Source organism: Carica papaya, chromosome 2, assembly GCF_054855325.1.
Source record: "Carica papaya isolate Zhongbai chromosome 2, ASM5485532v1, whole genome shotgun sequence".
NCBI classification, from domain to species: Eukaryota; Viridiplantae; Streptophyta; class Magnoliopsida; order Brassicales; family Caricaceae; genus Carica; species Carica papaya.
Window position 1 is genome coordinate 16,942,077 of NC_142310.1, and position 128,793 is coordinate 17,070,869.

At 34.3% G+C, this 128,793-nt stretch overlaps 3 protein-coding genes, 2 long non-coding RNA genes and 1 pseudogene across 8 annotated transcripts; 3 read left to right on the forward strand and 3 right to left on the reverse strand.

Annotated features, from left to right (window-relative positions):
- Window positions 1–4,176: 4,176 nt before the first annotated feature.
- On the forward strand, window positions 4,177–5,537 carry LOC148268817 (uncharacterized). The gene is made up of 2 exons (XR_015817051.1): window positions 4,177–4,815; window positions 4,913–5,537. It is a non-coding gene; the product is annotated as an uncharacterized LOC148268817 (long non-coding RNA).
- An 889-nt stretch (window positions 5,538–6,426) lies between these two features.
- On the reverse strand, window positions 6,427–11,280 carry LOC148268818 (uncharacterized). Its single transcript, XR_015817050.1, has 5 exons — window positions 10,498–11,280; window positions 9,080–9,188; window positions 8,234–8,367; window positions 7,215–7,344; window positions 6,427–7,124 (listed from the first exon to the last, which is right to left on the reverse strand). It is a non-coding gene; the product is annotated as an uncharacterized LOC148268818 (long non-coding RNA).
- Window positions 11,281–18,314: 7,034 nt separating this feature from the next.
- On the reverse strand, window positions 18,315–48,066 carry SDRB (short-chain dehydrogenase-reductase B). Of its 2 annotated transcripts, none has more exons than XM_022045747.2 (5): window positions 47,785–48,066; window positions 41,559–41,718; window positions 21,007–21,173; window positions 20,706–20,928; window positions 18,315–18,711 (listed from the first exon to the last, which is right to left on the reverse strand). In XM_022045747.2, the coding sequence occupies exons 1-5, from the start codon at window positions 47,968–47,970 to the stop codon at window positions 18,557–18,559; spliced, it is 891 nt and encodes a 296-aa protein (XP_021901439.1). In that variant the 5' UTR covers window positions 47,971–48,066; the 3' UTR covers window positions 18,315–18,556. The 2 variants fall into 2 exon arrangements, with proteins under 2 accessions (XP_021901439.1, XP_088069560.1); XM_088213434.1 differs by lacking the exon at window positions 47,785–48,066 and adding an exon at window positions 21,658–21,857 and having other exon boundaries at window positions 41,559–41,698.
- Window positions 48,067–67,167: 19,101 nt separating this feature from the next.
- LOC110817258 (putative linoleate 9S-lipoxygenase 5) lies at window positions 67,168–76,879 on the forward strand (annotated as a pseudogene). Its single transcript, XR_015817052.1, has 10 exons — window positions 67,168–67,452; window positions 67,712–68,034; window positions 68,189–68,470; window positions 68,806–69,037; window positions 69,170–69,511; window positions 69,624–69,709; window positions 69,796–69,903; window positions 69,993–70,297; window positions 70,377–70,640; window positions 73,433–76,879. The product of XR_015817052.1 is annotated as a putative linoleate 9S-lipoxygenase 5 (transcript).
- Window positions 76,880–83,335: 6,456 nt separating this feature from the next.
- On the forward strand, window positions 83,336–87,953 carry LOC110817254 (putative linoleate 9S-lipoxygenase 5). Of its 2 annotated transcripts, none has more exons than XM_088213435.1 (10): window positions 83,336–83,567; window positions 83,827–84,150; window positions 84,296–84,585; window positions 84,920–85,151; window positions 85,284–85,625; window positions 85,738–85,823; window positions 85,908–86,015; window positions 86,105–86,409; window positions 86,489–86,752; window positions 87,067–87,953. In XM_088213435.1, the coding sequence occupies exons 2-10, from the start codon at window positions 83,967–83,969 to the stop codon at window positions 87,818–87,820; spliced, it is 2,565 nt and encodes an 854-aa protein (XP_088069561.1). In that variant the 5' UTR covers window positions 83,336–83,567; window positions 83,827–83,966; the 3' UTR covers window positions 87,821–87,953. The 2 variants fall into 2 exon arrangements, with proteins under 2 accessions (XP_088069561.1, XP_088069562.1); XM_088213436.1 differs by having other exon boundaries at window positions 83,899–84,150.
- A 1,549-nt stretch (window positions 87,954–89,502) lies between these two features.
- On the reverse strand, window positions 89,503–105,258 carry LOC110817275 (copper ion binding protein). The gene is made up of 4 exons (XM_022045734.2): window positions 105,094–105,258; window positions 104,015–104,134; window positions 103,168–103,206; window positions 89,503–89,946 (listed from the first exon to the last, which is right to left on the reverse strand). The coding sequence occupies exons 2-4, from the start codon at window positions 104,114–104,116 to the stop codon at window positions 89,737–89,739; spliced, it is 351 nt and encodes a 116-aa protein (XP_021901426.1). The 5' UTR covers window positions 104,117–104,134; window positions 105,094–105,258; the 3' UTR covers window positions 89,503–89,736.
- Between the last annotated feature and the right edge of the window lie 23,535 nt (window positions 105,259–128,793).

Sequence of the window (128,793 nt, forward strand, 5' to 3'; positions counted from 1 at the left end):
ATCTTAGAAATCAGATGATGATGGGGAGAAAATGCATAGAAAAACTATTGGAACTGTCAGACAGTGGATCGACATTAATGTCTACTACCACAAAAGTAAAGAAGTTAATACGCATGACTTGTGGAATAAATTGAAGAATGTGTTTGAGAGAAAAAAATGCTCAAAATAAAGCTTTTGTTATAAAAAGGACTGGTGAACTTAAAGCTGCGAGATAGATAGTTCATAGGAAATACTTGAGTGAGTTTTAAAATCTGCTAAATTAATTGAATATTATGAAAATAACCCTAGATAATGAAATGCATATATTTTTGCCATTGAGTTTGTTGATAGACAATTAGGAGACCTTAGTTGTATCTCTTAATAACTATATTCCAAATGATGTTTTGTTTTTATCGTTGATAAAGGATAGTCTCTATAATAAGGAGACTCGAAGGAAGGATATGAACATTGATATCTCACAGGCCCTTGTTAGATAAAATAGGGGTAAAAGTAAAAACAAATATCTTATAGGATATAACAAGGAAAAATTCAATTATCATCATTATGGTAAGAAAACGCATATGAAATGAAACTGCAGAGCCTGAGAAAAGGAACAAAACAATGAAAAAAAAGTTAGAGAAATGAAGATGGTCAGAATACCACAATAGTTATAGTCGGTAATAAAAAACTGATTGTACTTTTGTTTTTGTTGAGGATCACGAACATATCATTAATCTTGATATTAAGTTAATTTTTGATTCAGTAGCATTCTATTATGCTACACCCAGGAAAGATGTTTTTACTGTCTACAAAGTAGGATATTTTGATAGAGTGAAGATGGATAACACCAATTATGCAGATATACTGGGCATTTGCAATGTCTGTGTACAGAAAAATGTTAGTTACACGTTGACTTTGAAAAATATGTGATATATAACCGATTTATACTTGAATATGATTTCTACTAATGCTCTGTATCTAAATAATTATTATAACTCTTTTTGTGGTTAAAAATGGGAACTCACCAAAAGTTCAATTGTGGTTGCTAAGGGTAGATTGTGTCACACACTCTACAAAACTCTGAGGACAATTAAAAGTGATCTAAATATAATGAAAAATGATATTTTGCCAGACTTGTGGCATAAGAAGCTGGCTCATATGAGTAAGAAAGGGTTACAGATTCTGACAAATAAGTCTTTCATTTTCTTTACCAAGGTACAAGTTTAAACCCTTATGATGATTGTTTATATGGTAAATAACACATAACTTCTTTTATTAATTCTTTTGAAAGAAAACAAAATGTACTTAAATTAGTATATTTTGATGTATCTGACCCATTAATATGGAATTATTAGGTGATAATAGATATTTTGTTACATTTATTGATGCTTCATGAAAGGTTTAGGTGTTTATTTTGAAAACAAAAGATCAAGTTCTATATTTCAAGCAGTCCTATGCTACGATAGAAAGAGAAAGAGTAACATCCTTAAAGTGTCTTCACAATAAAAATGGTAGCAATTATACTTCAAAAGAATTTGAGAATTATTACTTACAATATAAAATTAGACATGAGAAGACTTTGATGTACACAAGACCTTGTTGGACTATGAGACATAAGAGAATATTACAAAAAGTGAAGACATTCCTCTTCCTAGACTAATTTTTTCTTCAATCAGAAATGTCATTAATGTAGGAGATGGAAGTGACAATGTGTCAACACCAGTGGATGTAAGTGATGACATTGAGTAAGGTGAGCCGCCCCCTCTACCTTGTAGAAGAACTTAAGGTTAAAAGGTTAACTAGAACACATCATTCATCAATCAAATATCTTAGCTTTGAGTATGTCACGATTATTGAAGAGGGTGAGCCAGAGAGCTTCCAAGAATTGCATAATCACAAATAAAAAGTTCAATGGATGAACGAAATGCTGGAGGAGATGAGTTTTTTTGAAGAAGATTCACATAGATCCAATTGACTTGTTGACTGAGTTAGTGACTAATGACAAACATCAGTCCTGAACCAAGATGGTGAGATTGAGTGACAATTGAAAAATAAATGTGTGGATATCTTCCCATAGGCTGGAAATGGAGATTGTTAATTTTAGCCCATAAATCACAGGATCTTAGCACGATGATGAACATGAGATTGCATGATGGAGGATTTCTCGAGCGAGGATGATTTTCAGCAGGATGAAGATTAGATTGCAAGATTTTAGTGAGGAAGATCAACCACAAATTTCTGAATCTTTGACAACATTGATAAAATAAATTTTTTGAGTGAAAAATACAGATCATAACAGCTTCCTCGCCTATAAAAGGAGGAGCTTGGAACAGGGAAAAGACAAGTTGAGAGGAGAAGAAACAAGAAAAAAGGGAGAGATGTTGTGCATATGTGAAAGAAAAGAGAAGAAGAAAGATAAGAGAGAGGTTGAAGATATATATATACATATATATATATATACATACATGTATGAAAATATATATATATATATATATATATATAAAGCTTATGATCGTCTCCTAGAAAGAAAAAAACATAGGGCCATTTACTTTTATTTTATTATTTTTTCTCTCTCATCATCATCACCATAAGGTCTTTTATTTTGTCATTTTCTCATAAAAATAAAAATTAATCTTTTGCTTTTTATTACCTCTTTGCCCACCCACTGAATAAGAAAATATACAATTTTCTCCTTGTACTAGATTTAATTTTTAGTAGATTATCTTGCACTAATTTTCGTTAATAGATGGTTTTATCGAAGTTTGTCCCGTAATTTTTTCTTCTATATTAGAGGGTTTTCCACGTAAAATTATGTGTCTACTTTTTTGTAATTATTTTTTGTTTATTTTTATTATTATTTTGCTTGATAATTATTTTAATTTACACAATTAATTATATTTCCTAATTGGAGCCCACCACCTGAAACATATCAAGAAACATGTAAAAGTTATTAATGGATTGAAGTAATAAATAAAGAAATTAAAGCACATGAACAAAATGGAACTTGGACCTTTACATAATTACCACATAGAAAGAATGTAATAGGTATATAAGGTAAAATTCAAAGTTGATGAAAGTATTAAGAGGTACAAGGCAAGGTTAGTGACTAAAGGATATACTCAAAGAGGGGGATTGGATTACCATGACCAAGATCACATTTGTCAGGTTGCTCTTGTCATTAGCAACTATAAAAGGGTGTCATCTTCTTTAGCTAGATGTTAATAATGACTTCTTACACTGAGATTTAGAAGAAATTTATATAAAGTTGCATCTTGGATTTCCGCACACAAATTAGAAGATGTGTAAATTATTGAAAAACTTGTACGGACTCAAACAAGCTTTTAGATAGTGAGTGGTATGCCAATCTTTCTAATTTATTATTTCAACATGATTTCTGTCAATCAAAGGCAGAATATAGCACGTTCATGTGAGAAAATGGAGAATAATTCATAATGACGCTTGTATGATCATGTTATTATTATGGGAAATAATATTGAGTAGATCAATAAACTGAAGTCAGAGATCAATAAACTGAAGTCAGAGATGGACAAGAAAATTAGAATTAAAAATCTCATAAACCTAAAGTATTTCATAGGTATTGAAATTGCACGCTCCAAAAGAGGAATTCACATATCTTAGCGCAAGTATGCATTAAACTTGTCTACAAACACTAGTGTCTTTGGTCCCAAAGCATTAGTGATTTCGTTTGATCAAAATCTCAAATTCTCAGTGGTGAAGTAAAACCATATCCAACACTTTACAGGAGATTAATTAGGAAAGCAATCACTGAACCCGATATATCATGCTTAGAGCAATTCATAAGCATTAATATATGAAGCATCTGACATATCAACACTTGAAAACAGTACATAAAGTCCTAATGTACATTAAAATTGCGCCTAGACAGGGACTATTTTACTCTTCTATATCTAAATTATAATTTACTGTGTATTTGTGAGAGTGATTGAGAAACCTGTAAAGATACTCAAAGATTTATAACTAAATATTTTGTATTTATCGGAATATCGTTAATCAATTGGATGTAAAAAAAGTAGCATTAAATATCTCAGTCTTCAGCATAGGCAGAATATAGATCCATGAATAACACTTGTTATGAATTGACGTGGATAAGCTACCTCTTGAACTACTTAAAGATTAATAAGGAGGAATCAATAGTGATATTTTATGAGAAAAGAGTAATAACTTATGTAATAAAAAATCTAGTGTTTTATGAGATAACAAGGCAAATAGAGATGGATTTTCAATCAATATATGGGAAGATACAAGATAGAAGTATAATTATAAAGCATGTGTGAAAATATCCCAAAGTTGAGAATATTTTTACCATCGTTGGCATACCGATTCCTACTCCCACATATTGTCCATATGGGAGTAGAAAATATCTATTCTCCATCTTGCAGAGAGGTGTTGAAATATCCAAGCCTGAGTCCAAAGAGGAAGAGACCATGTCAGAAGAAATAGACAACCCACAGAGGAAAGGCCCACGTGTGGATCAACCCCGAAAAATGTGTATGTATATATATGTATAGGTTAATTAGGAGATGTTTGCATGTGCATTTGGCATATGTGCACGATAATCTTTATATTTGCCTCATACATAAATACTCCTCTTATGGTATTGAAAAACATTGAGAAACAAAAATAAAGAAAAGAAGAGGAAACACTAGCGGGTCTCCTCCCTCGTCGACCTCTTCTTTGTTGCCTTTTTCCTACTTGTTTCCTACTTCGTCTTTGTGTTTGTCTTGCGAGTACATGGAAGAACTCATTCTATAGCATCTCAAGTACAAGTTCTTACAGACAGGAGAGAGATGCGAAGTAAGATCAGTTTTGTCTTTTTCAAGCATTTGTAACGTTTTTTAATGCATATCTGGCTTTAAATTTTTCCATGTGTTAATATAACTTTGTTCATCAGCTGGAGAGAGTAAATAAGCCCACAAAAGCAATATTTGCAGCCCACCTACCCAAGCCCAGGAGAAGTTAAAACCTGGGGTTCCTTTCCTACTTTTACCAACGCATCGGTACAGCATTCGGATGTTCTGCTGTCTGTCAGAGAAGCAATGCCGAGTTGGGAGTCGCTGCAGATGCAAGGTTTGAAAAATCCTTTTTCTGCCGTAGATTTGGTTGCAAGGAGAGCTTCAGCTTAAGCTATTAGAAGATTAGTGTATCCATGCCTTGTAAGCGGAGCCATTTATACCGGATAAAGCTGCGATAATAGAGGATCCATGATCACGAACAGTAGCATCATATGTAATTTAGAACTTTGATTGCTGGCTTGGAGAAGTTTTCCTTGACGAAGAATCCTTGCATGCAATAGTTTTACGTACTTGCTTATAACTGGTTTGAACAGACGAGATGCAAATAAAGGGCTGGTTTGGTACTTTACATGTATGCATTTGTTTCTCCAAAATTAGAGCATAGCTACTATCATAGAAGCAAATAGGTGAATTTGTTTCTAGGTCTGATTCAAGACAGCTCATTGTTTTTGTTCTGTAGGAGATAGCTTAACCACTCTTCAATAGAATTTCAGTGATTTTACATATAGGATCCTTACAATATAGCATGCTAAGAACAGGTGACTGCAGGTGTTCTCTTTAGTTCCATATAGGTAGCAGTTTGATGTATTCTGTGAGAAGAAATTGACATACCTGGTAAACTCTTCTGAATTATTCTCTATCACATAAGTTTGTGTCTCTTTAAAATTTTTTTGGTTCCATATATATCTCCAAATTAAAAGTAGGCATTATTTAGACAGGGCTGGTTCGTTGTAGTGATTTTTTGTAAAAGCAGCGTGGTAGGAAAATTTGGTTTCATATACATTCTTAGGGTTAAGTGTCCATCCCCATTTATACTTGTTAGGTAAAGCTGGTGAGAGTTTGATTTGGTGATATTTTTTTGGAAATTTGATTTGAGAACATTCTCTGTAGCGGGCTAGTGTTCTACTGATTACCACTCTCTTCAATAAGTTGGTTCGCATGTACAAGACAAGGGCAATAGAGCAAGGCTTGAACCCTTTAATGGAAAGGATCCACGGGTCACACCATGTACTTGTTCCCTTGCCATTACCAATTAGCTTGCAGGATCCCAATTTCTGAATATCCCTGGGTTTTAGGATTCTTTTCCAGAAAAAGAAATCTTGCTTTTCTGGAAAGAGCCAATATAAAGAGACACCCTTAGTGTATTTGGCTTTAATTAAATTGATCCAGGGTTTTGAGAGGTCTTCCTGAATTTTCTAGCTTAGTTTAGTGAACAAGGGAAGATTAAATGATGCAGAACTCAGAAAATCAATAATGTGATAAAAAACTCAGACAATTCTCATAAAACATCAAAGACTTAAATACTAAATAAATTATCTTTACTTAACTCACAATTAACCTGTGATTGAAACTAAAATAATAGGTGTTAAAGAATTGTCATGTGACAAAGAATATTAAGAGGAATATTAAAGTTGTCAGCAATAATATCAGCAAGAAAAAAATAGATTTGTAGCAAGGACAATTTTGCAATATTACCAGCCATATTACTAGCTCACTTTGCAATTTGTTACAACAATTTTTTTATTTTTCAGTACTATTATTATCTATAAATATTTACTATACACTTGTAAGATCAAGATTTATTCATTACTTTTATAAATAAAATCCTCTTAGCTCAGCATAGTTAAGCTGAGAAATCTTCAAAATACAAAGCAGATTTTTAACTTGGTATCAGAGCCAACAATGGCTGGTGATGGTGAAAGCTCGACAGTCTCAGTAAATCAAAACAATGGAGGAAATATCACAATAATGAAGACACTTAACATGACAGGAAACCCAATGAGATCATATAGTATGGTTAAGTTGAACCATAACAATTTCCTACTTTGGAAAAACATGGTGCTACCACTTATTCGAGGAAATAAACTGGAAGGATACCTCATTGGAGCAAAGATAACACCACGAGAGTTCACAAAAGTTGTTGTTCAAGGAACATATGAAGTTCAGGTCACAACAAACCCAAAATACAAGGAATGGTATGTCCAAGATCAAATGCTTCCTGAATGGATCTACAACACCATTGAACCAACGGTTGCTTCTGAACTAATGGGGCATGATACATCTCGAAAGTTGTGGAATGCCATCAATGACCTGTTTGGAATCAAAACAAGGTCAAACATAGTATTTTACAAGAGAGAGTTTGCAAAGACGTAGAAGGGAAACTTGAAGATGGAAGATTACCTCAAAGCCATGAAAAGTTTGACAGATAATCTAGCTCTTGCTGGTCATCCCGTATCAGTTGACGATTTAGTCACTCAAATATTTGTTGGACTTGATTCTCAAGATTGCAACCCTCTAGTGTGTCAAATCACTGAAAAGGAAACGACTAGCTGGATAAAATTTCAGTCGAAATTATTGAGCTATGAAAGAAGATTAGAGTAGCTAAACACTGGCATGACTACCCTGAATCTTGGACAACCTGCTGCAAATTATGTCAGGAATACAAACTTCAACAGCAAAAACAACAATCAGTATTTTCCACGAGGAAGAACAACAAACAATAGCAACAGAGATAGAGGATCTAGAGGAAGAGGAAGCCGATTTAGAGGAGGCAACAAACCTATGTGCCAGGTGTGCAGAAAGATAGGTCACACTACTATTGTGTGCTACTATTGATTTGGCAAAAGTTATGTGGGTGCTCTATCTGATTCAAGCCACATAAATCAAAACTCAGCATTCCTAGCAACAACAGAAAACATAGGAGACACAGCTTGGTATTTTGACAGTGGAGCTAGCAGCCATGTTACAATTGATGTTGGAAACATGCAACAAAAATACGAATACACTGGTAAAGAATGTTTGACAGTGGAAAATGGTGAGAAGTTAAATATTTATCATACTGGTTTAGTTACATTGTCTGCTAGAAATGGAAAGTTTTTGTTATTGAATGATACCTTGCATGTGCCTGATATTGAAAAGAACTTGGTAAGCATATCAAAACTGATAACTCCAAATAATGTTGATGTTGTTTTTTATTCTTTTGGTTGTGTTGTGAAAGACAAAGTTTCGGGCAAAACTTTGCTACGGGGGAAGCATCAACAAGGCTTGTACCAGATTGAGACAAGTCACCAATCCCAAATATATCCCAAATCAGAAAACTATCAAGATTTTCTTTCCAAGAGCAAAAATGAGCCTAAAAAATTTAGGAGTATAGAAACTTGGCACAGGAGATTAGGTCATCTAGCTATCAAAACACTTACAAAAATTATTGAGTCCTGTAATGATTTCTTCTGTGATGCTTGTCAACTTGGAAAGTCTCATTCTCTTCCCTTTACTATATCATCTTCACATGCATCACAACCCCTGGAGATAATCCTCATTGACATATGAGGACCTGCACCCATCACTTGCATGTTAGGATATAAATATTCTGTACTGTTTTTGAATGATCATAACAGATTCACATGGCTATACCTTATGAAACACAAATATGAAACCATTAAGATCTTCATATAGTTCAAAACCATGATCGAAAATAAACTTGATAAAAGGATCAAGAGTGTGCAATCAAACATGGGTCGAGAATATAGAAGTCTTGCAAATTACTTGCAACAACATGGAATTAGGTCTTAATATGTCTGTCCCTATACTTCTACTCAAAATGGAAGAGCAGAGAGAAAACATCGGCATGTTGTAGAGACAGGATTAACCCTATTAGCCCAATCAAATGCCCCTCTAAAATACTGATTCGAAGCTTTTCAGACTTCAGTTCACCTAATAAACATGTTACCTACACCTGTGATTGATAACAAATGCCCTATTGAAAAGTTGTTTCACAAGAAACCAAATTACAAGGCCTTAAAAGTTTTTGGATGTGCTTGTTACCCTTATTTAAGACCTTACCAAAACCAAAAGTTTTAATTCCATTAAGTGAAATGTGTATTCTTGGGGTATAGTCATACGCATAAAGGTTTCAAGTGTCTTAGCTCCACAGGAATGATATACATATCAAGAAATGTAGTGTTCAACGAACAAGAATTTTCGTTCAAAAATGACTTTCTAAACACCAAAACATCAGAAACACAAATGTTGATCACTATACCCACCTGGTTCACCAAATCTCAAACAAAAAATATAGTCTCGTTTGATGCAGGTCAGCAAGGTACTTTAATTCCAGTAGAACAAGCTCGCAATACTGAGTCTGGAACTCCACTTCTGGAATATCAAACAAGGAGATTGTCATTTAAAGGGGGATTTGACTCTCCCTACAACTCAGAATTTAGAGAAGCTCCTGGTTCTAACATTGGAGTTACAGAACACTATAATAAACAAGAGTATAATGTTAGACTTCAATCAATTGAAGAACAACAAAATGAATATGAAGAAAATGAAGCTAACTCAAATAAACAACAAGTAGAAAAAGGACACAGAATGATAACAAGATCCAAAGCTAGAATTTTCAAGCCAAAACAACACCCAACAGATTTTCAGCTATATGTTGCAGAAAACTCAATGCCAATTGAACCAATTTTAGTTGATGAAGTTTTGAGATCAAAACATTTGAGACTCGTAATGGAAGAAGAATTGAATGCATTGAAGAAAAATAATACCGGTCATTGGTACCTTTCACATCCTCTATGAATGTTGTAGGCAGTAAATGAGTGTTTAAGGTTAAGAAAAATATTGATGGGAGTTTTCAGAGATGCAGAGCGAGGCTAGTGGAAAAAGGGTTTTATCAAAATGCAGGGATTGATTATGGTGAAACCTTTAGTCTAGTAGTAAAGGTTTCAACCATTCGAATAATTTTGACTATAGCAATAACAGAAAATCGGGATATCAGGCAACTGGACATCAACGATGCTTTTCTGAATGGTGATTTGCAAGAATCAGTTTATGTGCGGCAGCCCGAAGGGTATGAAGACAAGAGCATGTCCAAGTATATCTGTAAATTGAAGAAAACCTTATATGCTTTAAAACAGGCTCTAAGGGCCTGGTTTGAGAAATTGAAAATTATATTATTGAAATGGGGCTTTAAGGGGTCAAAGTGTGACTCATCACTATTCATCATGAAAGTAAATGACAAAATCATGTTTGTGTTGATTTATGTTCATGACATGATTGTGACTAAAATCAATTCAGCTTCACTAAAGCATTTTGTGCAAGAACTTGACAAGCTGTTTACTTTGAAAGACTTGAGATCTTTGCATATATTCCTTGGCATTGAAGTTATGAGAGATGACACAAGGATTTTCTTAACACAAACAAGGCATATTGAGGAATTATTGAAGAAAACGGGTATGGAAAACTCAAAGGAATTCTTTACACCTGCCATATTAAATGTTGCTCTAACAAAAGATGATAGGGAACAACTAAAGAATCTTACACTCTATAGAAGAATCGTTGGATCCCTACAGTATGTGACACATACCAAACCTGATCTTGCATACATAATCAATAAATTAAATCAGTTTCTTCAAAATCCAACAGAAAACACATGCAAGCAGTGAAGAGGGTATTAAGGTACCTGAAGGGAACCAAAATTTTCGGCCTTCACATTCAACTCTGTAGCAAATATACCATCACAGGGTTCTTCGATGCTGACTGGGCGTGCAATAAGGATGATAGAAGATCTACAGCAGGGTATTGTGTCTATTTGGGTCCAATTCTGGTTTCTTAGAACTCTAAAAGGCAATAAGTGATTGCAAGATCAAGAACAGAATCCGAATACAGGGCCTTGTCTCTAATATCTTGTGAAATTGTGTGGATGGAATCATTGCTCAAGGAACTGCCATTTCCAATTGAAAAAGTACTTGTAACCTAATGTGATAATTTAAGTGCAAAAAAACTTGTTAGCAATCCAGTATTCCATGCTAAAACAAAACACATAAAAGTTGATATTTACTTCATTATAGATAAGGTGTTTGAGAAAAATCTTGAAGTTACATACATACCTTCTCAAAACCAAGTAGCAGACGGCTTAACTAAAGTTACAACTGACTCTCAATTCTACAATCTAAGAAACAAACTTGGAGTGTTCAAAAACTCTCTCCCATGTTTGAAGGGGGATGTTAAAGAATTGTCATGTGACAAGGAATATTTAGAGGAATATTGAAGCTATCAGCAATAATATCAGTAAGGATAAAACAGATTTGCAGTAAGGGCAATTATGCAATATTACCAACCATATTACCATCTCACTCTGCAATCTCTTACAATAATTTTCTTATTTTTTAGTACTATTCTTATCTGTAAATATTTATTGTACACTTGTAAGGTCAAGATTTATTTATCACTTTTATAAATAAAATCTTCCTAACTCAATAATAGTTAAGCTGAGAAATATTCAAAATACAAAAGTAGATTTTTAACTATAAGAATAAATGAATTGATTAAAATGCCATAAGACAAACTTTGATAAGTTAAAATCAATTCAAAAAAAGAGATTGATGAAAACACCACAAGTTACCTTAATAAGTAGACACTAATTTCACAAGAAAGTTGAAGAAAATCTCACTAGTTGAAAATGTATAAAGCTTCGCATTTTGTTAATTCCAAACTTGAATTATTGAATACAATTCTTAAAGTCAATTTATAGTTGAAGGCCAAGAGAAATATTAGGAAAAAAAATCTCCTAATTAATAATTAATTTTTTAGGAATAAATTACATAATTAAGAAAGTAATACTAATTAATGGAGATATAGTTGCATATCTTGAATTAAAGAAGGTTTTTTTGCCAATTTTGTTGAGATTTGGCCATCCATGTAAAGATCTCTTATTTTTAAGAAGATATTTTTAGAATTTCTTATTTTGAAGAAGATTTCTTGCAGATCTTTTAATTTAAAGAAAATATCTTAATTTCTTAGGAAAATGAATCCGTCCATGATCTCGTGAGTTAAATGTTTTTGATTTAATATACCTTTTCGGAAAGAAGTATCCCCCATGATCTAAAGAATCTACCCATGTTCTTCCTCATTCCGTCCATGAGTTGCCCTTTAAATATACTTGATTTAATTTTCCCTTTCGAACAGATATAATCGGTTCCTTGCATTAATTCTTTGATTTTGTTTCCTCTTTGTGCTATTTGAAAAAGATATGTAGAGGGAAAAATCTCTCTTGTATAGAAAAAGAATCCCTCACGGGTGGCAAAGGAGTATTCATCCATTTCGCCAAATGGACTTGGTTCTCCTCCTTAATGGGCTTTCACCTTTGGCCCAAGCCTCTCTTCTCCATGAATCCATCATTTAACATAGGCTTGAAAGTTGTCCTTGAATTTATTAGCCAGTGTTTGGTCCATCTAACATCAAGATACTCCTTTCATGTGACGTAAGTTCACCATGTGATGTATCCAAGCATTCCATGCTCACATTATCTCCTCATTTGAAAATGATTTGTCCTCGAATCGAGATCTTCTTATGTACGGATGCTTCTAGCTTTGCTTTGTTCAAAAAGATATCTTGCAAAATAATACCACTAGACAAAGATAGATTAAAGTTAAATAAACAATTCCTTTTTTTTTCTCCCATAAAAGGGTCATCATCAACTTGTTTATCTCCTACAACATCAATTTTCCTTTTTTCTATGACATCAATTTTCTTCTCTCCTGCAACATTTTTCTCCTTCCCTCTCATGGAATTAGTCTCCTCTTCTTCTGCGGCATTTTGCTCTTGGGTGAAACTAAGTGGAGGTCCAAACCAACTGATGTTGAAAAATCAGCAAATGAGTTATGGTTAGAGGTGAAATGCTATTCGAACCCAGAGCTAGTTGGTTCTCCCCGAAATGTGTTGAGGCTCAGCAGTTGATTGGACATTTAGGGGTAAAGCACTATTTTGATGTGCGTTGCGAGAGTGGTATCAAATCGAGGCAAACTTTAAATACTAAATATGATCTCAAAAGAATAGGGGGTCAAGGTCGGTCATTAAGACAATAGAGGGATAATGAAAAAAGTGTATGCTTTTGACTATTCAAGCTAAAAGAATAGTGGCTCCTCATGCCATCATGAATTGCACGCCTTTTTTTTTTTGCCATGGTCACGCAAGTAATAAATGATTAGCATGCATGGGGTATAATATCACAGAATTTCGTCAGTGTATCACTAATTGTAAAAGAAACCCATACTTGCTTGGATATGTCCATCTCCTCACATTCTTGCGGTAATTGTAACTTGTAGGGATGAGGATGTGCTGTGCATATCAAGCTCAACTTGTCAACCACTATAGAACTAACAGTGTTGGTATAGCTACCTTTATCAATCTGTATGTTACACATTTTTTTGCTCACAGAACGACGAGTATGGAAGCTATCTTGATTATCTTCCTTTAGATCGGATCGTCTTTTCTCCACTTCATCACATGAATTGGCCTCCTCATCCTGGATTCGGCTTTTGACTCTTGATGAAGTAGAAGACCTTTGACTTATTTTTGCCCAATTAAGCTCTCTAAGCCTTCTTTGGAACTTTTCCATATAGAGTTTTATATTGGTTAGTTTACTAGGCAAAGACATTGTTAGAAACTTGCAAGAAATGTTAGAAAATAGCATCCCCTCACTTTTTTCACTATTGTGTTGCACTTACTCTCTCAATATTCTCTCTCAAGTTGAATACCGGAATTGAATTCTCTTGAATCAAAGTAATCAAATTTTATTCTAGGATACTTCAAAAAATACTGGGGAAAGAAAATTGTAGACAAACAATTCTAGAAGTACTGGAATTTAAACGTACGGATGAAGATAGTGTGTGGTTTATGTATGATGCTAAATAGCATGCAGTTAGTGACTGATAGATATAATGGAACAAAAGCACAGTGAAAGAAAGAAACTTAGAGTACAAGAAATATAATATAGATATGATATTTTTGTCTTTTTTTTAAAAAACCAAGCTGTCTCATAGCCTTAGGCACAAAGATCTTCTGCCAATGGATTAGTACAAAGCCATGGATCTTGTTCTTCAAATCAGCCCACCAGATTTTTCTAGTTATTTTGGCGAACTGTCCAATGATGTTCTGTGCCAGTATATATGTTGACATATAATGTATGGGAATGGCATTGAGGACATATCTTACCATAGTAGATCTGTCGGTATATGAGACTGGGTGACTTTTCTGGCTAGTTGGTTTTTTATCATTCTTTACAAAAGGTTTTGAAAAGTCTTTGAGCTAGTTTTTTTTTTAAGAGTCTTAATCCTAAATAATTTACTGCTTCCATGTGAGGCTTTAAGATTAGAGATGGTCATCATGCTCCTGCGACTTTCAGGCTTGGCTTTTCTGCACTTACGCTTATTTAGTGATTGACCTGACTAGACATAGTATATTTTAGTGTGAGACATAACTGCAAAAAATATTTTGCTCATTTGCTTGATGGTAAATTAACAAGTCGTTCACATGCAATAAATGAGTAAAAGAGGATGCACTAAGTTACGTTATTGTTGGATCTAGCTTTAAGTAAAATTTTATGTAAGTTTTGTGCGAAGGAGAAATGGATATGGAGATAATGGATCCCTCTATCTAAAGCATCATTGTGGCTGAACTCCTAACATCAGAAGGCCATTGATGATGATTTGATAAGACATTGGAATGAAGCATTATGAGATCAACTGGATTTTCTTATTATAAAATTCCAGCTTTTCTAAAATGCATTGTATGAGTCTCCAGTCTACTCTGTCGAATGCCTTTTTCATATCACATTTAAGTATTGCCAGCTTCGTACTCATCTTTTACCTTCATGGAGTGCATTATTCATAAGAAATTATAATATTTTTTGAATTATTTGACCTTTAGTAAAGGTTAATTAACAAAGGAAAATAATTTTATCCATAATTCATCTTAGTTTTGTCGTTAAGATTTTAGAGATAATATCGTAATTTACAATGCATAATAACATAAGAAGGAACTTATTCATTGTGTCGCTGCCTTTTACTATGGAATTAAAGCAACGTTAGTCTGGTTAACCTCCTCTAACATGAAACCTAAACTGAAGAAAGCTTGTACAAAGGACACCGCATCTTTTTTTATTAGGTGTTAGAAGTGGTGATAGAAAATTCGATCATACTGTCGAGACTGATGCTTCATGAGCACCTATGCATTTGACCACTCGGTAGATTTTCTATCTCCAGGAATATGTAATAGAGTTTCATTTTTCTCATTAGTTATTACATGAGGAAATAAACCCTCTAGATCTTTTGAAAAGTAGGCATTGCTGGTAATTGATAGAGTTTGGAAGTGCTCCAGAAAATGAGTGGCAATCTTATGTTGGTCATATATCCAATCACCTTGGAAGGATTTAATATCTTCAATGGAATTTCTCTTCTTTCTGATAGTGGCTGAAATATGGAAATATTTGGTCTTTAGATTTCTTCTTTTTGTTGCTCAATCAATTTATCCATGAGTAGATTTCTTCTTGTAGAAGAAGCCCTTGAAACTCAATTTGGATGGCTACTTCAGTATTCATATTTTCAGGGCTAGGCTCCTTTTGTTATAATTGTTCTATTTGATTTTAATTCCTTGTGGTGTTTGTGCTAAGATTGCTAAAGTAGGATTCCGTCATTTTAGAAGTGCCAAGTGGGTTTTCTGAGTCTTTTGGTAGTATCAGTGGACTGCTGACCCAATTAGCTGATCCCATGCATTTTCTACTACTGTATTGCTTGTATAGTCCTTTACCCATATCCCTTTTTAATTTAGAAAGCTTCTTAAATCCACTATGATGCTTTAGTATAGAAATGAGTAAAGGATTATGGCTAAAAAAGGTTGTTGGCAATGAAAAATGCTTGCCTGAAGAAATAGTAAGCGCCATTGGCAGTTGGCCAGATCAAGTCTTGCTTTTAAATTGACTGCCCCACTCCTTTTATTAGACAAGGTATATGGATTACCTGCAAAACTTGTTACTCCATAATTGTGGGATCTGCTTCTGTCCAATTCTTTTATAATGCTGTTGAAATTCCCTGCAGGAAGTCAAGGAAGATTGTGATTGCTTCCAATTTTATAAGAGTTTCCCATAATTGATTTTTAGTTGCTGAGTAAGGGAGACTGTTGACGCTAGTAAATAGCCATGTCTGACTAGGAATTATGCCTTATATCAGAATGTTGATAAAATTTTCACCAGTATTGGTTACCTTAATCTTGATACTCGCTTTCTAAGCAAGGTATAAGCCTCTTTTTATGCTATTGGAAGGCCCAAGTTAACAGTGGTTATAACTTAGTTTTCAACCTTCTATTTGCAGTCTAGATTTATCTAACTTAGTTTTAGATAAGAAAAACATTTCTAGAGTTGTGTTTTTCGGAATAAACCTTAAGTTCCTAACTGAAAAGGTATGGCCTAACCATCTGTAGTCAACTGCTAAGATCTTCATGAGTCCTTTGGAGATATTAGACTTGTCTCCAAGACTTTTGAATTAGTAGGAGTTATGATTTTCTCTTGTGACTGCATAGAGGGTGCTGAAGGAGGATTATAGCTTTGCGATTTATGCTGATCTATCTTCTTTCTCCGGAACCTGTGAAAGAAGAATGTAGCATACCTTCTGCATTCATTCCAGAAAAGAGAAGAAAGGAGAGTGTATCTTGTGTCTTACCCAATTAGGCCTATCTTAGAAGAGCTTTATAGAGCAATACTTTTTAAATGAAGAGTCCAAATTATCTTCAGTAGCTTCTCTTTATGGGCATGTAGAATGGGCTAGGCTTGGGCTAAGTTAACTTCAATAGAGATTTGGATAGATTCTAGGCCTGTTTCTCCTTCAACAAACCTGTTTATTAGGGGTGGATGTGGTCCAGCATTTAATGTTATAAGACAACAATTGTTGCTTAAACTGGATGTTTGCTGGCATTAAATGCTACTATCAGTCTTCAAAAAGAGGGCTTAAGATAATCAGATTTGTATGGTGTACATTTGGGTTCTCATACTATTTGTCATGTGTTTGTGAAGTGGTGCTCTGGATGCTTCTGAGTGCAAGTACCATTTTATGTCTTCTTTAACTTAAGAACCAGCTTCTAGGGGTATCTATTTGTCTAGAACCAAACTTGATCGTTTCGAGAATTGATTGTCGGGGTCTGAATTAAAGATTGTATCGAAATGGACTGAAATTTTTGTTTTAATTCTATAACTAAAAATTTAATAAAACAAAACTAAAATTAAAAGTCATTTATGTTTTTTGTATTTCGGTTCAAATTGGTATATTTTGATTATGACTAGGAAGAGATTGAAATAAATCAATTTTTTTTGTTACTTGGTGATTTGACCGAAAATCGAACCGGACAATGTTTAATTAGCCATTCTTTTAAGTTGAGAATTAACTTTTAGGTATATTCATATGGAACTGGAAAATGTCAAATTGAGAACCTATTAAGGGTAGGGGTCCAATGATTTATTTTGACTTTATAAGATTGATTTTAATAAAATAAGCTAAGTGGAACCGGACCGAGATGCGACCTTTTCGGGTACTTGGTGTGTAGACTGAGAACTGTATGAAATGATATTTTGTTCGGTTTTCTTCATACCAAAGTTCAAATACTCCTACCAGCTTTGAGTGCAATTTTGTTGAGAGGCATGTAAATTGTCAATCAAGTTAGAGGAATTTATCCTAATGAAAGACTGTGATGGAAGGTTTGCTTAAAGGGAAAAGTTTCTGACTGCGATTAGTAAGACTACAATTAGTGTAAAGATCCCCATGTTCATTTTTATTAGCTTTGGCCCACTTACAATGATTGCTTTACCTATTTTACTGACCAATTGTGTGCCATTTCTTCTTTGATCATACCAGGAGATAAGCCTTCGATTCTAATGCAAAAATTACCTGTGGGAAAAGTCTAGCTCTTCAATTATATCATCCAATAGCGAAGTTTTTGAGGATAAGTGGAGCTCCTCTTGATAGGACAGTTTCCTTTGGACACAGGTTGATTAAAGAGAGATATAAAGAATGAGGGCAAGTCAAATCGTAAAGTTTTTTATGTTAATTTTGAAGTTAATACTCAATGAATAATATATTTTAAAGAAAAGTAATGTAAATTTGCAATGTTTTATTAAAATAAAATAAAACAAGTTTTGTCTTATAATTTTAAAAAAGTAATGTTGTTAGATATTAAAATACAAGTATGTCATGTTTAGTAGTTTTAACCATTTTGTTAACATGTAAAATTGGAGTACTTTAAATTCTTACACCCTTTGTTTACTATTTATGAAATCTTTTTACTAGTTTTGCTAGGTTTTATGTGCAGCTGTAGCGGTGACCAAAAATAAAAACTTATTTTCCCACTAGGTTTTCTTGTCTGGTTAGGATGGAGAATTTAGAAAATGATAGATGGGATATTCCCATTCGGTTGCAATCCGGTAAAAACAAAAACTTATAACAAGATGAGAAAGGCAGAAATCCCAAATTATTGTCCTCATAAATTTATAAAGCCAGAGTACCATAATATGGAACTTGATGCAACTTGTAAGATGAGCAAATTAAAGTATCACTGGAATTACGTTTCTATGTGCCTGTCTCCCATTTGATAGAAATTCAAGCTTAGCTTACCGATAATAGGTGCTTTTATGTTCTACTCAGCATATACTTTGTGAGTTGGAGAACAAGGCTAATATCTTCATGGTGATAGACTATCTATAACTTGCTGGTTGGAACTCCTACCGGTGTATCTCTGGACCTCCTTTCTACTACTCGTGAAAGTTGCTTCACTGCTTCTTTTGGCAGATGACGAGGCCGGCTCAACCAAAGTCCTCCATCAACTACGATGATGGTCCCATTAATGTACTTACCTTCAAGATTCAAATTTCAAAAATTAAATAAGAACAGAAAAAAGTTTATATAATTAATAGAATACGAACAACTATTTTGCTGACTGCCTAAATAGAACAGTTCAATTGTCACCTAAGCGCCTTGGAGAATGTCATACTTCCCAACATAATTCTTGACAATGTTGCCATTTCTTTCAAGGCATAATCACCTCAATACAACCATGGGGAACATGGCCTTTGTTGGGCAAGCAAGTATGAACAGTATCAGAAATCAAAGAAGTGACAGCATAACAATGTCATTGACAATTATGATTAGACGACCAATTCCAGTTCCAGAACTTTGGCTTGGGGAAAGGCCGAGCCCCCTCGGCTTGGTGCATACAAGAGAAATTTCGAAGAGAATTAACCCTCTCCGTCTATAAATGAGGCCTAGACGCATGAAACTTCAGAGTGAAGTCAACTAAAGAAGGCATGTCGATCTCTTCTGTCTACAACATCTAGACACAAAGCCTTCAGTGAAGTAGGCTTCAGAAAAGCAAAGCCCTAAGGAAAATCAGTTGCAGTTGAGCCCTAGGGAGGAAGTAGATACGTGTGAAGCTCTAAGGACAATTGGCTTCAGATAGCGTGAAACCCTAGGCTACCTACTCAGTTGTAGTCAAGCTTAGAGAGAAATCAGATTCGACAGTTAGCTGCAATCATGGCAGCAGCTCTAGTACAATGTTATTAACAAGAGAACTGAACAAGAAGAAGGAAAGATGTTCTCTTAATAAATGGTGATGTACACTCTCAGTACAAATACTCGATTAGTTAAAATGAAACAATCTATACAAGGATACAAAATAATTTCAGAGCAATAACTTAGGGACCTACTCTGAGATACACTTAAATAAGAATATATATAGAATAGTAATGATAATAACTAGTAGAAGTTCAGCAGTCAATACAAAGTTTGAGCCGTTAAATTTTCTAAATTTGATTAAATGGATTCATAAGGGTAAGGATTAAAGAACAGAGGCATTAGCTGCACACTTCACCTAATACACTATAACGGACAACTAATCCACTAATCCTTTTCTTTATATACCATGCGCCTCCTATTCAGTGTCATGAAATTCAAACACAGTACCATGAAATATTTCATGTTTTAGCGGGTCCAACGCTATAAAGCTGTTGTTAAGTCAATCAGCCCCAGGAACAATACTTCCGAGGCAGTTTGCACTTTATCATCGAGCTGTAAGTCATTCACCCTATCAATTAACATAAAGCCAACATAGTTTCTTAGTGTGTACTTCTTAACAAGAAGGGTCCATGTTTTGATTCCAAATTTTCCGATGAGACAGATATGGAAAGCAAGAGTACCTCCAAGAGTAGCGTTTTTTGTTTGGGAAGCCTGCAGAGAATGCATATCGACTATAGACAAACTAAAATCAAGTGGGTTGATCATCCCCAACCGGTGCTATATATGTATGAAGAATGAAGAATCTTGTAATCATTTATTACTGTGGTGTCCTGTAGCTTTTGGTTTTTAGAGTTTAATTTACAGCCTAATTGGTATAAGTTGGGTGATGTCAGGGTCTATAAGGGAGGATTGTGGGCTTGGGAAGGTGTGCATTTAGATAGTAGATTGATTAAACTTATTCCATTGACCATTTTTTGAGTTTTTTGGGAAGAGATAAATTCTAAAACTCTTGAGGGAAGAGAGACAGGTATGTATAGATTGAAATATAGATTGATGCATTATTTCGAGTTTATTTTGTTAAAACATGACATTATTAGTGACGTGTATTTTGGGAATGTTATTGATTCTCTAACTACATTGTAAATATTTTGTAAATGAGTGGTACCTCTGGTTTCTTTGTTTATTCACACTTTTTATTTCAGAAAAAAAAAAGAAAACTAGAGGAAGGACTGGAACATATAAAGAAAGGGTTTGACATTTCTATTATCCTCTATTCAGTTTTCACAAAAATTGAGACTTTATTCTTGTGACAAAAGAAGGAAAATGAGTTACTGACCAGCATCTGACACCAGGTATAGTGCGGACATAGCAATATCCCATTTCTCCCCAAGGTTATACAAAGGCATGGACTCTCTCGCTTTGCCATCAATCTCTTTAGGTGCTAATTTGCTCATTCCAGGAGTGTCACCAATAGGGCCTGGGGCAATCCCATTGACTCGGATATCATAGTCACTTCCCCACTCCAATGCCAAGCTTCTAGTAATGCTATCAACAGCTGCCTGTTGACAAATGAGATCTTAAAACTTTAAAGTTAATTTAAAAGTAGAACTTCACTCAAAAAAACCTCTCGTGCAAACCTTGGCAGCAGATACATGTACTTGATACCACGAAGCTGTATAATGTAAAGTTGCACTTATGTTCAAAATTGTTCCACCACATGTGCCCCTCCCAGGTCCTCCTTTTTTAAGATACTTAAGTGCTTCATGGCACATTGTAAAGGTTCCAACTGAATCAATATCCATAACTGCAGGGGATCATGGAAGAATTTTATTCAGGTAAAACACTAGCAGGTCCTACAAATAGATAAAATTTATGAGTTAACCATCATAAAAGATGTACAAATATCAATTTTTGCAAAAGGTAAAACATCAACTTGGTCTTGGGGCAAGTCATCCTCCTTGAGTTGACAAGAACAATTACTCGGCAATAGAATGAATTCATTTCCTTTATTTAAAAAAAAAAAAAAGAATGAATTCATTTCCTTGTCTTCTGATAAGGGAAATTGGTTGATTCAAATGGCACCAATATTCTCCCCCCCTCCTCCCCCCTCCCCCCTCCCTCTCCCTCCTTTCGAGGAAAAAGAAACAAAGTAAAAACATCTGAACTGCCTTCTCAATAACTGGACCTTTTCTTTCAACAGAAAATAAGTTTTTCTAAAGAAGAATAAGGAATCCTCCAGTGGCAACCAAAAAAGAATAAAAGATCAGAACAAATAGAAAAGCATGTACCACCAGATAGATGCCCAATCTCCGCAGAAAATCGCTAAAGATGCCTTATCCCAAAGGAGCATCGGAATTAGCAATCTGTCCCAACAGAACAAAGTAAACTAGAAAGAGTCTTCGAAAACTCTAGCATTCCCCCTTTTAACCATAAGATCCACAACCCAACAAAACTTTTCCCTCCCCATAACATTTTCAGCTCCTTGTTCCTGAAAAGCAATGTAGGGAGGAGGAAACAAAGTCTTTTCAGTATCAAAGAGCCTAGCTCGAAGTCCAAAAACCACATTACAACAAAGAAGAGGAAGGATAATGGAACTTGAACATATTATAACACATAACACGTACATCTGAAGATAATGATCATGGATCTGCGAGCCTGAAGCAGATTCTTAATATTTTTTATATAGAAAGGAAGTATTACTATAAGAGAGAGGGAAAAAAGAATTACAACCACAGGGGATAAGATATTTTTTTTAATACAGTCATTAAAGGAGGAAAACAATTGATGCAACATGTATTAGTGTTAGATTTTCTAAATAGTTTAGAAATTATAACTTATCAAATCTAAAACTACTAGACTATTTAGGAGTTTATATTATTAAGAATTACTATTATAGTTTTAGTAATTTAAGATTTTTATTTTTATTAGTATTTTTTTATTTGTATTAGGATTAATGTTCCTAATTCTAATAATCTACTATTTCTTAATTTAATTCTATTTAGGAAAATTTATTTAGAAATTATTATAAATAGTTTTGTAATTTTACTAATAGAGCTTCAATTATTCATAATTTTTTAAGAGTTTTTTATTTTTCTAATTGTGTGATACAAATCCAGGTGGCACAACTTACAACCAGGACACAATTTAAGCTCACATGAGAGATCACATGAGTTTGAAAGCTCATAGCCACAAATGGAATCATGACTACATAAGCTTAAGACCTCACTGCCACAAAGGAAATTATGGTTACATGAGTTTAAAAGGTTTGACCACATTAAAGGAGAGCAAGACATAACCCAAGAGGGAGTTCACGGCGTCATGAGCTTAAGAGGCCACGGTTTTGGCCTCATGAAGGATGAATGTCATGGCATGGACCATTCAAGTTTAGAAGGTCATGACTTGGGCTGTCCAAAGGGAAATCAAGGAGGCATGGGCTGTCCAAAAGGAGATCAAGGTGGCATGGACAGCCCAAGTGGAGACCAAGGTGTTTTGGGCCATGAACAACACCCACATGGAGACAAACAAGGCTTGGACGCAACACATGAGGGATTTGGGCAACATGGAAGGAGATCTTAATGACACATGGACCAAGCACAAGATCATGGCTCCATAAACTTTAAGAAAGACTTTCACCTTTGTGTTAAGAGATGGATCCATGAGGAAGTCAGTCTTGGACTGAACTTGGAAGCCCAAAAAGGAGGAAATCCAAGCCCATTCGACCAAAGGGAGAATCGGCCATGCAATGTCCTACAATTTGGGGACACATGGCTAACTTCTTTCATGGGAGATTTTCTCTCACCCGAGAGACATTTTCTCCTGCACATGGAATATTTCTCCTTCATATAATCACAATCTGCAGCAAAAAGAGTCCATAAAATCATGGACTCTTGGGAATCAAGCATAGGAAGGCCGATCACATCTCTTCAAGCCTTCCTAACCGAGCTCTTCTCATCCAAAGACATTAAACACGTGTTACAACATATTTAACATGTGGAGAATCAAAGGAATTTATCCCAACCTCTTGCTCAATTCTCCCCTTAAAATTTCTTAAGAAAGAAGAGTTTTCTCCTTCAACAACTTGGCTGAACTTTATGTTATCTTTAAGGCCGATATTCTCCTCAAAATAGATGTCATTGACAAGTACTCAACTTCAAAGATAAAGGTCAAAGCATGGACGGCAAGTTGAAGAAAGAAGAGTCCTTTAATGTATTTTAATCATGTGTAAATTATGAGTTTATCAACTAGGAGTAGCTATCTAAGATCCTACTTTAGAGTAGTACTATTCTATTTTGAACTCTTCTTAATTTTGCCTATGAATATGCTTTATTGTGAGTGTAATTCAATTCAAAATTCAGAAATTAAAAAAACTTTTCTGCTTGTGAGGTGTCTTCAACCTTCTTGTTGCATATAAAATTGATATCTACTAATCAAAGTAACTTGTGATATTTTTATCAATTTCTTTTCTTGAGTTAATTTCAACTATCAAGATATTTCTTATAACATTTTAATCAATTCATTTTTCTTATTATTTTAATTCCAATCACATATTTATTGTGGGTTAAATAGGGAGAGTTTGTTTAGAGATTAAATTTTTATGCCAATTGTGTATATATACGTTCAGATTACATTTTTTATCCTGGATTTTGCGTTATCATGTGATGCAATCAAATCTTTAAGTGTGATTTTTAAGACTTATTAAATGTAATGTTTAACCTAAATGTGATGTTCAGGTTTTTTATTCCTAAATCCTTAATTGGACAAATAAATCTTATTCGAGCATTTTGGTAAGTCAACAAACTCTTGTTTTTGTTTGTCATGATACTTATAGTAAAAATCTTACGCAATGCAGTCCCTATAATATTTACGCATATTCTTATAGGTCAACCTTGACTTTATGATCGAAAAGCTCAACATGTTGAGATTCTAACACTTATCATTTTATGCATGATATAAGAGATAGTTTTAAAGTCTCTAACTATGGAAGAAATGAATAAATATAAATGTAGAATGTATATATTGAAGAAAATAAAGAAAGAAAGTTTGTGAGAAGAGGAGAATTCCTATGATTTTTCCTTGTTATTACATTGGCACAAATGTAATATTATATAGGTCATCGGCCAAGACAAAAACCATTAAAAAACTGCTAACAAAATAGCTAAAAATGATGGAGAGAAATACTCAGCTGTCCTAACAATATCAGTTGTCCTAATAACGTGAGAAAAGATTAAGTTGCCCCTAGTATAAGTATGCATGTATATATACACATTTCCTAAATATGTACATTATACACTCCCCCTCAATCCAGGTTACATAAATGTTAAGTAACTCTAGATTGGATACAAGATTATTAAACTCCCTTTTTGGTAGTACTTTAGTGAGTGTGTCTGCTGTTTGTTGATTTGTCGGAATGTATAGGAGTGACACATCCTGACCTTCAATTTTCTCTGTGATGAAGTGACGATCAATCTCAACGTGTTTAGTTCTGTCATAGTGCACAGGATTCTTGGCCATACTAATACTTGATTGATTGTCACACCAAATCCTCATTGCAGTGGGAGCAGAAAATCTTAGTTCAACTAAAATCTTTTTAAGCCATACTCCTTCACATATTCCATGTGCAAGTGATTGTAATTTAGCTTCAGCGCTGCTTTTTGATACAATAAATTATTTCTTGCTACGCCAAGTGACTAAATTACCCCAAATATATGAGCAATAACCAGATGTGGATCTCCTATCTATCACAGATCCAGCCCAATCGGTATCAGTATAGATTTCAATATCTTTGACCATAGTCTTTTGAAAGAATAATCCCTGTCCAAGTGTCATCTTTACGTATCTCAGAATACGATAGACAACACTCATGTGTTCATCAATGGGTTGACACATGAACTGACTCACAGTACTAACAGCAAAACAGATGTCAGGTCTTGTGTAAGCCAAGTAGATAAGTTTGCTTACAAGCCTTTAATACCTCTCTTTATCAACAGGTTTACTGTCACTTTTGAAACCAAGTTTAGCATTTATTTCCATAGGAGTCTCTGCAGGTTTACAACCAAGCATACCTGTCTCATTTAGGAGATCGAAGATGTACTTATGCTGAGATATAGAAATTCCTTTTTTGGATCTGGCAAATTCCATTTCAAGGAAATATTTGAGTATTCTAAGGTCTTTGATTTTAAATTCTCGACCTAAAAAGTCTTTCAATTTCTGAATCTCTTTACTATGATCACTTATTAGGATAATATCATCCACATAAACAATTAGTATAGCTCTCTTTCCTGTGATACAATGCTTGACAAACAGAGTGTAATCGGATTGACACTATTCATATTCCATATGTTTCAATGCCCTGATGAATCTTTCAAACCACGCTCTTGGAGACTGTTTGAGACCATACAGTGCCTTTTTTAGTTTGCATACCTTTTGAGGATTCATCTTGAGTCAAGTGGGACTTCCATATACACTTCTTCCTCTAGATCACCATTAAAGAAAACATTTTTCACATCAAGTTGGAAGAGAGGCCAATCAAGATTATATACTAAAGAGAATAATACCCGAATTGTGTTGTGCTTAGCTATAGGAGCAAATGTCTTTTGATAGTCGATTCCATAAGATTGAGTAAACTCTTTAGCGACAAGTCGAGTTTTGTAGCGGCTTACACTACCATCAGGATTGTACTTAATGGTGAAAATCCACTTGCATCCTACAAGAGTCTTCCCTGAAGGTAAATCAGATAACTCCCATGTCTCATTTTTCTCAAGTGCTATAATTCCTTCTTGGATAGCAGCATTCCATTCAGGGATCTTGAGAGCTTTATGAACTGTTCTTGGTTCAGGAGGGATATTGTCAAACTTACTCACAAGTGCGTGATACTTTGAAAACAGCTTGCCATAAGAGACATAATTTTGTATGGGATGCATTGTACAAGAACGAACACCATTTCGTAAAGCGATAGGTAAACTAATATCAACAGTTGAGTCAGAGATCTCATTACCTGTGTTATTCTGGGTGTTTGGTCCAAGAGTTAAGTCATGAAAGTGTATAGTTGGCTCCAGTATTTTATCTTTACCTTGATTTTTGTTCCTCCTAGTATAAACACGTAACTTACTAACTGCAAGTAATGTGCCATTAGTTTCTATGGTGGGTTCAAATTCTTTGGTAGTTTCAGGGACATGTTCTTTTTCTGAAGTTGTCAATGGAATCTGTAGTGGAGGTATGTTCACATCCCACAATTGATATTCCTAAGTTCTAAATGTCTCCCCCTTAATATCAAGAGCGGGATAAAAGTTTTGGTTTTCAAAGAAAATGACATCCATAGTGTTATAGAACCGGGGGGTTACTGGATAAAAACATTTGTAACCTTTTTGAGAAGCGGAATACCCAATCAAAACACATTTGAGGGCTCTACGATTTAGTTTCTGTCTGAGGTGACTGTGAATGTGAACATAGGCAGAGCAGCCAAAGACTCTAAAAGAAATTGTGTGAAGAATGTGTGATATTGGGAATGCTTGAACAAGAGAATCATAAGGTGTTTTGAACTTAAAGATACGGAAGGGCATCCTGTTGATTAGATATGTAGTAGTGAGAATAGCCTCTTCCCAAAAGAATTTATGAACATTTGTGGTAAACATAAGTGAGCGAGATACTTCAAGGATGAGTCTATTTTTACTTTCGGCTACACCATTCTGTTGAGGGGTGTAAGGACAAGAGCTTTGATGGACAATGCCTTGGTCAGTAAGGAATTTTCTCAAGTTGGATGCAAAATACTCACATGCATTGTCAGTTTTCAACACTTGTATTTTTGTTTGAAATTGAGTTTGAATCATAGTTGAATTTATGAAAAATTGGACCAATCTTAGATTTTTCTTTCATCAGATAGACCCAGATTATTTGTGTAATCATCAATGAATGAGACAAACCATTTTGTGCCAGTAACATTTGTTACCCGTGTTGTCCCCAAACATTACTATGAATCAATGCAAAAGATTTTGATTGTGTGTAAGTAATACTGGGATATAAATTGCGGGTATGTTTAGAAAATTGGCATATTTCATATTGAAATGAACTCAGATTTTTATTTCTGAATAAAGCAGGAAATAGTTGTTTTAAGTACATAAAGTTTTGATGTCCTAATCTATAATGCCATAATATAATAGATTGGTCAATATTAGAACATCCTACAGATACTGAGTTAGCACATTCTGCAGTTGAAGTTTGTCCATTTTGAAGAGAGTTGGTAACTGGTAGAAATAAAGTCCTAATTCCTTCTTAGCACTGCCAATCATCGTCCTCGTGGCCAAGTCCTGAAAAACACATAAATCACTGTCAAATTTAACAACACAGTTTAATTCTTTACATAATTTGCTTACAGATAGCAGATTGCAGTCGAGATTTGGCACATAAAGAACAAACTACAATATCATATTTGATGATATAATGGTTGAGCTAACCCTTGCTACTTTAGAACTGGTTCCATCAACAATCTTGATAAAAGAAATCTCCTTACATTCACTATACCAATAAAGGAGTGTAATATTTCCGATCATATGATCAGATGCCTCTGAATCAATAATCCACATTTGCCTTTTCATATAGTAAATAAATAAACTGAGTAAACAATTACCTCTATAAGCAACGGAAGCATTACCGAGAATACCCTTCTGAGAAAACATTTGCAGGAAAGCCTCCATCTGAGCTGGACTGAAAGGAGAACTCTCTGTAGGTGTGGATGCAGGGGATGATTCCTTTGAAATGACCATATTGCCCTGAGTGTCATTTCTGGAATTCTTTTTATCTGTTGGTTTACCATGTAATTTCCAACACTTAGTTTTAATGTGACCCAATTTTTTGCAAAAGTCACACCAGAGTCTTCCTTTCCTTCCTCCTATTTCTGAAGCATAGCCGACGAGAGCAGAGGCATGCTCGGGAGCTAGGGCACTAAGCTGGGATTCACCCAGCAGTAACTTCCTCTTAGCAGCAAGAGCAGAATTCATCTCTGTTGAGTTTGGGCCAGAGTAAAGATCCCCCATCATGATTCTTCTCCAGCTCTCTTCTCGACGAATCTCAGAGAAGACTTCTCTAAGACTTGGCAGCAGTTTGGCACCCAGAACGCAACCTCAAACTTCATCTAGATTCTTATTGAGACCCATCAAAAATTTGAAGACTTGTTTGCGTTCGGTGAGAGTTTTGAAGAGTTTCGAGTGAGTGCGTTGTAATATTGGGTCATGGTGAGTTCTCCCTGTCGCAGGTTGTACAGATGTGTTTCAATCTCAAAGATAGCTGAGGTATTGTCTCGGCTGGAGTAGAGGTCGCGCGCGGCCACCCAGATGTCGTGCGTAGTTTCATACAACAAAAAATTCTCTCCAATCTCTGTTGTTATTGAGTTGACCAACCAAGACATTACAAGGTTGTTTTCGGCCTTCCATGAACAAGCTCCTGGATCATCCACTTGTGGTTGAATGGCTTCTCCCGTAAGGTATTTATCTCTACTCTTTCCTCAGATGAACATGAGTACATATGATGACTATTGGAGATAATTGCTCTCATTTAGTCTGTGTCAATGACAAATGAAGGTGTTTGATCAACATGAGAATGATGAGAATGGTTGATAGGCATTGGATTATAGGAACCTAAAATAACTTCAGGAGGAGAGGAGTTTTGCTCATCCATATGGCCATTTTGGCTTGAGTTGGATGATGAATGATTGTGGATTAGAGTTGTTGCTCTGATACCATGAAGAAAATAAAAAAAGAAGGTTTGTGAAAATAGGAGAATTCCTTTGATTTTCCATTGTTATTACATGGGCACAAATGTGCCATTATATAGGCCATCGGACAGGATAAAAACCATTAAAAAGATGTTAACAAAATAGCTAAAAATGGTGAAGAGAAATACCCAGCTGTCCTAACAATATCAACTGTCTTAACAACCTGAGAAAAGACTAAGTTGCCCCAGTGTAAGTATACATGTATATATATACATTTCCTACATATGTATATTCTATATATATATTTACATATATAGATATATAAGGGGTAACTTAATCTTTTCCAGTTTTTTGTTGTTATGACAGCTAGGTATGCCCTTCACCTTAACAACTAATTTTTCTCCTCTTGCACTGACTTGTTAGAATTTTTTTGTAACCTTTTTTGTCTGGGTTGGTGCCTATATAATAGCACTCTTGTGCCCGTGAAAATTAAGAGAAACAGTGAAAGGAATTCTCCTCTTCATTTTGTTCAAATTCTTCTTCCTTCATTTCTTCATGGTATCAGAGCAACCCTGATCCAAAATCATCATCCAAATCACGCCAAATGGCCACGAATGAGCAGACCGCTTCCCCACCCGAAGTCCCTTCGGGTTCCTACCTTCCCATATCGGTCAACTACTCACTCGTTGATCAAACACCCTTATTCGTCACTGGACACAGGCTGAATGGAAGCAACTATCTCCAATGGTCATCATTGGTCTTGATGTTCATCCGAGGAAAGGGCAGAGAAGAATACCTCACTGGAGAACTCGTTTCACCTTCAGCCAATAACCCAGGAGCTCGTGCGTGGAAAGACGAAAATAATCTCGTTATGTCATGACTGATAAATTCCATGACAAATGAGATTGGAGAAAATTTTTTACTGTATGAAACCGCGTATGACATTTGGGTTGCCACGCGCGAATTCTACTCCAGCAGTGATAACACATAAGCAATCTTCGAAATAGAGACTCATCTTCACGACCTGCAACAAGGGCAGTTTTCCGTAACTCAGTACTACAACGCCCTCACCCGCAACTGGCAATAGCTATCGGTCTTTGAAGAATTCCAGTGGAGTTGCCGCGATGACGCAAAAATATTCAAATCCATCACCGAACGCAAGCGAATCTTCAAATTCTTAATGGGTCTCAATAAGAATTTGGATGAAGTCCGTAGACGCATTCTGGGCACCAAACCACTGCCAAGCCTCACATAAACGTTTTCAGAAATTCGTCATGAAGAGAGCAGGAAGAAAATCATGATGGGTGAATCTCTCTTTGGCTTAAACTCAGCAGAGACTGGTTCGGCTCTTACTGCCCAGAAGAAAGCCCTACTGGGCAAATCCCAATTTGGTGCTCACACTTCCGAGACTGCCTTTGCCCTCATCAATTGTGCTTATGAAGCTCAAGGAAGAAAGGGTAGATCGTGGTATGAATTTTGTAAAAATCTTGGTCATATCCGTAATAAATGCTGGAAGCTGCATGGTAAGCCTGGTGATAAGAAAAACCTGAGAACAGAGACGCATCATGGAAATTTGGTGATTAATGAAGAATCATCCTCTGCTCCTATACCCACCGAAAATGCTCCCTTCAATCCAGCTTAGATGGATATTCTCTTGCATATGTTTTCACAAAAAGGTCTTCTTGGTAATGTTTCCGTTGCTTAGAGAGGTAATTGCTTACTTCGTTTATATGCCTATTCCACAAAAAGACAAGTGTGGATTGTTAATTCAGGAGCATCCGATCATATAACTAGAAATATTTCATTCCTTCATCAATACAGTGAATGTAAGGAAGTATCCGCCATTAAGATTGTTGATGGAATGAGTTCTAGGGTGGCAAGAGTTAGTTCAACCTATATATCACCGTGCTTGATACTACATTCCGTCCTCTATGCGCCAAATTTGGATTGCAATCTGTTATCTGTAAGCAAATTGTGTAAAGACTTGAATTGTGTAATTAAATTTGACAATAATTTCTGTGTTTTTCAGGATTTGACGTCGAGGAAGATGATTGGCAGTGCTAGGAAGGACTCAGGACTATACCTTCTACCTGTCACAACTTCTATTTCAAATGGACAAACTTCGAGTGCAGTATGTGCTAATTCAGTTTCTGTAGGATGTTCTAATATTGACCACTCTACTATGTTATGGTATTATAGATTAGACACCTAAACTTTATGTATTTGAAACAACTATTTCCACATTTGTTCAGAAATATAAATCCGAGTTCATTTTAGTGTGAAGTATGTCAGTTTTCTAAACATACTCGCAATTCATATCCCATTGTTACATATAAACCTTCAAAATTTTTTGCATTAATTCATAGTAATGTATGAGTAAAAAATATTACTTCTACAAAATGGTTTGTCTCCTTCATTGATGATCATACTAGAATAACCTGTATCTACCTTATGAAAGAAAAATCTGAGGTTAGCCAAATCTTTCAAAAATTCAACACTATTATTCAAACCCAATTTTAGACAACAATTCAAGTGTTGAAAACTGACAATGCATGTGAATACTTTTGAACCCAACCTAAGAAAATACTTCACTGATCAAGGCATTGTCCATCAAAGTTCTTGTGTGTACACCTCACAACAAAATCGTGTAACAGAAAGAAAAAATAAACATATCATTGAAGTGTCTTGATCACTTATGTTTACCACAAATGTTCCCAAATTCCTTTGGGGAGAGGCTATTCTCACTGCTACTTACCTTATCAATAGGATGCCCTCCCGTATTCTTAAATTCAGAACACCCTATGATTCCCTTATTCAAGCCTTCCCAAACTCTCACATCTTACACACAATCCCATTTAAAGTTTTTAGCTGCTTTACTTATGTACACATTCATACTCATCTCAGGGGAAAACTAGACCCAAAGGCCCTTAAATGTGTTTTTGTTGGTTATTCCTCTAATCAGAAAGGTTACAAATGCTTTTGTCTAGCTACTCGTCGGTTCCATAATACTATGGATGTCACACTCTTTGAAAACCAACCATTTTATCCCACTCTTGATATTCAGTGAGAGAATTTTACTCAAAAATATCAATTGTGAGATGTGAACATCCCTCCACTACATACTCTATTGACTACATCAGAAAAAGAACTCATCCCTGAAACTACCAAAAAGTCTGAACTTGTCACAGAAACTGATAGCACATTACCTGCAGTGAATAAGTTGTGTGTCTATAACAAGAGGAACAAGACTCAAGGTGGTGGTAAAGTATCTGAACCAACTATGCACTGTCATGAATCAACTCCCGAACCAAGCACCCAGAATACCACAGGTAATGAAATCTCTTACTCGACTACTGATATTGAATTGCCTATTGCTTTACGAAAAGGTGTTCGTCCTTCCACAATGCATCCCACACAGGATTATGTCTCATATGCCTAAAGTATCATGCTCTTATGAGTAAGTTTGACAATACTCCCTCAGAATCAAGAACGATTCATAAAGCTCTCAAAATTCTTGAGTGGAATGCTGCTATCTAAGAAAGAATTACAGCACTTGAAAAGAATGGGATATGGGAGTTGATCTGTCCTCAGGAAAAATTCCAGTAGGATGTAAGTGAATTTTTACTACTAAATACAATTCTGATGGTAGTGTGAATCGATACAAAGCACGACTTGTTGCTAAAGGTTTCACTCAATTATATGGAATTGATTATGAAGAGACATTTGCTCCAGTTGTAAGCATAATACTATCCGAGTACTATTTTCATTAGCCTCTAATCTTGATTGGTATCTTTATCAACTAAATGTGAAGAATGTTTTTCTCAATGATAATCTAGAAGAAGAGGAGTATATAGAAATCCCACCTGGACTTGAAATGAATCCACAAAAGGTATATAAACTAAAGAAGGCACTTTATGGACTCAAACAGTCACCGAATGCATGATTTGACAGATTCACTAAGGTAGTGAAACATATGGGATATGAACAGTGTCAGTCCAATCACACATTATTTGTCAAGCACTGTATCACAGGAAAAAGAGCTGTACTGATTATATATGTTGATGATATTACCTTGACAGGTAATCATAATGAAGAGATCCAAAAACTAAAAGACTTCCTAGAAAAATAGTTTGAAATCAAAGATCTTGGGATACTCAAGTATTTTCTTGGAATGGAAATAGCTTGGTCCAAAAAAGGAATTTCTATATCTCAATGGAAATATATCTTAAATCTTCTGAACGAAACGGGCATGCTTGATTGTAAACCTGCAGAAACTCCTATACAATCAAATGCTAAACTTAGTCTCAGAAATTATAGTAAATTTGTTGATAAAGAAATGTATCAGAGATTTGTAAGCAAGCTCATCTACTTGGCTCACACAAGACCTGACATCTGCTTTGCAGTAAGCACTGTGAGTCAGTTTATGTCTCAACCTATTGAGGAGCATATGAGCACTATCTATTGAATTTTGAGATACCTAAAGATGACACCTGGATAGGGATTATTTTTTCAAAAGACTATGCCCAGATAAATTGAGATCTTTACTGATGCAGATTGGGCAGAATTTGTAACTAATAGGAGATCCACATCCGGTTATTGCTCATATGTATGGGGTAATTTAGTCACTTAGTGTAGCAAGAAACAATCTGTTGTATCAAGAAGCAGTGCTGAAGCTGAGTTACGCTCACTTGCTCATAGAATATGTGAAGGAGTGTGACTGAAAAAGATATTCCTATAATTAAGATTTTCTGCTCCTACTGCTATGAGAATTTGGTGTGACAATCAATCGATTATTAGTATGGCTAAGAATCATGTGCACCATGACATAACTAAATATGTCGAGATCGACCGACATTTCATCAAAGAGAAAACTGAAAGTCAGGATGTGTCACTACTATATATCCCAACCAATCAACAAACAGCAGACATACTCACGAAAGCACTACCAAAAGGAGATTTCTAAGATTACTCAACATTTATGTAACCTAAATTGAGGGGGAGTGTAAAATGTATTTATATTTACATATATACATATATATAAGGAGTAACTTAGTCTTTTCCAATTTTTGATTCTTATGACAGCTAGGTATGTCCTCCACCTTAACAACCAATTTTTCTCCTCTTCTACTTGTTAGAATTTTTTTATAACCTCTTTTGTTTGGACTGGTGCCTATATAATAGCACTCTTGTACCCGTGAAAATTAAGGAAAATAGTGAAAAGAATTCTCCTCTTCACTTTGTTCAAATTCTTCTTCCTTCATTTCTTCACTAAACATCCAAAAGCACTTGTAATCATTGAAAAGATAAAGAGAAGGAGCACGTCGAACTTGAGAAACGAAAAAGCTGTTATGCCTTCCTAAGAGTAAAGTTATTGAGATTATTCAAGATCCTTCACTACTTAAGGAGAGTTCTATAGAAGTTTAATACAAGGAGGAACCTAAACCAATAACTAGGACCAATGATGTTCAACTCAAGGATGAAGTTGAAGTGCAAATTGGTCAATATATTGGTTTCATCCTATCATCAAGATTCCACACTCATAAATTATTATGTGTTCCCATTATGTTTGCTGCTAAATAGAATGACCAAGCAAAAAGGTTGTTACATTTTCATGGAAAAGCTTGAGTCTCAAGATTTTAAATTATTCACCACTTCAAAACTCGTGGACGAGTTTTCTCCAAAAAGAGAAGAACGATGCAGAATGAACTAGCGTTAAATTTCCTAAATAGTTTATAAATTATAATTATATTAAACGTAAAACTATTATATTATTTAGAATTCTATATTATTGACGAGTATTAACATATTTTTAGTACCTTAGTGTTTTTATTCTTATTATTATTTTTCTATTTGTATTAAGATTAGTATTGCTAATTCTACTAGTTTACTATTTCTTAGTTTAATTCTATTTAGGAAAAGCTTCATAGAAATTATTATACATACTTTTATAATTTCACTTATGGAGCATTCAACTATTCAATAATATTTTGAGAGTTTCTCAATTATCCGATTGTGTAATGCAATCAAACTCTTAAGTATGATGTTTAAAATTTTTGATTACGTAATGCAATCAAACTCTTAAGTATAATGCTTAAAACTTTTAATTATGTAATACAATCAAACTCTTAAGTATAATGCTTAAAACGTCTTAAATGTAATGTTTAAGAAATCCTAATTGTGATGTTTAGATTTTTTATCCCCGAAACTTTAATTAGACAAGTTAACCTTTTTTGTCCTACATCAACAATACCAATAAGAAAACAAAAATTAGTGCAGAATACGATCTCAATTCTTTTGCAACAAGGACAAAGGGATTTTAAAGCGTCAATGTTCCTTAACCCGTACGAGAAAGCCAATTTATCCTAAAGAAATTAAGGAGCAAAGTAGCAAGCAATAAAGATTTTATGATTATGCTCGCTCTAACCATAAAACCCATAACCAAGCAAAAAGGGTGCCCCTCCAAAGGATCCTCACTTCCTTTTCCACCCCATCCCCTTTTATAGAGGAATTTGTTAAGGTCATTACTAATGGATCGAGTTATTGGTCAATGGAAACGAAAATCAATAGGTAATTATAGATATGCTTGTATCTTTCTCCCCTTACCCATTTTGATCTTTAATTTATAGGATCCTTAGGAGAGAGCACAACAATCTCCTGAATAAGAGAAATACTCAAAGCTTTTTGTAAATTTTCTCTCTCTAAACTCTCTCAAAATACTCGGCCTGTAACAGCTATTTCTGGTTGATTTCGGCCGGACAGGCGGGCCTATTCTTATGAGCTCGCTTGGGAGACGGTATCTCTACATTGAGAATAAACCATTCGACTTGATCCGTGAAGGAAGGAACGCGGAATGTGTCCAAGTTTGCGAAAATGGGAGAGGTTTCAGATCGGTATTCCTTGAACGAGACGAGTTTAGAGGTTTCCTGAAAGGGCTCAACGAGTTTTCGTGGAGCAGAAAGCCAGGAACTTGGGCGAAACACCTGGTGAAGAACAACTATGAGCTGTGGCTTGTGCATGGCAGGAACAGAAGAGGTGAGTTTCTTGCATTGATGATCTAGGGCGGTCAGAACACGAAGCGGATTCTCTTTCTGGCCGGCGTCCAATGGAAAGGATGGTGGAAGCTAATGGTAGTTGCGAATTAACTCGCAAATAAACCGATCAAGCCACCGAAAAGTGAACCTCGAAACACAAAATCAGACTTCTCAGATCCTGTACCAAACGCAAAACACTCGGATTCCTCTTGGAACGTCACTATTAACTATCCTCATTGTGCTACCCCGATCACGTTCAACGTTGGATTGGGGAACTTTCAATCCTATGCAGCTGCTCTATGATCTGCGGAGGAAGGAGTTTTCGGGTAGGGCAGGTGATTTCGAACATAAAAACGAGCGACTTTGTCCTGGCTATTCACACTTGTAGAAAGGAGGGGCAAAAAAGGAATTTCAGACATAATATCAGGGGCAGTAATGATGGGTCGGTTGGAAAAGATAACCCAGCGTTACTGGGCCAAGAGAAAACAGAGAAATTCAACAGAAATGGGCCATTAAAGAAGAGAAAGTTCACCTGGAAGGCAAAGGAGAAATGGTCTACTGATCCGTTTAAGAATGAGGAAGATGCTTTAGGGTCGGGTCCTTCTGATGGTGTGAAGCGAAGCATTTTCAACCCGACCCAAGGAGAACTCTCAGGTGCGAAATCATGTCTCGACGCGTCTGTTCGCCCCGAACGGAGTGATGGTGACTTGTGTCTGAGCGACCGGACGAAGAAGGCGGAAAATGTAGGTGATTTGGACAACGAAATTGATAATGGGAGACTTGAGGAACGCCAAGATGATGACTTTCAGTCGTTGCATCATCTAAAGAAGAGGTCATTGTTGATGATTTTTTTGTTTCTGACTCCCATGGTGACAATTTTCTGGATCCTTAAATATATGCAGATGGTGTTGGTTGAAGAGGAAGGTTAGGCTTTAGCTACTTTCCCCTAATCCAGAAATTGAAGAGATTCTCAAGTTTAGTCTAGAAAGGGTTAATGTGGTGGATGGAGTTGAAGAGGGCTTCTCTGCTTGGGTATTGCAAAATATTCAGAAATTTGGAAAAACAATGGGAATTTCTCTTGAAGGTATGAACCTGTTTCTTCGCTATTTTTCTCTGAAGTGGAAGAAAAGAAAATGCTAGCAAGAAAAAAGTGCGAATCCAATGGTAAAGAGAAGAAAAAACAAGGTGGGTATATCTCGAGAGAGCTAAAAAGATTGGAATCATCTACCAACTATGATCGTAAAAGGAAGGAGGATAGCATGGGTGAGGAATTAGAGTTGTTACATCAATGATTGGAAATATTGTCTCTTGAAATGTTAGGGGCATAAACAACCAATGTAAAAGGTTTGTCCTTAGAGGTTGTTTTCGAAAATGGAATCCTTTGGTCCTTTGTTTACAAGAAATCAAAATTGATAACTACATCGAGAAAGTGATCAAGGGGCTTTAGGGCACCAAAAATTTGGGATGACATGGCATTCCTACAAAGGGTTCGGCAAGTGGCATTGTCATCCTGTGGAATGAAGATTTCGTGAAATGCAAGAATGTTATAAAAGGGAAATCCTGTGACAGCAACAAGGCTCCCTGTTCTGATGACTTTAATATGAAATTCCTTCAAACATTTTAATACTTACTAAAAGATGATGTAATGGGTGTTTTCAAGGACTTCTATAGAACTGGAAAATTTGTTAGATCTCTAACCTCCACATTCATTGCACTCATCCTAAAGAAAAAGAATCTTAAAGAGTTCAAAGATTTCAGACCTATAAGTTTAGTGAAATGTATTTATAAGTTAATTGCTAAAGTGTTGGCCATGAGACCATCTAGGATGCTTGGCGAGGTGATTGGGGAATGTCAGCACGCGTTCGGGGAAGGCAGACAAATTCTGGATGTTGTAATGGCTGCTAATGAATTCATGGATGACCTTATGGTTAGGGGGAAAGATGGCCTATTGTGTAAATTGGATATGGAGAAAGCATATGACCATGTCAATTAGAACTTTATGGGTTACATGCTTAATAAGTTAGGGTTCAGGCAAAGATGGCTAGGCTGGATGAAGCATTGCATATCCACCTCTTCGTTTGCGGTGCTCATTAATGGTGGTCCATCCAAATTCTTTGGTGCATCCAAAGGTTTAAAACAAGGTGATCCCCTTTCACCATTATTGTTTATTATTGTCATGAAAGCTCTAAATGGCCTTTTAACCAGGGCTGTTGATCTTCAATTAGTGAGGGAGATCGTGGTAAGTAAAAAGAATCACGAGGTTCGGGTGTCTCACCTATTTTTCGCGAACGATATGCTCATATTTTGCCAACCAGATGTGAGGTACTTGCTGAATTTGAGATGTGTTCTCCTTTATTTTCAGACTGTACCCGTTTAAAAAATTAATCTCGATAAGTTTGAGTTGGCCAGGATTGACGGGAATGGGGAGGCTAATTTGTTTGCAAAGGTGTTTGAGTGTAAAGCGATTAGGTTCCCCATGAAGTACTTAGGTGTACCTATGGGGGCCAAATATAAAGACACTACCTCTTGGGAGCCAATTGTGGAATTATTTGAGAGGAAACTTGTAGGGTGGAAGCGTAACTTCCTTTCAAATGATGGTAGATATACCTTAATCAAAAGCACTTTGGCCAACCTTTCTATCTATTATCTTTCTATCCTTTCGATACCAGCAAAGGTGGCCAAGAGACTAGAATCAATTCAATGTCGTTTCCTTTTGGGGGATGTTGATGGGAAACACAAGTACCATTTGGTAAAGTGGGAGGATATTAAAAGACCCAATTGTTTGGGTGGACCTAGCATCAAGTCTATGGTGAAAATGAATGATGGTCTCCTTGGCAAAATGGTTGTGGAAGTACATGATTGAGAATCAAAGGTTGTGGAGGAGGATTGTGGAGGCTCGTTGGGGTGACCCTAATACGATTTCGAGAAGTAAACTCTCTACTCCGCATGGCAGGGGTTTATGGCAGAAGATCTTATCTCATTAACCCCAATTCAGCCTATTCTTATAATGGAAGCTAAGGAAAGATAATAAAATCAAATTTTACATTGACGAGTGGCTGGAGAGGGGTAGTCTCAAAAATTATTTTCCGATGATTTTTTCTATTGCCCAATCGAAGAACATGCTCATTGAAAATGCGTATCAACAATCCAATGGTAATGTAAATTGGGACATAAAGGTTGTAAAAAACTTAAATGATTGGAAAATTAATGATTATGTGGAGATTCTTAAGGTGTTATCTTCACAACAAATCTCTTCATCTCCTGACAAATTTGTTTGGAATTTAGAGAAGTCTGAAAGATTCTCGATTAGTTCCTACTACAACTTCTTAATGAAAGATACTGCGGTGGTTCACTGGAACTTCCCTTACAAACAAATTTGGAAAACGCATATCCCTCCGAGAATCGCTTTCTTTGCGTGGGAAGCCTGTTGTAAGAAGATTCTCACATCAGAACTAGAGGACAAATTCTTGTGAACGAGTGTTATATGTGTTTGATGGTTGAGGAATCCTATAATCATTTGCTGCTTTGGTGCCACATGGCTTGGGACCTTTGGTGTGTGATCTATGGGTTGTTAGGGATTCAAAGGTGATAGCGGGTTCGGTCTATGAGAAAATTTGGGTTGGGATGGGTATATATAAAAAGAAACATTGTAAACATTATTCCATTAACTGTTTTATGGGTTATCTAGAAAGAACGGACTTGAGAGCTTTTGGGGGCAGAGTTAGCAGCCCATATAGCATTAGAGATAAATGATTGCATTCTTTTGGGACCATATTGTGAGGTCATGACATTATTAGGGATGTATATTTTAGGAATGTCATTGAGACCTTAACTCTTTTGTAAATCTTTTGTACATGGGTGGTAATCTCGTTTTGGTACTCTGTTAATACAATACTTTACACTTTTTATTTTAAAAAAAAAATTATTATCTTATCTAATCCCCTTATTTCTTAACTACTAACTACTCATACTTAACACATAACACTACATAATATTCCTACAAAATAAAGTACTTTTAACACATACTTAGTTACTAATTATTTAGTTCAAAGTTCTTCTTCCTTCTCTGATACACCTTGGCAAAAAGTGTTATTTTTCCACTAAAAGAACTCAAGAAACACTATAGAAGGGAGGGGGATACCATTAAAAATATCTAAATGCATACTCTAAAGCTTCTAAGCCATGTAGTAATAGAGGAAAAGGTGGCCATGGGATTCATCTCTAAATCCTACAACCAGAGTAAAACTTATCAAGCTGCCTTTGATGTAAAAGAATATTTAAAATATCCAATTTTAAAGAACATTAAGTGGCGGTTACCAAATCTATTCCTAAGAATACCTTAGAATCAAAAGGTGGGTTGAAGAATGAACTAACATAGATTTCCAAGACTACATTCAAAGGTAAGGTAATTGCTTACTTAAGATGTGGATAGAGTGGACAGACGGGTTACCAAGTCCCAACAAGAAAAACTTACACGCTGAAAGTTCATATCCGAACAGATTATGGTTATGTATCCCATGAAGATGATGATTTAGCTCCAAGTGAACAAGCAAATGCCTCTTTCTTTTCTGTAGTAAGGTTCATATCCGAAAACCCTAAAATACAGTAAGAAAAACTACCATGTCTTCACGTTGCTCAAGATCTTCCCTGAAAGACCTACCAAAGTTCCATGCAAGGAGAATTTGGAACACTAATTGATTGATATATTGATTTCATCTTCCTGCTAGGATCTTCTACTCATAAACAATTGTATATTTCCATTATCTTTACTATTTAACAGAATAACTAAGTACACAGTTTACCAAATCTTCATAGGGAAGCTAAAAGATTAAGGTTTACTTTGTTTGTCACTTCAAAACTCGATGAATTTTATCCAATCAAGGGAGAATAATGCAAAATGGGACAAATTTTATCCAAACAAGGGAGAATGATGCAAAATGGGTTGGCTATAGATTATCTAAGTAGGTTACAAATTATAACTAAGTATAAAATTATGGTGTTACTAGCTTTGGAATTTTATTATGTTAATATTTAGTTTACTTATTTGTATGGGTATTATTATTTTCTAACTTATTCATATTACTATTTCTGAATCAGATTCTATTTAGAAAATATTACTTAAGAAACACAGCAAATATACATAATTTTACTTTTCAAGACAAACTTGAATTATCCAATAAAATATTTGAGGATTTCTCAATTCTATGATTGTATGATGCAATCAAATTCTCCAGTATGACGTTTTAAGATTTTAGATGTGATATATAACGTTCAGTCATTTATTCCTAAATTCCTACATCATTCTTATTTCTTTTTTTTTTTTTGAAATAAACATCATTCTCATTTCTATTCCATAAAGTTGAAATTTGAAGAAAACTCAACGAAAAGCCTAATGAATAAAAAATATTTAAATGACTGTTTGACACAAGAAAGCGTAAATGTAACAAACAACCTGTCCGAAACCCATTAGGAGACAAATCCTCGGCTGATACAAGAAAATTTCCAGCTGCAGCATTCACAAGAATGTCAAGCCAGCCAAAATGTTTAAAAGTTGATTCAACAACTCTTTTTGCATCTTCTTGTTTGCGAACATCTCCCTCAAAGCCAACAGCCTTCATAAATGCAGATAGCAAATACAACTATGAGTTGATATTATTAACTGAACAACAAGAGTTAATACTATTAACTGAAAAAAAAAATGAAACAAAACAAAAACCTTCTTGGAAAATATACATATATAGGTCAAGAATAACGAAATAGATCAAAAGTCTAGTTGATCTTATAAAGGCATCTCTTAAAAAGAGATAATATAGTGAAATTCAAAGTTACTGCATTTACAATTCGAATAATTTATATATAATTTAACAAACTGCTCTTCCTCAAATGTTTCTTTGCATTCATACAAACAATCTCATTGCTAACTTCTAATCTATTTCTGAACAGTTGCACCCTTGCGACCCAAATGCTGTGCATGGTAATAACTATTAAAACTAAACCACAATCACAATCAATATCCCCCATAGCAACTAGATATAGAACAACTGAAATAAAACTTACTCAGAATTATAGTACTATTCTGGACTTTGAACAGCGCTTGCAAATGATTATCACGAACATTACTATAACCTAGCTACCACATCTACCATTGTCTTAGATTTCATAATTACAAAGATATTATTACTTTACACAATTGCAAGAGGATAAGTTTTTGAACAAGAAAATTCAAATAATATTTTCTTGATTATGATGCCGCTAAGAAACGTTTGAATCGTAATGGAACCCTAGTCCAATTACGGCAGGCAATCTAAAAGGAAAACTAAAAAGCTTAAACCATAAAAACTCCAGAAAGAAAATATTGTCCTAATTCTACTTAAAAATATAATAAAGTGAACCAAGACTACTGCCAGCATCTTATAGTAACAAAACTAGAGTAGTATGACAATAACCCAGGACCACTATAAATTGAACAAAAGAAACACAGCACGTTAAAACTAGAAAAATGATTTATAATTCCAAAGTCAAATAGAAAGTCTAGGTCCAAACTCATCTCATTCTATTGCACTGGAAAAAATCTTGTCCTTGAGGCTTTTTCTTTCCTTGGAGAGAAGAAGGAAGGAATAAATATATATTAACAAGGCACCTTAAGGATGCCACTGACCTACAAAAACTTTAAAATTCATTCAAAATATCTATTAGGTCACCCAAGTTCTCATCAAAAGAAAGAGCATAGAAAGAAGATCTAGAACCATAGAGGCCTAACTCTACTAAAGCAAAAAACCAAACCCTTGAAAGCCCTTTTTCTTTCCTTCCAAATGACTTGTATGGTAGTTAGGGAAATAATGAGATTTTTTTAGCGATTAACACCATGGATACGTTGCCATGCTCTGATCTCTTTTCTTATGGAACTTGCTATCACCTATCTCAAACTAATGAACTCAATGGCAATACACCAAAGGTGGAGGGAGAAGGGATGCCATGAAATAGATGATCAAGAGTTTTTGTCGCCCTCTTGCACAAGAAGCACCCACTAGTTAGAATCTTCTCCTTTTGAAAATTGTTAATAGTGACTAGCCACCTCCCAAGCAAAAAACACAATTCTAGAAGACAAATCTAGATTCCAAATGTCCTTGTAAGCAAAAAAAAAAAGAGAAAGAAATTGTCCCAACTGGATTAATTTTCTTCAGACACGAAGCATGCAAAACTCTAGACTACCTACATATCTAGCCCCTTTTGTCAATCCAAAACTAGGTTATAATTACCTTCCACCAAACACTACCCTCAGCATTTATGTCGCTAAAGCAACTCTCCAAGCAAAGTTTTTGTTAAAGTAAGCGAGACTTCTAAAATGTCAAGGCCTTCCATTGAACAAGGAGGTTTATTGTATCACACAGCACCAAATATAATCTCTTTTAAGCCTCAAAATCAACCCACAAGAAACAACATTTGATTGATTCCAGCCCCTTTGCCACTAATTATGATTACGAATAAAGACAAAACAAATGAGCAAGTTTGACATTGTGCATTTGATAAGACTGAGTCTACACCTTTCAGACAAGGTTCTGCATTTCCATCCAACCAACCTTTCCTCGAACCTGTTTCTATGGAGGGTTTTCAGGCGATTTTCATGGCAATTCTATCTTTCTTAGGGTTTAAATACTCCGTATTTCATGATCGTTGTATGGTAAGTTTTGAATGCTCAGCGTATCTTTCCGATTCCAAGTCTTTTCAGTCTTCTTCCTCCCTTAACTCCTTTCTTTTCTCTTCTCTTCGATCTAATGATCTTTTCTTTTCATTCCCACACTCAATGTCACCGGATACATGTCAAAAGTACCAGGCATATTGCCAAAAGAAAATATTCTTTCTTCATCACCTTATTCTTTTGTAGACAAGACATGGAAGAAACATCCACACCAAGACCTTATCCCCATTTCAGCTCATGACAGCTTGAATAATCTTAGATCTCTCATGCAAATCCCTCTCCACTAATCCAAAAATTTAAGTCCACGCCATCAAGATTCAGCCATCGGTTAAAAACCCCCTCAAATTCTCAAAGTATCATCAACTTGCGTCCTCAAAACCGAATGATCCTCGACAACTTGATCGTCCAACTCCATCTTCTCAACATAGATAAAATGCTATGGGGAGTGTTCCTATCACCTTCCTCAGTCCAAGTCGCTAACTTTGCTGCCACAAAGTTTCTTCCATGAATAGAAGATTTGCGAGATCCATCTTGACATTATACATCCTGACTCTCCTTCTCATTATAAAGCAAGCCTCTCTACTCCTCTATGCTACCATGCATTGGACGTTCCCTTCTTGCTTCAGAATCCCCAAACTCTTCCTTGCTCACTGCTTAACTTTAAAGCTAAGTTATGTAACTTTGAATCTGGTTTATGTGCAATGTTGCAAAGATCAATGGTTAATTGGGATCGGTTTTGGTAGATCTAAGGATCAAGCAATTCATTTATTTCAAGCAATTGAACATAACATGAGGGAGGAGGGAGGAAAAACCCTAAATCCTGACAAAGGAAAAGGTTATGGCGGACAAGACAAGGGAGCTACCACCCGAATTCTCTACTCCTCTATTGTTACTACATTCACACAACATGTTTCTTCCCCTCACATCAATATCCCACCCAAGACGTTGAAGATTCTCATGGTAGACCACAGCCAAAGGCAAAAGAAAATCTCCTTCATCAACAATCTCATTAGGGCCTACCAAGAGAAGTGGCCCATAGCCAGAAGTCTTGGGAAAAATTGGCTCTAACTCAAAAAAAAAAAAAAAAAACAGAAGAAGACTGGCTGTTATATCTTTTAGTTTAAAGAAGAAGAATATAACAAAGCAAAGCAACCTACACCAATACCTTCAACTAGGTCCTTGATAACCAAGCCACCAACAAGCCTAACCAAAAGGACTATCGCTTTCTTCTTCTTTCTTCCACTTCTCATCAGGCCTCTTTACTTCAACAACTTACCCTTCTCAGCAGTTGAGGCCTTTGGTGCTTTTGAGCTTAACCATAATAAGTTTTATCGACAATTCCTTACAGATAGGGGATTTCTTAAAATTCAAACTCATGCAGACCTGAGATAGACAATGCTTCCCTGCCCTCTATTGCCAACATCACGAACAGAAAATCAAGCAAAAAAAGACGATTTGCAAGCTAGGCAAGAGAACCACACACCACTAAGAGCTTGACCCAGCATATGGCACACAAGAGGAATCACGATTAGACTGAAGAATAGTTAGACCAAAAAACAAAAAGAAAAGCCAAGGCACGAGGCATATATGGGTGGTTTGATTCACCCTTTGCCAACATCACTTCTAAAGCTTTCTCAAATCTCAACCAAGTTTCTACCGTTAATGTTTTCTGAAAGAAGATTCTCTTGCACGACTCCCCAACTCGCTTTATGAGAATCGAAAATGTGCTCCTCATTGGCACCACCCTAATCCAAAATTTGTGTCTTGGTAACTTCATACTTCTTACCTAGGAACTCTCAGCTTTCTCCTAGTGAAAATCACCAAAAGCATTAAGCCACCCGCCTCATGTCCCTAAAAGAGTATAGAAGGTGCCTCTAACATTCTTGGACACTCTCACAAGATCAACTATTCCACCTCAAAAGCAATGTTGAAACATTTGCGCTCAGTTACCATAAATCTTTGGGAAAGACAACGACAAGAGGAGAGGAAAAGAAACATAAGAGAAAAGCCTGGTTAGGATAAAATAAACCTACTCTGAAGGAGAGAGATGAAATTGAAGCTTTCCTTGTTCTTGAGTTTTAAAGTATCAAAGAACCAAAGTCATGATCTTTGAACAACCCAAAAAGATTTATAAATTTCCTGAGACAAAGACAAAAGTGATTGACAAACAGAGAGAACTATGAAAGACAGTAGATATTATGAAATCAACCTGACACATAAGGCATATATTGTATAACTGTTCCATTCCTCTATGTAAATTACCTAATATTAGTTCACAGTCAATAACATCTTAACCATCTAGAGTAATGATTAGATGAAGAACAAGATGCATTAATGGGTGGTGAGGTCCCATATTGACTATTATGTATTTTCCCTTTACTAGTATATTCATAAGTTTTTCCTCAGATTCATTCTTGCATGAATTATATTGCTGACAATGAAAGAAAGGTCTGTAAAATACAAGATCTAATAAGTTAACTAATACAATAATTAAATTTTTTTATTCCCGAATATCAAACTGATCAATTAATTCTTTGTAATGTGTTCTATTTTTCTTTGACAAATAAGAAAGTAGTTGCTGACATTTTCCCAAAATTTTTCTTACTCCTGAGTTTCATTCCCACCATCGGACATTGGCAAATTCATCATTGAGTGAATGAGTCTAAAGCAATTGCAAACTCTTTATTGTCATGATCTTCTTCTACTGTACTCCTTGGTGCTTTCTGCTTGTTCTCCAAAATCTGAAGTCACCACCCTCGCTTGGCCTAATTTCCCCCATTACCACAATATAAATGCAGCATGACAGTGCTGTACATCCTTATAAGCTTGCCTTGCAAGTTAGAAGCATTCTTGAACTCTTGCATTAGACCTTTAGAAACATTCCAGAATTTCTCCCTTAATCCATTAATTTAGTTTTCAGATAGCCTCCATTTTAATAGTCAAAGACTTCTTTGTTTCTTCATAATTTCAAGGAGAAACATCAAGTCTTCCCTTAAACTTAGCATTAATTCTCGTGCTCATAAGATTCACCATGCTCATACTCCACTTGAGGTACAAAATGTTGGGAGGAGACTTGCCTGCCTACTTTGGAGTTATTGAACTATTTTGGTTATGAACAATACTGTAATAGTAGTCGTCAATAATAATCCATGGACAGTATTGACATCATCCATTAACAATGCCTGCTAACACTTCTGAATTTCATATTAACACATGAAATGTAGCGTAAAGAACACTTCAACAGGGTGTCTGATGTAGTCAATTTTTCGTTAACAGGAGCTTATACACTTTCTAACTGGGTTGTGGGTTCTTTTGACATGTTTGGTAAACAATCAAAAACTTGTAAGTTTAACAGCTTATAAACTCTTACAATAGCATTTTTAGAAAGTTATAGGCCCCTAAATTTTATTTTAGACAGTTTAAAAGTTCGCCAAAAAATGATGTTATTGATAAAAAACAAGAGACCTTATTACCTTATAACAGTTCTGAAAATTTTAATATCAATCCTTAATTAAACACGTTGTTTCAGAGTATAAAATACACATTTAACAAATTCATAACAGTGATATTACATCTGAACATTTTGCAACTGAGCACATTAAACAACTACCTTTTTTTTATAATTTTATCTTTTCAATAATATATCTTTCTCAATTATTTATAACGTAAATTGAATATTACCAATAATTACATGAAGTCAATAATCATAAATTAACATGAAATAAAAATTTAAATTGACTTCAAATTTTAGTAATTAATTCCTACTTTATATTAATTTATCTATAAAATATAGATAACTAAATTATCTACGGATTATCTACAACTTATCTTTTCTTATCATTTTATCATATCCAACAACTTATAAATTATATCTTTTAACAAATACATAAATAACTAATACTATATACAAGCTCCTGTTCTCATGATTCAAAAGCTTATTTTTAGGGGGAAACAACAGTTGTAAAGTAGAAATTTCTACCGGAATTCCAAGAGATTGAAGAGCAGAGACAGCAGCTTCAAGAACTTGCTTGCGTCGACCCATGATCGCAACAGAGGCACCATGTTTACCAAACTGAGCTGATATCTCAAATCCAATCCCTGAACCACCTCCTGTTACCAGCGCGACCTTCCCTCTTAATATGTCCGCTTTGAATGGCGACTCCATGGCTTTCAATCTCGTAAACTCTGTAACTTCCCTGGCTTTTTGCTAGCCGCTGAAAAGCGAAATGCCCTGAAAAACCCAACAAGCGCATTTAAAGAGAAATCGATTCCCTTCATAATCCTAATTATTTATTTAATCTGCATTAAATTTGGAGTATTTATTGTTTGCTATTTCAATTAAAACATTAATTTTTTTAATTTTTTAAGTTAAATTATTTTTTATGTTAATATTTTTTGTTGACTCACCATCACGAACAAATTTTAAGAGATTTATTTAAATTGACTAATTAAGTTTTATTTTTTAAAAAGATAGTTGAGTTCTGGTTGTTATTATATCATTGTGTTCTCAAAATATTCATTATACTATTGTAAGTGATAGATTTTTCAACATATTAAATTCTAAATAATCACGATTTTATTAAATTCAAGCCTTTAAAACTTAAGATATAAGACAATTTCATTAACTATCTTAAAGAATTAGAAAGAAAGTTACAACCTGATGTACCAGGCACAAAATTATAGATCATTTATTAGATTTCTAAATTCATATCATGATAAATATTTAAGAAACTCAATATGATAGAAAAAATATACATTAGACACTCTGGCATATATAGTTAAAAGATCGTTCTTGTACTCATTGTTCTTAAAATAAATATTTTAATTATGTGAGTTCAATACATGCTTTTTATATCATCTTTTTTATCCATCATTTGTGTTAAAACAAAATACAATATAGGTAGGAGGTTCGACTAATTCAAAATCTTTAAATAATTGTAACAAAAGGCAGAACTTTGCTCGCGACCAAAAATCTTGAAATAAGTAGATAATTGATGACAATCTCAACATAAAATCTTTCGATTACTCACTCTCATTAGATGCTAAAGAGACCATATTAGGGTTATAAAAGATTAGGAAGACAAATTGTTTTCGAATCAAGAAGACATTACAAATGCCTTCTGCCAATCCTTTGAAGTAGACTATAGCTCCTCATCCTCGACCTTCCATCAAATCTAGACAATCACTTTAATTGTACCGACTCATATAGATAAGGAGTGTTGTGCCCTCCATGATAATGGTGGAAATGGGTTATTGTACGATGTTGTAAAGTGATGATTTTGGAAATGTGCAAGTGTTTATGTTTGAGATTATATATGCCTATGTGTTTTGTTAAATGCATATACTATGATATAAATACACTACATACTAATTGTTGCTATAATTATACTTTCACTACTTACTAAGATTATGTTTCATAAAGTTATAACCATTTTCATATACCATGACTGAATAGGCTTAAAACCATGAGGAAGTTTTTAAGGCTATAATAACTCAAGAGCCAAGATCTCTAAGATTATTATGAATCTTGGAGTAACTTAATTATTCAAAATTACAGTCTCGTATTTTGTATAGTATCGTAAATATAAATGGATATATAAATGTTACTACTATTAATTTCAGCAATTAAGTAGATAACTCACTAACCTAATGTTTTATTTTCTCATTTACTTTTAACAGATGAAGCTAACTTCATACAGTGGGTAACCTTAAAATAAATTATAGAATTATTGTATGTTATGGGTATTAAACTATAATAATAGAAGCAGTTATCAACACATTAAATTACCTTAAATGTGTTTTGGTCTCTCATCTCATCTGTAAAAGGAGCACAAATTCTCTTTTCAAGTTGTCTTTCATCAACTAAAGTTATAAAGTTTTGTGCATAATAGTTAGATAGAGAAAAGAAGTGAGTCAGAGAATTAAGAATTTTTTTCAATTGGTCTCTCAATCACGTTATGACTGCATCATCTCAAAATGGTATGTAACTCTAATTTTCTACTGTCTTTCTTTTCTTAAGATATGTTGAATTTAATAAACAAATGACTTTGGCATAATAGTTTCTTACATTTGATATTAGAGCGAGATTGAATTCATACATCTTAGAATTCTACTAACAGTTTATATATATATTATTACTAACAATTTATATATATATATTATTATACTAACTCTTAATATATATATATTATTGTAATAACAATTTATATATATAATTTTACACTAATAGTTTATTTATATATATATTATTGCTCTAATAGTTTATTTATATATTATTGTATTAACAGTTTATATATACATTATTGCACTAACAGTTTATATATATTATTACACTGATAGTTTATATATATGTATATATTAATATATTATTACACTGACAATTTATATATATATATATATTATTATACTAACAATTTATGTATACATATATATATTACACAAATAGTTTATATATATATATATTAAATTACAATTAATTTCCAAATTTAAATATGTATGTATATTTTATACAAATTATGGTTTTATAGTTTTATGACTTAAGATTTATTAACATGCCGAGTTACCAAAGTAACCCAGGTTGATGAGTCTTACGTTGGTTAAACTACATTAAAGAATTAAGAGAGACTTATAAAAGAATAATATATATATTTTTATAATTATAAGATTGAGACTAATTCAAAGGAGAGTCACTTTCTACTAATTATGAACTTATAGTTATTTTTGTGTTATTTAGATAAATAACAAAAAATAACGTGTAAAAGACATAAAATATAGAGTATTTTAAGCCCCTTTGAACGAACATTAGATATGCTAATATTTTGGTCTAAGAAAAAACTATAGTGATATCAATAGTTTATCATCTATAAATTTAATATTACAAATATACTTGAGGCCTTACTATAAGCATTGTTCTATGTTTATAATTCTCACTTAACTGTATTCTCTTGCATCTGGAATGACAAATTTTGATGGGTCAAATTTTGCTGAGTGGTATGAGAGGGTACAATTCTCACTAGGTTTATTGCATCTTGATCTGACTTTGATAATTGAAAAACCTCATGAAGCTATCAATGATAGTACTCTGGAGCAGAATGAACAATTCAAAACCTGGACAAGGTCAAACAAACTCAGTCTTATGTTTATAAGAATGACCATTGCCACTAACATCAAAACTTCTCTCCCTCAAATTGAGATAGCCTCAAATTTTTTAAAATCTGTAGATGAGCGTTTCAAACACCCCAATAAGTCTCTTGTAGACATATTGATGGTATGATAGTCAGAAAGGAATTCAGCAACACATTTTGAACATGGCCAAAAAGGCTGCAAAACTTAAGACATTTGGTATAAACATGGATGAGTTATTCTTAGTTCATTTTGTCTTTAATTCACTTCTTTCGCAGTCTGCTCCATTCAAAATTCACTATAACACTAATAATGAACACTAGAATATGAATGAGCTTACTAGTAAGTGTATTTAGGAGGAAATGAGATTAAAGCAAGATGGACATAATTTTACCCTTGTAGTTACTCATGTAACTATGAAGAATAAAGGTCAATCCAAAAAAATAAAGAACATTCAACCAAAGAAACAAAGTAGATCTAGGGAGAATAACTAGAGTCATGATGGAAAATTTACTATGAGTTGCTACTTTTATGGCAAGAAAGGTCATATAAAAAAGGAATGTAATAAGCGTAAGGCTTCGTTCGAAAATAGAGTATGAATATGTCTTTTGTATGTTATGAATCAAAACTTACTGAAATTCTTTCTAATACTTGGTGGATCGATTCTGAAGCCACAACTTACGTTACTAATTTAATACAGGGATTCTTACAACCCAGAAACCGAAAGAAAGTGAAAAATTCATCTATATGGAAAACCGTCTCAAAGTAGAAGTGGTAGTTATAGGTACCCATCACTTATTATTAGAGACTGGTCATCAGATGAATCTTTTGAACACTTTTTACGTTCCTTCGATTTCTAGTAATTTAATTTCATTATCCAAATTAGATGTTGTTGGATATTCATTTTATTTTGATTGTGAAAAAGTAAGTTTAGTGTTTAATTCAATGATAGTTGTTTCTGTTATTTTATATGATGGTTTATATAAAATTTGCTTGAATAATGAATTTGCACAAGCTTTAGTTACCTTATATTCAAATATTGGATCAAAATATAGTTTAATTAATGAAAACTCTTCATTCTTATGGCATAAAAATCTAGAGCACATCTATAAAGAAAAATTGAGAGATTAGTGAATGATGGAATTTTACAAAATCTTGCCTTCATTGAATTTCAAGTATGTATAAATTGCATAAAAGAAAATCAAACTAAATATATAAAAAAAGATGCCACAAGAAGTAATGAGTTTCTTGAGATAATTCATACGGACATTTACGAACCACTCTCCATTCTTTGTTTCACTGGAGAGAGATATTTTATCACCTTTATAGATATTTTATCTCGATATGATTATGTATATCTAATGCATAAAAAATCTCAAGCCATTAACATCTTTAAAATATACATTACAGAGGCTGAGAGATAATTAAATGAAAATGTTAAGGTTGTGAGATCTGATTGAAGTGGTGAATTCTATAGTAGATATGATGATTCAGGATAAAACCCTAGTCCATTTGCCAAATTCCTAGAAAAACATGGCATTCGTGCTCAATACACAATGCTAGGTACACTGCAGCAAAATGGGGTTGTTGAAAAGCGTAATCATACTTTAATGAAAATAGTTAGGAGTATGATGAGTTACTTTTCTGTACCTATTTCTTTATGGGGTAAAGCCTTAAAGATCACAATGTATATCTTGAACAGAGTTTCTAGTAAGGCAATATCTGCAATTCCTTTTCAAGTTATGGACTGATAGGAAACCAAATTTAAGAAATTTATGTTGGATTTTTTCTGACATGTGGGCTTAATATGGGGCTTGGTATACATATTAGACTATCAATTTAATTAGTTGATTTAAAAGTGATTAAATATGGTTAAACAGTATTGGACCTTAATGCATCAAGTTTAAGTATGACCTTGTAATACACATATATTATTTTTGTAATATTCTCGTTTTATGATAGACGAAATAGAAATTGCAAAACTTTATCAATATAAAAGGTGGTTATGGTCTCCAAATCAAAATATCACAATTTTATTTTTCTGAAATCTCGTCACCATAAAAAATTAGTTTTTTGAGGCATCGTGTTGATTCGAAACACTCTACTGCTGGACGCGAACAATTTTTCCACAATGGATCCAGATATACTTCTGTTTACATTTCTCATTAATTCAATACAAGATTGTGTATTTACTTTTACAAATTTATTGATTCGAAAAGTATTTTTATTCTAACAAGTGGTATCAGAACATTTCTTGTGTTGAATTTTTTAGATTCAATTTTTTTTGTGATTTTGGATTTTGAGAAATATATATGTATATATATAAGGATTATAAATATATATATTCAGGATCTAGAAAATACATATATATATGTATTTTTAAATCAGAATATATATATGGATTTAAAAAAATAAAAAAAATAAAATATGTGTATATATATATATATATATGTGTAGCAGCCCCGGAAATTTAAAATGGAAATTATATTATAAATATCAAATGCGGAAGCGAAGTCAAAATTTGAATAACACCCCTTACACTAAAACCAAAAACGTGCTCACAAAATATAAAAGATTAAACTATCTAAAGGAGAAACTTGAAAGTAAAAAACTACGAATGTGACTAGGGAGTCTTTAGGCGTCCCCTTCGTCGTCCTCCTGCGGAACCGGCTCGGGAACGATGTCCTCTTGATCTGAAATGATTAAATAAGGAATGAGCTACACTAGCCCAGTAAAGACATCACGATATCTCACCGTCACGGAGGTAAAGGTGGGTAGAAAACACAAAAAGACCAATGGAGCATAATTTACAACAAATCCTTTTATTAATAATAAAACCTTTACCATTCACTTACCTCGGTGAAATTCATAAAACAATATACGAAAGCAATAACATCATCATCATCATGAAAACATATATATGAACTGTATAACATAATACCTATCAAACTTTTCGTAATTCAATCGTTACACAACATATTTTCCTAATTCACCAGCCCACTAGTATCCATGGGGATCCATAGGGGTCCCGCTACCCGTTAATCCTTAACACTTGAAATCCATTCCAGGGTCGTCCCCATACCCCGTCCGGTATGGGCGCCAAATCATAGACCTCATTACCCCGTCCGGTATGAGGGTGAAACGGGTCGTCCCCATACCCCGTCCGGTATTGGCGCCAAAACACATAAGATCTCCATACTCCGTCCGGTATGGGAGACCACAATCCCGGTAGGGTTCCTTATGGACCCAGTCCGTCCACCATCTCCCAGGATATCTAGTCAGGCTGACCACATTATACCATTACCCATTTACATAATTTTTCATTCTCTTTTTCCTCAGTCAACATCATTAATCCACATACAAGCAAGCTAACAGTAATTTATGCTAAACAGACAACATACAGCATCAATATCCCGGTCATTTAATCCATAATCAATAAAACAGTAAAATATGTACACAAAACTATAAAATGAAAACATCGAACCTCATGCTGCATTTAAAACTGTAAAACAGGCCAAATAACAGTTAACCGACAAATACACTAGACTTAGGCTCCATTAGCGACCTTAAGCAATTTCACACATTCGTTGATTCATGAAATACCGTTTTATCATTTATTGAACTTTAAAACCGTGATAGGAAATAAGGTATGGGGTCCTTACTCGTTTCGGGGTCCGAACACGGCTTCACAGTGCGCTTGCAGGCTGTCCCTAATTTTCCCTGAATTTTTTCTCAGGGAACTGAAACGCACTACTGGTACCTGCATGTGTTCCAAAAAATCCCAAATTAGGCCCAGGGCCCCTTTCGGCCAGTATCGCAACTCCGGCACGGCGGCTCCGCCGTGCTCCGGCGACGGCGCCGCCGCTTGCGGCGGCGGTTTGCCTCGGGTTGGCCGTTTTCGGCCGTTTCCGGCCGAATTCGGCCACACTCGCATCAGTCCCTGCGAAAAAACAACCCTAGGGCCCTCGGGGGGCCAAAAAATCACGGAAAAACGGAGCTTACCGGCGGCGGCGCTCTCGGGTGCGGCGGCTCTCCGGCGAGGTTCGTGTTTTGGTGATTCAGCTCCGGTCAACCTGTAGAGAAAAGAATGGTGATCACGGTGATATAAAAATTGCATCAAACGGAGGCCGGGTAGGGCCTCATCGGAGGCAAAAACCGAGAAGGGGCACGGCGGCACCGCTGGGCTTCGGCCGTGTATTCCAGCCGTTTGGCCGGGATTTTGGCTCCGATTTGGCCACAGGAGGAATCAGCGTAGAAAAACGAGTCGGGGGTATGAAATTTACCTCGATCGGCGGTCAGAAATTTTCCCGGTGCGGCGGCGGGTGGCGGCGGCCGGCTTCTGGTTCGTCTTCTCCGGCAAGCGGCAGGCGGCTAGGGTTTGTGGTCTGGTCTGGGGGTTCTATTTATAACCCTTTGCCTTTTGATCTCAGCCGTCCATTTTGTTTTAATCTGGACCGTCCGTTTTTGATTGAATCTGGGCCGTCCGTGCGATTGCATCTGGGCCGTCCGATCGCACGCTCGATCTGGGCCGTCCGATCGCACTTACGCGGATGGCCAACGTGGTCCGTTCCGGAACGACATGGTCTTGCCACGTGGCAGGTCCCGGTTGGCCGGGATTGCTGACGTGGCTGCCGACATGGCTTTTGTTTTTTTTCGGCCCCTTTCCGGGCGCTACAATATGAGTTTAAGATGTGTATATATGGGTTTTCTTTTGTGTTTTTAAATTTAAGTTATGTGGTCTTGGTCTATAAAAAGGAAAGAAAAAGAAGAAAAGAAGGAAAGGGTAAGCCCATTTGGGTGGGCCAAAGCCCAAATGGATTTGGTTTGGGCCAACACGGCCCAGACCCAACCCGATCTAGGACCCAATCGGCTATTTATACGACCCGATCACCCAGTTGATCAGTAAACGGTCACTTGATTTACGGGTCAACGGTCAACGATCAACCCTTTGATGCAAAAACACATAATTTTTTAAAAGTATATTTGGTCATTTTGTGATTGATTTTCTTCCTAATTTAGTTTAAATTTGATTTTAATTTTGATTTTTAATATTGGTATGCATATACATATTGAAATAAATTGATTTACACAACATATTACTAAAATGACCTCCATTGTGGATAATTTATTTATTTCATAATATAAACAGTTGCATTGATGTAATTACGTGAATATTAATCGGTCCAAAAAAATGTTATTATTTAACATTATTGCATTCTATTTTTGTCGTAATAAATACGTGACAGTTATTTAGTATAACATATGAATTTTACATTGGCATAAAGGAATGTTTATTATTTGATGTATTTGTACTGTCTATATTTAATTACTGTTACAGGGTACCACTTACAAGTTAATATTATATCCAAAGATAAAGTGTTAATGGAGTGTTCGGTGTCTTGAGATGAGAATATAACTTTATTTAAAATTTATTATTAAATTTTGTGATTTACAGTTTTATGTGAGTATTAATTAATTTATTTTTTGTATGTTCTTTATTCAGCTTCCTTTTCTATTGGAAGTATCACTGCGAATATTGATTTCATCCCAATGTTGACTCTTGTACACTTTTGTCGACTCTTGTTTCCATAAAATATAACGTAGAATGAAACATCAAAGAGTACATAAAGGAGATATCTGATTTTCAAGCTAAGCTTGGGGAACTTAGTTTGGATATATGAGAAGAAATGTTGGTGTACGTTGTTTTGATCTCTCTTCCTCCACAGTTCAATAATTTTAAGAAGATATATTATGGTCAGCAGGAATCATGGATTCTCAATGAGTTAATATCACACTTTGTTGAGGAAAATGAAAGACTAAAGTCTGATAAAACAAAGACTGCTTAGTTAGCTATGATTTCAAATGCTAAGAAGAATAAAAAAAAGAAAACAATAAAAGATATTACAGTCTCAATTAAATAGAAGAAGCAACAAAAGGTTAAAAAAAATGTTTGTTTCTTCTATAAAACTCATGTACACCAGAAGAAGCAATGCACTAACTATCATGCATGACGAGCAAAGAAATGTATGGTTATTAATTTTTTTTTGTTATGAGGTTAATTTAACTGTATCTACACACACCTGATGGATAGATTCTGGTGCCACAATCGCATCAGTGTATTTATGCAAGGTTGCCTCCATTGTCGTAAGTCAAATGATGGTGCCAGATTTATTTATATGGGTGATGGCAAACCAGTCGATGTGGAAGCAATTGGCAAGTTTAGATTGATGTTAAGGACTGGATTTTATTTGGATTTAGAGAAGACTTTTATTATACCGTCATTTAGATAAAATGTGATTTTTGTTTCTGTATTAGATAAATTTGGTTATTCATGTTCATTTAGAAATGAAAATTTTAGTCTTTTTCTTAATTCAAATACGGTTGGTTCTGATTCTTTATCAGCGCATGATAATCTTTATTTGCTTGATTTGCTTTTTATAATGAATGCTTGTATGTTGGTACAAGAGGTGTAAAGAGAAAATTAACGAATGAGAATTCTACTTCATTGTGGCACAAAAGATCATTGTGGCACAAAAGATTAGGTCACATCTCCCAAATGAGAATTAAGAGACTTATGTTAGATTAAATTCTAGATCCCCTTGATTTTACAGATTTTGACAGATGTGTCTATTGTATCAAAGAAAAATAGACAAATATTAAGAGATGAGGTGCCAATAAGGGTATGGACGTATTAGAATTCATTCATACAGATATTTGCGGACTATTTCCTATGGCTTCTTAAAATTTTCAACAATATTTCATAATATCCATAGATGATTTTTCTAGATATGCCTACTTGTATCTCATTCATGAGAAATCCTAGTTCCTAAATGAGTTCAAGAGTTTTAAAGTAGAAGTTGAGAACAAACTTAACAAAATAATTAAGGCTGTTAGATCTGACCGTGGTGGTGAATACTATGGTAGATTTGACGGATCAGGTGAACAGTGTTCAGGGATGTTTGTTCGATTCCTAGAAGAATGCAGTATCATCCCATAGTACACCATGTCAGGTTCTCCTAGCATGAATTGTGTTCCTAAAAGGTGAAACAAAATACTTAAGGATATGGTGAGAAGTATAATTAGTCATTCTATCTTACCTGAATCACTATAGGGAGAAACATTAAAGACTACAATATATTTACTCAACAGAGTTCCAACTAAAGTAACTATAAAGACCCTTTATGAGCTTTAGACATGCAAGAAGCCTAGTTTGAGATATTTGCACATTTGAGATGTCCAGCTGAAGCTTGACCTTATAGGCCACAAAAAAAAATTAGACTCCAGAACTATTAATTGCTATTTTGTTGGTTATTTTGAATGATTTAGGGGTTACAAGTTTTATGGATGTTAAGTTTGAGACGAAAAATACCCAGTTCTTTAAGGATGTTAAGTTTGCAGGGGGATAAAGAGTTCGACACCTTGCCTTTAAAAAGGAATGGGTCGATATTCCTATTCCCTCAGTTGCTCTTGACAATAATCAGGATCAGGTTCTTATACCTAATATTATTCAAGAAGCAACTCTAGATTAAAACAATGTCATAATATTTCTCGTTCTTGCTCAACGAACTATTCCTGAAGCACAAACCTCATACCCTTAGTAAGTTATGCCATTAAGAAGATCCACTAAAGAGAGTAGAAATACAATTTCAGATAATTATATTGTATATCTCCAAGAACATGAATTTGACATTGATACAGTGGAAGATGATCCTATCAACTTCCATCAAGCCATGTAAAGATTTAACTCTCAAAAGTGGATTGATGCCATGAATGAAGAGATAAAGTTCATGAAGGACAATGATATTTATGATCTTCTCCCATTGCTTGAGGGTACGAAACCCATTTGTTGCAAATAGATATTTAAGACTAAGAGGGATTCAAAAGATAATGTGAAGAGGTACAATGCCTATCTTATTGCTAAGAGTTTTATATAGAAAGAAGACAACGATTATAGAGAGACTTTCTTTCCAGTTTCATCAAAAGACTCTTTTAATACTATAATGGTTTTAGTGGTATATTTTGATCTTAAACTACATCATATGAATGTTAAGACAATGTTTCTCAATGGTGATATTGATAGGATGATTTATATGGTGCAACTAAAAACTTTGTATCCAAAGATGCACAACAAATGGTTTGCAAACTAAAAAAATTCATCTATGAACTTAAGCAGAATTTCCCTCAATGGTATCACAAGTTTTATTAAATCGTTATCTTGTTTGATTTTGAGATGAATTTAGTGGAATATTATGTATACCACAAGTTTAGTGGGAGTAAGTATATTTTTCTAATTTTATATGTTGATGACATACTATTTGTCAGTAGTGATATAGACTGATTGCATAAAACCAAGAGATTTCTGACCAAAAAATTTTAGATGAAAGATCTTGAGGATGCCTAATTTGTATTAAGGATCCATATACATCAAGATCACTCTCGAGGTATTATTGGATTATCACAAAAATGGTATATTAAAAAGATTCTTAAAAGATTTGGTATGCAGGATTATATGCCAAGTAACTCTCATGTATATAAAGGAAACAGGTTTCTGTAGGTTAATTCCCCATGAATGACCTAAAAACTACGGAGATGTAAAACATTTCTTATGCTTCAGCTGTAGGAAGTCTTATATATGCATAGGTTTATACGTGTTCAGATATTGCATACATTATTGGAATGTTAGGTAGATATTTAAGCAATTTAAAAATGGATCATTAGAAAGTGATCAAATGTGTCATGCGATATCTAGAGAGAATGAAAGGTTATATACTCACATACAGGAGGTTAGATCAGTTGGGGATCATTGATTATTCTAATTCTAATTTCATTGGATGTCAAGACAGTAGAAAATCTATATCAGACTATATCTACTTGCTTGTTGGGGGAGTTATTTCTTATAAGAGTGCTAAGCAAACACTTGTAACATCTTCTACTATGACAATAGAGTTTGTAACTTGTTATGAGGCATATAATCATGGAATATGGTTACAAAATTTTGTTACTAGGCTGCGTATTGTTGATGGCGTAGAAATATAATTAAAGATATTTTATGACAATAAGTCTATAATTATGTATTCCGACAATAATAGGAGCTTGACGAAGTCAAAACATATAGATATCAAGTTCCTCATTGTTAAAAAAAGAGTTTAGAGTAAACAAAAATTGATATAGTACATTGGAACAAGCTCTATGATTGCAGATCCATTCACTAAGGGATTACCACCTAAGGTCTTTCATAAACACACTGCTCATATGAGTGTTGTATCCTTAGATGATGTATAAGTTCAGTGGATGTCTTGTACCATAGTTGCATTTATTTTGTAAGACATGTCGTAAACTTTATACTTTGGTTTTGGTTTTGGTTTATGTATATATGGTTTTATTCCAATTTTTATGTTCTATTTTTACTTATATATATTATCTCTGAGTTTTCTTACAGTTAATCTCACTAAGGTTAAGGCAAGACCAGTTAGAATAGGCATGCTTAAATCACATAGCATATAATTTCGATGTTGCACATCCATGTTTAATTCATGTCGTTCGATTATATTGATATACGTGACCATTGATGGGTTTAACTACGTTAGCTGTAGCGAATGCCACTATGATCTTATGTCATTATGATTGATGGACGGGATTATTTGATGATGTATTTAGGTATTGATAACACAGTTCTGAGTACTCCTATGATTATTTAACGCATAGTTAACGTGTCACATAAAGCCCAAGTGGGAGATTGTTGGATTTTTTCTGACATTTAGACTTAATTTGAGCCTTGGTATGCATATCAGGCTTTCAATTTAATGGACTCGTTTAAAAGTGATCAAATACGGTTAAATAGTATTGAACCTTAATGCAACGGGTTTAAGTATGAGATTATAATGTGCAAATATTATTTTTGTAATATTCTCATTTTATGATGAGTGAAATAAAAATTATAAAAGTTTGTCGATATAAAAGGTGGTTATGGTCCCCGAATCACAAGATCATCATTTTATTTTTTCTGAAATCCTGTCACCAGAAAAAATTGGTTTTTTGAGGCATCGTGTTGATTCTGAAGATTCTACTATCAGACACGAACAATTATTCTGCAATGGATCCAGGTATGCTTCCGCTTACATTTCTTATTAATTCAATACGAAATTGTGTATTTAGTTTTACATATCTACTTATTTGAAAATATTTTTATTCTAACAATTTACATATATGGGGTTGTCCAGCAGAGACAAGAATCATTAATCCTCATGAGAAAAAATTAGATTCAAGAACAATATTTAGATATTTTATTGGTTATCCAGATAAGTCCAAAGGGTATAGATTTTACTATTGTAACTATGGTACGAGGATAGTTGAAACCGATAATGTTATATTCTTAGAAAGTAGTAAAATTAGGGGGAGTGAAAAACCAAGAAAAGTAGACCTTAAGGAAATAAGAATGGATATCCCACCACCTTATTTGCCTTAAGAAATAACTATTACTCATCATTCTCAACAAGTTATAGAAAATGAGTTACATAATAGAAATGGTTCATTAACACAAAAAGATGTTGTCATTGAAAATGTTATAAAACAACCTCAATCAATACCTTTGAGAAGATCTCAAAGATCTCAAAAGGAAAAGAAATTTGCTATATCAGATGATTATGTAATATTTCTATAAGAATCTGATTTTGATACGAGGATGAGAACAGATCCGGTTACATTTTCATAAGCCATGAAAAGTGATGATTTTAATAAATGGATAGAAGCTATGAAAGAAGAGTTAAAGTCTATGGACCATAATGATGTCTGGGATCTTGTTGAATTGTCTGATAATCGTAAAAATGTCGATTATAAATGAGTCTACAAGACCAAACACGATGCTAAAGGCAGTATCGAATGATTTAAAGTCAGACTAGTGGCCAAAAGTTTTACTCAAAAGGATGATATAGATTGTAGAGATACATTCTCACTAGTTTCTAAAAAGAATTCCCTAATCATTCTAGCACTTATAGCACATTTTGATTTAGAGTTACATCAAATGGATGTGAAAATTGCTTTCTTGAATAAGCATTTGGATGAAGATATCTATATGAATCAACCTGAAGGATTTATAAAGAAAGGAAAAGAGCATTTAGTTTATAAATTAAAGAAATCAATTTATGATCTTAAACAAGCTTTCAGATAATGGTATATAAAGTTTAATGATACTATTACATCTTTCAGATTTAAGAAAAATGTTGTTGATTAATGCATATATCTAAAAATTAGTGGGAACAAGTTTAGATTTTTTATACTATATATGAATGATATTTTGTCAGCTAGTAGTGATCTTGGTTTGTTATACGAAATCAAGAAATATCTCTCTAAAAATTTTTAGATGGTTGATATGGGTGAGATAACTTATGTTTTTGGAATAAAAATCTTCAGAAATCATTCTCAAAGATTATTAGGTTTATTTTAGAAATGATATATTAACCGAGTTTTAGAGAGATTTAATATGCAGTTATGTTCAGCTAGTGTTGCACTCATTCTTAAGGATGACAAATTAAGTAAAAGTCAGTTCTCAAGAAATGACTTAGAAACGGAACAGATTAACAAAATACCCTATGCATCTGTTGTAGAAAGTTTGATGTACACTCAAATATGTACAAGAGCAGATATCAGCTATGTTGTTGGTATGTTGGATCTATCAAAGTGATCCAGAAATTGAATACTGAAAAACTGCAAAAAAAGTTATGAGATATCTTCAAAGGACAAAAAATTATATGCTCACATACAAAAGATCAGAATGATTAGAGGTGATTGGATACTCGAACTTAGATTATGGTGGTTGTCATGATAGCTTAAAGTCTACTTTAGGTTTTGTCTTTATGCTAGCAAATGGAGTAATTTCGTGGAAGAGTGTATAACAGTCTATTACTACCTCATCCATAATGGAGGCTGAGTTTATAACATGTTTTGAAGCCTCAAGTCATGCTTTGTGATTGTCGAATTTCATTTTAGAACTTTGTGTTGTTGACTTTATTACCAAGCCCCTGAGAATATTTTGTGATAATACTGTAGTTGTTTTCTTCTCTAAGAATGATAAATCTTATAATGGATCCAAATACATGGACTTAAAGTATTTAGTTGTTAGAGAAAGAGTCTAGAAACAATAAGTGTCGATTAAAAATATTAGTACTACACCTACAATTACTGATCCATTGACTAAAGGGCTACCTCCAAAGACATGTAGAACATGTTGTAAGATTAAGTCTTTTGAGTAATCTATATTATTATGATGGATGTTTTAGTGATTGAATAATTGACATTTTGTGGATAAAAATTTGTTTATGTTATTTCTTATTTTTTAATAATGGGTGCACAATTTAGTATATAATCAACAGGAAATGTCTTGACAAGACAAATTATAGAGGCTATTTTAGCATTATGGACTGAATTAATAAAGGTTATTAGTGTGGATGCATAGAAGAAAATGTGACATTGAAGTTATGTGACCGCTATGATTCACATTTATTATTTAAGTTATTTCAGTATTATGGTATAATAATTTTGAGCTTGTTGGCTGATTTTATTGTAATCATATATCAAATTCATTTCACCAATAAATATATTTTAGTATAAAATATATATATATATTGTAGTTTTCATAATCAATTTTTTGGGTTAAGTCGGAGAATGTTAATTTTAATAATTAAGTTGATGACCCACTAACTTAGTGTTTTATTTTCTCATCACTTATAATAGTTAAAGCCAACTTAAATGACACACAAAATAATAGATAATCATTATAAAAAAAATTTACCTTGATGGAGTGAGTAACCTTAAAATATATTAATTGTATTTTATGTGTATTAAACTACAATAATAGAAACAGTTATCAACATATTCAATTATCTTGAATGTATTTTGGCTTCTCCTCTCATCTATAAAAGGAGCACAAATTTCATTTTCACGTTGTCTTCCATCAACTTAAGATACAAAATTTTGTAGATAATAGTTAGATAGAGACAAGAAGTGAGTCAAAAAATTAAGAATTTTTTTTAAAGAATCTCTCAATTGCACTCTGGCGGCATCATCTCATAATGGTATGCAGTTCTAACTTTCTGTTGCCTTTCTTTTCTTAAGATATATTGAATTCAATAAATATATGACTTCTGCATAATAGTTTCTTACAACTACGCTATTAATAATAATATAATAATTTTAAATTAGTGTGCTCTGGTCATGCTTTGATAAGAAGGGGTTGTGACACTCAGGATTCCTATGCTAGCTCTCCTATATTCAATGCTCGACGCTCTTTTGATCAATGGTTTCACACATAAATATTCTTTTTGCATTAAGATGTGTGTAAAAGTCATATGTATTATATATTTTTACTAAAACGAATGAATGCACAACCTTATGTATGATGCATCCTCATAAAAGAAAAAAAAAAGAACTAATTCTTTATAAATTTTTATGTGTGTTAAGTTTTATTAATTTTTGTTTACTTGTTACTAATTGTTTGATGTATAAATAATTTTGAATTAGGTCTTTAATGTTAATTTTTAATTGATTTTTAATTTAAAAATTAGTTCAATAAGTTCAAATAGGAAAATGTAGTTTAGATCGACCATGTAGCATTTGTGGTTTCGGTTCGATGTAGACCACCCCTGATCATTAAGCCATTTGTTTGAGTTCTACTATAGACTAGATAATTAGAAAAATAGTTTTTTAAATCTCGAATCTTAGCAGAAAATTTTCAAGGATATAATGTTAATGGATTTGTGATAGTTATAAGAGATAACATAGGTTGGTCTTGGATCGGTTTTGTCAAAAAATCTTCAAAATTGACTTAGTCTATTGAAATTGTATAATTAATCGAGCCAATCGAGCAATGTGACAAAACTAAAAATGATCCAACCAATTAAGATTAAATTGTTTGGTTTTGAAAAAAAAATTGAATTCTAATAGTGTCTCTAATTTTATTATATATATTGTGTTTTTGACTCCTTATATTAGGCAAAATATATTATTCAACAAATATTATCAAATAACAACTTTATTATTCATTATCATTATTTAGAAAAATAGAATCCCAAGAATTGTATCTAAGTCATATGAGAATATTCTTACTTTATCATATTCACTGATAATATGTCAAGATATAGATTTGTTTCTTATGAAATATAAATCTGAATCTTTTAAAATGTTCAACAGATTTCATAGAAAAATTGAGAAACAGACTAGTAAAAGCATTGAAGTGCTAAGGTCTGATAGAGGAGTAGAATATCTTCATGATGATTTTACTGAATATCTCAAAGAGAATGTGATTCTCTCATAGTGGACCCCTCCTAGAACACCACAACACAATGGTGTGTCTGAAAGAAGAAATCAAACCTTATTAGATATGGTGAGATTAATGATTGAGTTTACAGATCTTTCAATTAATTTATGAGGATATGCTTTGAAAACTACAGCATATTTGCTAAATAAAGTACCCACTAAGTCAGTCTCTATAACACCATATGAGATATGAAAATAATATAAACTGAGCCTTAAGCATGTTAAAGTTTGGGGTTGTCCAATTTATGTTAAGAGATTGCAAATCAATAAATTTGACTCAAGATCTGTAAGTGCAGATTCATTTGGTACCCCACAGAAACAATCGGATATTATTTCTATTATCCATCTGACCAAAAAGTATTTGTGGCCAGAGAAACAACCTTTTTGAAAAGACCATCTTTTTTAGAAGGAAATCATGGTGAAAGAATTGAACTTGATGAAGTTAAAAAAATTAATGAATCAATACAATAAGATCATGAGAAACAAGTTAAGTAACATTTACTAGATGTTTTGAAGATGAGAAGGACGTTGTCATCTCCAATGATTGAATTTCACGAAACAAATTTTATTCAAGAACCAGTTAATGAATCTATTTAAAATTAGATTGAACAACAACCTAATCTCGTACAAGGTGAGCAAGTTATACATGAACCTCTTAGAAGGTCTATTAAACAACATTATGCATAAGATAGGTTGAATATTATGGTGCAAGATGATGGACTTAATGAGGTTGATCATGATGATGATGACCCTAAAACTTATAAAGAGGCTATGCAAAACTCTGATTATGAGAAATAGATAAAGACCATGGAATCTTAAATGGAATCCATGAAGGTCAACAAAATTTGAACTTTAGTTGAAACCTCAAAGGATATAAAGCTTATTGGTTGTAAATGGATATTTAAGAAAAAATTGGAGCATACAGAAAGGTGAAGACCTATAAAGATTTGAGTATATGTTTTAGATTTAATTTTTAACATGTAATAGAACTTTCAAGACACAAATAGATCATATTGAATTATTTTATTTCTTCCATTGCATATTGTGAATATATTACAATCCTACAATTTACGCGCAGTGGCTCGGTGGTTTCTGCTCAAGTGTGCAACAACTTATATTTGACAATTAGTGCAACGATATTTCTTTTTGCATTTTGGCTTTACACAGAATCTAAGGTTTCTATATGGCATCTTCATCTTTTGCAAAGTATGATGCAGAAAAGTTTGATAGTGGAACAAGTTTAAGTCTAGAAAAGATTAAAATGAAATCGACCCTGATTTTATGAGATTTATGGAAGCAAATTAGGTAGAAATTTCCAATGGGATATAAGAAATTGACAAGTCAAACTTGAAAAAGAGAGTCTTGAGTGTTATTTTTATGAGTGTAACTGATAATATTATGTGTGAAATTGGTAGAGAACTTTCGACATTAACAGTGTGTAAAAAATTAAAAAAGTTGTACTCCGATAAATCGCTGACAATCTTGCATTTCTTTGAAAAAAATGTTATATAATATGAGAATGAGTAAATATACGTCCACTAACCAAAATCTTGATGAATTTAATTCAATTATAATATATCTTAATAATGAAAATTAATTATGATGATCATATTTTAATTGTATTATGTTTGTTGTCATGAGACTTTACATGAATTTTTAAAGATTAATTTATAGTTTAAAAAAATAGAATTAGTGACTTTTTATGAATTGTTATTGCGTATCATTATTGAGAAAAATAGAATCACAAGAATTGTATCTAAATAAATATAATGATAAAGGTCAATCATATATTTCTAAAATTTTATATAAATTTTTAAATATTAATTCACTAATTAACTTTAATTAATTAATTAAAAGTTCATTTTCTTTCCCAAAAATAAAAAGTTAAATAGAAGCTAAAATTTCATATATTAAGAGCTTTGAAAAGCTTAAAATTGAACAAATTTTAAGCGGACATCATACTGTCTGACCTTTTCACACTCCACTAAAAGTCTTCAACCACAGTAATGGTGTAAAACCTTTTTCTGATCTGAAAAGTTTCTATCTGAGGGAAAAGGGAAAACCATTGAACAAATGGAGTGCATCAGAGCTCAGAAATTGGAAACAATGGCAATAACAATTTTCCTTAGATGGATGCATTCCAGGAGAGTACTAAAAGGTGAACAAAGACATCTGATTAGGTCAAAGGAGAAGTAGTCTAAATTAGCTCGATAAGGTAACTCTCTCTCTCTATCTCTTTATCCTTTTTGCTGGTCTATGTTGTAAGAAAGTTAATCCCCAAAAGATTTTGATTGTCATCTAATTTCATCCCAATGTTTATGTTGAACGGGAAAAAAGAATTTTAGGTTTCCAAAATAGTTTATGTGCACTCATTGATCATTTACAAATAAAGGAAAGTCGTGTTTGAACAGAAAAGGAAACTTTTAACCGTTATTTATTAAGTTTCTGAAATTGAAAAAAGCTTATCAATATAGGTTAGCGCCTGCTGGTGTCTGGTGTGCTCTATAAATATTTCAATGCTTCTCTTCTCCTTTTGACCATCACATATACGAACAACTACTCAAGCTTTCGACGTAATTAATTAATCCCAAGAGAGTGATATTCATTCAAAGCTATGTTGATCCAAACAACAGAGGAGATCGTGGGGAAGAAGATCCAGGGTACCGTCTTTTTGATGAAGAAGAATGTAGCTGAGATCACCGACTTGGGTGCATTGGTGAGTGACGATCTTCACGAACTGTTTCGCAACCAAGTCTCTCTGCAACTCGTCAGTGCCCAAAACAGTGACTCAGCAGCTGTTGAGTGGCTTTTGCCTTTTAAATTTCCCTTTGCTCCATCTTGAGTTTTGATTTTTCTTTGTGATTTGTTCAATTTGGTTGTTTATGGTCTCGCTAAAAGGCAACACATGAGCTTAATGGTTCCTGATTTTATGTGTTAATGCAGCAAATGAGTTGAAAGGAAAATTAGGAAAGAAAGAATTTCTGAAAAACTGGATTGGTACGACAACTCTTCTAGTCACAGATGAATCTGCATATAAGGTCACCCTTGATTTGGGGGAAGATATCTGAATTCCAAGAGCATTCTTAATATGCAATGACCATAACAATGAGTTATATCTCAAGAGTCTTACACTTGAAGATGTTCCTGGTGAAGGACGGATGCATTTTATTTGCAATTCGTGGATTTATCCTACTACTGATAATGAGAAATATCGCATTTTCTTCATTAATAAGGTAACTTGTTTGACATTAGTTCTACACAAGTTTCAATGTTGCTTCCAACAGACATCTACTGAAGTTTCAATTCTACCTTTCCTCTTTTTCTTAGTCAATAGGTCTATTAGGATTATTTGATTAGTAAACGTGCTTGATTAATTATTCAACTAAAACTAATATGTTTTCTCTTAAAAAAGAACTAAAATCTTGAGTGTCAGTTTTTAAGTAAAATTTCCTATTAGATCTGGCGTAAAATAAACCATTTGATTGCAATAGTTTTATTAAATCAAATAATCTACTCTTTAATGTTTGTTAAAGTAAAATAACTTCATATGTTTTTTTTTTTTTAACAGACATACCTCCCAAACCAGACCCCATTGCCATTGTGCAAGTATAGAGAAGAAGAATTGACGAATCTAAGAGGAGATATGAAAAAGGAACTAAAGGAAAGAGATAGAGTGTATGATTATGACTACTCCAATGATTTGGGTGAACCTGCAAAAAGTCCTCGACCAATTCTTGGAGGATCGACTTAGTATCCTTATCCTTGAAGAGGAAGGACAGGTCGACCACGATCAGAAATAAGTTAGATACTCAAATTATATACTTTTTATTCGCTTTGTTTACGTGATAAATTTTTCTTTTACCGATAAGACAAAACAAATATATGTATAAAATCTTTTCGTAAGTGTTAATATTATTTTCTCACTGTAACAGATCCTAAGAGCGAAAGCAGAATACCACTTATAAAGAGTTTAGACATCTACATTCCAAGAGACGAGAAATTTAATCATTTGAAGATGTCTGATTTCTTTGCCTATGCATTTAAATCTATAGTTCACTTTATCAAACCAGAGATCAAAGCTTTATTCGAGAAGAACATTAATGAGTTCGACTCTTTGGAAGATATGATGAAACTTTACAGAGAAGGAAGCAGTTTGTCCCACAGTTCTCTTCTTGATCATATAAGGGAAAACATCTCGTTTGAGACGTTAAAAGAAATCTTGCGAACAGATGGTGAAAGCCACTTCAATTTTCCACTACCTCAAGTCATTAAAGGTAGGAAGATGTTTGACCTCTTTCAACTAGTACAAAATCCAAAATATCAAGTCAATATTCTATCCATTTCATGGTTTGTGAACTTGATAGATCTTAATTTGAAAATAAACAGAGGATAAGTCGGCATGGAGGATAGATGAAGAATTTGCAAGGGAAATGTTAGCTGGAGTAAATCCCGTAGTTATGTTCCTGCTTCAGGTAAATTTAAAGTATTTCTAGTGGTTTAATATTTTAATAATTTCTTTTTTTTTTGGAAAGTTTAATTTGGTGGAAATTGATTATAGGAATTTTCTCCCAAGAGCAAGCTAGACCCTTAGCTATATGGTGATCAAAGTAGCTCAATTAACAAAAGCCACATTGAGAAGAACTTAGATGGACTTAATACAGAAGAGGTGATAACTTTAAAATTTATGATGAACTTATATCTTATAATGCAAATCATTCTACCGGTGAATTATTATTAGTTTTTCCTGTTAAACAGGCATTGGAGCAGAAAAGACTATTCATTTTAGATCACCACGATCATTTGATACCATATTTGAGGAAACTAAATACCACTTCCACGAAGACATATGCATCTAGGACACTCCTCTTCTTGAAGGATGACGAGACCTTAAAGCCACTAGCTATTGAGTTAAGCTTGCCTCATCCTGAGGAAGATCAACTTGGTGCTATTAGTAAAGTACTCACACCAACTGAAAATTGTGTTGAAGGCTCAATGTGGCAGTTGGCAAAAGCCTATGTTTCTGTTAATGACGCCGGCTATCATCAACTCATCAGTCACTGGTATGTTCTACAACAAGCAAAAATAAATTCAAATTTATGATTTCATTTTTATTGATAAATATCCCACTTGTCGTCCCAGGTTGCACACTCATGCGGTGATTGAGCCATTTATTATTGCAACAAATAGACAGTTGAGCGTGCTTCACCCTATCCACAAACTTCTTTGCCCTCACTTTCGCAACACAATGACTATCAATGCACTTTCTAGGCAAGCCCTCCTTAATGCTGACGGACTCTTTGAGGCTACAGTTTTTCCCGCCAAATATTCCATGGAAATGTCATCTTTTCTTTATAAGAAATGGGTTTTTACTGATCAAGCACTCCCTGAAGATCTTAAGAAGATGTAACTATCCTATTTAGTCATGCATCTAAACTTAATTACTCATCCAATCATTAAATTTTATTATTATTAAAGCTTATGGGTCTTAAAATATGTAACTATAACATTAGACAACCATTCCCTTTATTAGAAAACTTGTAACGGCCCCGAAAATTAAAAGGAAATGTATATATTTATTTTAAGTGCGGAAGCGAAATAAAATAGATTATGATTAACATCCCTTACATAATAATCAAAACATATTAAAGATATGAAACAATAAATTAACTTAAGGAAATACTATGAATGAATACTATAAGGAAAACTAATAAATCTTTAGGCTTCTATTCGCTGTCTTCCTACGGAACGGGCTCGGGAACCAAGTCCTGATCTAAAATGGTTAAGTAAGAAATGAGCTACACTAGCTCTGTAAAGATGTCACACTATCTCACTGTCACAGTAGTAAAGACTGGTAGAAAAAAAAACGACCAATGGAGCAGAATTCATAACAAATTCATTTATCAATAATAAAACTCTTTACTGTCCACTTACCTCGGTGAGATTCATGAAAACAACTTATGAAAATAATAACATTATAAACATCATAAGATCATGCACACTCTGTAACACAACACATATCATACTTTTGTATTTCAATCATCAGACAACAAATTTTCCTCTTTTATCAGCCTACTAGTATCCATGGGGATCCATAAGGGTCCTTGTTACATGTGAACCATTCACCTTAATTTCAGGGCCATTCTCATACCCCGTCCGGTATGAAGGTGAAGCGGGCTATCCCCATACCTCGTCCGGTATGAGTGCCACAACATTTAAAGTCTCCATACCCCGTCCGATATGAGAGACCACGTTCCCAGTAGGGTTCCCAATGGACCCGGTCCGTCCACCATCTCCCAGGATATCTAGTGAGGCTGTCGACTCATCCATTCATAAATTCACATACCATCCTTATTTTTCTTAGTCTCAATTACCCAATCAATATAAATACGTAAACCAGCAACGCATACCAAATAAGGCAACACAACATCGGGTTCACAATCATTCAAACCATAATAGATTAAACAGTGATTCATGCATATGAAACTACAGAATAAACAATCAAATACTATACTGCATTTAGACTGTAAAATAAATCAAACAGGAACAGACCGACAAATACATCAGGTTCGGGCCCCATTAGTAACCTTAATTAATTGTACATATCTATTAATTCATAAAATACCGTTTTATCATTTATTAAGCTTTAATGTCGTGATAGGAAATAGGGTGATAGATCCTTAATTATTTCGGAGTCTGAAATTGGGTTCTCACTGCGCCTACGGGCAGTCCCTAGATTCTCTGAATTTTTCTTCGAAAACTGAAACACACTTCTGGTACCTCCACATGTCCCCAAAAAATTCCAAATCGAACCCAGGGCTTATTTGACCAATTTCAAAATTCCAATACAGCGGCTCCGCTGTCCTTCGGTGACGGCGCCACCGCCCAAGGCGGCGATCCGCTTCGGGTTGGCCGTTTCCTGCCGTTTTCGGCCAAATTTGGCAAAACTTGCATTGGTTCCTGTGATAAAACATCCCTAGGGCCCTCGGTGGGCTAAAAAATTACAGAAAATCCAGACTTACCGACGGTGGAGCTCTCGGTTGCGACGGCTCCTCCGATGCGAGTTGCAATTTGGTGTTTTGCTCCGGTCAACTTGTAGAGAAAAAAAACAGTGGTTACAAAGGTATAAAAATTACATCGAATGGGAACCGGGAAGGGCCTCATCGGAGGCAAAAATCAAGGGAACCCGTGGCGGCACCGCTGGGCTTCGGCGGTGTTTTTCGGCCAATTGGCCGGAGGTTTGGCTCTAATTTGGCCACAGGTGGATTCAACATCGAAAACCAACCCAATGGGAGAAATTTTACCTTATTTGGTAGCCGAAAAATCCTCCGGTGTGGTGGCGGGTGGCGGCGGTCGGTTCCTCCAATGGCTGGGTCGACTTCTACGGCGAGGGCTCTAGCAGTTAGGGTTTGGGTTTGGGTGTGGGTGATGTTATTTATAACATTTTCCTTTTAATCTGAGCCGTCCATCACGATTTAATCTGAACCATCTGGTTGCGATTAAATTGGAAATAAATTTGGATCGTCCATCACGGTGCGATCTGGACCGTCCGTGCATGATTCAATCTGGACCATCCGTACGCATGAGATCTGGGCCCTCCATGCGCGTTTTTGATCTGGGTCATCTGTGTGCGCGTGAACAGATCTGGGCAGTCGGATCGCACACACAACGATCACCCACGTGTCTCCGTCCCGCGTCAGTGTCCTTGCCACGCGGCATGTCCTGGTTGGCCAGGGGTGCTGACCGGGCTGCTGACGTTTTTAAATTGTATTTTGACCTCCGGTTTTCGATTTTCTTTTCAAAAACACTCCCATAATCCAAATTTTCACCTCTTTTTTTCAAAATAATTTTCAATTAAATTCCAAAAATAATTTTACCCTATTTTATCATTATTATTATTTTTATTTCTATTAAATTAAATTAAATTAAATTAAAACCTTATAAATTAATTATTAAAATAAAATCAAATCAAATAAAATTCTAATAATAATAAAATAAAAAGTTTTGGGTGTTATAAAACTATATTGACATGATAAATAACTTAGAATTGTTTGAAGGCATGTTTGACTTGAGGAAAAACCTTTCTTAAACATGCTATCTACATGATATTATTAGTTCCCTCAAGAAATAAATTAAAACTCATAACTGTGATGTTGATCTTATGATAATGTAATTAACATAGTTTGTGCTTTATACAGAGGAATGGCTATTGATGATCCAAACTCGCCACATGGCGTAAGTTTATTGATAAAAGATTTTTCATATGCTGTTGACGGACTTGAGATATGGTAAGCTATCAAAATATGGGTAAGAGATTACTGCAACTTCTATTACAAAAGTAATGAAATAATTAAAGAGGACGTGGAACTCCAAACATGGTGGAAGGAGGTTCGAGAGGAAGGTCATGCTGATAAGAAAGATAAGTCATGGTGGCCTAAATTGCATACTTGTGACAAGTTGGTGAATATTTGCACCATTATTATATGGGTGGCATCTGCACTTCATGCAGCTATAAACTTTGGACAATACCCGTATGCAGCATACCTCCCTAACCGCCCAACCATAAGCCTTAGATTCATGCCAGAGAAAGGAACTCCTGAATATGATGAACTCCTGTCTAACCCAGAAAAAGTTTTCTTGAGAACCATCACTTCCCACTAACAAACAGTTATTGGCATGTCACTTCTCGAAATTTTGTCAAGACATTCCTCGGATGAGATTTATTTGGGACAAAGAGACACATCAAAATGGACATTGGATGTAGAAGCCTTAGAAGCATTTAAGAAGTTTGGAAATAAGTTAGCGGAGATTGAAGAAAAAATAGTAGAGAGAAACAATGACAAGGAGTGAATATGCCATACATTTTGCGCTATCCTACCGGTGAAATCGGGCTTATTGGCAAGGGAATTCCAAATAGTATCTCAATTTAAACATTCTTTAAATTCGTGATGTACATTTTCTTCTTCTTATTTTTTTCTTTTTTAGTTTTTTTTTTACCACTTTAAGCTTAGTGCTTGTAATATTAGATGTTTACATTTGACAAATACAAATAATAATCTTAGTTAATATCTACTACAAGCAAGTCATGTGCAATTAAAATCTTAGAACTAACAAAACTATGTAAGTCTACTCTCTATAACACTCATTCAAGTTCGCATTTAATTACATAAAATTTACGAGCATAGTATTCTCAACATAGAGGTACATTCCTATATTTATATTTATAAAATAAAACAACTTAGTATTAAAAAATAGACGTTGATCATATTAAAAAAAATCTAATATGATATAATCATCCAATGTTTAATTTTATTCTATTGTAATATTTAATTTATAAGGTTTTAATTTAATTTAATAGAAATAATAATAATAATAATAATAATAAAATAGAATAAAATTATTTTCGGGATTTAATTGAAATTGATTTTGGGAAAATGGGTGAAAATTTAGATTCTGGGGTACTTTTGAAAAGAAAATAAAAAATCGGGGGTTAAAACGCAATTTAGAAAAATAGTGCCACGTCAACAGCCACGACAGTAGCCGGTCAGCAGCCCCGGCCAACCAGGACACACCGCGTGGCAGGGACGCTGACGCGGGAAGCCACGCAAGATGGAGACACGAGGGCTATTTGCTTACGCGCGATCGGACGACCCAGATCCGTTCCCGCGCACACGGACGGCCCAGATCTCACGCGTGTCGACGGTCCAGATTTGATCACACACGGACGGTTCAGATTTATTTCCTATTTAATCACGATCAGACGTCTCAGTTTAAATCATGATGGACGGCTCAGATTAAAAGGGGAGGGTTATAAATAATCGCATCCACACCCAAACCCAAATCCTAGCCGCTAGAACCCTCCCCGGAGAAGACGACCCAGCCACTAGAGGAACCGGCCGCCGCGGCACCGGAGGACTTTTCGGCCCCCAAACGAGGTAAAATTTCTCCTCTTGGCTCGTTTTTCGATGCCGAACCTCCCTGTGACAAAATCGGAGCCAAACCACCAGCCGATTGACCAGAAAACACCACCGAAATCCAGTGGCACGGCCGCGGGTTTCCTCAGTTTTTGCCTCCGATGAGGCCCTTCTCGTTTCCCGTTCGATGTAATTTTTATACCACTGTGACCACCGTCCTTTTCTCTACAGGTTGACCAGAGCAAAACACCGAATCGCAACTCGCGCCGGAGGAGCCGCCGCACCTGAGAGCTTTGTTGCCGGTAAGTCTCGATTTTCTAGAATTTTTTGACCCACCGAGGGCCCTAGGGGTGTTTTATCACAGGAACCAATGCAAGTTTGGCCGAATTCGACCGAAAAAGGCCGAAAACGGCCAACTCGAGGCGGATTGCCACCGTGGGCGGCGGAGCCATCGCTGGAGCACGGCGGAGCCGCCATGCCAGAATTCTGAAATTGGCCGAAAAGGTCCTGGGTCTGATTTGAGATTTTTTAGGGATATGTGCAGGTACCAGAAGTGTGTTTCAGTTTCCAGAAAAAAAATTCAGGGAATCTAAGGACTGCCCGTATGCGCGGTGAGAACCTGATTTCAGACTCTAAAACAAGTAAGGATCTCTCACCTTATTTTCTATCACGGCATTAAAGCCTAATAAATGATAAAATGATATTTTATGAATTAGTAGATATGTATAATTAATTAAGGTTGCTAATGGAGCCCGAATCTGATATATTTTTAGTCAGGTGTTATTTGATTTATTTTGCAGTTTTGAATGCAATATGGTGCCTAATGTGTTTATTTTATGGTTTCGTATGCATGAATCACGGTTTCATTTATTATGCTTTGAATTATTGTGAACCCGATGTTATGTTGCCTTATTTGGTGTCATTACTGGTTTACGTGTTTGTGTTTGATTGGATAATTGAGATTAAAAAAAATGGAAAAAGTATGTGAATTAATAATGGATAATTTCGACATCCTGACTAGATATCCTAGGAGATGGTGGACGGACCGGATCCATAGGGAACCCTACCGGGAACGTGATCTCTCATATCGGCCGGGGTATGGAGACTTTATGTGTTTTGGCGCCCATACCGAACGGGGTATGGAGACGGCCATGGAATTAAGTTATTAATGTGAATGGTTCACGTGTAGCGGGGAGCCCCTATGGATCCCAATGGATACTAGTAGGCTGATAAAAGAGGAAATTTATTGCCTGATGATTGAAATACAAAAGCATGATATGTGTTATGTTACAGAGTGTGCGTGATCTTATGATATTTATGATGTAATTATTTTCATGAATCTCACCGAGGTAGGTAGACAGTAAAGGGTTTTATTATTGATAAATGAGTTTGTTATAAATTATGCTCCATTGGTCGTTTTTATTTTCTACCAACCTTTACTTCTGTGACAGTGAGATAATGTGATATCTTTATTGGGGTAGTGTAACTCATTCCTTACTTAACCATTTCAGATCAGGAGGACTTGATTCCCGATCCCGTTCTGCAGGAAGATGGCGAGTAGAAGCCAAAGAATTTATTAGCTTTCCTTACAGCATTCATTCATAGTATTTCCTTTAAGTTAATTTATTCTTTCATAGTTTAATTCGTTTTGGTTATTGTGTAAGGGATGTTAATCATAATCTATTTTATTTCGTTTCCGCACTTAGAATAAATATATACATTTTCTTTTAATTTTCGGGACCGTTACAATTATATGGATCTTTTTATCATAAATTTAGAGTGAAATTATACAAAATATGAAGGTGTGAGTCACATATTTAGTGATTTAGTGTAATTATCTTAAGTATTATTTGCATGTATATTAAGAATTTAACTACTATTTAAATGTGTGATTGTAACATTCATTCATAAGTAAAATTTAATAATTCATATTTACAAACCCGATTTGGGAAATTAAGTATTCAAATACAATAAAAAGATAAAAAGAAAAAAGTGGGAATAAAGAAACTAAAATTAAATTTGGATTAATCCTATGAGCATCGATCTTCGATGTCTCTGTGCAAAAAAATATCTATGAGAGAATAAAATAATACAAATTAATTTATATTAATTAAAATAAATAATACAAATTAATCTCATAATAAAATAATATTTGTAAGAAATTCATGATAATGTTTAATGTTTACAATGAAGCATTAAAATGATTCAAATAATCATTCTACTCAATTTCATCTGAATAGTTCAATGACAGAGATTTAATCCATTCGAAAATATTGTTTGAACTAATTTATTAATTTATTTAGACCTTAAGTTCTCACTTTTTTTACCATTACGATCTTTTGTTATCAAAGACTAATTTTGTCTAATTTTATATTTTTCAAATGTTCTTTAATTGATATTATAAATTCTAATAATAAAATCTCTTCAAAAATAAAAGGTAATGACAGTAAAGAAAGATATGAGATTTTATAGCTTTTCATTTAAAAATATGCTCCGAATCATAACCAGAATATGGTCAGATATAACTCCCATACCACGTCAAATTACATCCCCAATCAACATCACATAATAGATACACTAGAGTCCAAATTTCATCACTGATCCAAGAAGAAAGTACTCAGATCACCATTAATCAGCCAAAACCAACATTAATCCATTTAGCAAATTCAAAAAAAAAAATCACATCATCACCATTAAGATGCATAATCATCTCTATTCATTTCTCATTAATTAGAAACAAAGTATAGAGTCTAATTAACATGTTCATTCCAACATCCCCATTTAAATAGAAAATTAAGCCTAAAAAAAACACAAAAAACTTCAAGGGAATAAGGAATTTTATGCATTAGTGTTGGACAATTAAACTTGAATTAATTAATGTTAGAATTAAAACTTAAATTAATTAAACAATAAAGAGGTGAAGGTGAGGCAGCAACAGTAAAGAGAGGAACGACAACAATAAAGACAAAAAATACAAGAACGGTAACAATAAAGATGAGAAATGTGAAGGGTCAACAATAAAGAATCGAAGGAAAACCACAACCTTTCTGCTTATATAAATAACTTTAGACATAAGAGAAAAGACAAGTGAGAAGGAAAAGAAAAAGCAATTGGGAATGTGAGGAGAAAAAAATTAAATTAGAATTATTAGCTTCAACAAGCTAACATATAATGAGTTTAGGGTGTGAAATTTTATCTTGTGAGTGTTGTAAAATTTATGTTATTTCCATCAATAAATTTTCGAGTATTTGTTTGATTATAAATTCATTTTCTAGGAAATTATAACGAAATTAAATTGCCAACATTTGGTATCATAGCGTAAAATTTGATCATTATGGCTTCTAGTTCGACAACATGAGTCCAAATTCAACAAGTTTAATGGTTATGGAAGCACTTAATGGAGCTATGTTTGAGAAACAATGGTTATGAAAAAATTCTAAATAATAGTCTTGTTGAAAAGGAAAAGTGGTCAGCAGCAGGATTACAAGACTTGGTTTCGTTATATGAGAATGTTTTATTTTTAATTTGTCAATTTGTGGAGTTGTCGATCCTAAAAAAAAATATTTTATGCCAAAATAGCAAAAAAGGTTTGGAATATTTTTCTCAAAATATATTAAAGTGCAGATCCAATCAAACGAACATGACTACATGGATTAAAAAGACAGTTCGAGTTAATGGAGCAAAGAAAAGATGAAAGTATTTGTGATTATTTTTCATGAATGGAGAAGTTAGTAAATGAGATGAAAAATAATGGAGATCAAATAAATGAAAGAGATGTCATGGAGAAGATCTTATGTATGTTGTTTAATCGATTTGAGTACGCATTGACAGCCATTGAAGAGTCCAAACACTTGGACACCATGACCCATAATGATTTACAAGCTTTATTAAACTCAACGAGAGATGTGGATGAATGAAAGGTCTCTAAGCACAATGGAACAAACTTTAATAGCTAAAGTAAATTTAAAGGATGAGAAAGCAACACATGGACTGTAGAATAAAAAAAGCTCATATTTCAAAGGTAGGGGAAGAGGAAATTTCAAAACAACTTCAAGACAAAGAGCAACAAAGAATGAATCTTCTCAAGGTAAGTCTCGCATCCAAAATAAATGCAAAAAATATGGTCACTATCAATTAGAATATAAATCACATATTCAATCATAATTGTAAAATATATTGTTATATAATAGAGAGTGTCATGCAAAGAGATCAGAATATAGAGAAAATCAGGCCGAGGTAGCCCAAAATGATAGTGTAGAGACTTTATTGATGGTAGCTCATGATAGTAATGGAAGTAATAATAGTTAGTGGTTATTAGACTCTGGTTGTAGCAATTACCTGAGTGAAAATAAGACAGTATTCTCTAAATTAGATGAATCGTTTCGCTCTTCGGTGAAATTAGGCGACAATCACGAAGTCCCAATTTTAAGGAAAGGGAGAATTGTTATTAAACTAAACAATTGGTCTGCATATCATATTTTTAAAGTTTATTATGCTCCTATTATCTGTCAAAATCTATTAAACGTAGGATAACTAGCAGAAAAAGGTTATAACTTGTGTTTCAATAAATACAGGTGTACTGTAAGTGACACAAAGAAAGAAATGATTCTGAAGACAAAGATGTCATCAAATTATTTATTTCTAAAACAGATTAATTATGGTAATGCTTCTCATTGTAATTTTGTGATTGTTGATGATAATTGGATATGGCATATACGGTTTAGTCACTTGAATTTTGGGAGCACCAAATTTCTTGAAATAAGGAGTGGGTTTCAACCTTACTAATTATTCAAGTTCACGACTAATGAACATTGTGTCTTGGGAAAGAAGCACATAGATCCATTTCTTATAAAGTAGGCATGGAGAGCCAAAAGCCCACTTAAGCTTGTGCATTTAGACATATGCTACATGGATGTTTCTTCTCATGGAGGTAATAAGTACTTCATTACTTTCATTGATGATTTTAGTAGAAAGACATTGATATATTTTTTGAAACATAAATAAGATGCATGTGGAGAAGTTAAGAAATTTGTGACATATACTGAAAGACAAAATGGTTATTCTCTTAAAACTTTACGAACTGATAGAGGCATATAATATATTGTTTATGATGACTTCTTAAGAAAACATGGAATTAAACATCAGTTAATGGCTAGGTACACTCCTTAACAAAACGAAGTGGCAGAAAGAAAAAATAGAACTATTATGGACATGGTGAGAAGCATGATGCATTATAAAAAGATACCTAAGAGTTTTTGGGCAGAACTTGTTGCTTGTGGAGTTTATATTTTAAACAGACGTCCTGTTAAAAGTGTTCGTGATAAAACACCTCAAGAAGTATGGAGCAGACAAAAGCCTAATTTAAGCCATATTAGGGTGTTTGGTCATATCACTTATTCATATGTACCAGATGATTTAAGGAAGAAACTTGATGACAAAGTGGACAAATGCATCTTCATTAGTTACAGCATGGAAAAGAGGGCTATAAGCTGTATAATCCAGAGACCTAAAAGGTAATCATTAGACGTGATGTTACTTTTGATGAAGATGGAGAATAAAAAATGGTCCGAAGAAGAAAAGAGATCATTATTAGTTCTAGTGTTCATAAACAACAAAAAAAAAACAAGTAATCACACTAGTCAATATTGGTAATAAGTTTAAGATCTATTTTGTCCTTTATTATAACGAGTACATTAAAACATTGATCAGCGCAATTGAATGAAAGAAGAAAGAAATTTTTTTTATGTCATTCATTAGTAAGTTATAATTGACATGAAACGTAATTAGTTATCTATTGGGATTTTATAGTTAAACTATATCTTAAGTTTAACCCAGAGAAACAATGACAGTATAAGATATTACATTATTTTTTAGTAAGTTCTTAACAGTAATTGTACACTTCATGTTATCCGCTAATTAAAGAGTATTGCTGGATACTAACTTTGATTATTAAATTGGTTTGACTAATTTACTACCAGTTTAGTATTGAACTTATAAGATTGCACACTTACAAGTATTCTACCATTTACTAAATAAATTAATTATTTTAATTATTTAATAATTGAATTAGATAATTTAATTTAGTCAAATAAATAAATTTTTTAATTTAAATAGAATATTATTATATTTTTTACTAGTACAGAAGATATAATTAATATTATAGACAAATTTAATTTTTTAATTTTAGAATTAGAAAATTAATATTTATATTTTTTTATTATTATATTATTAATGTAATAATATAATATTTGTGCCTAATATAATAATGAAGATTATTGTAAAATCTAATTTGGAATTAAATTTATTTATAAAATATTTTATTGATAAAATAAAATTAATAATAATAAAAGGTAGCCGGACAATTAGGTTATAAATCTAATTGTGCTGCCACCATTAAATATATATATATATATATATAGGGGGGGCTGAAAAAAAAAGTAAGAAAATGCTGGTAAAAAGTGGCAGCTGCACATCCGCAGGCATTAGACAAAAGAAGCAGCCTGCACATCCTGGTAAAAAAAGGTAGCCACACATCTGCAAACACTGGCAAAAAGGCCACAAGTGGTGGTAAAAGACAGTCGCATGTGTTGCTAAAAAAGGCAGTCGCATGTGCTGGTAAAAAGATAGCCACAGATGTTGCTAAAATATAGTCGCACGTTAAAACAAGAAAAAAATTTAGGCAATTTTGTTCTTTCAATTTGTTAAAATTTTGTGAGTAAATCTTAACACAAATATCATTTGATTTGTTTGCGTGTTCCACTGATCAAAGAGTTTATTAACAAATGTCAATCTTTGCGTGGATACGCACAGAATATTCGTATTTTTGAAAAAATTTAATTTGAGAATCCACTACCATATATGTTTTAAATTTAATCTTTAACATGGAATGTAACTTTCAAGATACAAATAGATTATATTAAATTATTTTATTTCTTCTGCTGCATGTTGTGAACACATTACGATTTACATGCAACAGCTCGATGGTTTCTGCTCTGATGTACGGCTGCTTGGATTTGACAATTAGTGCAGCGGTATTTCCTTTTGCATTTTGGCTTTACACACAATCTAAGGTTTCTAGATGGCATCTTCGTCTTTTGCCGAGTATGATTTAGAAAAGTTTGATAATGGAACAAATTTAAGTCTATAAAAGATTAAAATGAAATTTTATAAGATTTATAGAAGGTAATTAAGTAGAAATTTCCAAAAGGAATGCAAGAAATTGACAAGTCAAACTTAAAAGAGAGAGTTTTGAGTGTTATTTTTATGAGTGTAATTGATAATATTCTGCGTGGAATTGGTATCAGCAGTGTCCAAAAAATTAAACGAGTTGTACTCTAAAAAATTGCTAACAAACTGTATTTCTTTAAAGAAAATGTTATATAATTTGAGAATGAATAAATATACGCTCATTAAGGAAAATCTTGATAAATTTAATTTAATTATAATATATCTTAATAATATAAATATAAAAATTGATCATGAGGATCGTATTTTAGTTGTATTATAATTCTCACATGAAACTTTAGATGAATTTTTAAATATTAATTCACTAATTAACTTTAATTAATTAAGTAAAAGTTCATTTTCTTTTTTTTTAAGTTAAATATGAGCTCAAACTTCATGTATTTAGAGTTTTGATAAGCTTTAGTTCTTCTCTCAAAACTAATTTGGAGTGTTTACAATTTTTTTTAATAATTTATCCTTACTTTTATCTAACATTTTATATTTTTCACAAAAAATTAATTGGTCAATACTTATGACCTTAGAAAAGTTTTATATTCTAAAAGATTATAAAACTTAGTTTAAAATTTTTGTTGGATATATTATGAAATTTACAGCATTAAAAAAAAAAATTCATTGCTAAGATATCATCAATGAGAGATTTATAAAGATCAATTTATTAATTTCTTTTTTCTTTGTTAATTTTTATTTTTTAACATTAAAAGAAATAAAAGGGGAGTTTATCATGAACATTTATAATTTAATTGGGAAACGATATTAATAAAAATATATTATGTTTTATGAAATTTTAAAGTTTAATAAAACATTTATAATTTAAATTTTCTTCTTTAAATTTTAAAATTGGCTTTTTGTGTTTTCTTAATTGAAAAATACAAAAGTTTTTTTTTTATTTATTTTTTAAAAGAAATTTTTAAACTAAATTATGATAGCCAGTTAAACACTCCTCTAAAAGTCTTCAACCACAATAATGGCGTGAGAGCTTTTTCTAATTTGAAAAGTTTCTGTCTAAGGAAACAAGGGAAAACCAGTGAAAAAATGGAGTGCATCAGAGCTCGGAACTTGGCAGCAATGGCGGTAACCACTTTCCTTAGATGGATGCATTCCAGGAGCGGACTAAAAGGCGAACAAAGACATCTGATTAAGTCGAAGGAGAAGCAGTCTAAATTAGCTCGATAAGGTAACTCTCTCTCTTTATCTCTTTATCCTTTTTGCTGGTTTATGTCGTAAGAAAGTTAATCCCCAAAAGATTTTGATTGTTATCTAATTTCATCCCAATGTTTATGTAGAACAGGAAAACAGAATTTTAGGTTTCCAAAATAGTTTATGTGCGCTCATTGATCTTTTACAGATAAAGGAAAGTTGTGTTTGAACAGAAAAGGAAACTTTTAACCGTTATTCATTAAGTTTCCGAAATTGAAAAAAGCTTATCAATATAGGTCGGCGCCTGCTGGTGTCTGGTGTGCTCTATAAATACTTCACTGCTTCTCTTCTCCTTTCGACCATCACAGATACGAACAACTACTCAAGCTTTCAACTTAATTAATTAATCCGAAGAGAGTGATATTCATTCAGAGCTATGTCGACGCAAACAACAGAGGCGATCGTGGGGAAGAAGATCCAGGGCACCGTCGTTTTGATGAAGAAGAATGTAGCTGAGGTCGCCGACTTGGGTGCATTGGTGAGTGACGATATTCACGAGCTGTTTCGCAACCGAGTCTCTCTTCAACTCGTCAGTGCCCAAAACAGTGACTCAGCAGCTGGTGAGTGGCTTTCGCCTTTTAAATTTCTCTTTGCTCCATGTGGAGTTTTGATTTTTCTCTGTGATTTGTTTAATTTGGTTGTCTATGGTCTCGCTAAAAGGCAACACATGAGCTTAATGGTTCCTGATTTTATGTGCTAATGCAGCAAATGAGTTGAAAGGAAAATTAGGAAAGAAAGCATTTCTGGAAAACTGGATTGGTACGACAACTCTTCTAGTCGCAAATGAATCTGCATATAAGGTCACCTTTGATTGGGATGAAGATATCGGAATTCCTGGAGCATTCTTAATATGCAATGCCCATAACAATGAGTTCTATCTCAAGAGTCTTACACTTGAAGATGTTCCTGGTGAAGGACGGATGCATTTTGTTTGCAATTCGTGGATTTATCCTACTACTGATAATGAGAAATATCGCATTTTCTTCATTAATAAGGTAACTTGTTTGACATTAGTTCTACACAAGTTTCAATGTTGCTTCCAACAGACATCTACTGAAGTTTCAATTCTACTTTTCCTCTTTTTCTTAGTCAATAGGTCTATTAGGATTATTTGATTAGTAAACATGCTTGATTAATTATTCAACTAAAACTAATATGTTTTCTCTTAAAAAAGAACTAAAATCTTGAGTGTCAGTTTTTAAGTAAAATTTCCTATTAGATCTGGCGTAAAATAAATCATTTGATTGCAATAGTTTTATGAAATCAAACTATCTACTCTTTAATGTTTGTTAAAGCAAAATAACGTCTTATGCTTTTGTTTTTGCACAGACATACCTCCCAAACCGGACCCCATTGCCATTGCGCAAGTATAGAGAAGAAGAATTGACGAATTTGAGAGGAGATGGGAAAAAGGAACTAAAGGAAAGAGATAGAGTGTATGATTATGACTACTATAATGATTTGGGAGAACCTGCAAAAAGTCCTCGACCAATTCTTGGAGGATCGACTAAGTATCCTTATCCTCGAAGAGGAAGGACAGGTCGACCACGATCAGAAATAGGTTAGATACTCAAATTATATACTTTTTATTCGCTTGGTTTACATGATAAATTTGTCTTTTACCGATAAGACAAAACAAATATATGTATAAAATATTTTCGTAAGTGTTAATATTATTTTCTCACTGTAACAGATCCTAAGAGCGAAAGCAGAATACCACTTATAAAGAGTTTAGACATCTATGTTCCAAGAGATGAGAAATTTAATCATTTGAAGATGTCTGATTTCTTTGCCTATGCATTTAAATCTATAGTTCACTTTATCAAACCAGAGATCAAAGCTTTATTCAAGAAGAACATTAATGAGTTCAACTCTTTGGAAGATATCATGAAACTTTACGGAGAAGGAAGCAGTTTGTCCCACAGTTCTCTTCTTGATCATATAAGGGAAAACATCCCGCTTGAGACGTTAAAAGAAATCTTGCGAACAGATGGTGAAAGCCACTTCAATTTTCCACTGCCTCAAGTCATTAAAGGTAGGAAGATGTTTGACCTCCTTCAACTAGTACAAAATGCAAAATATCAATTCAATATTCTATTCTTTTCGTGGTTTGTAAACTTGATTGATCTTAATTTGAAAATAAACAGAGGATAAGTCGGCATGGAGAACAGATGAAGAATTTGCAAGGGAAATGTTAGCTGGAGTAAATCCTGTAGTTATTTGCCTGCTTCAGGTAAATTTAAAGTATTTCTAGTGGTTTAATGTTTTTATAATTTTTTTTTTTTGGAAAGTTTAATTTGGTGGAAATTGATTGTAGGAATTTCCTCCCACGAGCAAGCTAGACCCTAAGCTATATGGTGATCAAAGTAGCTCAATTGACAAAAGCCACATTGAGAAGAACTTAGATGGACTCAGTACAGAAGAGGTGATAACTTTAAAATTTATGATGAACTTATATCTTATAATGCAAATCATTCTACGGGTGAATTATTATTAGTTTTTCCTGTTAAACAGGCATTGGAGCAGAAGAGGCTATTCATTTTAGATCACCACGATCATTTGATGCCATGTTTGAGGAAAATAAATACCACTTCCACGAAGACATATGCATCTAGGACACTCCTCTTCTTGAAGGATGACGAGACCTTAAAGCCACTAGCTATTGAGTTAAGCTTGCCTCATCCCGAGGAAGATCAACTTGGTGCTATTAGTAAAGTACTCACACCAGCTGAAAATGATGTTGAAGGCTCAATGTGGCAGTTGGCAAAAGCCTATGTTTCTGTTAATGACGCTGGCTATCATCAACTCATCAGTCACTGGTATGTTCTACAACCGGCAAAAATAAATTCAAATTTATGATTTCATTTTTATTGATAAACATCCCACTTGTCGTCCCAGGTTGCACACTCATGCGGTGATTGAGCCATTTATTATTGCAACAAATAGACAGTTGAGCGTGCTTCACCCTATCCACAAACTTCTTTATCCTCACTTTCGCGACACAATGACTATCAATGCACTTTCTAGGCAAGCCCTCCTTAATGCTGACGGACTCTTTGAGGCTACAGTTTTTCCCGCCAAATATTCCATGGAAATGTCATCTTTTCTTTATAAGAAATGGGTTTTTACTGATCAAGCACTCCCTGAAGATCTCAAGAAGAGGTAACTATCATATTTAATCATGCATCTAAACTTAATTACTCACTCATCCAATCGTTAAATCTTATTGTTATTAAAGCTTATGGGTCTTAGAATATGTAACTATAACTGTAGACAACCCTTCCCTTCATTAGAAAACTATCTTAACATGATAAATAACTTAGAATTGTTTGAAGACATGTTTGACTTAAGGAGAAACCTTGCTTAAACATGCTATTTACATTATATTATTAGTTCCCTCAAGAGATAAATTAAAACTCATAACTGTGATGTTGATCTTATGATAATGTAATTAACATAGTTTGTGCTTTATACAGAGGAATGGCTATTGATGATCTAAACTCACCACATGGTGTAAGTTTATTGATAAAAGATTATCCATATGCTGTTGACGGGCTTGAGATATGGTCAGCTATCAAAATGTGGGTAAAAGATTACTGTAACTTCTATTACAAAAGTAATGAAATAATTCAAGAGGATGTGGAACTCCAAACATGGTGGAAGGAGGTTCGAGAGGAAGGTCATGGTGATAAGAAAGATGAGTCATGGTGGCCTAAATTGCATACTTGTGACGAGTTGGTGAATATTTGCACCATTATTATATGGGTGGCATCTGCACTTCATGCAGCTATAAACTTTGGACAATACCCGTATGCAGCATACCTCCCTAACCGCCCTACCATAAGCCGTAGATTCATGCCAGAGAAAGGGACTCCTGAATATGATGAACTCCTGTCTAACCCAGAAAAAGTTTTCTTGAGAACCATCACTTCCCACTTGCAAACAGTTATTGGCATGTCACTTCTCGAAATTTTGTCAAGACATTCCTCGGATGAGATTTATTTGGGACAAAGAGACACACCAGAATGGACATCAGATGTAGAAACCTTGGAGGCATTTAAGAAGTTTGGAAATAAGTTAGCGGAGATTGAAGAAAAAATAGTAGAGAGAAACAATGACAAGGAGTCGAAGAATCGTATTGGTCCAGTGAATATGCCATATACTTTGCTCTATCCTACCGGTGAAATCGGGCTTATTGGCAAGGGAATTCCAAATAGTATCTCAATTTAAACATTCTTTAAATTTGTGATGTACATTTTCTTCTTTTTTTTTCAGTTTTTTTTTTTACCACTTTAAGCTTAGTGCTTGCAACATTACATGTTTATATTTGACAAATACTAATAACAATTTTAGTTAATATCTACTACAAGCAAGTCATGTGCAATTACAATCTTAAAACTAACAAAACTATGCAAGTCTACTCTTTAATACACTCATTCAAGTTCCCATTTAATTGCATAAAATTTACGAGCATACTATTCTCAACATAAAGGTACAACATTCTCATATATATATATATATGTATAATTATAAAACCAAACAACTTAATATTAAAAAATATAAGCGTAAATCATATTAGAAAAATTTAGTATAAACATATATATAGTAATAATTCATAACTAAAATAATATAATTCATACATATTCACATCAAAACAATCTATTTTAAGTTAATAGTTACAGTTTTTACATATTATATATTTATATAGATTCATATTTATCTAGTTCTGATACTAAATACATATAATTTTATTTTTGAATAAAATCTAAGATTTGAGATAATTAGAATGATATTTATACTTGAAAACTGATTTTATTCGTATTAATTTATTAAAAAATTAGAATATGTAATTACGTAAAGATGAATATTTTTATAGTAATATTTTTAACTATGTTAAGTTAGTTTTCGTCTCTTAATCGATATATTTGATTGATGTAAAAATTAAAAAAAAATTTATTTACAAGTACTATTTATTTTCTAATTAAATTACAAAAGTGTGACATTGACATTCATTCATAAAAAAATTTATAAAATTATTGAATTAGAATTTTTACAAACCATAATAAGAATGGATTAAATACATTGAAAGGAAAATGATAGGGGTTCAAATTTTGTATTGGAAGTCCTGCATTTGATCCTCTAATTAAAATCAACTTGGATATTCTCTCAAATACTTGCTCATATTACATCATGCTAAAAGACCATTTAGTCTCTCTAATCATTCAGGCTCATCAGGGTTTACATGTCTTATGGGAAATAGTGAAATCATATGCTAAAAATATAGGTGCATGAATATCACTTCCCTTGATAGAAAACCCCTTTGGTAAATGAGGAAAACCATGTATTCAATATCACATTTTCTAGCCAACATATTGTGCAACTTATAAACCAACACCTTATTTTATCACTTCCAATAAAATGGTAAGAAACAAGAACTTAGCAAAATAAATAATTTCTTCAGTTGCAAAATGTTTAGAAAATACATGATATTGTCATACTCTAATTTTATCCCATCTAAATAAAAATCTATTGTGAAGAAATAAATTTATAGTTATTGTGATTATTATTATTATTATAAAAGAAGAAACAAGAAATAGGAAAAATAGAAAATGAAAAGGAAAGAAGGAAAATGAAAAGGGTGATAGCTCAAAAAGGAAAAAAAAAAAAATTAACCAGCATTTTAATAGGTCAATTCCATTCAAAAAGAAGCCGAGAACGTGAAACCCTTAAAAAAAAGAACAATGCCACTACCAACGAATCAGCAGCCCTAACATTAAGATTTTTAAGGTCAAGCTCTATCCTTCACATTTAGCATTTTAACAATGCATTGACATAACCATATTACGGCCCACCTCGAAATGCAAGAGCCTCATGTTGACATCGACAATCCCATCTTTTAAAACTCAAAAGTATTAAGTCACATAAACATAACTGAATTTTTTATTAAAAGAGCCTCAGAGTAGTCTGAAAATCACTTCAAAACTTAAATCTTGTATCTAACAAGGATATATATATCTGAAGAAAGGAAACCAGCAGTGCTCAATGTAGAAGTTCTCATTATTCCTAGCTAACCAGGAGAGCAAATTGTGTAATAACTAGTGACCATTCAGGCATTTTCCTTTGCCTATATCCAAGTAAATTAACTTTCAGTCATGGACTTCTTCTGGTTTTTTCTTTCCACTAGATTTGAGATACCATCCCAGAGCACCAAGGACAGTAACAGCACCAGCTACAACTGCATAGTTACGGCTCTTATCGGTTGACATTCTTGATGATGACGATGAGGAGCTACCCGGCTTGGCATCATTTAAGGACCCACCTGTAACTTCAGCTGCTTTTTCTTCCGGTTTAGGACCCTGTAGACAATAAAACAATTCAGCAAAATTTCAGGGATAAGCACAGAAAGTAATAACCAATGATGTTAGTCACAAAGAAACTAAAACACAAATTTCATGTCAATTTGTTGAATAGATAAGTGTCACATGATATCGCATTTTTAACTAGCAAATGGTGGCTGACAACTGAATCAGTTCACTAGTCACATATTTTGAAACACAGCATCATGCATTACCCCAATCTCTGCTCAAAGTCAAAATCAACTTACTTGGGGCCTCCTCTTCCGTCATTCAAAATTTGGCCAGTTAAAAAGTGTCGTAACACATGAGCCACACAATTCCAGACAAAATGTGAAGTGGGACCATATAGCTTACTTTTCAATCAAATTACTATAGGATTATTATACTTTTCGTAGGTTCACTAATTTAATTGAGGTTCTTACTTAGTTATTTTTTTCACATATCAAAAGAAGTACTATTAATAGAAGGAAAACATTACAAGATTAGATGATAAGACATCCCCTAAAGGTCTTCTTTGTAAAGAGGAGCCAAACCTAATCAAGAGAAGAAAAAAACAATACAAATTGGCACCCCAATTCCTTTATAACAAAGATAAAAGAAATGTCTCCAAAACACAATTCATCTTAGCTCCTAAGGAAGGCAAGAATGTCACTCTATCCGAAAGTAATTGAAGTGCAAAGTAATGATCCATGAAGATCCCGTCATTTCACTCCAGCCATAGAACCCAAAGCCCAGCAAAAAATGGCACCTCTCTAGAGATTCCTTCCTTCGTTTTTCACCTCACCCTGTTATAAAGGAACATAAAAGCTTTCTAGAGAGGGAGGGGAACCCACACGAAGGCAAATGTATCAAAAAGTTTTGTCCAATGCTTCCAAGCTATATGGGACTCACTCCTTCTAAAGTACATGAGGCATAGATTAAGTGAAAGAGTACAGTTGAGTCAGCAAACTTGCAACATATTGCTAGTGGTAAATTTGCTGAGCAGCAGTGTTAGGCAAAAAGCCTTTACCTTTGAAGAAACTTTCACCTTCCACAGATTACCGGAGAGAATGTTCATTTTGACTACTAGGTTACAAGTAGGATGGCTAAAAAGGATTTACAGGTATAAATACCCGATGAGTCCAGGGGCCAAATTCTGTTGTCCACCTTGGGAGAAATGTTGTGGGACTCAAGTATGGTAAACAAGGGAAAACATGAACGGATCACAATAATTTAGATTTGTAAAGAAATGTATATTACATGAGCTATGTCCATCCAAATGATTAAGTATGAAAAAAAAATGAATAGGGGCATTGTGGCTAATGAAAATTAATAAATGTCAAGGAAAATAAGTGGTCAATGGGCAACTATTCATCTATCCTCCCAAAACAAGATTCATGAGTCATCCCCCACCTTAAAAAAAAAAAGGAAAGAATCATCCCCCACCTAAAACAGTTAGAAAGAATTAAAAAAAGACCATAGAGCTGAGATATCTAACTTTCCAGGGGCTCTTGTACATAACCGAATTCCTAGCAATAGATCCACTTTTATGCATACCATAAATATTCTTGATCACTCTACGCTAAAGAGATTGAGATTCCTGCAGAAATATGCCAAAATCATTTAGTCAATACTGACAAATTTATAGAGCCAAATTCCCAACTACCATCCTGCTTAGCAAGACAATGCACATCCATCTCACTAAGTGATCACTCGAGGCTTCACCCCTCCCAAACCACAAAAATCTCCTCCTAATTACCTTAAAGTTCTCTACCACACCATTAGGCATTGTAAACGAGGACAGATGGTAAAAAGGAATACTAGATAAGCAAGCCTGAATCAGATCGACTCTACCACCTAAAGAAAACAACCCACTTTTCCTATAGTCAAGCCGCCTAAAAACAAAGGAACTCCTAAATAAGTAGCAGGGCAAAGACAACCTATTGCACCCAATAGCCTCAGCCATATCACCAACTTCTGGGTCACTCACATTAATCCTTCTTAAGGTTAACAAAAAGATCACAAATATACTAGAAGTATTAATAGGATTAAGAAAGAGAAATTACAATGGCAAAGGATAAGATATCCTCCTAGAACCTTTCATAGAAATGCTCTGATACAAAGATTAATTACAAAATAAAGAGACATTCTGCACCCAAAGGACCATGAAATTCTTCACCCTCAATTTTGTTACGGACAGTGATGGAAGTATCTGAAACTTTCCATTAGCCGTTTCCCATAGGAGGCAAGAAACATCAATTTTTCCCATAAAGTTTCAATTGGATAAAGATCAATCTTAAAAAATCCGATGATTTCTCTTCAACCTAAACCTGCAAACAGAGCACCTTGACACAAAGAGTTAGCTTTTGTCCTCACCAATACACCACCAATATTCGAGTTTGTGAAACACTCCAGAGAGGAAGGTGTTATCCAATTTAAGCTAAATATATCGAGTAACCTTATCCACAATTTCCAAGCCATATTAAAGAGTAAGTTATTATGTATTTCCCCTCTCGCAAATATTTGGAGAAAGAGCTCGATCAGGCCTACAAATCTGCAACACCTTAATGTTTAATTGATTTAGAATAACGGTCCATGCAAACACCTTTTTCAGAGGAAACCGTAACCTACCAGAATGGCTTGGTGAAAGGGCTGGGATAACAGCAAGTTATTGTTATTTGCAAGTGTATGTGTCTGAGGATTCTAATGTTCATAACCTGCTATCCCATTGTTGGGATGTTTGGAAAGGTTCCAATAGTCTCGATAGCATAAGGAGATATGCTCAAAATCTGCACAATAGTGAGAATATTATTGAAGGTGGGAACAGTGTCACCCCCATTAATCCCCAAAAGAAAGATAACAGGGTTATCAACGAAAGAAGATGGCAAACCTCCACTTTATCCTCCTCAATACAAAGACCTTTGACCAAACCTCTCCTTAGAACCCATTCTATCCTCCTCAACCACCATCATCAAAAGGAATGCAAAGAGAGGACCAACCCTAAAAAATTGAAACCAGGTTGGAGGTTTACCATTAACAGTAATTGCAAAAGACATGATGGATAAGCACCGCCCATATACCTCCTCCAACTTGTTCAAAACCATTTCTAGCCATATCTTGTATTAGAAAAAAAAAAGAAAAAAACAAAACTAATTGACTCTAACATAGGCCTTCTTGACATCCAACTTAAAACCAGCCCAATATATTTAGACCTATTAATAGCCCCCACTACTTCATTCACAATAAGAGAAGCATCAAGAATCTACCATCCTCCAAACCCCCTCCCCAGGCCCCCTCAATAGAGACACTCTAATTGATAGATATAGCCCTTCGAAAGCCTAACTCAATCTTAAAAGAGAGCACCTTTATAATGATCTTATATACACTAGTCACGAAGGTCTAGGACGAAGATCAATATTTTTTAGACCAGTCCTTTTTGGGCACCAAGTTAATGAAGGTGGAGTTCGTACATCTTCCCACAATCCCATTAAGATAGAATTCCTCACACCCTCATCAAATCAATTGTCACCCAATCCCAAGTACACCTAGAAGAAGGAAATATAGAAACCATTTGGCCGAAGAGCCTTGTCAATACAGACGTCCCACCCGCCTTTCTTCACCTCTTCCTTAAGGAAACGATTCTCCAACCAATTAGCACTATCCTCCCTAATAGGACTCCAATTAATACCCAAATAAAAGGTCAATCACTATTCTCCTCATTATTCAATGTTCTATAAAAGTCTGCAATCCCGTGCCCATGTCACTGAGATCATGCATAAAAACACCATTTCCAGTTCCTTCATAAAACTCTTCCATCTTCTCCCATTATAAACCCTCTAAAAGAGGCCCAAGTTAGCACATCTTCATCCTTAATCCATTTAATTCTAGGAATGACTTAATTCTACCAAGTTGACCTCAGAAATGGTATTAGGTGCAACCAACCTATCCAAATAAGAGGTCTCCACTAGCAACTCTTTCTTCAAGGTGTCTGAATCCCAAAAACCTCTTCATTTTGTGCCTTAAGTTTAGCTTCAAGGAATTGAATCTGTAGAAGTATTAGGAATAAATTATATTTACTGTTACTGCTTTCTGTTATTTATTTTTGTTAGACAACCAGGCACCATAACAGAATGCTAGCTATCATTTAGTAGGGAAGGTTATTAATTTGTTCTTTCCTTCTGTTTTGCCTATAAATTGAGACACAAATCATTAATGTAATAAGATGAAAAAAGGGAAGATTTTTCCTACTCTCAAAATCTTCATGGTATCAGAGCTTACCTGATCCAAATTCTTCAGCATCCCTCTTGCATTCAATAGGCAATGGATGAACAGACTTCTTCTCCGCCCTAAGTCCTTTCGGGCTTCTATCTTCCGGTGTCTGAAAGCCATACTCTCATTGATCCGACTCCTTCTTTCGTTACTGGCCATCGACTAAATGGCAATAACTATCTACAATGGTCGTCCTTGGTGTTACTGTTCATCCGAGGGAATGGCCGGAATGAATACCTCACTGGAGAGCTCTCACCACCTCTGGCGAATGATCCAAATGCTCGGGCATAGAAAGTAGAGAACAATCTTATTATATCTTGGTTGGTGAACTCAATGACCACCGAGATTGAAGAAAATTTTCTCCTTTATGAGACTGCGCACGATATCTAGGTCGCAACTTGTGAGTTTTACTCCACTCGTGACAATACTTCTGCCATCTTCGAAGTCGAAGCAAGTCTTCACGACTTGCGCCAAGGAGAAAAGACGGTAACTCAATATTACAATTTCCTAATCCGAAAATGGCAGCAGCTTGACGCTTTTGAGGAACATGCTTGGAGCTGTCCCGAGGATGCCAGGAGATTCCGAAACATCGTGGAACAGAAACAAATATTCAAATTCCTTTTCGGACTGAACAAATACCTCGACAAGGTAAGAGGATGCATTCTTGGAACCAAACCTCTCCCGAACATTAAAGAGGTGTTCTCTGAGGTGCGACGCGAAGAAAGTAGGAAGAAGGTGATGATGGGTAAATCGCAACTCAGCCCTAACCTTATTGAAAGCAGTTCTCTCTCACCCGAGACTGGTGTAGCTCTCACAAGCCAGGTGACTGAGCGTAAGGGACGGCCATGGTGCGAATACTGTAAAAGACCTGGGCACGTTCGTGGAAGATGCTGGAAGCTTCACGGGAAGCCAGCTGAAAAGAAGACACCAAAGCAGGAGACTCATCGGGGCAATTTTGTCTCAACTGAGGAGGAATCAGCTACAACCGTTCCTATAGAAAGTCCTCTATTTAGTCTTGAACAGATCAGCCTCCTCCAGAAAATGTTTTCTCCCAATATGGTTCTTGGTAATGCTTCCACAGCTCACAAAGGTAATTTTTCTAATCTCTCAACTTATTCCTCTAAAAAGGGCATGTAGATTATTGACTCGGGTACTTCCGACCATATGATCGAGGATATCTCACTATTTAAGGAGTACAGTAAGTGCAGAGGTAGATTCTCAGTTAAAATTGCTGATGACTCCAGTTCCCAAGTCGAAGGAATAAGAATAATCGCACTGTCACCCAAGTTAATTTTGTATTATGTGCTATACGTTCCAAATTTAGATTGCAATCTCCTGTCAATAAGTAAACTATCACAGGACTTGAATTGTGTAGCTACATTTAACTCTAAACTGTGTGAATTGCAGGACTTGAACTCGGGAAAGACGATTGGCAATGCTAGTATGAATTCGGGTCTTTATCTACTACAAGCTGACAACTCTTCTCTTAGTAGACAAACTCATCATACAGTACGTACAAATTCTGAATCTGTAAATAATTTAAATAGGGAAGCTCCATCATGTTATGGCATTACCGTTTAAGACATCCTAATTTCTTGTATTTGAAAAAACTATTTCTTACTTTATTTCGAAATAAAAATCCAATTTACTTTCAATACGAAGTATGTCAACTATCCAAACATATTCGAACTTCATTTTCCAGTTTAGTTTATAAACCCACAGAATCTTTTTCATTAATCCATAGTGATGTATGGGGTCCCTCTCCGGTTACTAATATCACCGGGACAAAGTAGTTTATATCTTTTGTTGATGACCACACTAAAATCACTTGGATCTTTCTCATGAAAAAAAAAATCTGAAATTGACCAAATTTTTCAAAAATTTCACACTATGATTCAAAATCAATTTCACACTAAAATTCAAATATTGAGATCAAACAATGGGTGTGAATACTTTGAAACCACTTTGAGACAATATTTTTCTGACCATGGCATTATTCATTAAAATTCCTATGTTAATACCCCACAACAAAATGGCATAACCGAACAAAAAAATAAACACATTCTTGAAGTAGCCCGATCAATCATGCTCACTACCCACATTCCAAAATTTCTTTGGGGAGAGGATGTTCTCACTGCTGCATACTTGATAAACCGCATGCCCTCCTGAACTCTCGCATTTCGAACACCCTATGATACACTCTTAAAGGTCTTTCCACAATCTAATATCCTTCATACCCTTCACTACAAAGTTTTCGATTGTTCAGTATATGTCCATGTTCATACTCACTTCAAGGGTAAACTTGACCCAATGACCATTAAATGTGTTTTTGTTGAATATTCACCAAATAAAAAAGAATACAAATGTTTTTGTCTCAGGATTCGTCGTTTCTACAACACTATGGATGTTACTTTATTTGAAAAACAGTCATTCTATCCCACTACTGATATTCAAGGGAATAGTATTAATCAGGAATATCAAATATGGGATATAAGTACACCACCTCTCACCTCTCTTCCCCACACTATTCCCGAGTCCTCAAATTTTTCTGAAACCAATATCAAAGAGTTTGAACCTGAACCTGTACCTACAACTATTAACAAAGAGTTACGTGTCTATAATAGGAGAAACAAAACTCCTGTTGATGAAGATTCTGAACCAACTACACATTGCCATGAGTCTATTCCAATTCCGAGCAATAAGGACACATCAGGTAATGAGTTTTCAGACACAATTTCTGATACTGTTACCATTACAGACTATGATATTGAGTTACCTATTGTCTTGCGGAAAAGAACTCGATCTTGTACTAGACACCCTATACAGGATTATGTTTCATTTAGCAACCTGTCTTCAAAGTATCATGCATATGTAAGTAAGCTTGAAGGCAGTTCCACTGAACCTAAAACAATTCATGAAGCCCTTGCACTACCAGAGTGGAGAGGTGCTATTCAAGAAGAGATAAAGGCTCTAGAAAAGAATAAGACTTGGGAACTGACAGAACTTCCACTTGAAAACCATAAAGTAGGGTGCAAATGGGTATTCACTACAAAACACAATCCTGATGGAAGTGTGAATCGGTACAAAACTGTCTAGTGGCTAAAAGCTTCAATCAGTCCTACGGGATAGACTATCAGGAAACATTTGCCCCAGTGGCTAAGCACAACACTATTCGGGTATTACTCTCTCTTGTTTCTAATCTTAATTGGTCTCTCTGTCAACTTGATGTAAAGAATGTATTTCTCAATGGTGATTTAGAAGAAGAGATATATATGGAAGTCCCTCGAGCCTTGAGACCACATATGAATCTCACAAAGTGTGCAAACTTAGAAAGACACTTTATGGTTTAAAACAATCTCCGAGAGTTTGGTTTGACAGATTCATCAAAGCTATCAAACATATGGGCTATAAGCAGTGTCAATCTGATCATACTTTATTTGTCAAGAATAGTGCCTCTGGTAAGAAAACGATCCCAATTGTTTATGTTGATGATATTATTTTAACAGGTGATAACATAGAGGAAATTCAGAAACTTAAAATTTTTCTTGCCACGGAGTTTGAGATAAAAATCTTGGAGCACTCAGGTATTTTCTGATAATGGAATTTGCTCATTCTAAAAATGGAATATATGTGTTACAACGGAAATATTTTCTTGACCTACTGAAAGAAACAGGGATACTTGGGTGTAAACCAGCAAAAACACCCATGGAAACGACTACAAAAGTTGGATTTAAAACCAATGGCAAGCCAGTTGATAAAGAAAGATATCAGAAATTTGTGGTCAAACTTATTTATCTCGCTCATATTAGACCTGATATCAGTTTTACTGTTAGTACTGCAAGTCAGTTTATGAATCAACTTACTGATGATCATATGAATATAGTGTATCGGATCCTAAAATACCTTAAGAAGACTACAGGACAAGGACTATTTTTCTAAAAAACAATAAACAGAAATATTGAAATCTACACAGATGCCGATTGGGCGGGTTCTGTAACTGACAACATCTGGGCACTGTACTTATATTTGGGAAAACTTATTCACTTGGCGGAGCAAGAAACAATCTGTTCTGTCACGAAGTAATGCAGAAGCTGAACTTCGGTCACTTGCTCATAGAATATGTGAGGGGGTTTGGTTAAAAAGGATTCTAATGGAAATAAAATTCTTGGTTACTACTCTCATGAAAGTATGATGCGACAATCAATTAATAATCAGCATATCTAAAAATCCTGTACATCATGATCGAACTAAACACGTGGAGATAGATCGGCACTTCATCAGAGAGAAGATTGAATATCAAACTATTACAATACTCCATATTCCTACTAGTCAGCAAACTGCAGATATTTTAACAAAAACACTTCTCAAAAAACCCTTCAACGAATTGATATCCAATCTAGGCTTACTCAACATTTATGTAACCTATATTGAGGGGAAGTGTAGAAATATTAAGAATAACTTATATTTACTGCTACTGCTTTCTGTTATTTATTCTTGTTAAACAATCAGGCACAATAACAGAATGATAGCTGTCATTTAGTAAGGAAGGTTGTTAATTTGTTTTTTCCTTCTGTTTTGTCTATAAAATGAGGCACAAATCATTGATGTAATAAGATGAAAAAAGGAAAGATTTTTCCTACTCTCAAAATCTTCAGAAGCTTTCTCAATATGTAAACCCCTCCAACCTTCAATCTTGACATCCAGCCAACACTGCTTCATATTGTTGCAAAAATAATATGAAATAGGACAAGGAAGTAGAACCCTAATTCAAACACTGGGAAAATTGTGGGAAGATAATATAAAACAGGATAGGGGAAAACCTCTCGAGCAAGTTAGGAAAACCATCCTCCAAGCTATTGGACACTAAAAAATAATTGATGTGGGGAGAAACCATTCTACCCCCATTAAAAAACCAAGTAAATTGTGTGTTCGACAATGAAAGGTCTCTTAGCTCATGATCCTGTATGAAAGTGTTGAAACCTCTAATAGTGGAAGTAACCCTAGACACACCTAGGATTCCCAAATCTCAGTCTGAACTGGACTGATTAGACAGAACCAGATCAAACATAGTTAATCACCCTTAATCCTATAAAGGATGGAATGAAAACCCAAACATTTAAAAAAATATCAGCCTCCAAAATGGGTTGCAATTGCAGCCACAAAAATTAACCATGTTTCAACCAGAAAATGACCTCCAACGCAGTCCATCTCATTTTCAACCCAGGCCCACAAATTGGCAGATGAAGCCTGAATCCTAAAATCAAACCTTGGCGCCACTTCAGCTTCTTCTTCTTCTTCCTTCACTCCACCGCCAGCCTCCAGCTTCTTCTTCAGCTTCTTTGGCAGGTTCAAGACTTCAACCTCCAGCCTCCACCGCCACCAGCAACATCTTCAGACTTCAGCAACACTTCTCCTTTAGTTCATCTTTGGCAATAGAAGAAAAATAGGTGGGTGTTTGTAAAAACATCTGATTCATGAGAATGTTTGTGTAATAATTAAAGCATATTTAACATGCAACTCAATAATTATAAGTTGCTAGTGTATATGAGTCTGTGTGTTTATAAACATAAATTATATATCTTCAAGGCTGGTGGATAGAGATATCTATACATATATGCCAAAAGTCAAGGCTAATTAATAGTAATTGTGAACATCCACTTTAATTTGAAGTGTGGTATTATGGGTATCTCAGTCCACATCGTCCAGACCGAACTGGTCCAGTCTTCAGTCCACATGTTTCCCGTAATTCAGTTTTAGCTTTCAATCCTAGATGAATACTCCTAAACCCATCTATTTTGTCACAAGAAAAACTACAAGCATTAGAAGTCACCCCAAAAATACACCAGAAAGGGTTAAAGAAACCAGAGACAAGAGAGTTCCTCTAAAAAGAAAGAGGAAAGTTGCGGTCATACACACAAGTAACAATGCCCTTTACCCCTAAAATTAGATTCTTTTTTATTTAGTATGCTAGATGTAATAGGGTGTCAAAATACCCTGTAAATATATAGGTGATAGTCTATTGTCTTTCACATTACTTGTTAATAAGATTAAACTGGTATTCTCTCATTGAATAAATCCTTAACAACCAGATGATTGAGCTTAGGACAATCTTTGGATTATAATTGTATCTTAGATCCTAGGCTTGTGAATTTTTCCTTTTCTTTTGTTGTTTTCTATTCTAATGTTTTGTGCTACATCAAATAGATGTCACAGTACTCGTGTATCTTCTTGTCATAGAGGAATCACAGTGATGCAGAATGAGTTATGTCTAAATAGATTTGAAATTTTAATTCTATTAAATGTAAAACTATTATACTATTTAGGAGTCTATTATTATAGTTTTAGTAATTTTAAGATTTTACTCTTCTTTAGTATTTAGTTTTCGTATTTATTTTAACATTGCTTATTTGTACGAGAATTAGTGTTCCTAATCTTTTTAATATTAGTATTTCTAATTTGTTCGAAGCAGTACTCTTGTACTAGTATTTGTATTTCCTAATCTACCTGAGAAAGACATGCTTAGCACTCTACAAATATGATTGTTACCACTTGAGAAGAGCACTCAAGTATTCAATAATATATTTTGAGATTCTCTCAATTCTCTTATCGTGAGATACAATCAAATGTTTAAGCATGATATTTAAGACTTCTTAAATGTGACGTCTACGAAATCCTAGGTTTAATGTTTAGGTTCTTTCTCCCAAATCCTTAATTGGACAAATTAACCCTATTTGTCTTACATCAATTTCATATCTGAACTAAAAGAATCCTACACCCAACCTCTCAAAATCCTAACCCCAAACCAATCATGGAAAAAACCAAAACAGAAAATCACACCTCCCCCCCCAAAACAAAAGAAAAAAAAAACCTAAGCATTCGCATATTTACAAACCATAGCCTATTGTCAAAAGAAATATAAGAAACTTGTCATTCATGAACTATGTTGCAAAAATCTTGTTTGATCCACAGTTAAATGGGTCAATCTTTATATGCATTTGCATCCCTGACCATATAGATTAACTTCGATGGATAATCCGAGCATTTTGGTAACTCAACAAAGTCTTGTTTTTATTCGTATAGTACTTACAATGATCCAATCTTGTTGAATAAAGTTTCTTTGGTGTTCACACATATTTTTCTAGGCCAACCTTCGTTTTATGATCGAAATGTTCAGTATGATGAGACTACTAACGCTTATCATTTTATATTCGACATAAAGGATGTAATCTTAAAGTCTCTAACCATAAAAGAGATGAATAAATATAAATATCCAAAGCCACTTACAGCCAACAAAGAAGATAAAGAGGGCCCTTTCAAAGTTGAGAAACGAGAAGAAATATCATGTCTCCCTAAGATTAAAGATCTTATGGTTATTCAAGATGTTTCATTGCAATAGAAAGTTCTATGGAAGTTTAATGTAAGGAGAAATCTATGCCAAATTTTTTTTTGAAATATCAAACAAGAAATATTATTCACAAAGATACCATGGGGGTACCGCCCATGTACAAAGTATATATTACAATTCTATTAAGTAGTCCATGACCCAACCAAAATTATCCTAATCTTTGATGTCATGACTTAACAAAATAGAACCAAAAGTATAAATCCACTTATCTTTAATTTAGGAGAAACCTACGCCAATAACTGGGTCTAAAAATATTTAGTACAAGGATGAAATTGAAGTGTAAATTTGTCAACATGTTGATTTCATCCTACTATCAGGGTTTCGCACCCTTATACAATTACATATTTCTATCATATTTGCTATTAAAGAAAATGACCACATGTAAAGTTCGTTAAATTTTCATAAGGAAACTCGAAGATCAAGCTTTTATATCATTTGCCACTTCAAACTTGTGGATGAGTTTTCTCCAACAAAAAAAAATGATGCAAAATGATTGATACCTAAATAGATTAGAAATTTTAATTCTTTTAAATGTAACACTATTATATGTACTACTATAATTTTAGTGACTTTAGCATTTTATTATTTCTAATATTTAATTTTTCTATTTGCTCTAATAATTTTCTATTTGTATTATGATTAGTATTGCTAATCTTTTTTAATATTAGTATTCCTATTTTGTTAGAAGTAGTATTTCTATTTTGGTACTTCCTAATCTGATTGGGAAAAACCTAATTAGCACTCTATAAATATGACCATAACCTCTTGAGAGGAGCATTCAAGTATTCAACAATATATTTTCAGATTTTTTCAATTTTCTAGTTATATGATGCAATCAAATTCTTAAACATGATACTTAAGACTTCTTAAAAAGTGATGTCTAGAAACTCTATATGTGATATATAGGTTTTTCATCCCCAAATCCTTGATTAGATAAATCAACCGTATTTGTCCTACATCAAACAGACACAAAAAGCTAGCCACATAAACATGTTTTTTTACAGAAGTTAACAACTATGGGAGAAGAATTAAGTAAATAATCCATCATTTTCTAAAGCACAAGAACCACCAACTTCATACATGTCACCTAGGTAAATCTTTGGAACAACCACATTTTGTTTCAAAACTACCATAACCAAATTACACACGCTTGAGAGAAAATTGCCAACTAAGTAAAAGAAAAACCATTGATACATGAGGACTAACTTACACACGCAAGGGAGAAAGTTGCCAAGTAGGTACAAGAAAAACCATTGATGCATGAGGACTAAATTCAAAAAAGTCACTTCCAAGCACTCAAATAAGGAGTTTGGCTAAATCCTGTCTAATTCTACAAGCTCTTGTATGCATTGATATGCATGTGCATCCATGCTTTTGCCATCTTATTCTCACTATTAGAGTTCTCAACTAACTTAAGTGAAATCACAGAACAGTTTCCTTACAATAGTTGAAAATCATGAAATCCACACATCAGGAGATAAGAGTGAAAATGTTTTAAGGTTAATGACTAAATTATGTATTAGGAACTAAAGCATAACAAAAATATATACTGTTGCAGCTTGTCTCACCTTGCGTGCAAGCTTCTCCAGTTTCTCTTGCTCAATTTTCTGAAATATAATTTTTTATTAAAACAACATTAGAAAAAATAGATAGGTACCATAGAATACAAGAATTTTATACAGCAAACTTTAACTAAAGCTGTTGCATGGTCTCAAAGGCTAATACAAGCAAAACCTAATTGTTTATGAGTAATAGTAACTATTAATAGAGAACAGGGCGGTGACAATTAAGAACCATTGATTAGCTTCAAGAAAGAGTTGGTCATGTTCATTGCATTCATAATTGTCTTCAGATTTTATATAATCATGCATATCTGAAATCACAAGCATTTGGGCCTAATGCTGGGAGAAAGTAAGAACCCCCAGAGTAGAAACTTGTGCAATTCATCCATTGATTAATAGCCTTGTATCAGGAATTAATGAAGAATAAAAGAAAAACGAAATTCAGTACAAGTTTATACTATTATATTTCCAGGAAAAATTGAAACAACAGTAACTTGAACCAGGTTTTATAGTAAGCTCAAACCATCAAGTTCCATGAAGTGATTAAATTGTTACATGTTGCACCTGATAAACACCTCCAAATCACCAATCTTTAGCTCCAGCTTTATTTTAAACAATGTTCAAAAATGTATTTTCACTAGAGCATGCAAAAAAAATGAAAATCAATAGAACTGACTTGATTGGATAGCAAAACTCACAAAGTAAGTATTCTTAAAAAGATAGACGGTCAAATCATTAGATGTCAAAAGAAGGCAAGAACCAAGAGAATAATTAGAAAGATAAATTGAAGAACAAATAAATAGAAGAAAAAAAATGTCCTTTAATCTGACGCCAACATAAGAATCTACACTACCTTGATGTACACATTTTCAGCAGCCTTTTCCTCCTCGCTAAGTATTTTGCCACTGCTTGACAACCTTCGAGACACATACCTTGCAGCTATTTTTGCTGCCATGCTGGTTGATTGTAAATCCTGTAAATAAATACAAAATAACAAACACAAAGAAGCATAATTAATTGGTCCCCTAATATCTCAAATCTCAAATTCGTCCATAACATGCTTATTTAAATTATATGACATACAGGAGAAAATTTGATTCATTATTATGCTTATTTCCTTGGAAGGCCCAAGTTGTTAGAAAGAATACCTTACTTTTTTACCTAAATAGTAAACATATTGGGATAAAATTTTGTGTTAAATGACAACAGAGAGTGTCATCGTGAATCCATCTCAGATTGATCCCAGCAAATCACAGCTCACCATACATGGAGAACCCATCAAATTCTATGGCAACTGAGGCTGTATTCCTACTTCCTAGAGATAACGAAAAACATATAAGAGATATGTTCCTTGAAATTTAAAGTGACGCAGTGATCAACTTCAAACAAACCGTATACAAATCCACCACCGAAAGCGTCCAAGAACAAAAATGAGAATTATCTTCATCAGCTTCAACAAGCGGCCAACTACTAAATCTCACAAGAATCAACTTAGAGAGAGCAAAGACGGTCCGATTCAAATCCCACCTCCGCCTTTTCATTTGTTCCCGTTTCTTCCATTTTACTCGTAAAAGCCAAACACATCCTAGCAATAAAATAACTATGCCTGTATCCCAATTAAATATCCAGATTCTGTGAAATAATGAAGCGGATAAAGAAACCCAACAAAAAAAACACAAAAATGATGCAGTGTTTAGTTTTGGGGTTTGAGAGGAGCTGAAGAAGGAAAACATCAAAATCCCCATTCATCCATGCATCCTCAAATAAACAACAATGAACTAATAAGAAAAACGAATGTTGCTAAACAAACCAATCCGACGAGCAAAAATTCATCGCCTCATTAATAGCATCTAGATCATAGTAAACAAGTCCCAAAACAAGAAAAGAGAACTCTAAAATAGGAGCCGGAAAGATTCCGAAAAACATACTTACCAATCGAGTAAAGAGATACAGGAGGGGTGAGAGAGAGAGAGAGAAGCGATTTGGAAATGGAGAAGTCGGGAAGGGTGGGCTCTGCTGATTGCGGGTGTTCAGGGCTGTTTGGGTGCAAAGGAACTAGGGAGAAACAAATGGAGAGACTGAAGGCTAAAATGACAATTCCGTCGCTATATTATTTATTTTTGTTGAATTTTGTTTTTCTACTTCAATTTTGTGTGAAACTAATTTTTATATTTTAAAAAAATTTCACTTTAATTTCTCTCTATTTTTATCTGCTAATGTTGTTAATTTAATATTACATACTAAATTTATTTATATTAGACAATTTTTAATTAGTCTAATTAAAAGTTAAATATCACATGATATCTAATATAATACTAAAATAATTTATATAGGAACTCGTTTAGATTGATTTAAAAAAATTAATTATTAAAAAATTATTTTTTCTTCAACATAAATCGACTTCTTAAATCTTCTATGACTTTTTTCTCTTTATTCCATCTCTCTCTCTCTCTCTTTCTCTTTTCTTCACTCTACTATAACTATTAACTCGTGGTTCTTCTATGGTGTGCGCAGGAAAGAATCCTTATGCTCTAAAGAGAGTAACCTCGACATCAAAACCCCTTTCAATATGGAAGTTATCAGTTTTGCAATTTTGTCATTGTCTCCGTCATTATTTTCGATAGTCTGTTGAGCTCTATTACTCACCTTATCCAATACTACCTATTTAAAGCTTCAAGCCACTAATAAAATTTGGCGACTCACCAAGACTTCCCAGAGGTGTTGGCGCCCTCTTTTGAAGCTGTCCAACTGTTAAGAAACTAAACAGTTGCCATGGTTGATAAATTATGTACCCAAATAGTTACATGGTTAGTAAGAATTCTCATATCCAAATAATTATAATAGTTGATAAGAATTTCATGTACCATGTCATATTTATAAATATTAGTTGTAAATCAAATCCAATATATGTAATCTTTTGGAAATGAATCTCAAATATATTTATTTTGTCTATTTTGATCTCTATCTCTCTCTTCTCTCTTTCATCTCTTTTCTCTCTATATATTTCTCTCTCTAAAACTAGTCTCTCTCTTTAAAATACTCTCTCTTTCTCATCTATGTATTCTCTCTCTCTTTCTCTCTCTAAAGACTCTTTTTTCTCTCTCAAACTCTCTTCTCAACACCATCAATCTCTTCCCGACACCCTCTCTTCTTTCTTTTCAAAAATCTTCTTTTCTTTTCTGAAATTTCAATTATGTCTTATACTCTTTTTTTAATTTTAAACTTTGCCCCTAATCTTTTAACTACACAAACTTACCTAAAATTATTCTAACTTCGATATTTTTCATAAATTAAAGTTTCGGTGAATTACATGTAACACCCAACAATTGTTTTAATTTTATTTTTGTTTTTTAATATTTATATTTATTTTATTTTTTTTTATTTTAATGGAAAAAAGGGGTAAAAATTTGTTAAGGATTAAATTAAAAATAACTTTAAAAAAATGGATGACAATTTGGGTTCTCGGGGTATTTTTAAAAGAAAATTCAAAAAAACCCCGTCAAAATACAATTTAAAAAAATTTTGCCACGTTATATGTCCGGTCAGCAACCCCGACCAACCAGGACGCGTCAGGTGGCAGAGGCGCTGACGCGGGAGGCCACGCGAGTGGGAGCCATGTGGGCGATCTGCGTGCGCACGATCGAATGGCTGAGGTCCGTTCCCGCACGCACAGACAGCCCAAATTGAATCGCGCACGGACAGCTCAGATTGAATCGCGATGAACGACCTAAATTCACTCCCTATTTAATCGCGATCGGACAGTCCAGATCAAAAGCGATGGACGACCCAGATCAAAAGCGGATGGGTATAAATAACATCATCTGTATCCAAACCCTAACCCTAGCCGCCAGAGCCCTTCACCGGAGAAGACAGCCCAACCGCCAGGGAGCCGACCACCGCTATCTGCCACCGCACCGGAAAAATTTTCAACCGCCAAACAAGTTCCCCAATTGCATGAAATTCAATTTTTAACCCACCCAAGGCCAAATCGGAGTGAAAGAACCGGTCAATTGGTCGAAAAATACCGCCGAAACTCAGCGACGCCGTCGCAGGAAATTTCACAAACTGCCTCCGATGAGGCCCTTCCCGATTCCCGTTTTGCGTAATGTTTCCACCGTTGTGATTACCGTTTCCTTCTCTACAGGTTGACCAGAGCAAAAAGTCCAACTGCAATGTGAGCCAGAGGAGCCGCCGCACCAGAGGGCCCCGCCGCCAGTCAGTTTCAATTTTTTACGTTTTTTCGGCTAACTAAAGGCCCTAAGTGTGTTTTTTCACATAAACCGATGCAAGTTTGGCTGAATTCGGCAGAAAACAGTCGAAAACAACCAACCCGAGGCAGATCGCCGTCGTGCCGGATTTCTGAAATTAGTCTAGTAGGCCTTTGGTCTGATTTTGGGTTATTTGAGATATTTGTACGTACCGTAAGCGTATTTCAATTTCTAAAAAGAAATTTAAGAAACTCAGGGACTGACCATAGACGCAGTAAGCCATTTAGCTTTTCAGTGTCAAATCATGTAAGGACCCCTCACCCTATTTCTTATCATAGAATTGAAGTTCAAATAAATAATAACACGATCTTTTGTACAAATTAAATGAATATGCTTGATTAATTATGGATTGCTAATAGAGCCCAAATCGAACATTGTTTTCTGTTTATTTCTGTTGATTTATTTTACAATCTAAAAGTATGATGGTATTTGGTTTATATATTGTATGGTTTAAATGCATGTATTACTGCCTTACTTGACCACTGTTTGATTATGGGATCTAAGATATGATTGCCTTGTCGGATGCATGTTTACTTGTTTATGTATCTATGTTTGATTTGGTAACGGGGACTAAGGAAAAATAGGAAATGGGTGTGATCTGATAAATAGATAAGATGACAGCCTCACAAGATATCCTAAGAGATGGTAGACGGACCGGATTCATAGGGAACCCTACCAGAACGTTGTCTCATACCGGACGAGGTATGGAGACTTGATCATTTAGCGCTCATACCGGACGGGGTATGAGGAAGCCTGCTTCACCCTCATACCGGACGGGGTATTGAGGTTTGAATGTCTTTGCACTCATACCGGACAGGGTATGGAGACGACTCTGTAATTAAGATTATCAAGGGAAATGATTCACGTGTAGCGGGGACACCCCTATGGATCCCCTAGATATTAGTAGGCTGGTGAAACGAGAAACAGTTATGATTTAGTTTATTGTTAATAAATATGAATTTATGATCTGTTCTATGTTGCTGATTGGGCATGAAGTTATGATATGTATGATATTATTGCTTCTATAATTTGTTTACATAAATTCCCCAATGGTAAGTAAAAGGGTAATAGTTTTATTTTAAATAAATATATTGGTTTAAATCTACTGCTCCATTGGTTATTTTGATTTTCTACCAACCTTTACTTCTGTGCCAGCGATATAGTGTGATATCCTTACTAGACTAGTATAACTCATTCCTTATTAAACTATTTCAGATCAAAAGGACCTGATTCCTGAGCCCGATCCGTAAGAAGACTGCGAGTAGATGCTAGATACTTTATATTTTCCTTTGTTTTTCTCATTTCTTGTGTTTCTTTCAAAAAATTCATTTCGTGATGTTTGTTTAGTACTTTTAAGTTATTGTGTAAGGGATATAAACCTTAATTTTTTATTTCGCTTCCGCACTTAAATTATTATATATTTTCTTTTGAATTTCCGGGGCCATTATAGTTGGTATCAAAGCCGCGTTCCTCGGACCCATCTCTTACACAATAATACTTAGAGAAACACCAAACCAATGAATTACCACTCAACCTTTCCTTGTGAAATGCAGGTACAGAGAGATGAAAAGATGAAGACCCCCACTAAACTGAGCAGTCCATGATGGTTCGCTTAGGGAAGACGTTGACAGGATATTTGAGATGCTATAGAGACTCATTGCTACTCAGCAGGGCCGAGAGGAGAGGATGGAGCTACCTGACCCTCCCCCACTGCCACAGGTTGAGCCACCACTGCAGCGAGAGGATCCCGAGCCACCCCGGTACGACCCTATTCCTCTACAGTACCACCCGGTATCACCGCAGTATGATCCGGTGCCCCATCCAGAGTACCGTCCGGCACCGCCATAGTACAATCCGGTGCCCCCACCATATCCGCAAGTACCACCACAGGGCCCCCCGATCTATCCTCAGCTTGGCCCAGTCCCGTTTCTACAGGACCGAGTTCCTCCCACGATTAACCCGGGCTACATAGAGAGGTATAAGAGACTAAACTCATCCACTTTTGCAGGGGGATCCTCTTTTGAAGATGCTGAGTACTGGTTGGCAAAGACTAAGAAGGTCTTCAAGACCCTAGGGGTGACTTCTGAGCAGAAGATCACCCTTGCTACCTACATGCTAGTGGGAGAAGCAGACCGCTTGTGGGAACTCAAACAGACCACCCTATCTATTCTAGTTACTTGGAAACAGTTCCTAGCAGCCTTTCATGCAGAGTACCTCCTAGAATATCTCCGACATCTGAAGGAGATAGAGTTCGTCCACTTGGTCCAGGGAAACATGACTGTGTCAGAATATGCTCGTAGGTTTCTAAAGTAGGACCGATACTCCCCTGAGACGTTGTTGGATGAGGGCATGAAAGCTAGGAGGTTCCAGTGGGGCCTCCGCTCAAAGATCAGGCGGTATTTGTTTGTGCTGGAGCTAAGGACCTATTCGGCCGTTCTGGCCAAGGCACAACTGGTGGATAGAAGCTTCCACACCCTCCCTCAGGCAGCAGAGAACCTCATACCCTCAGCTCCACCCCACAGACCAACACCTATTGTGTCTGTCCAACAGAACAAGAGACCCAGACTGGTGATCCAGGCTCCACTTCAGGCTCCAATGGTAGGACATGGTAAGATCTGTCAGCATTGCGGCAAAGATTACGGGGACTGACCCTGCTACCGCCTTAACAACACCTGTCGCATATGTGGTAGTGCCCAACATTATGCGACAGAGTGCCCAAGGAACCAGAATCAGGGATGACCTCTTATCTAGGGCAGGGCTTACAATCTCACCCAGCAGGATGCTGAAGCCAACTCGGACATAGTATAGTGTATGTACACTATCTATAACTATCTTGCTCATGTTTTGATTGACACTAGTGCATCGCATTCATTTGTTTCACCTGTTTTTGCATCCAAATTTAATGTATTACCTGATAAACTTGATTCTTTGTTGTTTATGTCTACTGTTGAGAGTATGAAACTATTGAGAGAAGTTATTTACAGGGCTTGCGTCGTAGAGATAACAGATAGAAAATTGAGTGTGGACCTAATAGAATTAGACACGGGGACTTTGATGTAATTTTATGAATGAATTTACTATCGGCGTATCACGCCACCGTAGATTGCTTTAGCAAGAATGTTGTATTCAATCCTTCTAATCAGGACTCATTTACAAATTAATAAAATCATTTAGTACTTATTCTTTGATTGCAAGTTTTCTTATTCATCGAATATTTTAACCCTACTGTTTTCTCTAACTAGGCAAATCCAAGAAAAAAAATTGTATTCAAGAGATTCCGGTAGTTTAAGACTTTTCAGATGTATTTCCGGATGAACTACCCGGACTGCCAGTAGACAGGGAAGTCGAATTCACCATAGACCTACAGTCAGGCACCCAGCCTATTTCAGTTGTTCCTTACCGCATTAGTCGCGTCGAGATGGTGGAACTGATGAAACAGATCACTGAATTGCAGGACAGTGATTTTATCATACATAGTGTGTCCCTTTGGGGTACCGAAGTCATTTTTGCCAAAAAGGGAGATGGAATATTGAGACTATGTATTGATTACAGAGGATTGAATATAGTCACATTCAAGAACAAGTATCCCCTTCCCAGGATTGATGACCTCTTCGAACAGTTTCATTTCAGGAGAGGTTCTTCTATCATCTTGTTGAGTAAAAAGTGGATCTACTTATCAAGGTACGACCTTGTGGCATTTTTTTATTCTATTTCTTTTATTTTCAGTGATCTTAATTCATAATATTTTTATAGCGGGTTAAGTAGTAAGAGTTTCTATAGGATCAATTCTTTTGTCACCTTTAAATAAAATTGTGTGAATTCCTGATCACGTTGGTTGATCTTGAGTTCTGCATAATTTTGTATCAGAGTTTTGGCTCCATCTAAATCTACTATCTTTTACTTTTGCACTTTTAAATTCTCGTACCATTTATTTTTTTTTTGTTCATCTATTCAAAAAAAATTATCTCATACATCGATTCGAACAAGACATAGCGTTAATTGACGCTTTCTTAACTTGATAAAATTGTTGTTGAGTACTGATTTTTTTAAAATCTACTTTTCTTGCAAATTTATTTCCTGTGCCAAAAAAGAGAAAAAAAAAAGAAGAAAATAAAAAAAGAGAGAAAAGAAATGAAACAAAAGAAAGAAACCTCGATCAAATAACATATACATCGAAAAAGTGCTAACTTTTTTGGTACTCAACTATTCTTCTTTGAAACGCTGCAAGAACTAACTCTTCATAAGGCAAAAGCCTCTTTTATTCTACAATTTTTTTTTACAACCACATGCATTCATACTTACACAATTCATTAAATGCTACATTTTTTTTTACATAGAATGTAAGTACATTGGGAATAGATTGGTAGGAATATCTATTGGATTTTCTCTTGGGGCAATACTGAATCCCTGTATTTTCTATAAATCATCAATTTTTTTTCTACTCTTAATTTCTTTTATTATTCTAAGCATTAGCTCCCTGATATATCTAAGCATCTAAATTGCATCTTAGAGCTTAGCGTAATTGATAACACAATACTTCTTCCTCTGTGTGTTATATTCTTACTTCTAGTATCGGTACAATATTTATTCTATATGACTCCTTGTGGTGTCTTAAAACAATACTTGAGAATACTTTGATTTAAAAGGATCTATCTGACACTCAACTTGAGAGTGGAAGATAGAAAGGTAAAAGGTAATGTATGAGATTATCAAAGGATAAAGGCCAAGTAAGTGAAATTTTTTAGAATTGGAGATGAAATTTTTTTTTACTAACCCTTTTGCAGGAAATCTTCTTAAATACCAAGTGAACATCAAATTTTGGCCAACATAATGCTCCTTATGGAGGTTATGCATGCAGAATTGGCACAGCTTAATTAGAAGGTAGATAACTTCAGTAGTGGTCGAAGTGAAGCAAGATATGGAACCCTTAATACAATGCAGCCTAGAACTCAACATCTTGAAAATGAGGTCGGGTCATGTAATGATAAGGAGGAAGACTGAGTTAGAAAAAGATAAGATATGAGGGATAATAATACAAGCTCCATCAAAATGACGATACTATTTTTCAAAGGTAGGAATGATGTAGAAGCCTACCTAGAGTGGGAAAGAAAAGTAGAGTTGATCTTCGATTGTTAAAACTACAATAAAGAAAAAAAGATCAAATTGATAGCTATGAAATTCACTAATTATGTTCTAGTATGGTGGGATCAATTAATCCTCTCTAGACAGCGTAACGGATGATCAATCTCTACTTAGAGAGAGATGAAGGCCATCATGCGAAAAAGTTTCGTACCCTCTTATTATTATAGAGAAATACATCATAAATACATCAAAAATTGCAATGTTTGATGCAATGATAGATGTTTGTTAAGGACTATCATAAGAAGATGGAGAAGACCAAGATTAGGGCCAACATCGAAAAAAATCTTGAACCATGGCAAGATTCTTGGGAGGTCTTAATAAGGAGATTTCCAACGTTGTGGAGTTGCAATACTGTATGGAGTTTGAAGGCATGGTGCATATAGTCATGAAAATCATAACTCAGGTACAAAGGGAGGGGCACATCATATGTCACCCCTACCTATTGCTCGAAATGGCCCAAGAAAGAAGAAAATAAGGGAACATATGATAAAAAGGAAAACTCTGCACTATTTGATGTAAAAAGTAAGACATCTAACTCATGTCAAAAGTATAGTACAATTAAATATTTTAAGTGTCTTAAAATCGAACATATCGCCTCTCAATGCCCAAATAAGAAGATCATGCTATTGAGAGATGATGGCGGAGTTGATTGTGTTAGTGATTGTGAGACCAAGGATAATAATAGCATGCAATCACTGGAGGATGTTGAGAAAAATGTAGAATATCCAGCCCAAGGGGAAGCTTTAGTTATCAAAAGAGTTCTGAATGTCAAAGTCAAGTCGAAAGAAAATAACTAGAGAGAGAATATATTCCACACTCATTGTCTTATAAATAGAAATACTCCCATTATATATTGTGGTAGCTGCACAAATGTTGCTACTACTCTAATTGATATACTTGGTTAACATGCAGGCGTCATCCTCATTTTTACAAGTTATAGTGATTAACTGATTGTAGAGAGATGAAGATGACTAAGTATGTATTAGTTTCCTTCTCTATGGTTGATACACTGATAAAGTACATTATGATATTGTGCCCATACATGCTAGTCACATCGTACTGGGAAGACCCTAACAGTATGATAAACATGTAACTTATGATGGTTATAGGAATTGTTATTCTTTTAACATAAATGATTAGAATTTTACACTTGTATTGCTATTACCTAAAGAGGTATTCAAAAATCAGCAGCAAATAAAAAACTCCATAAAGTCCGGAAAAAATGAAGGATTGACCAACATGAAGAGATAATGTTACTGTATGAAAAAAGAGCAAAAGAGGTCCTCTTTAAAAAAAAAATAGTAGCTCACCTCAAATCTTCTTTGTTTAATGGTGTTATTTTGCATGACTTTTTTTATAAAAAAAATAGGATTGGTGAAACCCGTACATAAGAAGTGTCCGATTTGAGGACAAATTATTTTTAAAAAGGGAGGGGATGATGTGAGTATGGACACTGACCATAAAGAGAAGGCCACATCCAATGGAAGAAGAAGTTAAGCTCATTCCATCAAGGACAATTTGGCATCTTCAACTTTATCAAAACATAAGAGGGAAGTAGAAAGAAAGAAGAGGGAATCGGCCAAAAATGAGACCTTATAGCCAGCCCTAAATTTCATGTCTCCCTATTTATTTAACCATAATCTCTTTTAATTAAAAGAGAAGACTAAATCTATCTTATTTAGAAAATTAGCCTTTAATTTTTAATTTATTTTCATAAGTCTCATCCTTAATATGACCACAATCTCTTTTAATTAAAGAAAAATACTAAATCTATCTTAGTTAGAAAATTAGTAATTAATTTTTTTAAATTTATTTTATATGTAATTGCAAATTAAATTAAAAGATTTTATTTTCTTTTTATTTACATAATTTGGCCTATAAATAAGCTACCAAGTCATGATTATAAAGCATTCAAAAATTACCTCAATAATATTAAGAGTGTTTCTTTTCAAGAGAGATTCTTCTACCATCTTGTTGAGTAAAGAATTAATCTACTTACCAAGGTACTACCTTGTGGCATTTTTTCATTCTATTTCTTTTATTTTCAGTAACCTTACTTTTTATCATTCTTGATAACAGTTAAGTAGGAAGATTTCTATAGAATCAATTTTTTTGATGCCTTTAAATGAAATTATGTGAGTTCTTGATCACGTTGGTTGATCTTGGGTTCCGTATGACTCCGCCTCTATTTTAAATGTTAATAGATGAATATTACTAAACCCAAGAACTAAGGAAATTGGGGTTGGTAGTTCGGATTAGAGGGGTAACTAAACCGGTAACCCTGTCCTAACTAATGGACAAAATCCTAGAACATGGATAACACGATGCAACAAGTATTTTCATATTTTTAACATCCTAGAAGACAATAAAATAGAAACAATCTCATTGTATCTTGGAGATAAAGTAGAGATCTAGTTCCATGGGTTAGTAAATGACACAAATATGTTTGAATAAAAAGTAATTAAAGTGAAATTATGCAACAACTTTGGAGGATTAGGTAGAGTTGATATTGTGGAGAAATTCAATAAATTAATCTAGGAAGATACCCCCTTTCAATATCAAGAAAATTTTAAAGAAATGAGGTCATTATTATTAACAGAGAATCCTAGACTTTCTAAAAAATATTTCATCTAGTTTGAAGGATGAACTTCGTCCAATGGTAAGGATGCATAAACTGTACACCTTGATTCAAACATTTAAGTTGGCTCTATAGCAAGAATAAGTAGTAGATGTCATCAACTGACACAATAAACCGAAGCACTTTACAACTTCTTCCAAATATAGTGTTTCCATCATTGAAAATTCATCTGAAATTTAGAATTTTTAAAAAGCAACAACCATGAGGAGTTTAAATCATATAGAATTTAGGAGGAGTAATATTTGTTGTATATGTGGGAAAAAATACCATCGAGGGCATCAGTATAATGAAAAAATAGTCATAGTAATAAAGACATGTAATGAAGAAGGAAATAGTGAAAATAATCATTCTCCAGATGGCAAACAGAAGAATGATGTAAAAAATCTACAAGAAAATTTTTTGTAATATAATATATATAATATAAATATCTATATATACTATAATATAATAAATAATAATAATACCCTTTGACACCAAATATTTGAAAGTTGAATCTTAACCTTGAGGGCAAGGTTAATATCTAAAGGGAGGGAATTGTTAAAAAATCAAATAGTTGCAATGGTTGATAAGTTATGTACCAAAATAATTGTGATGATTGGTAAGGATTCTCATATCTGAATAGTTGTAATAGTTGATAAAGATTTCACGTACCTTTTCTGATATGATATCTGGAATCATGGAATCCAAGTCAGAAGGAGAGACCGAGGATGAGAGGCAAGCTTGTCAAAAATGGCCAACCTGCAGGCCCCAAACCCGCAAACCAGCGAGCACGCCCCGTTAACTAAATGACCCATTAAGAATGCATGTGTCATGCACACTTTGACATGTGATAGCCCATCAATGGGTTTAAGAACGCACGGGCTGGACCTTTCCAGAGTCTAACTCACATACGAGAAGCAAGAAAAGATCCATGGGGAACCAAAGAAACAACCCAAGTAACCAAAGGCTGAATCTTGAAAGTCCATGGAGCGGTCCATCAAGAGTCGCCCTAAAACAGTCTTGCAAAGCCCAACCTAATAGTGCATAAAAATGACATCCTTATTTCTCACTTTTAAACTACCAAACTTGATAAAATGTTATTTAATCCGAAGTATTTTTGATATTTTGTTGTAGGACAAGAAATAAGAGAGAGATGAGGAAAAATAATATAAAAATGATAAAAGTTAATGGAACAGGCCATCAGCCTAAAAAAAAGTCTTGGGTAAGGCTTTGATCCAGCAGACAACAATAGATTCTGTTCTCATATGCATAAGCCTTGGGCAAGGCTAAGCATCGTGCACAGTAGCCAACTTAAAGAAAAAGGTGGGCTTTTTTAATATGAAAAAGATATCCTCTTAATAGAGATTTGAGCACTGAAAATCATGTGAATATTATTTTAAAAAGTTAAGGATGAGCTAAAATCAAAGAAAAAGATCATAATCAACAAAAGAAAACTCTAGCCCCTTTTACTATGAAAATCGTGGCTGTCAAGCAAAATCATCTTTCTTCTTCCGAATACCACACATAGTAATAGTTATACATCCTGCACCCTCTTTTCATCTTCTTCATCTCTTTAATCTTCAAGAACCTCTTTTGTATTGAAGTCCACCATGAGTAGCTAACTTGTTTCCTTTTCCTAATTGAAATTTAGTGAACTCTAGTAATATATTTATGAGATCATATTGGTTTAATCTATATTTTATTTGAATCTTAGTATTTATTCATTTTTTACACCGATATATATTTGTAGTTTTGAATCCGTTTGAACAGGGCATGTTGAATGTTTGGAAAAACTACAAACAGCTAGCCAAACCACTCAAATTTGTAATTGTTTAAGCGATTCTGGCACTAATAGTGATTAGTGTCTCACTTAGGAGGTAAATAATCTACTTGATCAGTTCATGCGAAAATCTGACAATATAAATCAGGTTCTTTTAGTTCTCAAGGTTGCTGACAAGTTAAATCTTATTGATATTTCCAGGCCTGTTTGGCAGTGAAGAACCAACTAATGAACGTTTCTTGATTGGTTTAGAAATAAAGAACGATTGGCTGTCGGACATTTTCGACAACCATAACTTGTTTATTATAGTTTAAATAAAATAAATCCTTGCATTTATTATTAATTACGCTAGTAGATCTAGTTATTTCATCAACTATGAATTGTTCTTATAATTATTTTAGTTTCTAACTTGCAGCAAGGAGTTTGTTTAACATTATTCTACTTATTGCTTACTTTATATTTTGTGTATTGAATTCTACAAAATTCTCTCTTGTTAACTTTTTATTTATTAGTTTAGGAATAAAAATTAGTTTTCAATTTCTTATGAATTCAACCATACTTACCATTGCTACAATCTTATTTTATTGGTTAATTAGGAATTTATTTTTGGTGAATTCGACGCTCATCACAACCCGAGAGGGGAAGAGGGCTTTGAGCCCGAGATCCACCTTGAGGACCTAAGTGCAACATGGTAGCCACCTAAGAGGGCCAACAAGAAAAAATCAAACCTGGTTCACTCGCCGAACGATCCAAGCCATGAACCACCAGGAGAATAACAGTTTAACCGTAAGAAAAAAAGGAAATTTATAGTTTTTGAGTACGATGAGGAGGAGGAGGATGTGTATTTTGATTCCAAGAAGAAAAAGGAAGAAGAAGAAGACTCCTTGAGGAAGATAGCCAAAGATGTGCCCAAACAAGTTGAATTCTAACAATTTGAAGTGAAGAAAGAGGTGGATTTTGAGGGCCATAAAAAGACCACTCCCTACACTCATTAAGAATAAAAAAACTAGAAGAATTAAACATGCACAACGAAGAGTCTTTGCTGGAAATTTTAGAATGGAAATTAGAGAGGAATACTCAAGAAAAGAGTGACCAAATTCAACCTAGAGAAGGATTCCAAGGTCCTTTCAAAGTTGGCCAAGAAGGAGACTTCAAAACAAATTTTACCACTCACTTCTAACCCCAAGTATAATACCCAACTGAAAATCGGGCTGAAATTTTTTTTAATTATAAAATAATTATATAAATAATTAATTCGATTTATTTTAAGTTCATTTTATTGAAATTTTGAAAAAAAAATAAATTAGGGACAAAATTAAAAATAAATTTAGGAAAAATGGGTGAAATTTTGAATTTGGTGGGTATTTTTGGAAGAAAATTTGAAAATAGAGGGTTAAAACGCAAAAAAAAAGTTTGGCCACATAGAAAAATTCAGTCAGCAGTCCCGGCGAACCAGAACACGCCGCATGAAAACCCTACTAACATCGGTACCACGCAGGAAGCCACGTGAACAATCCACATGCCCAGCGATCCGACAGTCCAAATTTAATTCAACACACGTGAATGGTCCAGATGTGTTCTCTCTTTAAATATGATCGAACGGTCAGATTTAATCCAATTATGCGATCCATATTCATTCTTCGAATAAGATAGATCCAACGGACGATAGAGGGTCATACGTAGCTGAATGAACGATCTAGATAGACACAACGATCTAGATAGTTGCACCAGCCTTTGCTGGAGTAGAAGAACCAGACACTGGAGAAGGAGGGCGACCACTGGCTGCCACAGCACCGGAGCCACCACTGACTGTCGAAATAGGTAAAATTTTCCCCTTCCGACTCGTTATTCGATTCTGAGTCTCCCTATGGCCATATAGGAGTAAAAAGGACGACGGGTGAGTTGAAAATCGCGGGTAAGGCAGAGCTACGACGGCCAAAACCCTACACCCCTTCCGATGAACCCCTTCCCATTTCACAAGATTCTTTGACCATTGTGTTCTTCGTCCCTTTCTATAAAGGTTAGCTGAAGAAGAATCCTCAGTCGTGAAAGAGAATTGGCAAAACCGTTGCACTCGGGGACCTCTTTATCGGTAGGTTTGATTTTTTTGTTTTTCTGACAAATCGGGGGTTCCTAACATATTTTTTCGCAAGCATATATGTAAAACTGGCCAAAATCAGCCAAGCCGAGGCAAACCGCCGCCATGAGCGACGGAGTAGGCGTCAAAGCACAGCAGCACTCCCGTGTCAGAACCCTTAAATTGGCCGAAAAAGATTTTCGACATCAATTTTGGAGTATTTTTTGGTACGTGATAAGTATTTTGATTTTCATAAGAAAATTTCAAGAAACCCGAACTCTGTAATGAGGCGTAGTTAGTAGTACGGTATTTCGAAATACCGATTTAGGTAAGAATTCCTCACTCTATTTTTTGTTAGGGTAAATTGAGAATTAATAATCGATAATATTGTATTTTGTAAAAATAAAAAAAAATCCTAAAAATAATTACATGTCACTAGTGGAGTTAGAACCGGTTAGTTAATATTTGTCCTAATTCTCTATTTATTTTTCTGTACTGCTTAAATTGTTTACTATTATATTGTGCGTATTAAATTGATAGTTTTGATGGTCTTCTCAATTATTTGGTTTATTTGGTTCCTCCTACATTATTTATTTGCATCTAGTTACTTAGTTATTTGGTTATGTTAAAGTATATCGCTCGCTTAGATGCCGTTTAAATTAACCTGTGAATAGGTAATGAGATGTTGGTATAAGTTTGGTGGTTGTTTGGATGATGAGAATTTATATAAATGAAAACTTACTGTGTACTCTGGGAAAGGGTGGACGAACCTGGTACATAGAAAACTCTACCATAAACATTACCTTAGTCAGACGGGGCTGAGAATTCTCATACAAAAGGGTTTTGGGAGATATAGTTTACCCTCATATTGGACAAGGTATTGAGGCGATAATATTTTGGATGCCCATTACAAGACGGGGTATGGAGACAGCTAGATTAATTATCAAATCTAGATACTGCGTTAATGAGTAGAGGGATATCCCTATGGACTCCCAGGAGTCCCAGTAAGTAAGTTAAAAAGAAGAATTACAGATCTTATATATGAAATTAAAATGTTACTTGGCTAATTGTCTTTATAGGTTGTTTTCGGAAAAACCTATAACGGTAAATATGGAATAAAATATTTTATAGTTAAAAGTATTTATTTAAATTAATTGTTTCATTAGTTGTTTTTTAATTTTTACCAACATTTGATTTTTCGTATCAGTGATTAGCGTGATATTCTTACTGGGCTATGTAATTCACCATTTTATTAACTATTTCATATCAAAAAAATTAAGATTCAGATCCTGATCAGCAAAAGGGTTATGAGTAGTTTACCTCTCGGACTTACTTCAAGCGCTAGCGAAGATTAACCCCTAGGATATCTATTTATTTGTTTTTAATTATTGTTTGTCCTTTTTATGAATCAATGTAGAAAATATGTAATACACGGCTCGGAATTTGGCCCAGAATCAATGTTAAAAATTTAAAAATAACTAGAAATTTATTTATAAATTAATTTAATTTTATTTTGTTGAATTCATTGAAAAATAGGTTAGAGATTTAATCGAAAATAATTTTCAAAAAAAGGGATAAACACTTGGGTTTGCAAGGTATTTTTTAAAGAAAAATTAGAAATAAGGAATCGAAATGTAAATAAAAAAAATTATACGACGTAGGACCGTTCAGTCAACAGCTCCGACGAATAAGAGCAAGCCGCGTGACAAGGCACTCTGATGTTAGTGCCACACGGAGGCCACGTGGGTGATCCACGTGCCCTGTAATCAGACGGCCTAAGATCGATCTCGCGCATGTGGACAACCTAGATTTGTTTCTCCCTTAAACACAATCGGACGATCGAAATCAAATCGCGATGGACTGTCCATATTTATTTCTTCCTTAAGCGCGATCGGACTACTATATCGATCGCGATAGACAACTCAGATCAATGCGGAATAGGTATAAATACTTCACATCATACGGGAACCTGAACCTTAATTGTCAGCCCCCGCCGAAGAAAAAGAACCAGACATTGGAGAAAGAGGTTGACCGCCAACTGCCACACTGAAGCTACTGCTAACCACCAAAAAATGGAAAAAATTCCTCCTACCTGCTCGAAATTCAATTCCGAGAACCCTTGTGGCCAAATCGAAGCAAAAAGAACGACATGTGAGCCAAAAACCACATACAAAGTCTAGCAAAGCTATCGTGCCAAAATCCCAAAATCTCTCCGATGATCCTTTTCCCAATTTCTGTTTCACATAATTTTTTGATCATTATGATCACTGTCCTTTTCTGTGCAGGTTAGCCGAAGAAAGAACATCAGCTGCGAAGGAGGACCGGCAGAGCTACCGCACCATGAGGTTCCCCCGTCGGTAGGTTCGATTTTTTATTATTTTTCTGCCAATTAAGACCCCTAACATATCTTTTTGTAGGATACGACCAAAATTGGCCAAAAATATGTCAAACCAATGTGAACTGCCGCCGTGGGCGGCGGAGCCAATGCTGGAGCACAGCGAGGGCGCCGTGGCAGAACTCCAAAATTGGTCAGAATAAGTTTTGGACACCGATTTTAGATTTTTAGGGTATTTTTAGGTATGTGACGATTTTTTTGGATTTCATATAAAAAATTAAAAAAATTTGATACCCGTTAGGAGGTGTAGTAGACAGCGCGATATCTCAAAATACTGATTCGGGTAAGGATCCCTTATCCTATTCTCCGTTACGGTAAATTAAGACTTAACGATGTATAATTTTGTATTTTTATGAAAAATTAGAAAATTTTAAAAATAATTACAAGTTACTAGTAGTGTAGCGCTCGGGGAAATTGAAGAAATTGAAGGAAAAAAAAAACGCGCGTGCCACATCAGCAGACCCAGTCAGCAGGCCTGGCCAACCAGGACCTGCCACGTGGCAAAACTACGTCGACCGGGGACGGGCCACGTTGGCGATCCGCGTGCGCGCGATCGGACGACCCAGATCAATCGCGCGCACGGACAGCCCAGATTTAATCGTACGGACGGCCCAGATTTAATAAAAAACGGACGGCCCAGATTAAATCAAAATGGATGGCTGAGATCAAAAGGCAAAAGGGTATAAATAAGACCGCCACACCAGACCCCAAACCCTAGCCGTCTGCCCTCACTAGAGAAGACGAACCAGAAGCCGGCCGCCGCCACCCGCCGCCGCACCGGAGGGATTTCCGACCGCCGATCGAGGTAAATTTCATACCCCCGATTCGTTTTTCCACGCTGATTTCCCCAGTGGCCAAATCAGAGCCAAAATCCCGGCCAAACGGCCAGAAAACACGGCCGAAAGCCAGCGGTGCCACCGCGCCCATTCTCGATTTTTGCCTCCGATGAGGCCCTTCCCGGCCTCCGTTTAATGCAATTTTTATATCACCATGATCACCATTCTTTTCTCTGCAGGTTGATCGGAGCTGAATCACCAAAACACGAACTTCACCGGAGAGCCGCCGCATCCGAGAGCACCGCCGCCGGTAAGCTTAGGTTTTCTGTAAATTTTCAGCCCCCGAGGGCCGTAGGGTTGTTTTATCGCAGGAACCAATGTGAGTGTGGCCGAATTCAGCCAGAAACGGCCGAAAACGGCCAACCCGAGGCAAACCGCCGACGCCGGAACACGGCGAAGCCGTCGTGCCGGAGTTGCGATATTGGCCGAAAGGGGCCCTGGGCCTAATTTGGGATTTTTTGGAACACGTACAGGTACCAGTAGTGCGTTTCAGGTCCCCGAGAAAAATTTAGGAAAAATTAGGGACAGCCTGTAGACGCACTGTGAAGCCGTGTTCGGACTTCGAAACGTGTAAGGACCGCTCACCCTTTTTCCTATCACGGTTTTAAAGTTCAATAAATGATAAAACGGTATTTCATGAATCAACGAATGTGTGAAATTGCTTAAGGTCGCTAATGGAGCCCGAGTCTAGTGTGTTTATCGGTTAACTGTTATTTGGCATGTTTTACAGTTTTAAATGGATATTGATGCTGTATGTTGTCTGTTTGGCATAAATTATCGTTTTGCTTGTTTGTATGTGATTGATAATGCTGACTGAGGGAAAAGGAGAATGAAAGATTATGTAAATGGAAATTGTATAGTGTGTTCAGCCTGACTAGATATCCTGGGAGATGGTGGACGGACCGGGTCCGTAGGGAATCCTACCGGGATTGTGGTCTCCCATACCGGACGGGGTATGGAGATCTTATGTGTTTTGGCGCCCATACCGGACGGGGTATGGGGACGGCCCGTTTCACCCTCATACCGGACGGGGTAATGAGGTCTATGGTTTGGCGCCCATACCGGACGGGGTATGGGGACGGCCCGTTTCACCCTCATACCGGACGGGGTAATGAGGTATATGGTTTGGCGCCCATACCGGACGGGGTATGGGGACGACCCTGGAATATGATTTCAAGTGTTAAGGGTTAACGGGTAACGGGACTCCTATGGATCCCCATGGATACTAGTGGGCTGGTAAATAAGGAAAATATGTTGTGTAACGATTGAATTACGAAAAGCTTGATAGGTATTATGTTATACAATTTATATATATGGTTTCATGATGATGATGATGTTATTGCTTTCGTATATTATTTTATGAATTTCACCGAGATAAGTGAATGGTAAAGGTTTTATTATTAATAAAAGGATTTGTTGTAAATTATGCTCCATTGGTCTTTTTGTGTTTTCTACCCACCTTTACCTCCGTGACGGTGAGATATCGTGATGTCTTTACTGGGATAGTGTAGCTCATTCCTTATTTAATCATTTCATATCAAGAGGACATCGTTCCCGAGCCGGTTCCGCAGGAGGACAACGAAGGGGATGCCTAAAGACTCCATAGTCATATTCGTAGCTTTGACTTTCAAGTTTCTCCTTTAGGTAGTTTGATCTGTTATATTTTGTGAGCATGTTTTTTGTTTTAGTGTAAGGGATGTTAATCAAATTTTGACTTCACTTCCGCATTTGATATTTTTAATACAAATTCCATTTTAAATTTCCGGGGCTGCTACAAGTAGAGCCAGAACCAGTTAGTTCACATTTGTTCTGATTCCCTATTTATTTTCATGTACCGCCTAAATTATTTACTATTACATTATTTATGTTTAAATTGATAGTTTTTATAGTCTTCTCATTTATCTAGGTTATTTGGTCCCTTCTTACATTATTTATCTAGTTATTTGATTATTCGGTTATTAGTTATGATAAGTTAAATCGCTTGCTTAAATGTCATTTTATTGATATGTGAATATACAATGAGATATTGGTATTGTGTGGTTGGTTATTATATTGATATAAATCTGTATGTGAACAGCTTATTAGGTACCCGAGAAAGGCCAGACGAGCCCAGTATATAGGGAACTCTACCGTGAACGTTACCTTAGTCGGACGAAGCTGGAAAATTCGTTACTAAAAAGGTTTGAGATGTATGATTCACCCTCATACCGGAAGGGGTATTGAGGCGATGGAATGTTTAACACCCATTACTAAACAAGATATGGGAACGACTGATTAATTATTTAAATTGAATATCGAGCTCATGGGTCAGCGAGACACCCTTATAAATTCCTAGGGGTACCAATAAATAGGTAAAAAAGGAAAGTTATCGTCTCTTATTCTCTTATATGTGAAAATAAAAAGTCTATGAATATGAGTCTTCATAAATTGTCTTTGAAAAACTCGTTATGGTAAGTATTAAACAAACATCTTCAAGTTTAAATGTATTTAAATAAAGTAAGGGCTCTATTAGTTTTTTTTTTATTTTTACCAATATTCAGTTTTTCATATCTGTGATTAGTGTGATATTTTTATTGGGTTAGTGTAGTTCACATTTTAATTAACTATTTCATATCAAGAGGACCAGATCCAGATCCTGATCAATAAGCGGGTTGTGGGTAGTTCACTACTCGGAATCCCTTCAAGTGCTAATGAAAGTTGTCCTAGGATGTTTAGTTATTCGTTTTTTATTTTATTTCTTTAATTTTTGTTTGTCTTTTAGAAATGACATTTCCGTAATCCTATTGGGCATTCTAAATTATTGTGTATGGAATGTAAACCCTGACTCTATAAATCGCTTCCGCATTTAATTTTTGAATTTATTTTCATTTAAGTTCCGGGCCGTTACAAGGGACATTCTTATAACCCTATTGAGCATTCTAATTTACTGTGTAAGAAATATAAATCCTAACTTTATTATTCACTTCCGTATTTAGATAATAAATCCTTTTCTTTTAGCTTCGAGCTTTTACACAAAGATCCATGTTTTACAACAAGTCTTATTCACATATAATTCAAGAAAGTTCATTAAAGAAAAAAAAAAGTTAGAAGCTGAAATCAACTAGAAGTCCAAAACCCAAAGAGGCGAGTGAATTCGTCTATAGAGATGACTTTTATTTTTAATTAATTATCTGTTGTTTTCTTATTCCTATTCAATTTAGGATTAGATTAATTTAATTATTTAAATTAATTCTATGATAAGAATTAGAATCTTTTATTATTTAAATATGTTATTTTCTAATTAATTCATAGAGTTTGGATAAGAATCCTAAGTCCTATTCCAAATAGAAGTAGTAATTAAAAGTCTATATAAAGGATTTAGCTCAAGCATTGTAAACAACAACAATTTGAGAATTAATAAATTAAAGCTTTGAGTTTTTCTTTAAATTAGCTTTGTGCTAATTTTTCTCTTTAAGTTCTTCAAAGCTATGAGAGCTTTCCAAAGTTTTGATTGAGCTAAGGAGTTGGGATCGACTTATCGAGTGAGTCAGTGGCGTCTTTCTTTTTCTCGTTTTTATTTTTTTAGTTTTTATTTTTGCATTCTTTTAGAGATTGTAGATTCAATTAGAGGAGAAATTTTATTAAACAGTTAAGTTTTGATATTGCATGCATTGGATTGAGATTCTGGGAGTCAAAATGATCTTTTCAATACCCTCCCATGTCACTTTCATGTCTATAAATATTAGTTATAAATCATACCAAAGATATATAATCTTTTGAAAATGAATCTCAAATAAATTTCTTTTGTTTATCCTAAGATATATACTGTTTCTTTTCCATCTCTATATTCTCTCTCTCTAAAGACTCTTCTCTCTCTCTCTCTCTCTCTCAAACTCTCTTCTTTTCTCTTCCCCCGACACAATCTCTCTCTCAAACTCTTATTCTCTCTCTCCCCGATACCCTATCTTTTCTCTTTCCAGAAATCTTCTTTTCTTTTCTGAAATTCCAATTACGTCTTATAGTTTTATTTAATTTCAAACTCTGCCTTTAATATGTTAATTATACAAAATTACTCTAAAAATCATTCAAATTTTAATATTTTTTCTAAATTAAGGTTCCGGTGAATTATATGTCAAAGTCGGGTCTTGATACCAACCACTTATCTTGATGCTCCAACTAAATTCGCTTGAGTCCCACCATGAGTCCACTCTCCTAAGTGTCCTTAATCTTGTTGTCAAATATGAGAAATATGTTCTCATTCTCTAACAAAATTGCGTTTTGTTACGGCAATTTAAATTACCCGAGTTTACATGGGCCTTTTTGTGTCAAACATTTCTACCCTGTTTAAGTTGGATAAGAAGCAGAATTATAAATAATGATTTCCTCGTAGCGTGAGACGGTGGGTCATGCATGTTTATAATATATTTCATTTTTATCTGTCTAAATTGATCAATATACAAATTTTTCTAACATTATATTAATTGTCACGTGACAAAAAAAAATTTAAATCGGATTAATAAAAAATTATAACATGTCGATAAATTTAATACATGACATCTAAATTAATTGTGAATAATTAATACTAAAGGTATATTAAATTAAAATATTTTTAAAATAAATAGACTGATTTAATAAAAATTAAGTCAAAAAATAAAATTAAAAAAATAAATAATAGGTACAAAATTATGATGTTAGCTGAGAGTAAATAAAGGTAAATTTTTTGAATAATAGAAAATAGATGTTATATTAGAAATTGTGTTTTAGGTTTTTTTTATTATTACTAGTCTTCCTTGTGAATACTTTTTGTTTGTTTAAATATAGTTATATTAAAATATATTTAATTTAATATGTTATTTTATTTTAAAACATGATTAAAAGATTATTACAATGTATTTAATTTAATTTATTATTTTGTTTCAAAATGTAATTATTTAAAGCGGTTATTTTTTAATAATTTAAATAATTACTCGTTATTTTATATAATTTGTTATATTAACTTTAAAGAAAATTAATTATTTTATATAATTCGTTTAATCACGTAAATATTCGAAAATAGCTAATACAGATAAATGAATAAATATTTGAATTAATTTTATAAACATACATGCATATATTAAGTTAAAATTTTATTTTTTTATTATCTAACCTCATGCCTAATACCAAAATTAAGGCTATACATATAATATAAAATCAAGAATTTATTACAATAATACCCTTGATATATAACACTTAAATCCCCTTCTTATACTCTAAATAACTTGGTCCAGCACTCCTCCCTCTTAAAGCTTCAAATGTTTCTTAATTCAAAAATGTACCCCATTTATATGTTTTTATTCCAAATAATGTTATAAAACATTAAATAAAAGTTAAAGTTAAAATAAAAAAGTATTAAATGATAATAAAAATAAAATACCATGTAAAAACAAAAAAGTTATATATTTAATCTAATTAACGTATTCATTAACTTAATTAATTATATACATTATAATTCACAACACTTTAGCAAACTAAGTGATAATTATCAAAGTGAACTCCATAGAACACATAATTTGGACAAATGATTCATCATATTCATCTAAAAATTATCTCTCTATATTTCAATTAGCTTAATATATCATCTATATATATCCAAGATTGAAGCAAACAAAATTATAATGTAGTCATCATCTTGAATATATATTCTACTCATGAAAGGTTAAAAATAAGTTATATTAATAAATAATGTTATAAGATAATAAAAACACCGTAAATACTTAGAATATAATATATTTCTAGCATGAATATTAGCTCTTTTCTTCAATGTCTGCTTCCTTTTTAGTTATTTGGGCTAGTCATAATCTAAGGACTTATATAAATTACAAATAACAAAATAAAGTTAATTAGTCTTTATATATTTATTAAAATTAAGTTACTAAGTAACGAATAAATAATGGGCTTATTACCTTGATTTTCAACTTCAAATTATTTGACAACCATTTTTGAAAGCACATCAATACTTCTAATGTGTTTGCATGAAGTCTAGTGCACTCTGGGCTAACCACTCAATCATTAGTGCTTAAGGCATACTCACACGCAGGCATTAGCGAATAACATAAATATATTGCAATCAATTGTATAATAGAAAATTGAGCTTCATTTAACTTTACCAATTTAAAATATTAAAACTTTGAATTTTTTAGTAACATTTCTTATTCCAAGTAACAATTTGATTTTGATTTCACACTTGCACCTTGACAAATTATTTAACATATTTATCATAATTGCTTAAAAGATTCAATTGCAAATGATCAATAGAACTTGCTATATTAGTAGAAGACCCCATAATCAACTTCTCCAACACTCAAACTGCTTTCACGAGATTCACGACTAACTTTTGATTCGCACTCACGTATTAAGTAAAAATAAAATCTGTGAACTTTTTGAATTTTCTTATTAATAAAATTTTATCACGAATTAAAGAAAAGTAATAATGCAACAAAACTAACTTGAACCTAAGGTCTAAAACAGCATTCCCGTGTATTGTGCCATGAATGACATT

Coding starts and splice junctions, on each gene's coding strand:
- SDRB (XM_022045747.2), bottom strand. CDS start 47,970: ATGGAGTCGCCATTCAAAGCGGACATATTAAGAGGGAAGGTCGCGCTG. Junction 20,929..21,006: donor TACATGTATCTGCTGCCAAG/GTTTGCACGAGA, acceptor ATTTGTCAACAG/GCAGCTGTTGATAGCATTAC. Junction 18,712..20,705: donor ATACCTGGTGTCAGATGCTG/GTCAGTAACTCA, acceptor TGAATCTTGAAG/GTAAGTACATTAATGGGACC.
- LOC110817275 (XM_022045734.2), bottom strand. CDS start 104,116: ATGGCAGCAAAAATAGCTGCAAGGTATGTGTCTCGAAGGTTGTCAAGC. Junction 103,207..104,014: donor CTGAAAATGTGTACATCAAG/GTAGTGTAGATT, acceptor ATTATATTTCAG/AAAATTGAGCAAGAGAAACT. Junction 89,947..103,167: donor TGGAGAAGCTTGCACGCAAG/GTGAGACAAGCT, acceptor TATTGTCTACAG/GGTCCTAAACCGGAAGAAAA.
- LOC110817254 (XM_088213435.1), top strand. CDS start 83,967: ATGTCGACGCAAACAACAGAGGCGATCGTGGGGAAGAAGATCCAGGGC. Junction 85,626..85,737: donor ACTGCCTCAAGTCATTAAAG/GTAGGAAGATGT, acceptor GAAAATAAACAG/AGGATAAGTCGGCATGGAGA. Junction 86,016..86,104: donor ATGGACTCAGTACAGAAGAG/GTGATAACTTTA, acceptor CCTGTTAAACAG/GCATTGGAGCAGAAGAGGCT.